Consider the following 143,188-nt stretch of genomic DNA (forward strand, 5'->3'; position numbering starts at 1 on the left):
GATCGATGTGTAGCCGGGGGGGGGGAGGAAATCGGGGAAGAAAGGGAAAGTGGAACGGGCATGTGTGGACGTATCTGTTACGTCGGACACAGTTAAATCGCAGTTGCTTTCTTGGAAAGAAGAGCAAGCTCAAGGATTTGCACCACTGGCACAGCATGGGAACCCAATAACTTTTTCGGGAGGTCTCTGCAAATTAATCCAGATGTGCCAAAACTCCCACAAAGCTGTTGTTGATTCAGTGGTCCAGATTTTTTTAGAGACCCAGTCTTGGAGGTGATTCAGAACGATTTGCTTGCTGCGTTGTCTTTGACAATAAAGACGGGATAAATTCGATTCAGTTTGCCTTTGAAGGTGAACCCCCTGAACTAGCACTTTCTGGAACAATCCGCAGACTGAAACAGAGCCCTTCCTTTGAAATTCTGCACTGAATTCAGTTCTCCAGCCCAGTAATGTGTGCTCTAGGGTAAAAGGTGCGCAGAAATGCAGATACCTGTGAAAATAACATTCAAAACTGGGGAAATTGCTTTGCAGAAACATCTATTTTAGGAGCAATCCGCACTAAAATGCTATTTAATTTTCAGCGAGGACCCTTTTTTTAATTGAAATGCATCTAGCTGAACTTCAGACTGGAAAAAAATGAAAAATTGGGAGGAAACTGAGATTAATAAGAGTCACTCATCCTTACTTGAGAATAAGACACCCCCAAAGGGTTGGGATAGCTTACCTAAGATCGCTCTAGCATTTGGGAATATGGAGGTCATTTTTTTTAAACTCTGCACAGACAGCACTCAGAGAATATTTTGCTCCTCTCCATTCACAACATCTCCAATGAGAAGTGGAGACAGATAGCGGGACCATTGAGGAATGCAGGCCACTGGAGAGGATGGCTGAAAGGCTAATTGCTGCAGAAAGTATGCTGACACGAGGAGAGCCTGCTGGATCAAGCCCATGTACTATCTAGACCTGTGTCCTGTTCTCACAGTGGCTACAACCTAGATGACTTTGGGAAGCCGGCCAGCAGGACCTGAGTGAAACAACCACTCATCCCTCTTGCTGTTTCCAGCAATGGGTATTCAGAAGCCTCCAAAAGTGGGGGGTAGAACATAGCCAGTATGGCTAGTACCCCTTGATAGGTTTAAATTCCATGGATTGTCTAATCTTCTAGCAAGGTTGGTGCCAGGTGAGCCTCCCTGGGGAGAGCAGTACTGGGATTGTCTCGTGGTTATCCCCCAGACCTCTGTTGGAGGTGGTACGGAGAGAAGAGCCTCAGATGATGGCAGGCTTTCAGCAGATTCATACAAGGAAATAGTGGGTCTACGGTTAGAGTGGTTGTGAGTTGCATAAGGCTTCAAAGGTCCAAACCAGCACTTCTGAGTTGTGCCCAGAAACAAAGAGCCCATGGAGAAGGGGGGTTATCAATGGCTACTAGCCCTGATGGCTATGCTCTGCCTATGCTCTACACTGGTCTTGAAAGATCTACATTGGCTCCCAGTACGTTTCCGAGCACAGTTCAAAGTGTTGGTGCTGACCTTTAAAGCCCTAAATGGCCTCGGCCCAGTATACCTGAAGGAGCGTCTCCACCCCCATCGTTCTGCCCGGACACTGAGGTCCAGTACCGAGGGCCTTCCGGCGGTTCCCTCGATGCGAGAAGCCAAGTTGCAGGGAACCAGGCAGAGGGCCTTCTCGGTGGTGGCGCCTGCCCTGTGGAACGCCCTCCCATCAGATGTCAAAGAGAAAAACAGCTACCAGATTTTTAGAAGACACCTGAAGGCAGCCCTGTTTAGGGAGGCTTTTAATGTTTAATTGTTTTATTTCATTTTTCTGTTGTAAGCCGCCCAGAGTGGCTGGGGAAACCCAGCCAGATGGGTGGGGTATAAATAATAAATTATTATTATTATTATTATTATTATTATTATTATTGTCACTCCTCAATACCAGTGCCTGGAGCACCACACAGTACTCTTGCATTCAGGTCCTGCTTACAGAGGTTTTCTGCAGGCATCTGGTTGGCCAATGTGAGGCCAGGATGCTTGACCAGATGCTGGCCTGAGCCAGCAAGCTCGTCTCATGTTTCTTTGCTTTGCATGCAGAAGGTTCCCAGTTCAATCTGCGGTACCTCCAGTAAAAACAGAAACGCTCTATGAAAGCGCACTCAGGGTTGTCAGTCTACAGAACAGTAGTGGTAATTAGGCACGCAATTCCCAGTAAAGCCAGCCTAAAACACGGCTCCCATCTACAGCTTCTTCTTCTTTCTTTGGCGATCACTCGTAGCCGAGTAAGATTGTCTTCCATGAACACGGTCTTAACAGTGAGTCCGTCTGGGATGGGTTTTTGGAAGACGCCTGTGCGTGAATTTGTGTATCGATCAGTGCAACGCTGACCATCACACAGTCTCCGCAGTAAGGCTCTATCCCGATGGCATGAGTATCACGACAATCGGTAGATTCTTATCTGCTGCAGCCTTCACCCGCCTTCGCAGCTCTTGTGAGATGCCACTTAATATCTTCCGCCTGTTCTGCCGTCAAGGACTTCTTGGATCATTCTCGGTCAGGCTCCTCCCCTTTGACCTTACCGCCTTGTGTGACCCTGCTGGGAGCGCGATACTCCCAACGGCTTTGCTCACAAGGCTCATGACGAGGTGATGAGCATACCGCTTCAAACAGTCGTGGCTTCCCCCAAAGATTCCTGGAAGTGTTAATGGTGCTGTGAGAGGTCTAATGTTCCAACCACTACACCACATCCTTGAACCTAAAGGCACTTCCCCCATTGCTTCTTAGTCTCCAGCCACTAGGCCCTCCAGACCTTCTGCCCTTGCTTCATTCAGACTGGACTCGGGGGCTCCCTTGAAGGTCAGTATCCTGTTGGCCTGCCCTAATTTTCCTGTAACTTCTGTCTCACCAGACTCAGAAGGCCCAGTTGCTTCTCCTCCCCAGGCTGTAGTTCTCACAAGCACTGCACATATTTCATGCAAGAATCATTGTTTTGAAGATAATGCTTCTGAGAAGGTCACATAGATGGTATCAGTGCCCCCTTCTGCATTTGCCCGCCCCCCTCCTTCTGCAGGGCTGCCTTCAGGTGTCTTCTAGAAGTCAGATATCTCCTTGACATCTGGTGGGAGGGCCCTCTGCCTGGTTCCCTGTAACTTCACTTGCAGCGAGGGAACCGCCAGAAGGCCCTTGGTGCTGGACCTGAACGGTGGGGGTGGAGACGCTCCTTCAGGTATACTGGACCAAGGCTGTTTAGGGCTTTAAAGGCCTCCTCCTTGTTTAATGCCCACAACAACCTTATGAGGTAGGTTAGGCTGAGAGGCAGTGACTGGCTCAGGATCACCTAGTTAATTTCATGGCAATTTAAACCCTGGCCTCCCAGATCCTAATCTGACCCTCTAACCCAGGCACCCCCAAACTGCGGCCCTCCAGATGTTTTGGCCTACAACTCCCATGATCCCTAGCTAACTGGACCAGTGGTCAGGGATGGTGGGAATTGTAGTCCAAATCATCTGGAGGGCCGAAGTTTGGGGATGCCTGCTCTAACCACTGTGGAACACTGGCTTGATGGCCACAAAGTGCCAATCAATGGAGAATTTACCTTGCAAACTCAGCCGCAGCAGGGGTAATCATAGGAAAGTTCTCACTGTTAAGTTATCATACGGAGGGCCTAGCATCTTGCGTATCACCCAGATAATAACGGCACAAAGTGCATAATAACTTTTAAGCTTGCTTTCATTCAATCCTATGATTCTCTTGTGAATGCAGAAGCTTGGAGAGCTAGACCTGCTTCCTGGATTGCTTTTGTCGAGTAATCTCCCTGGGAGCCGGTGTAGTTATAGCCTATCTTTCACTTCAGGCTGGTGGTGTTGGTTTCTCATTCCTAGAAATCAAGGAGGCTGCCAAACTCCTTCCCGTTTGCATCGATTGATCTGGCCTCATGCCTGGGGTGCGGGAGTGAACTCCGTCGGCAAGCAAGTCTCTGGATGTTTTTACAAGTGATGCTCTGAGCCCCATTTAGTCTTCAACGGGTCACTTCTGAATGTCATCTGCTACCACTTGGGGAAGCATAGAAAATTACGATAATACCCCTGTAGATCCAGCTTCTAGGATTACATCGGTATCGGTGTGTGTGTGCGTGTGTGCTGGATGTGACCTTCAAAACTCAACCATCAGAACGGCAGACAAGAAAAAAGACTCAACCACAAGCGTCTGGCTTAAGAGAGCACAAAGACAAGGAAACTGAACTGAAAAACCTTTTTGCTTGGACAGAAGCCATTTAAGCATTGCAATCGGTTACATAATACCATTTAGGGTTTAGAAGCTGCATTCTTCACTGATTAAAAGGATCCCTTCTAATTACAGGAAAACATGTTTACTAGTGGGATCCACAGCAGAATGTTTCAAAGTATTCCCACGGACCAGGAGTGCTTTTGTTCAGCCATACATTTGAAGCACTTTTAAAGCACATGATTTCCCCTAAGAATCCTGGGAACTGTAGTTTAAGGGTGCTGGGAACTGTAGCACTGTTAAGAAGTAAACTGCAGGTCCCAGGACTCGGGGGCAAACCATGACTGCTTACGCAGGTCAGGATCCCAATACACCAAAGAATGCCTCTCTGCATACAAGCTGGCCTGGACCATGCGATCGTCATGGCAACTTGAGAACAGGAGCTTTTCCGTGGTGGCTCCTCACTTGTGGAATGCCCTCTCTGGGAAAGCTTTCCTGGTTCCATCATTTCACAGCTTTAAACCCCAGGCAAAACCTATTTCTTTTTCACCGGGTCTTTGACTCTTAATTATCTGAGACCTGTTTGAGTGGATGGGATGTTTGGATCCCACCCACCCCCCCTTTAAAAAACAGGACTGTCTCTCCGATTTTTCTTTCTTTCTTTCTTCTTTGTGGGAGAATGGATGTGGAAAATCACATCCGCTCAGTTGTGGGCCATCGGGACAAACTGATTACACGAAAGATGGATTTCGTGGGCAAGTTTGGATGGGCCCACAAGCTGTATCAGGAATGAACATTGAGACATCAGGCCCTAAGTTCCTCTTTGTGCCTGCGTGTCTCTTATGCGCTTTGCCTCACACGCATAGAGCACCTACAGACGCAGGCAGGCAGCCATTTTTTATTGGCTGCCTCCCAGCAGGAAGCCCGCTTTGCTAACTTCCAGGTTTTTTACATCCTGCCATTGATCCCCCTAGCACGGAACTCCCATGGAGTTAGCTCAGCATGGGAGGAGGAAGACAGGATATAGCCTGGCAGGCCATGACAAAGGAAGTGCTAATCAAGCATAGGAGAAGGAGGGAGGGGGGCTTGCAGGACCTCTGCGGCAACCAGTTTGTGCGGGGATGAGAGCTGAGGTGGGAGAGGGAGAGAGATCGTTTCTACCCGGAAGCTTCTCCTTCGTCTGGTTAGAGCCCGGGCTGCAGTTCAGTGGCTGAGCATCTACTTTGCACGCAAAAAGGTCCCAGGTTCAATCCCTAGCATCCCCATCTAGGGCAAGAAAAGAAACCCTGGACAGTTACCAGTGCCGGGTATATATATAGGCTAAACAAGCTATAGCTTAGGATCCCACTCTCTTGGGGGGGGGGGGATAAAGAAAAAAACTGGGTGTACATTTCCAAAATAAAAGATAAAAAACATACAAAATAAAACCTACATACATACACTAGTTACAGGTAGGTAGCCATGTTGGTCTGACGCAGTCAAAATTAAAATAAAAAAATACTTCCAGTAGCACCTTAGAGACCAACTAAGTTTGTCATAGGTATGAGCTTTTGTGTGCATGCACACTTCTTCAGATACGATGGACTTCCATTTCAGGCAGCTCAATGTGATGCAGCAGCTAAAAAAGCCAATGCAGTTCTGGGCTGCATCAATAGGAGTATAGCGTCTAGATCAAGGGAAGTAATAGTACCACTGTATTCTGCTCTGGTCAGACCCCACCTTGAGTACTGTGTCCAGTTCTGGGCACCACAGTTCAAGAAGGATACTGACAAGTTGGAACGTGTCCAGAAGAGGGCAACCAAAATGGTCAAGGGCCTGGAAACGATGCCTTATGAGGAACGGTTTAGGGAGCTGGGCACATTTAGCCTGGAGAAGAGAAGGTTAAGGGGTGATATGATAGCCATGTTCAAATATATGAAAGGATGTCATATGGAGGAGGGAGAAAGGTTGTTTTCTGCTGCTCCAGAGAAGCGGACACGGAGCAATGGATTCAAACTACAAGAAAGAAGATTCCACCTAAACATTAGAACGAACTTCCTGACAGTAAGAGCTGTTCAACAGTGGAATTTGCTACCAAGGAGTGTGGTGGAGTCTCCTTTGGAGGTCTTTAAGCAGAGGCTTGACAGGCATATGTCAAGAATGCTTTGATGGTGTTTCCTGCTCGGCAGGGGGTTGGACTGGATGGCCCTTGTGGTCTCTTCCAACTACCGTATGATTCTATGATTCTATGTGGTGCCTTCCATAGTACTAGTTACAGGTAGGTAGCCGTGTTGGTGTGCATGCACACGAAAGCTCCTACCTATGACAAACTTGGTCTCTAAGGTGCTACTGGAAGGATTTTTTATTTTTATTTTGACTACATACATACAGTTAGGGTTTAATACTTGCTTCACTATTGATATACTTCTTAATTGTATTTCAGTTCAACAATTACTTTGATAAAATACATATTTTGTTATGTGCTAATGGCTTTAGATACCTCTTAGGGTCCATAAATCATCATGTAGCATATATTCAACACAAAAAAACAGTGACAATTTGTTGTTGACAAAGGACAGCTGGACATATAAAGGGACCCATTACCTTCTGTAGTTTAGGGCCTCATCAAACCTAAATCTGGCCATGACAGTTACTGCTACTTAGGTCATGTTCACACCATAGATTTAAAGCAGTATCATACCACTTTAAACAACCAGAGAATCTTGGGAGCTGTGGTTTGAGAGTTGCTAGGAGGTCCCTATTCCCTTCACAAAGCTAAAACTCTCATGTTGGATTAACAGTCGATTCCCCTTCACCAGGAACTCTAGGACTTGTAGCTCTGCGAGGGGAATGGGGTCTCCCAGCAACTTTCAGTACCCTTAGCAAACTACAGCTCCCAGAATTCTTTGGGGGAAGCCGTGACAGTTGAAAGCAGTGGTTCTCAAAAGGGTGAGGATGGCAAGTGTGGTGGACAACCAAAGAAATATTTAAACTTATCAGTGTGGTGTAGTGTAGGATAGAGTAGGATAAAAATAATTTTATTTGCAGAATATTTGCAGAAAATGAGAGCGAAAACATCAAGTGATGCTGAGGACAACCCTAGTTGTGATCCAGAATCGCTGTCCGAACAGAGTGCTGAAGAAGATTCGTTTATATTTTGGGAATGATTCATGTTCGTGTTTTGCAGTATTTTATACTTTCTGGGTGTCCCATGATCATATTCTAGAGCAGTTGTGTTCTGTGCTATAGACCAAGCACTGCTTCTTGTTTCTTTTTGTTTGCCAATGTATTTCTTACCAATAATTTTTTAAAAAGGTGTGCGAGGACATTTTTATTCTAAAAGTGTGGCCCATAGAAAAAAAGTTTGTGGACCACTGGTTTAAAGTGTTATCATAGTGCTTTAAATGTATGGTGTGGATATGGCCTTAGTGCAGTAATGGGCAACCTTTTGAGCTTGGTGTGTCAAAATTCGCCAAAAAAACCGAGCATAACTCGGGTGGTGTGTCACTTCGAGAAAAAAAACCATAATTTCACGATATTTATAGTTTACATAACAAAAATGTATAATTGTAATATATAACTGTATTTAATAAACAAAAAACTAATTATTTAACTAAACCAAACCAAAAAACCCTTATTTATCACAAAGTGTCCAGAGTTGTTGAGCTTTTTGGGGAGAGCTGCTGACCAAAGTTTTGGAGATTTTTGGGGGGTGCGACGAAAGTTGCTTTGCTTTGGGGGCGGGGGTTGCCCCAAAGCTGCTGCGCTTTTTTGGGGGGGGAGAAGAGAACAGAAATAAATGACGAATAATACCTTCGCTGGAACTAACACGCAGCACCGACATAGTCTGCCAAAGTGCCAAAAAACCCAGCACAGAATGGGTTAAAAAATGAACGATGTCACACCCAAAGCCAAAGCGCCAGAAAAAACAGCCCAGAAAGGGTTAAAAAACCAATCCCTGGCTACCAGCAACAACAACAACAACAAAAGGATCTGGGTTTTAACAGCTGAGGCAAGCTGTAGCGAAGACAAACTGTAGGAGGAGTGGGAGAACAAATGGGGAAAAAAACAACAACAACAGTGCAAATGGGCTGATGGGGCGCATGCCAGCAGTGAGGGCTCTGCGTGTCATGTCTGACACACGTGTCATAGGTTTGCTATCACTGCCTTAGTGTGTAGGGGATGCTGAACTAAAAGGACCAATGATCTGTCTTAGTCTAAGGCGGTTTCTTACTAGGGAAGGGGCCATGGCTCAGTGGTACAGCATTTGCTTTGCATTTAGATGGTCTCCCAGGCATCTCTCTGGCTAGGGCTGGGCAAGACTCTTGGTCCTGTCAGAAACCTTGGAGAGCTGCTGCCACCCAGTGTAGAGTGGGATGGGGAACCTTTTTCAGCCGCATTCCCGAACAGGGGAACCTTCCAGGTGGGTGGGGGTCAGAGGCAAAAGTGGTGGATCAGCAGATGCTATTCTTCCATTTGTACATGAAGCTACACCTACATTCGAAGTCAAGGGTTTCTGCACCCACCTTTCCATCCAAAGAAGCAAGAGGCATTATCACAGCTGAAGGGCACATTCCACCCAGGTAGAAGCACTCAGGGTGGATGGGAAGCAGGGCTGGGGGAAGGGGTGTGGCCTGGGAAGGGGGTGTGACCTGGGGAGAATCCCAAGCACAGGATAGATAGAATGTCCAGGGTGCACTGATCCCCGGTCTAAATATTTGAGGACCGGGACATTCACAGGGAAACCAAAGTGCTTGTTTACAAAGCTATTGTACTACCAACCTTACTATATGCTTGTAAAACATGGACCACTTATAAACGCCATCTCCAACTCCTTGAAAGATTCCATCAACAGTGTCTCCGAAAATTTTTCCACATCACTTGGGAAGACCGGCGAACTAATATCAGTGTACTGGAAGAAGCAAAGATCACCAGTGTTGAAGCAATGATTCTTCAACATCAACTTCGCTGGTCTGGTCATGTTGTGCGGATGCCTGATGATCGTCTTCCAAAGCAACTACTCTATTCCGAACTTAAAAATGGAAAGCGTAGTGCTGGTGGTCAACAAAAGAGGTTTAAAGACTGTCTCAAGGCAAATCTTTAAAAACGTAGTATAAACACTGACAACTGGGAAACACTGGCCTGCGGGCGCTCCAGTTGGAGAACAGCCTTTACCAAAGGTGTCATGGGCTTTGAAGAAACTCGAACTTGGGACGCAAGGGAGAAACGTGCTAAGAGGAAGGCACGCTTGGCAAATCCACACCGTGATCAACTCCTGCCTGGAAACCAATGTCCCCACTGTGGAAGGACGTGTGGATCCAGAATTGGCCTCCACTGTCACTTACGGACCCATTGTTAAAATCGTGTTTATGGAAGACAATCTTACTCGGCTATGAGTGAGAAGAAGAAGAAGAAGAAGAAGAAGAAGAAGAAGAAGAAGAAGAAGAAGAAGAAGAAGAAGAAGAAGAAGAAGAAGAAGAAGAAGAAGAAGAAGAAGAAGAAGAAGAAGACTGGTTGCAGTGAGGCTAGCCCATTAGAGCTGCTGGGCCACTGCCACATCAACCTGTCTCAGCCAGCCCCCCACCAGCCTACCTGAAACCAGTCTGGCAGGGGGTGGGCACCGCCTGTCAGCTTCCTCCTCCGCCGCCTCAGTGTTGCCCTTCTAGAGCTCATTGGGGAACAAGATGGGCAGGGCCAAAGCTAGCATGAGTTGTTTCTGCCTCTCGTGGGTTATAGCGCCACCTACTGTTGGTCTCCCTTCCTTTCTGCAACACCAGCCCCAATGGACACCAGCCGCCACTGAGCCTGCAAGACCAAGGCTCTTGACTTCACGTATTGCAGCTTCTGGTGGTCCTCGCCAGGTGGGTCTGAGGCAGGTTTCACAGGATCATTGAACTGCAGAGCTTGAAAGGACCACAAGTGTCATCTAGTCCAGTGTTTCCCAACCTTGGGTCTCCAGCTGTTTTTAAACTACAACTCCCATCTTCCCTAGCTAGCAAGACCAGTGGTCAGGGATGATGGGAATTGTAGTCCGAAAACAGCTGGAGACCCAAGGTTGGGAAACACTGATCTAGTCCAACCCCTCCCCCCAATTCAGGAATCTTTTGCCCAACGCGGGGCTTGAACCCATGACCCTGAGATTAAGAATCTTGTGCTCTGCCGAATGAGCTACTACCGCTGCTCTTACGTGGGGGAGGACACTCAGCCCCAGAAGCTCTAGATACAGAGACAGCAAACTTATATTAGGGCCAGTTTACCTACAAGACCACCTTGCCCCAAATAGGCACACTTGATTGATTGATTTGATATGCAGTACTCTTTCCGGCACCTGCTAAAATAAATTTTTGTTTCGGCAGGCCTATCCGGACATGTGGAATGTTGAGAGGCGTTTTAATCTAGTTTTTAAGCTTCTGGTTGATTTTAAGTATTATTCTGGAACATTTAGAAATACTTGTTTTCAACTGGCATTACTGATAATGTCAGTTTTGGTAAACTACTTTGAGAACTGGTTTTGTCGCTGTTTTGTAATCAAGTGGCATATTTCTTTTTTTTTTTTTACAGAATAAAACAACTAAATGGGGAAAAAATGTATTGAGGGAGGTGAAGCACAGGCTTCCCTTTCCTGCTGAACGACTGCAGCTGGCCGACAAACTTGGGACATTAGCCAAGCTGGCAGCTCCCAGGATGAGCTCAAAGCCCCATAACTTGAGTTCAGTTGGGGGTTGCGTGTGCCTCTGGGCACCCGTGGCTTCTGCATAGCAGATGGGCCTTTTGGTTGTGGCTCCTTGGGGGAAAGCGAGTGGGGATGGTTGGCTTGGGAGGGCTGTGTTGCAGGGTATCGAGAGCTTGGCTAATTGCCACTATATTTAGCTCTTCGAGGGATAAATATAGCCCGCAGCACTACTTTAGATATAGCTATGCACACATACCATTTATCTGGATCACATTGCCATGAAATCTCTAATGAAGCAGAAACGTACTGTCTGTGTACAGTATCTCTCCCCACCCTCGCCCAATAGATTTCGTTTATTTACCACATTTTTACGCTGTTTCCCAAGTATCTAATTAGCCAAGAAGCAATGCACAATCCATGAAAAGCAGCAAAGCCAATGTTATCTAATGCAATCAACGGCTGAGCGGCGGCAGGTTCGATCACCGTCTGCTCAGGAAACGGAGGCTTCCGATTCCCAACGCCTAGCTGCAGAACCAAGAAAAATTAAGACACTTTAACCTCACGCAGCAGGCATGAATTTAAGACATTCATGACCACAAGATATGTATGCATCCCTCCCTGCAAAAATAAAAAGAGGTTAAATTGACATCAAGCAGCAGCCTTCAACGTACTCTTCAGTGTCTGCTTAAAACATTAAAACGTGTAGATGCTGATGTGTTCTAATCTCTTTTTGATGTTCATTTCAGTTATTTGTAAATGCTTCCCATTGTGTTTAACTTTTATTTTATTGATCATTTTTATATTTCTTGTAAATCGTTTAGAGTTTCCCCCTGCAATCAAGCGGTATATACAGTGGTACCTCGGTTTTCGAACATAAATCCGTTCTGGAAGTCCATTCGAGTTCCGATACGTTCAAAAACCGAAAGCGGAGGCCTCATAACGGAAGCCTCAATACGGAAAACTCAAAACGGAAGCCGCATTTCCTGTTCGAGTTCTGAGGCGCATTCGAAAACTGAGGTGCCGCTGTATAAATTTTGTTAAATAAAGCGAATGAATAAAAGGTGCAAATGCCAAATGTACAGATGCAGCTCTAGAAATGCTGTATTTTTCCGTGTTATACACATGTTGTTGTTTAGTCGTTTAGTCGTGTCCAACTCTTCGTGACCCCCATGGACCAGAGCATGCCAGGCACTCCTGTCTTCCACTGCCTCCCGCAGTTTGGTGAGACTCATGTTGGTGGCTTCTTATACCGTACATGACACCTATTTTGGGGGGGGGGGTAATGCCCAAAGTTGTTGAGCTTTTTTTGGGGGGGGTCACTGCCATCAATCGCTCTACAGCCTGCATGCCACTGCGAATCGCACACTCTGCATGCTCACTGCCAAAAGCCCGCCTGTCCACTCGATGAAAACACAGACGTTTGCACACCTTGACGCAACAACCACTCACACACCCAATCACTGATGCCAATCTCCTGCTGGCTGCTGCCACCAATCGCCCGTCCCCACTATGCTATCAGTGTATAAGACGGCCCACAATTTCCCACTATTCTTTCTAAGGAAAAAATATTGTCTTATACAGTACACGGAAAATACGGTCATTACTACTATTCACATAGAAAAATAACACCTCTCACCGTATTGGGAAGGTTGTCCCCTGGCGACCATTGTGTCGGCCCAGGTGCCACTGATGGGCAGTTTCAAGGATCTCTCTTCTTAGGAGTCTCTTAAAATCTTTAAACCACACTAGAACAGCACATCAAAGAGGGTTATGCCCTCAGGAAAACAAAAAGACACCTTAGCATGCAGTGATGGGCCTCTTAGATGACTTCAAAGGGGGATCAGGCACATTCATGGATCAATCAATAGGTATTAGCTGTGACGACAAGAGATGAGGTAGAAATTCAATTTAGTTCAAGTTGGAAGCTGAATTTTTTAAGTATGCACTTTCTGAAACAATACGAGAACCGAAACAGCCATACTTTGGTATGCAGTTCTCTAGCCGACAATTACAAAACTCTGCGTGCTTGGGGAAGTGTGCATTAAAACAAATGTTGTTGTTGTTTAGTCGTGTCCAACTCTTCGTGACCCCATGGACCAAAGCACGCCAGGCACTCCTGTCTTCCACTGCCTCCCGCAGTTTGGTCAAACTCATGTTTGTAGCTTTGAGAACACTGTCCAGCCATCTTGTCCTCTGTCGTCCCCTTCTCCTTGTGCCCTCCATCTTTCCCAACATCAGGGTCTTTTCCAGGGAATCTTCTCTTCTCATGAGGTGGCCAAAGTATTGGAGCCTCAGCTTCACGATCTGTCCTTCCAGTGAGCACTCAGGGCTGATTTCCTTCAGAATGGATAGGTTTGATCTTCTTGCAGTCCATGGGACTCTCAAGAGTCTCCTCCAGCACCAAAATTCTAAAGTATCAATTATTTGGCGATCAGCCTTCTTTATGGTCCAGCTCTCACTTCCATACATCACTACTGGGAAAACCATAGCTTTAACTATACGGACCTTTGTTGGCAAGGTGATGTCTCTGCTTTTTAAGATGTTGTCTAGGTTTGTCATTGGTTTTCTCCCAAGAAGCAGGCGTCTTTTAATTTCGTGACTGCTGTCACCATCTGCAGTGATCAAGGAGCCCAGGAAAGTAAAATCTCTCACTGCCTCCATTTCTTCCCCTTCTATTTGCCAGGAGGTGATGGGACCAGTGGCCATGATCTTAGTTTTTTTGATGTTGAGCTTCAGACCATATTTTGCGCTCTCCTCTTTCACCCTCATTAAAAGGTTCTTTAATTCCTCCTCACTTTCTGCCATCAAGGTTGTGTCATCTGCATATCTGAGGTTGTTGATATTTCTTCCGGCAATCTTAATTCCAGTTTGGGATTCATCTAGTCCAGCCTTTCGCATGATGAATTCTGCATATAAGTTAAATAAGCAGGGAGACAATATACAACCTTGTCGTACTCCTTTCCCAATTTTGAACCAGTCAGTTGTTCCATATCCACTTCTAACTGTAGCTTCTTGTCCCACATAGAGATTTCTCAGGAGACAGATGAGGTGATCAGGCACTCCCATTTCTTTAAGAACTTGCCATAGTTTGCTGTGGTTGACACAGTCAAAGGCTTTTTGAAAATAACAAACAGAAATGCATTTGTTGGGGAGCGCGTTTCTTGCAACAATGTGTATGTTAGTTAAAACTGCATACCAAAAAAGAAGGTGCCTGTTTGGAGAAATTTGCAGTAAAATAATGGAGGGTTTTCAAGGGGCTTATCAGCTATTGGGCAACTGATCTAAACAGCAAGAGCCATGTGGAGCCGTGACTCTTAACGTTCTGAGGGCATTTGACTAGATGCTGTGGGAAGCTCGCTGTTGGGCTATTGGACTTTTGGCTCAATCCTACAAGGCTATTATCTTACATGTCAAGGCCTAAAGGCAGGGAAGCATCCTGTTAAAGAGTATTCCATGGTATGGGGACAAATACTGAGGAGACCCTAGTAAATCTTCAACCCACGCACTGAACATGGCCTCTGCACCTCTTTGCTTTCATTCTTGCTGTTTGTCATGGGAGCAGCAACATCATAAACCACTCTGAGTTTGTTTGCCCATTTCTTCCCATGCCATCCCTTTCCCCTCCTCTTGCATTATGTCTATTGAAAGGTGTTGCACCTGTGGCAGGCATGGTGATGTTTTTGAAAAATTGTACCGTACCTAGAACAGGGACACAGGTGGCGCTGTGGTCTAAACCACTAAGCCTCTTGGGCTTGCCAATCGGAAGGTCAGTGGTTTGAATCCCTGCGATGGAGTGCGCTCCCGTCGCTCTGTCCCAGTTCCTGCCAACCTAGCAGTTCAAAAGCACGCCAGTGCAAGTAGATAAATAGGTACCGCTGCAGTGGGAAGGTAAATGGCATTTCTGTGCACTCTGGTTTCTGCCACAGTGTCCCGATGCACCAGAAGCTGTTTAGTCCTGCTGGCCACATGACCCAGACAGGGGCGTAGGAAGATAGGGGCGGTGGGGGCGGGCCGCCCCGAGCAGCGCAATCCCAGGGGTGCCATCGCAGCTGCCCGCCCCGCCCCAAAACGCGTGCCCCACCCCTGCGCACAGCGTGCCTCACCCCTGCGCACGCCGCGTCCTGCCCCCAAAACACGTGCCCCACCCCTGCGCACAGCGTGCCTCGCCCCTGCGCACGCCGCGTCCTGCCCCCAAAACACGTGCCCCACCCCCAAAACGCGTGCACCATGTCCCTGGGGGCAGCGCACCTGCTCTCCGCCCCCGGTGGCGGAGCATGAAGCTCTGCCGCTGGACCCAGAAAAGCTAAATGCTGGCTCCCTCGGCCTGAAGTGAGATGAGCACCCCATAGTCGCCTTTGACTGGACTTAACCATCCTTACCTTTACCTTTTTACCATACCTATAAAACTTCATGAGATACGCACAACACACATGCTCACAAAAATAAATGTTTCCCTTCTGCTAAAATTATTATTACTATTTCAAATAAATAGATATATATCTGACAGCTCTGGCAAGTTTCTTTTTTAATAAAAAAAGAGCTTATGCTCTTGTTCTGCCCTGTGCATTTTATATATGGTGACTGTTGGTTCTTGCTTCTAAGAATTGCATTTCTCTAGGAGTTGCTAGCTTTTTAGCTGTGTGTTAAAATGTCTTTCACCTGTTAACATGGACAACTTATCGACACTTCCACCAGTGATTTTTTTTCTTTTCCTAGGTTGCAGAAATGAGTTGCTGTTTTCGATTTTGAATGCTGTGTTTAGTTTGTGTTTGCACAATGCATTATTAGGAGCCGGGTTGTATTAATTCCTCAGGCGGTCTGTTCCGTGCCTGTTAGTTTTGACGACTCATTGACTTGTAAAAAGTTTGGTGAGGAACTTAAAGAACTGCTGTAGGCTTTTATCAGTCGCGAGCCCACTGTGAGCGTAGTAATTGCAAGGATATATATATAAACTAGACTCAATTAAAACTCCAAATCTTTTGTGGTCTGCTCCTGTGTGTATTTAACTCAGAAGCCACGTTGACTTCCATGGGGCTTCCTTCCAAGGGAGCGTATACACGATTACAGCCTCGTCCGTCAAATGTACAAGCACTGGCAGAGGATTCAAATGAAATGACTTTTCAGCAAACCAGACTACTCTAGGTTTTGGCTGCAGGCTTCTTGTTTTGGTTGGGACTAGTTCTAGGGAAAGGCCTGGTGCATGATTTGAATGGCGGGCTCCCAACATTTTGAACTCCGCTTTTAAACAGCTGCGTCTGGCTATGACTTCTGGCAGTTGCGAGGTGACGAGAGAGAGGGGCAGCCAAATGCATTTCGAGAGCCCTGGTGCCTTTGGCAAAAGCCGGGAAAAGGAAGTGGATGCTGCGACGAGGCCGTTCCCACCCTGCCCATGTATAAATTTGAAAGCGGTCCAAGTGAGCATGGCTGGAGTGCAGGCGGGTGTTGCCAAACCTGCAACATTCTCGTGAATGTCCCGCACATAACAACACAAGCGAGCTTTTCATGGTTCACGGAGGCAGGCAATTATGTCAGATCACTCACACGCCAGACGAGGCATAAAGGAAATAGAGCAGTGCCAACTAGCGGCCATGGTGGAAACTGCATGGAGCTTCCGTCACGAGCTACATTTTTGCCTGAAGTAGAATATCTAATCATACCAGTGTTCAAAACTCCCATTGTCCTAGGCGCATTTTGCGATGGGGAATTTCATTAGCACAAGCAGTTCCTGAGCTTTGGGCGCAGTAATGCGCCTAAAATTTCAAATTAAAACTACAGAGTGGAAGGAAAGGAGGACCTTTTTTTGCCTCCCCACTTCCAGCTACACTCTGAAGACTGGAGAATAGACCCGCTTAAGAATATTAGAGGGGTGGGCAGGGGAAGGTCTACAGACCATGTGAAAAATGAACTTAATATTTTAACTGCAGTTCATTCATTTTCAGCTTTGTATTCTCGTTAGAAAAATAAGCATGCCTAGACATTCCATTGTTGTGCCCATAACCTAGGTTTAAGTTGCCATTTAGCTCCTGGCTTTCATATCTGTTTCTAACACTGAATCAAACACTTGGTTTCCAGGTATTGATGTGAGTATCAGAAAGTTAAAGCAGAAAAGAATTTGTTACTCAGATGTGCATCATGACAAATTAACTGGTATCCACATTGCATGCCAATTTAAAAAACAACAGGAAAAAATGCTGTTTGCTTAAGGCTTATGAATGAAAATTCCCAGAGTCCTTTTTCACAAGTGATGCTAAGCATGCCTAGGGGTGCGGGAGAAATTTTATTCAGTTCACATTTAAAGGCATACCTGCCCAATTTGTACTTGTTGAAATAGTACATGGACTGAAACATAGCTATCCTCTGAGGTTTGCACTTCTCCAAATTGTGCAATGAAGTTCTCCAGCCAAGCAATGCGTTCAAAAATGCATATGCTTGTGTAGTTTGCTTAAAACTACAAATATTAATGAAAATAACACCCATCCCTAAGCAAATCTTTTGATCCCGTTAGGGTAGCTGTGTCCCCAACACTTGTTGTGTTGTGGCCACCTCTGTTTCTTGCATGTATGTTACAAAGGTGAGATGGTGGGCAGGGAAATGCAGGCATCTGTTCTGAAGACTGGCCTCCCATACAGCAGAAGGGCTGGGAGCTTTGAATCTGAGCAAAGCTAGGAAAAACCTTGGCATGACGTTTTGGAAGAGTTGCTGCCCGGCGTTCTGTGGTGAGCAGACTTCAGGTTCCCCACCCCTAGTTTAAAAGGATGAAAAACACACACTTTATTTTTAGATGGTGTAATAGAAGAAATGGGATCTTCTGAAAGCCTTTTCTAAGATAGTGCCTGTAACCTTCAGGTTTAGCAAGTACATATATTTAAAATAATTTTTAAAAAAATTTAAGCGTGTTGACCAATTAATCAATTTGGATGCCTTTTTATTTATAAAAGCATCCCTGATTAATTGCTTAAAGGCTGTCACAGTTTACAAAATAAATAAATCCTGCAGTTAGTTTTGGCTCATTAACATTGTTGTGTTTTAATTGTTGAAACCTGCCCTGAGATTTTAGGATGATAGGCAGGTAATAAATTGCCAAGAAGCATCCAAAATCTCCAAAACTCTTTATTGGGCACAGTGTGTTGTAGCTGCTCCTAAAATCTGCTGTTTGTAACCATCTACAACCTCTTCCCCAACCTACCTTGCAAGATTGTTGTAAAGAAATAATGTGTGAGGGAAGGGATCGTGTACAACACCTTCAACAGATAAATGGAATGAAGTAAAATTTTGGCTCTAAGCTGCCTTAAGTCAAAGAGAAAGGTTGGATATAATAATAATGATGGAAACAGATATTTATCAGGAACATACCAGAGAGTAAATCCTATTGAACTCAGTGAGACTTATTTCTGAGTAAAAATGCTTAAGATTGCAGTGCAAGGCTGCACAGTCTTTAACCCAGTTACCTGAGACGAAGCTCAATTGAATACAGTGGGACTTACTTATGAGTAGACATCTACAATAAAGGAATAAACAATAACATCTACAATAAAGGAATTAAAAATAGCATCCACAATAAAGGAATAAATGCTCTGTGTGTTTCCTGAGACATGGCTGGCTGCTAAAGCATTGCAATTAAAGAATTTAAAGTGGACCTTTTGATTCAACATTATAGGAATGGCTTCGTATGTCAGCTTCATCATTACTTTCATTTGATGCAGGTATTTTATTTTCAGTATAAATACGATTCTCTTTTTGCACCCACCCCCCCACACACCACTTTTAATTGTTCTCCGAGATGTGGAGGGAAGGAAAAAGGAAAACCGAGACATTCCGGCATCAAATCAGAAACTGAGGTGGCTTCTATAATTCCGGAACTGTCCCAGGAAAATCGGGACCCTTGAGGATTGTGTAATAAAAATACGGGGGTGGGGGGACACAAGACGCTCATAGCTCACAGTATAGGAGAGGGTGAATGGTAAGAACTAGAAAAGACTTTTATAAGAGCATCAATCGGGAAACCTTGGAAGCCTTTACACCTGACAGCATTTGCTGGCTAATTCTGCAGCTGCTAGCAAGGCACCCGACCAAAAATCTTCAGCAAACGCGCCAGCCCAGTAAACCAGACACCAAGCAAGACGCTGCCGCCGCTGTAAAGAGCTCTGCAGTCCAGCTGTTAAACGTGCTCCCGCCTGTGGCTGCAGCTGTTGATTTCATTGCTGAAGGACAGGAGCAGTTTCCACTGAGGTAACACAGCCAGCAATGAGGCCAAGACAGCAGCATCATTGCAGGCAAGGGAACATTATATAGATATATTTTTTCCAAAAACTCATTTTGAATAGATGACTGGAGTAGGAGAAACTTCTTCCCCATTCCTAATGCTAACTGTTCAGTTGCTTCTGCGTATGCAGTCCCAGCTGCTTTTCGTGTATTTTCAGTTGGATCAGGGCGAAATGGATATCCAGCTACAGTAGTTACAGGCAACTGGCAATGCATAACAACCATTGGCCCTAGCTGGAAATAAAATGCCCCCCCTCTCTCTCACACACACACACTTCTCCCTCATGTTAGATTGAGATGACTGTTTTTAAATGTGATTATTACTGATTAGAGAGTGTTCATTAAAACAATGGTGTGTATTAAGAGATCAATCAGTTGGTATTATTTGGAGTGCCTTTGTAAATCAATATCTACTTTCTCTAGCAATTTCTACAAGATCAGAAAGGCAAATACTGGGAATCCTGGCAGAAAAGGAGTTAACTGAAGTATCAATATGCAGAGCATATTATATACTACGATTGCAGAAGCACTTATAGGCAGTGGTGCAAGTCCATATCAAGGTAGAAGGGCAGTAGAGTCTTCTTTCAAGGAAGCAACTGAAACAGGTATACAGATAAATTATTGGGAATTCATATAGAGGACTAGCAGCCTTTTGCCCAGTGTCACTGGAGAATTCTGAGGAACAAAAAAAAAATCACTGCAATTTTGAAAGGTTCAGTCTACCCTCTTGATTCAAAACAGCCTCCGGAGATGAAAACTGCTCCTCTATCACAAGAACCATCAGGTCAAATTTAGTTATGATATCCTAATACGAGTCCAAATTGCAAAGCAAACAAGACCTTCCAAATCTATAGTAGATGACGCAAAGCAACACGTTTCAGTACAATGTGGTTTAAAATTGTATCAATTGGTATCTGGTGTGGCTGTCAATTGATTAAAGACATTTTCATCGATTGACCAGCACTTTACTTTTAAGTCATCAATGAATAGCTTAAAATTTATATAAATCAGCATTACGGCCATAACTTCAATTCCAAGTGACTTGATTCAGCATACTGGCTACTGACCTGGAAGTTATGAGTCCATGAAACCCTCCAATGCAGGTAATGTTCTCCGCAGAGCCAAGAAGCAGCAGAGTGAAAGGCTGTGCCTCAAATGAACCCCTTAGTCCAGTTGGATCCTTCTTAAGTGGGAACACAGAGAACAGTTCATATCCATCTCAGAATAATAATAAAAAGCAAAATGATTACAACAGGCTATTACAGGAGACATTTCTTTATAGGTTCATGAAGGGGCAACAGAAACTCAGAAAATCCCTAACTATTGCTGGCCATACTACAGCACATTGAAATGGGATAAATGACGTCAGTAATAAAATAAAGTGAAATCCCCTGGTGCTGTATGCAATTAGTGTTGTATTAAGTCGAAGTCTGTGTTAAGGTTGAAAAATAACCTATAGGGAGAGTATGTATGTATCTTTGGGAGGAAAACTAGACCTAGCCTTAAGATAATCCCATCCTCTGCTAAGGAAAAAGGAGGCTGATTTGAGCAATGCCCACTGCTAATCCTGCAGGAAAGTACTTTATCCCAGGTTTAATTATCCACCAAGCCTAGTACTGTCTACTCTGACTGGCCGTGGCTCTGTGGGATCCCACAGGAGGTCTTTCCCATTATCTGCTACCTGATTTTCTTTAACTGATGATGCTAGGGATTTGAACCGGAGATCTTCTATATACAAAGCCAACACTCTTAACAGCAATCTACAGTCCCCCTCCCTGTGGAGTCTAGTGATGGTGATTGTGATTTCTACCTGTTGGTGAGACTTACCTTTCTGTTGTCTCTTGGTGCCCATCGTTGGACCGTCCCCTTTGACAGCTCAGTTACCCCAGTGGTCCTTTACTGCAGGTCAACCAGCTCAGAAATCAGACCTTCCAGTTGAAAGCCCTCCTGGGGTAGGGGCCCATTGTCCTAGCTAGTTGAAGCATATTTTTTTGGGGGGGGGGGCTAGAAAACCCTCCCACATGGCAGGCTTGCATAACTTGCTTGATGGCGCCTACTAGCAAGACAATTCTGGAAGTAAAAATGCTTCTGTTTCTTCCAGTGACATGCATGGTAGTGAAAAGGGAATTGAGGGACTTTTCAGAAATTTTTGGAATGGTGCTGGCAAAAAAAGAAGAAAAATGTTGGCATTGCCAAGAACATTTCATCAACCTTGCGCTGTACCAAGAGTTAGGGAAAATCCAGGGCAAGGAAAACTCCTGCCTTCTGACATAGAAACACTAGAGTTCCCATTTGGACTTTTTCATGCTGCATAATAAACCTAGAGTTCCAAGCCATCAGCACTCCCAGCCCCACAAGTGGTCAAAAGCTGCTTCTATTTTACTTAGCAACTTCTGGTGGAACACATACGGTATGCACTGCACTCTATAAGTGTGGTCACCCACTGCCCTTCAGAAAGTGAGGCGCTGACTCTCAATAATGCCTCCAGCCTCTGGCAACCCTATCCAAAAGGGATGCTCATCTCAGCATCCATCCAGGCTCATGCAGGTGCTGTTCATCACAGCTTCAGTTGTCCTTGTCAAGAAGAACATCAATTCTACCCAGTGAGACTTGTGCCTCCTGGGGGGGAAATGGGTATGAGTGCAGTGCAGCCACATGACTCAGCTCACACATAAAATGGGGGCAAGTTTGGGGTGGCAGAATAACCTAATGATCCACCCCTAGTGATCCACCCATTCAGAATCAAGACTAGTTGTGCAAGGATCTGGCTTTTTCAATATATATAAATATCAATCACTTTGTGTAATAGGTTGCAATTGCGACTTTGTGAAGGGGACGTCACTGGGTTCCAGATTGTGTATGTGCTCATAAAGTATATTTGGCTTTCCTTTAGCTAGGCTCCTGTTTAATGTTAAGTATACAAAATGGAGAGGGGAAAGGTACTAGGTGCTAAATGAAACTGACCCAAGATGTACAAACAAGTGTATTTAGTGTGCAGTATGAAACCATTTTCTACAGCACTTCTCTTAGGATGGTCTTCCACATAGCAAATTTCCCCTTCCATTCACTAGTGAAATGTATCAGTAACTACTTTTTAAAAATTCATTTACTCCAAAATACTCATCTACATATTTCCCAAGAGATGCAAATGATGCATAATGGGAGCTAAAAAGATTGGGACTGAACTACAGATATTTTGGCAGAATTATAAAGTATTTTATCTACAAAACTTTTTATCTCTTCCTAGACTTACATTATAGCACACACACCTTCTGGTTGTTGCTAAAAGCAAGGTTTCAATACAGATATTTTTAATGAGTTTACATAAAACTTGAGAAAGAATTACAAAAATTTAAGTTTTATTGCACTTTGGATTAGATTGTTTACACAGCAAGTGACTATTTTATTAGTTAAGGGAAAGAAGGAATGAGATAAGAAAAAGGAAATGGCTTTTGAAAATAGATGGGGGCCCAAACAGCAAATCTAGCTTCTTTTCAGTCTGAAGTCACCAAAATTGCAGTTACTCATGAAAACATTGACCTGCAAATATATTCCAGTGTCTTAACAATATTGGAAAATGAGGGTGGTTTAAAGAAAGGAACCAGCTGGTACACTTTGGTGGATTCTAACATAAAATGTTGACCACACATTCAGAGCTCATCGTGCTTTGTAGAGTCCAAGCTGGGCTTAATGAAAACACCTTCCATAGCCTTCCAGAAGTTGTGATGATTAGGAGAATGTATGCCATGGACTTCTCGCTGTCCCCTGATTGGATGGCCATACTGTTCGCCTGTTACTGTAAGGAACACATCCGTTCCAATGTGCTTGAAACGTACTGCATCGTCTCGCTCCCAGTATGTCCCACTGCATTGCACTGTCCACACATCTAAGTCATCTCCTTCTCCATCATCACCAAAGGCGCTAACTTCCTATGAGAACAAAAAGGGTGGGGGTAGATATTGCTTGTTTGTTTGTTTGTTTGTTTGTGTGTGTGTGTGTGTGTGACATCACACTAGCAGAATGACAATAGTACCCGGTATATGGAAATGATAAAAGGATCCGGTACCCACTTCAAAATAATAATGCAATGTGTTGTATTCTACGCAAGGCTGACCCAATGAAATTAATAGGATTAAATTAGTCATTTTTATTAATTTCCATGGGTCTACTCTGAGTAGGATTAGAATTGGCTACAAACAAATATAACAGATTGTAGGGGACACTTGACCCTCCATGGTACTACAACTCCCATCATCCCTAGCTAACAGGACAAGTGGTCAGGGATGATGGAAGTTGTAGTCCCAAAACATCTAGAGGGCCGAGTTTGCCTATGCCTGCTCCAGATATCGCTGAACTACAACTCCCATCATCCCTGGTCACTGACCATGCTTGCTGGGGTTGATTGGAGTTGTAGTTCAGCAACATCTGGAGGGCTAAAGCTTCCTGACACCTGAAATATAACTCTAAAAGTTTTTTAGAATCTAAATGCCAAAACCAAGTGTTACTGAAACAGTCAGGAATTGGAAGTGGGAAACGAAGTACATTATCAGTGACTTGCTTATGATCAAATAAGAACAAAACGACTAGTATGAAGGATAGAAGTGCAAAGCCCACAGTTAACATCTTGCATTTGCCTTGGACTTGGTGGGTAGCTTTAATCCAGCCACAATCCTTCAGACTATCTACTGTAACACAGGCGCAATAATACTGGGTAAGGGGTATTAGTTTTTGCTCTGTCTTTTGACATTTAAGGTACTGTATATTCCGGCGTATAAGACGACTGGGCGCATAAGACGACGCCCAACTTTTCCAGTTAAAATATAGAGTTTGGGATATACACGCCGTATAAGAAATATGACCCGGCGTATAAGACGACCGCCAACTTTTGAGAAGATTTTCCTGCGTTAAAAAGTAGTCTTATACGCAGGAATATACAGTATTTGTTTTGTAGGACCCACTATAATCGATAGTATTCAGTTTCTTTCTTGAACTATTTTACTTGTTCTAATAACTCTATAAACTATTTTACTTGTTTTGGTTTTAACCAGCTGCAAAACCTTATAGTAAAGGTCAGATAAGAGATCTTAACTTATTTGAAGCATTTTGAACATTTTAAATTACTATATGAATACTAAATGACATCACAGATTCTAGAGTCATGGGAGATTTTTTGTACAGTACTGCAGAGAAGCCACTCAGATTTCCTCCCCCTGCTCTATGTATTCATGTTCCACAGCAAGTCAATAGCAACTACAATGGAAGAAGTTCACAAACTACAGACTGGGACAAGGTTCTCTTCTGTTGTACATCTAAGAACCAGCCTTTAACATATATCAGTGTGAATTAGGGGCATGTTACCAATAGTCCACCACTATGAATACAACCTAAGCTACAGCCAACAACCACTTTCTGCATACTTAAGAAGTGTTATCTGGGCCACCCCTCTGCAAATCACTTTCTCTTCTGCACCAAAAGAGAAATTAAGTAGAGGAGCATATAACACATAGCAAGAGACCTATGCAATTCTGCATTGGGACTTATTTCTGAGTAAACATGCATAGAATTGAGTGGCATATCTTTATAATAAAAATTGTATACTACATATGGAAAAGCACAACTGATATTTTAATCTGTTCCTAAATATATATTTCATGCCTTCATAACTTTTCAATTCAATGTAAGAGTAAACTCCATTTTGATTTGCTTACATTTTTTGAGACACTTAAAATAAGTAAGCATGTATGAAGGACAAGCTCTGTTTTACCTGATTATTGGAGAGTGGTGATGGGAAGTGGTGGGTGTGCAAGTTTTTCCCTGTATTAACATGGGTAAGGCGTATTGTTTGCCCACACTTTACAGGCATTCCTCGCTGGCAGGACCCATCAGTTTTGCCTCTGATCCGCCAATAGCTGTTAGCATCATCAGAAACTTCAACTCCAGTTACTGACTGTTGACCACTTCCTATAAACAAAGCAATTGCTATATAGTCATTGTGTGCAGATACAGAGGCAGGTAATAAAACTTTGTCATAAAACTGGGCCAAGTGAGGTTGCTCTACCTGCTTGTTCTTTCCTGAGAACACTGCTCTCTGCAAAAAAACAAAAACGCAGAACATCCCTCCTCTTTTACAGAGATTTGTGTGGCCCCTTCTCTTTTTGCTTCAGCATGCCTTTGGTTTGCAAGGTTTCCCACCCTGCCATTATTAAGCTGTATTTGGATTTTAACCTGCTATTTTGAATTTGTTTTTATATGCTGCAATTTATTTCTTTTTATGATTGTTGTGTATGCTTCAGTTATGTTTTTGTGCAGCCTTTTGTGTCAGAAAAGCAGGATAAACATAATAAATTTAATTAATGTTTCTAAATTGTCCAATGGGAGCAATTAACCATGACAGCTAAATTCCATTTCCATGTAGAGAGAGTTTATTATTTACTTTTGTATGTACTGTAGCTAGCTGCCTTGAGGCTTTGGTAATAATACAGGATGTAAATTTAGAAAATAATACATAAGCGTCTATACCAGGGTGCTGGATACAAACATGCATGTGTACACCAACAAAGGGCCTACTAATGCTGGGGAGTTCCCCCCAGCAACATCTGTATGGCTACTGTTGAAAACAGAATGCTGAACAAGATGCATCTCCACACCTGATCCAGGGGGACTGATCCAGGGGGACTCTTCAGGGGGACTCTTGATATATATATATATATATTCCTCATAGGCAGGTCAGTTAGCAGCTATTAGCCATAATAGGCAAAAATAGAAACTCCCTGTTCAGAAGCAGTCTCTCAGCGAATATATCCATTACTTTATTGTCCTGCATGTTGATAAGCTTAATGCAAAGGTATCTGGGTGGGGGCAGCGTAGGAAACAGGATGTCAGATTATTAAGACCTTTAGGTCTGATCTAGCAGATCTCTCTTCTTATGCTCTTTATAAAAGATCAGATAACAGGCATCCTGTTCTGTTGTGCCTAAGACACCTATCTTGAACACAATAGGACCACCTTCCCAATCTCATCTCTATCCATTGCCTCACCTCTCCCCTTCTTCCCTTCCCTTGTTCCCTCTGTAATGAACATTCCCTCATTCAGCATGGTGCCCTCCAGTTGCTGCTGGACTTCAACTGTGACCTTGGCTGGGGCTGATGGGAGTTGTAGTCCAGCAGCAACTGGAGGGCACCACACTAGCTATCCCTGTATTGTGTGCATAACTGAAATGATCACATTTTCTCCCTACGCCTCCATTTCTCCTTTCCCTAACTTGTTTCCCTGTGTCTGTTTTACACTTCAGACACCCTTGGGGCAGGGCATAATACCTGCCATACCTGTTCTTTCGTAAAACACCATGGCTATGTTCGCTTCCTCCTGCCAGCTTGGCTGTGGGTGCCCTGGGCTGTGGGTGCCATGCAGCATGCATGGCCCAGGCACTAAAATTTGTGGGTACCCAGCCCTTTCATGGGGAATTTTGTGGGTGCTCAGCAGGGCCGGATTTAGGTTTGATGAGGCCCTCAGCTACTGAAGGTAACAGGGCCCTTTATATGCCCAGCTGCCCTTTGCCAACAACAAATTGTCGCTGTCTTTTGTGTTGAATATATGCTATATGGTAATTTACCTAATAGCTATCTAAAGCCATTTGCACATAAGAAAATATGCAGAATGTAGGCACCCTATATACAGAAGTAAGCAAACCATTGATATTTTAGGGAGCAGGCTAGCAGGTGGGGCCCATTACTTACATCACAGGCGCCTACACAACACAAAACACTATTGCTGCACGTAGGTTTTAATTTATTTGTTTTTTATCTTATATTTTGGAAATGTACATCCAGTTTTTCTTTTACTTTAAGTTTTTTTGGGGGCCCCAAGAGAGTGGGGCCGTAAGCTATAGCTTGTTTAAGCTTATACTGTACTTAAATCCGGCACTGGTGCTCAGGGCCCCCCCAGGACCTATGCCACTCCTGCTAATGGCAGCCTTCCTCTGAAGGCCACTAGCTGGGAACACGAAGCCGGGCTTCGACGGGCCCTCGGGGGTCTAACCCGCCCCACAGCCTCCCCCTGGGGCCGAGAGGGGTTTCATTTCCTCCCGCCAGCCGCGCGGCTCTTTCCTCTTTCCCCGCTCTGCACAGATTCCGGCCGCCGCCCTCCCTCCCTTCCTCCGTCTCGGCTCGGCGCCCGAACCCCGCCCGAATCGTCTCCTCACCGGATCCGTACTTGACCTCGTGCGAGTGCAGCCTCACGTTGTGACGGGTGTTGAGCAGCTTCAGCACCGAGCCGCAAGTGACAGCGCCCTCCACGGCTCCCGTCGCCAGGCCCGAGCCGCACACGAGGAGGAGCAGAGAGAGCGGCGACAACGGCCAGGAGTGGGAAGCCAGCGGCGGGAAGCCGCCGCTGCCACCCGGTCGCCGCATCCCCGAGTCCCTCAGCACCGCGGCGGAGGCGGCGGCGCAGACAAACGGCGAACTGTCGCCTCAGGAACCGTTTCCGCCACCGGCGCCCGGCGCGGACCAATCAGCGGATGCCAACGCCGCCCACGCGCTCCCCCGTCCTGCCGCCGGCTCGCGAAGGCGACGAAGGAGATGCTCATTGGCGCGCGGCGGCGGAGCGGCCAATCGGGTGTTGCGGCGTGGCGGAGGAACGCGCCTCCCCCCTCCTCCCCACACCCACCCCTCCTTCCCGAGAAAGGGGCGGGGCCGAAGCGAAATGGGAAAGGCAAGATGCTGATGAGGCAACTGGCTCTCTCAGGGTCTGACTCCGGGGAGACACGGGTTCGAGCCCCGTCCTCTCCTCAAACAATGCAGCCCCAAACTTCAGGTCGAGGAGTCATTTCCCGCTTATTCTGAGATTTTATGTCGTTTCCTTTAGAAAAGTGCTCCGCTGGGAGGAAGGACGCTTTACATTATAAATTTAAGGTGCTAGGCATTTTTGAAAAATTGGCCATCCTACATGCAATTATTTAACTGCCTTGTGAGGGTGATTTTTTTTTAAAGGCCCAACGCATATAATATTCCTGTGGAGCAGTAGTCATAAACCTTTTAAGAGCTGGGACCTACGTTTAATCCAAACATTGCCTTTTGGGACCCATATGTTACATTTTATTAGCTATATATTTGTATGGTGGCATTATTATCATTGATGTATTTAATCGCCTTCTAAACCACCACCTCAAGGCGATTTACATATACAGGTGAAACTCGGAAAATTAGAATATCGTCGAAAAGTGCATTTATTTCAGTAATGCAACTTAAAAGGTGAAACCAATATATGAGATAGTTGCATGACATGCAAAGCAAGATTATGTCAAGCCTTTGTTTGTTGTACAGTAATTGTAATTATTTGTCGTTAGGCGGGTCAATTATAAATGGAATGTAATTAATGAAATGTAATAGCAATGTTTATTTTTGTATTATTGTAACTATTTGTTTTATTACTGTGGAATTTCCAAAAGAAAGCATTTGTAAAAATGAAAAGAAAAATAGCAAATAATAAGTTGCATTACTGAAATAAATGCACTTTTCGACGATATTCTAATTTTCCTAGTTTCACCTGTAAATAGCAACAGTTGAAACACACACAAACAACGAATATATTTGAAGCAGGACTTAAAACCCTAGCAAGTTGGTACATGTGGTGAAGACCCTGTTACAGTATAAGAATTCTTAGGTCTCAAATATAGAATAAATGTTCATAAATGTACAAGCTGGGACCCAGGTGGCGCTGTGGTTAAACCACTGAGCCTAGGGCTTGCTGATCAGAAGGTCGGCGGTTCGAATCCCTGTGACGGGGTGAGCTCCCGTTGCTTGGTCCCAGCTCCTGCCAACCTAGCAGTTCGAAAGCACGTCAAAATGCAAGTAGATAAATAGGAACCGCTACAGCGGGAAGGTAAACGGCGTTTCCATGTGCTGCTCTGGTTTGCCAGAAGCGGCTTTGTCATGCTGGCCACATGACCTGGAAGCTGTACGCCGGCTCCCTCGGCCAATAATGCGAGATGAGCGCGCAACCCCAGAGTCGGTCACGACTGGACCTAATGGTCAGGGGTCCCTTTACCTTACCTTTTTAAATGTACAAGGCAAACACACACACACATAAGTATATAAACCACGTCTCTGAAACGTCTACCGGAGAGCAAGCCATTTTGACTCTCCCAAATTGACCTCAGATATTTCTCTGCAAATGGGAAAATCTTTCCAATTGTCTTTGGACTGTATTTGCACCTCCCTGCAAATACTGTCTGGCAAGGATCTGTTAAGCTGAGCAAACTATCCATATCTGTAAGAGATTCAGGAACTAAATCTGCCCAGAAAATGCAATCAAGTAAGACATGATCAGGTATCCTGGCAGACAGGAGAGAAGCAACACTCTCAAATTTCTGCTGGAGACCGCCTCCTTCTATGATGTCTTGGTCTTGGGTTACAGGGTAGGCAATTTCAAAAGTCTTTATAGGGGCTTGCGATCCATTGTTTGGTGTCTCTCTTGCCTCCTTGCTAGGAGGGGAGGGAACTCTGTTGCAAGAGAAAAATAAAGATCTGCCTTGCTTTCTATGGAACTTGCCTCCATCCATTCATCTCTCACAGATCATGGACTTAGGGGACTCATTCCCTTGGGGAGTTGGGCAGCAAAAGCCAAACCCTCTATTTTTTCTATAACAACTCGTTTATCCATCCTGGGAAAGCCTGTCAGAACAAAAGCATCTCCGGCTTCTTCCGGAAAGTGCAGACAATGCACACCTTTTTTTATCTCGACAGGAATACTGTTCATGGGGGAATAAAATATTATTATTTCTTAAATTTGTATACCGTCCTATACCCCCGGGTCTCAGGGCCGTTCCCAACATAGAATCACAATATAAAAAAACAAAATAATAAAAATAAAAATACACAATAAAATCACAATATAAAAAACAAAAGACATAATAAAAATAAAAATAAATACAAAATACAAAAATAAAAATCAGAACAAGAACAACCCAATATTCCCCTCCTCCCCAACACATTTTAAAAGGGCGTTGGATGTCCATCAGCCAAAGGCCTGGTTGAAGAGGAATGTTTTTGCCTGGCGCCTAAAGGTGTACAATGAAGGCACCAGGCGAGCCTCCCTGAGGGGAGCATTCCACAGAAAGGGAGCCACTGAAGAAAAGTCCCGTTCTCGTGTTGCCACCCTCTGGACTTCTTTGCGGAGGAGGCACACAAAGAAGAGCATCAGAGGATGGTCTCAGGGTCTGGGTAGGTTCATATGGAGACTGGCAGTCCTTGAAGTATGGCGGTCATGAGCCGTTTAAGGCATTATATAAGTCAAAAAAAGGGCAGGCACATTAAAAGCTACTTTTTATAGGTCCTGGCCGAGCACCTGGAGACCAAAAGTACAGTGGTGCCTCTCTAAGACTAACACCCTGTAAGACTAATTTTTCGCTTAACGAAATGATTTTTCGAGCGGAGGTTGCCTCGCTAGACGAATTCGTTTTATGAAAAATTCATCTAGCGAATTGCGGTTTCCCATAGGAATGCATTGAAATTCAATTAATGCTTTCCTATGGGCAAAATAATAATAATAAAAATAATAAAATTCAGTGCATTCCTATGGGATTCGCTAGACAATTTTTTTGTTATAAGAATTGACCCGTGGAACGAATTAAATTCGTCTAGCGAGGCACCACTGTAGTTTGGGGACGCATACCAACCCGGCAAACACACATAAGGAGACTGTGAACCAGGAGGGGTGTGACTGAGGATGAGTCTGAAGAGCATCTCAAAGGCCAGTTAAGCCCTTTCGTCCCCAGGCCTGAGATCCAGCCAATCCTTGCAGTATTATTATTATTATTATTATTATTATTATTATTATTATTAGTTACCCTTCTCACCCTAACTAAGTTCCCAGTGTGGGTTACACCATTAAAGCACAACGTCAAAAACAGTTTTTAAAAAGCTTACATCACAGAAATAAGTGTTTGTCAAAATATATACCTCAAGCTGCGACAGCATAGAATCATAGATTGATGGAATATTCAGAGTTGGCGAGGTTGACAGGAAGAATAAGAGATCAGAAGGAGCAAAGGTATCAGGAAGAGTGGGGCAAATTTGTTGATTATCTGAAGGAATACTGTAAAAATATGAAAACACCAGTAGGATTACTTTAAAAAAATACAACAAATATATATATAGCTGTTGTCAATAATGTATGTTGGAAATTGATATACAGTATGTGAAAGACAGGCAAGAAACGGTAAAGCACTGAAACAAATATAACCAAGAGAGAAGAAAGAGGAAGCCAAATGTCAGGAGTATGGGCAGGAGTCAGGCTCTGGGGCCTGTAGTGCTTTGCAGGACTGGGGCCTGCCTCAGCTTGTGCTGGAGAAGCAAGGCGTGGCCACACAGGTGGAGACCTCAGCTTGTGCTGGAGAGGCAAGGAGTAGTCTCTCAGGTGAGGCCACTTGTTATCTCACTGCACCTGGTGGCAGGAGCTGGGAGGGATAAAAGCTCAGCATTTCCCTTCAGCTCTTTGCCACAGCAACGCTATCCCTGCCTGGTTGTATCTGGCCTCTTGCTCCTTGCTCCTTGGACCCTCGCCTTGTCGACGCCTTGCTCCTCGACCCTTGGACCTTCGCCTTGCTTCTTGTTCCTTGAGCCTTCGCCTTGCTTCTTGCCCCGTGGACCTTCGTCTCTGCCTTGCTCCTTGACCCTGCAACTGCCTGCTGCTGGACCCTCAGCCCTGCACCTGTTCCTGCTTCTTCACCACCATCTTGCCTCTGGTCCTGACGCCCGCCGACCGGACCGTGACACCAAGTTCGAAAGAACGAGTTTAGATGTAAGGATTATATAAGAAGAAGAAAAAAGCGAGGTAAATAAGGAACGACACATTGTAATGTTTGTTAAATATTTTTATTTAAGAAATGATTTTGTTTGGAATCAATTTTTATTTGTATACCAATTTATTTGTAACACAAATGGAAACAATAAAAATGAAGTTAAAAAAAAAAATAGAATCATAGAGTTGGAAGAGACCACAAGGGCCATCCAGTCCAACCCCCTGCCAAGCAGGAAACACCATCAAAGCATTCCTGAAAGATGGCTGTCAAGCCTCTGCTTAAATACATCCAAAGAAGGAGACTCCACCACACTCCTTGGCAGCAAATTCCACTGCCAAACAGCTCTTACTGAGCAAAGGGAAAGAGGTGCATCTTCAGCATTCGCAGATAACTGTACAATGCAGCTCTGTGGGGAAGGCGTTTGACGGCTTAGGGGCTGCCACAGAGAAGGCCCTCTCCTAGCCCGCCCGCCCCCCCGCAAACTGAGATTAACCAGTTTCCTTTTCAAATATTCTGGCGCTTTGAGATTAATTTGTCGGAGCATGTATTTTCTCCCGGGGACGACACACTTTTCTGAAGAAGACGAAGAAGAATGACTTAAATCGGTAGTTGGGATGCTAGGAGGAAGCGTCAGTCTCGGCGTCCTTTTTGCACTAACCGTGTAGATTTCCTTACTGCCTGGAAACACCAAGCAAAAAAACGAATTGGGGCGGGGGGGGGGAGAGCGAGGAGAGGAAGAAAGAAAGGAAGCAATCTGGTGCAGCCTGACACTTCGCATAATGCATTTGTATTTCATGAGAAACGGCAGCTCCTTCCTGTTAAGGGCTGACAATGGCTCACGCTGTTTTTCTGAAACAGGGCAAAACAGATGTCTCGGGATGCCAGCTTAGCCATAGAAAATCAATCTTATGGGGCTTTAGCTGGCACCTGTTTATCTTTCTGGGAGGTCACCAACCCCCCAAGGCTTTTAGAACAGTTTGTGTTGTGCTCCTTACAATGCATTTCAGCCGTATTTTTTAAAACGACAACAACACGCACACAGACACGCAAAACTAAAACGGCAAGTTGTAATTGCCTTTAGAATAGCTGCTGTCAAAGAACTTGGCTGGCGTTGAAATATTATCTGGCCTTTTTCTTTTCTTTACTGCTCTGGCAGTAAAGTGGCGGATGTTGCTCCTGCCACTGGGAGACCCAAAGATTGAGATGAAGAGCTCTATTCCAGACCATGGAAGGAAGAAGGAGCAGAGACGCGTAGTTGGCTTGATGGAAGGTTTTTTATTATTGTTTCCTCCTCCTATTTCTTGCAAACTTGAAGCAAAAGATGGTTGCATGGAACCACAGCAGGTCAGAGCTTAGTAATAAAGACATTCAGAGAACAGCTGAAAGATCAAATGTTCCATCCCTTGCCGACGGGGTCCCCTTCTGCTGCTACAATTTTGACTTTTGCAAAAAAGTCAACTAATCTCCCGTGCAGTGATAGAGAAGCCAAATATGCCCCCCTCCCCAGTCCTCTCTGCATACCTGCCAAGTTGCTGTCAGAGAAATAAGGGACCGGGCCGGAAATAGCAGACCGGAAGTAGCGCTGCCGCCATTTTTGGAACTGGGCGGAGCATGCTCAGAAGTGGCTTTTGATGCTGCTTTGCCCAGTTCCAAAATGGCCACCGTGCCAGAAGTCGCACTGCAGCCATTTTGGAACTGGGCAGAGCAGCATCAAAAGTCGCTTCTGAGCATGCTCCGCCCAGTTCCAAAATGGCCGTCGCGCCAGAATAAACCGGGGGAAAACAAAAAAATCCGTTTTTTTCAGCTAGGAACAGCTGGAAAAACGGGGATTTCCCAGGGAAAACGGGAGACTTGGCAGCTATGCCTCTCTGTGCAGCTGCCATCATCCCTGACCACTAGCTAAGCTAGCTGGGGAAGATGGGAGTTTTAGTCCAGCAAAATCTGTGGGCCCAAAGATAAAGAACATGTGACCGGGCAGTGGCTCTCAAGTAGAGGTCTTTCACATCATCTTTTGGTCAACCTAAGCCAGGAGTCGGCAAACTTTTTCAGCAGGGGGCCGGTCCACTGTTCCTCGGACCTTGTGGGGGGCTGGACTATATTTTGAAAAAATAATAATGAACGAATTCCTATGCCCCACCAATAACCCAGAGGTGCATTTTAAATAAAAGGACACATTTCTACTCAAGTAAAAACATGCTGGTGCCCAGACCATCCGCGGGCTGGATTTAGAAGGCGATTCGGCCGGATCCAGCCCCCAGGCCTTAGTTTGCCTACCCATGACCTAAGCCTTTGTATTGGAGAAGTCAAGCATTGAACCTGGGGCCCTCTGTATCTGCTATATACTTTCTGGAAAGTTCTGTCACTGTGCACTTGGACACCTCTTCAGATGTGGTAACCAAATTTTGCTTGATTGTTCCTGAGATCAAGGAGTACGTTTCTGTCTATGTTTCGATACAGTCGGATACCATTTTGAATCAAGATGCTGGACTTAAGCTTTCACAACTGCACCACTTTTTTGGTTTCTTAGAATTCCCAAGCAACACAAAGTACGGGACTGCTAGTTCATTATAATCAGGCATAGGCAAACTCGGCCCTCCAGATGTTTTGGGACTACAACTCCCATCATCCCTGACCACTGGTCCTGTTAGCTAGGGATGATGCGACTTGTAGTCCCAAAACATCTGGAAGGCCGAGTTTGCCTATGCCTGATTATAAGGGAGAAAGTAAATGAGTATGCTTAGGGCATAGCTGTCAAGTTCTCCCTTTTTTAAGGGAAATTCCCTTAGGCTGAATAGGCTTCCTCGCGAGAAAAGGGGAAACTTGACAGCTATGGCTTAGGGACACCCATGAAATGGGACTAAATCTGTCCACTGGTGAGGTATTGTGCTATCTCAGCCATGTCCTAAATGGCAAATTTATCCCATAAAACATAGCGAAGCAATTGAAAACCAAGCCAGCTTTATCTTCATGGGTCTGCTTTGGTTTTGCATTTGGTCTTTCTAGAGCAAAGAAGCCAGTGTGGTCCCCTCTAGATGTTGTTGGACTATAAACCCCATCAGCCCCAGCCAGCATGATGAATGGTTAGGGATTATGGGAGTTCTAGCCCAACAACATGTGGAAGAAACCCATGCTGAGTACCAGCTTGAGTCCATTATTTCAGTAAGGCCTCACTGAGCTGGATTCAACCTTGGACACATAAATTACGCACATTAATGGAATTCTACCAAAAGCAAGTACCTGTATAAAATATTTGGCACCTGTTGATCTTCAGCTCGGTGGTGGACTGGCAGAGAGTAGAAATCATAGAATCATAGAGTTGGAAGAGACCACAAGGGCCATCCAGTCCAACCCCCTGCCGAGCAGGAAACACCATCAAAGCATTCTTGACATATGCCTGTCAAGCCTCTGCTTAAAGACCTCCAAAGAAGGAGACTCCACCACACTTCTTGGCAGCAAGTTCCACTGTCGAACAGCTCTTACTGTCAGAAAGTTCTTCCTAATGTTTAGGTGGAATCTTCTTTCTTGTAGCTTGAATCCATTGCTCTGTGTCCGCCTCTCTGGAGCAGCAGAAAACAACCTTTCACCCTCTTCTATATGACATCCTTTTATATATTTGAACATGGTTATCATATCACCCCTTAACCTTCTCTTCTCCGGGCTAAACATACCCAGCTCCCTAAGCCGTTCCTCATAAGGCATCGTTTCCAGGCCTTTGACCATTTTGGTTGCCCTCCTCTGGACACGTTCCAGCTTGTCAGTATCCTTCTTGAACTGTGGTGCCCAGAACTGGACACAGTACTCCAGGTGAGGTCTGACCAGAGCAGAATACAGTGGTACTATTACTTCCCTTGATCTAGATGCCATACTCCTATTGATGCAGCCCAGAATTGCATTGGCTTTTTAGCTGCTGCTGCATCACACTGTTGACTCATGTCAAGTTTGTGGTCTACCAAGACTCCTAGATCCTTTTCACATGTACTGCTCTCAAGCCAGGTGTCACCCATCCTGTATTTGTGCCTTTCATTTTTTTTGCCCAAGTGTAGTACTTTACATTTCTCCTTGTTAAAATTCATCTTGTTTGCTTTGGCCCAGTTGTCAAAGCAGTCAGACCAGCAGCAGGTGGAGCTCGGCCAACTCATTCTAGTTTTACCCCCATCCTCTTCCCTGCCAAGTTCTACAAGGACAAACCTGAGACTAAGGAGGAGGAAGCTGTGGACTACTTGTAAGTAAGAAGGAAGGAGATAGGGGTTGGAGGAGGGCAGAGATTAATGGGTCCACCTCCCCTGCTTTAGGTTCTGAACAGCTCTGAAATGTCAGTAGGGCGTAACTTCATCATGCGCCACAATGGAAGCTAAAAGAGGTTGTAAAATAACAATCTGCAAATATTATTCTCTCTCGCCAGCTAATGGGCTTCTTGTCTGAGACCTTCCACAGATTCCGTAGGTGGGCATATACAGTACATATAAATTACAAAACCACGAGCGTATACAAATCTATATGCTTTATTGCTATCATACCACTTTTAGATTTTAGGCAGGTAAGTTTTGCTACCTTCCCCGCTGAGGCTAGACCTTCGAGACGACGATTGTTTCTTCAAATGTTCTCCAGAGTACTGACTCGGAGCTCCTACTTCGGGCAAAACAGTCCCCGACCCTCTGGTCCCGTCAGGGCCTATGTTTAATTTTTGAGAAGACGATGCCTTTGGCGTCACAGCGAGTGGCGACTGGTCTTCCGAATCTTGAGCCTCAACCAAGGACTTGCTGTCCTCAGAAGTGATAGATCTCCTTGAAGCAAACCGGCCTGGAAGTCCTTCGCCATCTAAAGACATCTCCTCAGATTCGCCCTCTCCAAAAGCAACTATATCATAAATATCTGTTTCTTGGCTGCCCTCTTGCTGGCTACTGGAGTCTATTCTTGGCATTTTGCCTGACCTCACTTCCTTCTCCACGGCGCTTTTCATCACCACGACTTTGCCAGTGGGCATGTCAGATTTGAACAGGACGCTCTTCTTCTCCGTTTTTTTCTGCAGGTCCCAGAGGACTCGCTTCTTCTTGCCTTTCTTCTTGTCTTTCTGTTTCGGGGTCTTGGGCCTCGGCTTGCGCGGCGCGTAGATCTCGTCGTTGACTTTCGACCAGTCGATTTGAGACGACAGCCGTATCCCGCTGCCCTTGACTCTCTTGTAGCCGAACATGATCTCCAGCAGGACCTTGGTTACGGGAACCGAGATGAATCCCAGCTTCTCGGAAAGAAGGGTTTCGTAGTTGTACTTGTACAAGATGAGCTTGGCTGCGTTTTCAATCAGGAAATCAATGATGGCTTGCTTCGGGAGGGGCTTGCCTTGCAGGCGGGCACGCTTGATGTCGCTGGGGCTGATGATGCGCCGTGTGACAGCAGGCTTGGAACAGTGGGAAGGGAAGACAGAAAGTGTTGAAAAAGTATGTTAATTTTTTCAATGTTAATTTTTTCATGTATGCCACAACGGCGGCAAGAGTATTACTGGCCAAGAATCGGAAGACCCACGAATTACCGACAGTGGACGATTGGCAAATGAAGATGATGGAGTATATGGAACTGGCTGAGATGACCGGGAGAATTCGCGACCGGGGAGAAGAAGCGACAGAAGAAGAGTGGAAAGACTTTAAAATTTACTTTTAAAAAATATGCTAAAATTGTATATTAAGATTAGATTTAGAAGTGTATAGAAACTGTGGATTTAGGAATTAGGTGAATATAAATAGACGCATGAGAGATTTGAAATTGTAAGGAATTTTGAACAATGAATTGGAAATTGCTAAAGATAAAGGAGAAATGAACCGCAGATGGAGGGAACTCGAGGAAGTCCCCTCATATAATGTTAAAAGAAAAGGATTGAGTATTTGGATTTTTGTGTTTCTTTTTATTGTTATGGTTACAGGTAGGTAGCCGTGTTGGTCTGGGTCGAAGTAAAATAAAAAAATTCCTTCCGTAGCACCTTAAAGACCAACTAAGTTTTTATTTTGGTATGAGCTTTCGTGTGCATGCACACTTCTTCAGATGAAGTGTGCATGCACACGAAAGCTCATAGCAAAATAAAAACTTAGTTGGTCTTTAAGGTGCTACGGAAGGAATTTTTTATTTTTATTGTTATGTTATTGTGCTTTATTGTTTTATTGTTTTTTGTGCTGTTTTTTGTTGTAAAACCAATAAAAATTATTTTAAAAAAGAAAGAAAGAAAAAGCATTCGTATATGCATATGTGGTGGTCTTGTGTAGAGGTTGGTGTTTTTTGAAATAGCATATATAAAGAGTTAAAGAAATTGTTAAAATGCACATTCAAGAAAAGGCCAGAGGTATTTTTATTAAGTATTTTGCCAAAGGAAATAGGAAGATCAGAGAAAACATTGTTCATGTATGGAATAGCCGCAGGAAGGATTTTGATAGCGAGAAATTGGAAAAATAGAATAGACTATACAAAAGTCTATATATAGTCTATATAATAGACTGGCAGGCTTTAATGGTGGGATATATGCAGTTGGCAAAAACAACAGGTAGAATAAGAGGACAAATGAAACAAGGAATGGGGAGCATTTAAAGACTATTTGAGAAACAGCAACATAAAAGAAACTCCTTTGGCAGAGCTAGACTGAACCTTGTACAATGCAATGCCTAAATACATGAATAAGTGATGAAAATACGTAATATATATATAAAACTGTGCAAAAACATCTTAATAATAGACAAAACACAGCAAGTTTAATTGGAAGTCATTTTTAAAATTTGGTTAATAGATTGTAAGTTTGAAAGTTATAGAACAATTTGCTTTTTATATTTGTTATTTGTTAATTGTCATCGTAATGTATAGTATATGTTTGTATGTATAATATGTGTGTGTATGTAATGTGTTTGTTTACAATTTTTAAACAATAAATATATACTTTTAAAAAATGAAAGTGTTGAAAAAGCTACTTAACAATGCCATAGGACAGTGGTTTTTCAACCAGGGAGCTGTAGCATCCTGGGGCGCCTTGAATGATGGGCAGGGGTGCAGCAGGCAACAATAGCCTCTGTCCCTCTTTCCTCCCCTCCCTTCCTCTGATGCCCTCTCACGTCTCTGCCTTCCAAAGGCTTGCCCAGCTGTTTGTTGCAGCAGCCCTGGCCATAGCTGCCAAGTTATCCCTTTTTTAAAGGGATTTTCCCTTATGCTGAATAGGCTTCCTCGCGAGAAAAGGGAAAACTTGGCAGCTATGGCCCTGGCTACAAGCTCCCCAGGCGAATGGTGCCTCTGGGGCTGGCCAGGGGGTGCTTGCCAGGCCTCTGTGGGGAAGTCTGAGGAGGGACCTCTTTCTGGGGCAGGGGGGCAGCAGCCCAGAGGATTCCCAAGATGATGAGGGGAGAAGAGAGGAGACTGAGGGAACACTCCACAAGGGAGGGCGTTCAAAAAAAGGTGAGAGGCTATCAGCTCTGCAGTCAAGGGGTGACATAACTGGGCTCCTGAGCCCCACAGGGGAGCCGCAGAAAGAATGTACAGTGGTACCTCGGTTTATGAACACAATTGGTTCCGGAAGTCTGCTCATAAACTGAAGCGTTCATAAACTGAAGCGAACTTTCCCATTGAAAGTAATGGAAAGTGAATTAATCCGTTCCAGATGGGTCCGCGGCGTTCGTAAACAGAAAATTCGTAAACCGAGGTGCTCATAAACCGAGGTTCCACTGTAGTTGGTCAAGGGAGCTGTGGACCAAAAAAGGTTGAAAACCTCTGCCATATCATATAAGGCATAGGATTTTTTAAAGGATAATAAAGTAAGGCTTGGGTCATATTTTACTGTGGGGATGTTGTCCAGGGACTGGATGTGGCCCTCAGGCCGACGCCCTAGGCCACCCCCACTGGGCAGCCCTGCTTTACACCCTCCTTGATCATTTTTTCCCTGGCTAGCATGTATCCCAGTACATTTCTGAGCACAATTCAAAGTGCTGGTACTGATCTTTAAAGCTTTAAACAGCCTCGGCCCAGTATACCTGAAGGAGCGTCCCCACCCCCATCGTTCCACCCGGACACTGAGGTCCAGCTCCGAGGGCCTTCTGGCAGTTCCCTCACTGCGAGAAGTGAGGTTACAGGGAACCAGTCAGAGGTAGCGCCCTGTGGAACACCGTCCCATCAGATGTCAAGGAGATAAATACAACTTTTAGAAGATTCTGGAAATCATCCCTGTATAGGAAAGTTTATAGTATCTGATGTTTTACTGGGTATGATGTTTTAATTGTTAGAAGCAACCCAGTCAGATGAGCGGCATACAGATAAATTATTTGCATTTGTTGTTGCTGTTGTTGTTGTTGTACATTATCCCTGAACTCTGATAATGCTTCTTGCTTGTCTGGATAGAATAGATGCTAGAGAGGGATGGTTGAGTCAATCAACATTAGTTGCTCTACTAACAGTAGCAAATCACCCCTACAAGTTGGAGTTAACTATTTATTAGCAAAAACAGGTACTGTACTGTTATTTTTGCCAATGCATTTTGATTATTCTTGTTGCTAATACATGCATTTTCATTCACACTTTATTTTTCAGTACATCATTCGGCTGAAAACCGGCATTGCAAGATTCGGAAGAAGTGCAAATTTCAAAGGACGGCTGTGTTTTAGTTCACATATTGTTTTGGAAAGCGCAAATTAAGCAAGTTTAAGTGTGGATGGATTCAAACCTTCTCCCTCCCCCCCCACCATCTCTAAGGCCTGCAGGACCCTTGTCATACTCCCCAGGTAGGCCGCAGCCTCCCTTTCTTTAGAAATTTACGTACCTGTTTGGACTCAGCAACTGACTGGATAGAGTCTTTTTTCTGCCTTGGTTTCGGAAGCGGGGGCGGAACGTATTTCGGTTTGGGTGGGGGCTCCTCTGGTGGCGGCCTTGGCTTCGTTTTTGGCAGCGGAGGCGGCACGTATTTGGGTTTGCGCTGAGGTTCCTCAGGCCCCATAGATTTCCGCTTAGATTTCGGAAGGGGTGGTGGTGTATATTTTGGCTTGCCCTTCTCTTCTGGGGATGGGGAGGGTTGGGATTCCGCCTTCGCTTTCTTCCTCTTCTCCTTCTCCTTTTCCTTCTCCTTCTCCTTCCCCTTGTCTTTCTTCTTCTTCCCCTTCTTCTTCTTCTTCTTCTTTCCTCCCTCCTTCCCCTCTTCGGATTTGGAGTCACCCTCTTCTGACGTGTCCTCTCCGCTCCCGGAGTCGACTGAGCCGCTCCTCAAGCCCTCTTCTTCTTCTCCTTCTCCTTCTTCTCCTTCTTCGGTCTCCTCCATTGAAGAGGCCCATGGCATCAGAGGGTGGCCTTGCTCGTCGTAAGCAGTCACAAAGGGGATTCCATCCGTCATGGTCACCTCCAGCACTTTGAGGACCGCTTGGTTTATTATGCATTGAAGAGCCGCGAGGATTTTGTTTTCTTCCAAGAAATCTAGGGCTGAGAAAGGTTCGTTTCCTGGATAGTACAAGGGAATGCTGCAGGGAGTGGGCCGTTTCAGAACACTGGTGATCTCCTTGTGCAGGGACTCTACGGACGCCGTCTGCTTTGGGGTCTGTTTCCTGAACTTTGCAAAATAATCTCTCCGCGGGCAATGTAGCTTAGTGAAAGACTCTGCCAGTTTGGCCCAAATGTGGAAGTGTTCTTGCCGGAAATAATAATTGTCCCCTGATCGTTCTGAAAAGGTCTGCAACCGAGTAAAGGAAGAGAAAAGAAAAAAGTATATTATAACAGCATCATAACAAGTAACAAGGGGACGTGTTAGGTTTGGATATTCTAGGTGGAAGCTGGGAACAGAGACCATTTCGTAACTCCCAGATAAGACAACGGAGGAACGTAAAAAGCCACCTTATGCTGAACCAAACGATTGGTGCGTTTAGTTCAATATTGCCCACAACAATGTTCTTCAGCCTTAGGCCCCCAGATGTTGTTGTACTAAATAGTTACCCATTGGCCTAAGCTGGTTGGGGGTGGTGTGTGTTTTAGTCCAACAATATCTCAAGGCCCAAGATGGAAAAGCACTGGTGTATAGTGACTGGCAACAGCTCCCCAGGGGTTTGGACAACCACTGCCCAAATGCACACTTCCTCTTCCCTCTCTCTTAGCTGCTTCATGCAAAGTCAGACCATTGACCTATCTAACTCATTATTGTAAACACTGGCTGGCAGCAGCTCTCCAGGTTACAGACAGGGTTCTTTCCCAGCGGGGGTTGAACCTTTCTGCATCGAAAGCAGACGCTCTTCCGCAGAGCTTCCAAAGGCACAGCCAGTGTCCCCATCTTGTTTAGCATTTGCATTCCTAAGCAGAGACTTTTGTCCCTGAATCAAGGGTAGGCAACCACTTGCCCTCCAAATGTTGCTGGACTACAACTCCCATCATCCGTGACCATGGACCACGCTGGCTGGGACTGATGGGTGTCCAGCAACATCTGGAGGGTCTCAGGTTGTCTACCCCTGGTCTACCCCTACAAACCAAATGATTTCGCAACCCAGATCAATCAATCGGAATGACTCTCTGGACAATTAACACATTCTCCTGTCTCTTTGGGTGCTCTCGGCTATTTCCTGACCTTTTCCTTTTCCTTTTTTATCACATCAAACCATTCCCTCTGGTTTGCCCTCCAAAAAAGGGGCAAACAGCAGAATAGTAAAAAGAAAGGAAGGAAAGAAAGGTTGTTCTAGGAGACTTGTGATAATCGCTGCACATTAATTAATAAGTGATCACAGAATAGGTACCATTCTTGAAAAGTGTGGTTCCCATCTTGGAATGACTATTCTTCACCCGTCCCTTCCATGGGCCCCTCCCGGTGTCATTTTCTATTGTGCATTCATGACAAATTGTGCACACGGAATTATCAGAGAGGCCACACGTGTTCCCGCTTTCAGTCATATTCACCCCTGCAAAAAGTTTTGGGAGAGTCACACTGCTTCCTTTTCAATCAGTGCATATCCCATAACTCCCTGCTGAAATCCCGGAATGTTTTATAGCACAAATATTCTAGTTTATTTTTGTCCCACTTTTCCTGTGCTATAGCCTGGCCGGACAGCAACAATATAGTGGCATTGGGAAACATTGCAGAACAAACGGATGCAGAATCACTAATTCACGGCTATTGTTATATGTTGCAGAATACACTCACAATAAAAGACCCGTCTGGAGGAGCCCGTATCCCTCTTTCAGTCCGTGCATCCAGTTGATGAATGGGGATTAAATCCTGCTGCCTAGGCTGCATGATCCTGTTCGTTCCTGGCTATGCAGGCAATGTAAGATTAAACGCTGTCCTCCTGCCCATCAGCTAACAACACCGGTGATGTCAGCTGATGGGTAGGTGAGCATGATTTGGAGAAAACTTGACAGGCAAAATTGGACAGTTTGATGGGCCAGGTATGGCTGGCCCACAGGCCAGAGGTTCCCCACTCCTGCATTAGGGTCACAACATAATTCAAGCCTGGAGTGCAACTGCAATTTTCACCTGTCATTAGCTGCGTCACAGGCACTGTCCAGTAGGTTCCTGCGACACTCAAGTTTTATAGAGAACCTGTCCAATTGTCATGCCGCCAGTAGCTTTGAAAGAATCACATCACACACACCCGGGAACAACACATAGTGCCTTGAGGGCTAGGAACATGCACCGCTATGAGAACAGTAGGAGATTGCAAGGGGGAAAACCAGAAGCTTCTGGGAAGGAATATTGTCTGCAACCCGACTCAGTAAACGAAATAAGCATTCAGTGATCTGAAAAAGGCTCAGATCATGGCTTAGGAGGAGCAGGATGGAGTTGGCCACCAGGCATGTGGCTGGAAAAGAACTGCAAAGAGAAGGCTCCCTTTCTACCGCTGGCTCCTGCGGTGCAACATTGCACAACTATCCTAAGTCCTTGCACACACATTATGGAATTTATGGATATAGGACCCCATTTCCACACCCATACAACCCTCCCACACACACACACACACAGCAGGCTTTTCTGTAGCGGATCCAGACATTTTGTGCAGAAATTTATTTCCGTGCATGGATTACATGGACTGGATCAGAGTGGGGAACTCTCAGCACGGCACGGGAGGTCCGATCCGTCAAGAAAGTCCTCCAAATACCTCTGCGTGGAATCCTCCGGAAACTCCCTCCCTGGGCCTCTCATCCAGCCTCGGGAGCCTGGCGGCATATTTATCCAGGAGGGACATTTTCCCTTCGAGCCCAGGCTCCCTTCTGCTCATGAGACATGCTTCCCAGTCGTCTTCAGAGCTGGAAGTGGCCGAGGTGGTGTGGTATTGCGAGCTGCAGGAGAAGGACCACGACCGGCTGTCCAGGCTGGAGCCGGATTCTTCTTCGACATCAAAAATAGGGTCTCCGTCCTCGGTCGTCACTCGCCGCAGCTTCCGCACGGCGTCCTCGACGATGTTCTGAAGGCTTTCCAGGACCTCCTCGTCAGCCAAGAAATCCACAAACTCCGAGAATTCGTTGGCAAGGTGGCTGTTTTCGCCATGACTGCTGGAGCGATGTTTTCGTTTCCCTTTGTCTGGGCTGCAAGCTCTGAGCTCAGCAGTTGTGGTGGCTGTGAACTGGTCCCGGAATTGGCAGCGGGATGGTGGCCTCAGGATGTTTCTCCAGTCACAGGGACCTCCTTGTCTCAGCTGTAGACAAGGAAAAACCAGGGTGAAAAGGGGAATTGGGACTGAAGTTACTGGGACTCTGTTTCAAAAATGCATGTAACACCAGCAATGTAGGCAGTGATATAGTGGGGGGGGAACACGGGGGGGGCAGCAGTTCTGGGACTTTTTTCAGGAATTATGACAGCTTTGGCCTGGGTAATTGGCAGCTCTGGTGAGTGGAGTAGGTGATAATAAGGCTTTCAAGTTTTTTGTGTGGCAGATTAGGGTAGAGATCGCCAGAGTGTGAGGAAACAAGCAGGTAGGGGCTAGTCACTGCTTTCCTTTACTTTCCTTTACTTTGCTGGGGGTCCCTACTTCATGCTAGCAATTTAAATGGCAACACTTCCTTTTGCAATTATTTGAATTTTTCATTGACAGCCAATGTTTACATTTCAGCTGGCTGAAGACCTTTTGTTGACGCTCAATGGGTTTTACAAGTTGAACCAATGCCACCAGAAGCAAACACTACTGACAGTTGGCCCCAGTAAGAGGTCGCCAAATCTGTCAATTTTGGTTCTCTAGGTTTCTCATTTTTCAATCTTAATTTCAGCACTCCACGTTTCTGCGGCAATTTGCCTTTTTTTAAAAAACACCATGAAAATGTATCAGCAGAGTGCAAATTTATCCTAATAAACATGGGTTTGCATGCAGTTTTCGACTAATATACACATTTTTGCAAGCAATTTCCTTAAAATCTAATGCACCTGTGTGTGTTATTTCCACTAATGTATGCATTCTGTGCACGTTATCTTGCTCATAGATGCATATATATATATTTACATATTCTTTGGAGAACTGCATTGCAAAATTCAGGTAGGTTCAGATAAAACCGGGTTCCTTAAAACCGGGCCCACAATACTCAACTCGTGCCTTCTAGTGGCTATGAGCCTTGCATCTGAGCCATGGGGAACCACTTAACAGTGACTCCCCTGAAGACCTCTATGATTCAGCAGGAATATAAGGGATCAGGCAGCCCTTGAGAGATCCTGGATGGCAGCTGGATCAACTGCTGCCCACCACTTTGAGTGCTGCCATCCGTACGACTGACACCTACGACTGCCAAGCCCAATGTCGGAGTGGGGCAGCACCAGAGGTCACTTTGTTTGTTGCGTTTATAATGCCACTTTTTACTCCATGAAGCTCAAGGTGGCTCGCATATTCGGTTCTCCCCCTTCCTCATTTAACCCCTACAACAACCCTGTGAGGTAGGTTAGGCTGAGAGTCAGTGGGACTGGCCCAAGGGCAGCCAGTGAGTTTTATGGCTGAGGAGGGATTCGAACCCTGGTCTCCCAGGTCACAGTCCAACACCCAAACCACTACACTACGCTGGCTCAGCTTGGGTGACTCCCCTTCCTCGAATGGGATGGTCAAGGGCAACCCATTTCTGTCTCCCATTTGGCCTTACCTGAGGTCCCCTGAGACTCTCATCATCTGCCAGATAGCCGGAATATCTACGACTCACCATGGTGCTGAAAGGACAGCGGCTGTCCCCTCCTCTCTTTCCACACCTTCTGTTTGCTCTTCCTGCACAAACACACACGCAAAATAGGAGTGTTGTTATTATTTTACAAAGAGGGGTGTAATTCCTGATGAAAGGTCTAGGAAGGAAAGTGGCCATCAACGTTTTCCTAGAGGGAGAATATTTTGTGTGTGAATGAATCAGAGTTTGGCAGCAAAAGAGCAAAGATGTGGGCCTGGCAAGGGACAGAGGGTTTCATATCGATATAAATATATACATACTTATAAACCACCCGCACATTCAAAACATCACGACGCCATACAGTAAAACCGTTAAAATGTTGTAAAATTACATAGTCATAAAAACACAACGAATTGAGCTACGCTCAATCAATTCTATAAAAACACTCAGCGGAACCAAATAGCTTTAAGCAGGAGGTGAAATATCAAAATTGTAGGCGCCTGTCAGATTTCAGTAGCAGCAGTGTTCCAGATTGGTGCCACTGCATTTGTTATGCTTGGTTTCATGAGGGCTAGAAACTCTGAAAGTCGAGGCAATCAGAATAAACAAATCCCAGTTCTAATGCACATATGACAACCAAACTCTTGCATATCCAAGTAAATCCCATTCTCGGTGTGCCAGCCTTTAAAAATAAATCAATACCAAACCGCTACTCACAATTGTGTTCATCAAGGGTGAAAAATCCCAGATTATGAGAGGTGAGGACAGGGGTTTTTACCCCTCCAAATTCCTCGTTGAGGATCCTACCCAGCGGGCTATCTAGCATGGAGGGGTTTTGCCAACGTGAGGAAGTCTCTTGCCTCAAATGTTCACACGGAAGCCAAAGAACTGCTTATGCCTCTCAGAGAATCTTGTTCTGTCATTGTTAGGTAACCGATCCTGTTTGTTTGCCCATGCGATTCCATTCATTTGCATAGAACCTTCCTATCGCAAAGCCCAGCTCTCAAAGCGGGAGTTCAGCTAGCACAAAGGTGGGGAGCCCTTTCCAGATCAGGGGCCACATTCCCTTCCAGGCAATGCCCAGAGGGCCAGGTGTGAGCGTGGCTGGAGGCAAAAGGGGGGGACGGAGCAATGAATGCCAATCTTACCTTTCAACAATGGGCTGGTTTCTACAAACACACGGATACGTCACTCTCAGTCCTCCATCCAGATAAGTGAGACTAATGAGCAGAGCCCAAGGACCCATTCCAACCAGCCAAACCACCCAAGGAAGATCCAAAGTAGATCTGGTGAGGGGTGTGGCCTGGGAAGAGGGGGTGTGGCCTGGAGAGGAGGTGTGGTCTGATGAGAACATCAGGTACCTGATAGGGAGAGGCCTTAGAGTGATGTATTTATGGCCTGGACTTCAACCCTGAGCTTCTTCAACCCTGAGCTAGTTCGTTGGTGCAAGAAATCCAGATTTGGAAAGGTTTTCTCCAAAAGCACAATTGAGGGAAATCACAGCCAGAGGGGAGCTATACGTTGCATGTTTCTGAAAGGCGATCTTTGTATCCTCCAGATATGTGTGATTAGGGCTTTTTTCAGCCGGAACTTAGTTCCGGCACCTCTCAAGTGGGCACCAGCGCCAATATAAGAGAACAAGGGAGGGTCTCATGGTGAGTTCCAGCACATCTTTTTCTATAAAAAATAGAACTGTGTATGACCCAGCTGCACTTATTATTAAATGGGCAGGAGAGTATGAGCCTGGATCAGATGTTCTTCTAAAAGACAGGGCAGGATTTAGGCATCTTGCTTGGAGGCTGGCATATCTAAAATCCACACCAGCCTCCAGTTTTCCATTGGAAATGCCATAGCTCTGTGGCAGAGAGCTTGCCTTGCAGGCAGAAGGTCCCAGGTTCAATCCTCAGCATCTCCAGATTTTTTTAAAAAAATGTTCAGGTAGAAGGCAATGGGAAACTTTCAGCCCGAGATCCTAGATAGCCACTGTCAGCCTGGGCTGGAGGGAGAAACCAGTGGAGACCTGATATGAGGCAGTTTCTTACCTTACCAGACTGGAGGCTTGGGGGAAGAGAGTCAGCTGAGGCTCCCAAATGCCACAGAATATCCATTTCTCCACTCACCTTTGCCCACTGGCATGCAGCCTCCAGAAGTTTGCCCTGAGGAGTTTGCATCCCCCCAGGGATGAAGAACATTCCTTGCCCTTTGCACAAGCTTTCATCGGCTACAGTTTGCTTTTCTCTGGCACGCCGATGCACAAATATACGTTTTCTGCAGGTTTGGGACCCTGCCTCGACTAGAGAAACCTGAATTTCGTGCCCGTCCTAACACACCACACAACTATCTGCAGGAAGAATGCCGCTCGGCTGCATTTTCCTTTGTGTATGGCCTGGATTTATTCCCCTTCCTAAAAAAAAGAGTTCTGGTGTGTGTGTGTGTGTGTGTGTGTGTGTGTGTGTTTTACAAAAGATTCCCTTGTCTGCTGCGTCTTGGCATGTCAAAGACAACATTCCAGCTGATAAGAATGGCAGATTCGGAACAGGGCTGGGAGCCAGGTGGCTGGGAGGGAGAGGAGTCGCGTGAGCAGAAAGCATGGCTGGCTTGGGGGAAGGTGGTCGTCTTCCCAGCATCACCTAAGTGGCTCAGTTGTGCGGAAGCGCCGTAGCTGCCAGTCAGTGCAGACAACGCTGAGCTAGATGGACCAGCGCTGCCATGAAGAGGAGAGGTGGTAGCTCAGCAATAGAGCATCTGCTTTGCATGTCAAAGGTCCCCAGCAACTTCTGATAGGACTAGGAAAAGCCACTGGCTGAAACCCTGGATAACTGCTGCCAGTCAGTGCAGACAATACTGAACCACTGGCATAAGGCAGCCTGCTATGTTCTTGCAGCCCTAATTTCATAAGAATGTCAGAGGAGCCCCTCTGGATCTAGTCAAAGGCCAGTCTAATGCAGCCCCGTGTCTCACAGTGACCATTCAAAGACAATAAGAGAGTTGGAAGTGGGGAGAAGTTTGTGGAATTACCCCCTTCCAGCTCCCATAGTGGTCCCTTCCCCAATGTCTAAAGGACCACCTTGCCCAGTGGGGAGTGAGAAGCTTCTTGTAAAACAAACAAGTTGTCTTTTCCTTTTATCATAACGGTGCTTATCTTCCTATATACATAAAAACACAAGGCTGTCATCACGCAGCCCCCATTGAAGGAGTTGTCATGCCGCATCACAATCCTGGATTTGGATGTATCCAGAGCACAAGGAGTAGGAAGGGGAAACTCTAGGAAGTTAATAATGTGTTTGGTTGTGGGAGAAAATAGCGGGGAGATTGGTGACCACTTTGATTGAAAAGCGGTATATAAAATAACTAAGGGATGCAGGTGGTGCTGTGATCTAAACCACTGACCGTCTTGGGCTTGCTGATCGGAAGGTTGGTGGTTTGAATCCCTGCAACAGGATGAGCTCCTGTTGCTCTGTCCCAGCTCCTGCCAACCTAGAAGTTGGAAAGCACACCAGTGCAAGTAGGTGGAAAGGTAAATGGCGTTTCCGTGAGCTCTGGTTTCCATCACGGTGTCCTGTTGTGCCAGAAGCGGTTTAGTCATGCTGGCCACATGGCCCGGAAAGCTGTCTGTGGACAAACGCCGCCCCCCTCGGCCTGAAAGCGAGATAAGCACCACAACCACATAGTCACCTTTGATTGGACTTACGGTAACTGTCCAGGGGTCCTTTACCTTTTATATAAAATAAACATAAATAAATAAGCAAATGTTGCTGGAGTCCAGTCCCCATCATTCCTGGCCACTGGTCATGCCCCTCCCCAACTCCCTTGCCATTTTTCTGCAATAGATGTCTGTTTACAGGTAGATGGAGTTTTCTGCCAGGTGTATTTATAGAGGTAGGCTCTGTTCTAATTTTATACTATTATACTTAATGGCAAGAGAGAAGCGCAGTCCTCCCAGGTGTCATTGGGCTCTCAACTCCCATCAGCCCCAGCCAGTGCTCAAGGGTGATGAGAGTTGAGGTCCATCAACACCCCTGATGGCCACAGGTACTTCTCTCCGGACCTGTCTACATTGGCAAACTTCTCTCCGGACCGGTCTACATTGGTCTCTCCACTGAGGACCACAGGTAGCCTGATGTGTGGCTGCTGCCATCTACAGGACAATATGAGAACAACGCAAATCTGGGTGTTGAGCTGTGAGCAGTAGGGGTTCAAAACCCTACTCAGCCATGAAACCACGGGTGGGGGGGCACCTTGGGACAGTTAGCCACTGCCTCTCAGCCTAACCTACCTCTCAGGGTTGTTGTGATGTGGCCATTTCTCCTCCCTCTTTCTTCTGCCCCATTTTCTCTCTGATGCTCCCTCTCATGTGGTTCTGGTGGCGCTGTGGGCTTGCCGATAAGAAGGCCGATGGTTTGAATCCTCACGACGGGGTGAGCTCCCGTTGCTCTGTCCCAGCTCCTGCCAACCTAGCAGTTCGAAAGCACACCAGTGCAAGTAGATAAATAGGTACCACTGTGGTGGAAAGGTAAATGGCATTTCCGTGCGCTCTGGTTTCCATCACGGTGTCCTGTTGCACCAGAAGCGGTTTAGTCCTGCTAGCCACATGACCCAGAAAGCTGTCTGTGGACAAACGCTGGCTCCCTCAGTCTGAAGTGAGACGAGCGCTGCACCCTTTACCTTTACCCTCCCCCCCATGTCCCCACCCAGCTGGCAGACAGAGGAAGGCTAGATTGCTCTTCCCAGGAAGCCTAAACTATTTACTTGCAGTGGAGGACTTTTAAAAATTGGGGAAAGGAGAGCGATTGCTGTGTTCAGCAAGATGGAGAATCACTGAGAAGACACCATGAAGAAGCCCTCCATTGCATGACTTCCTGGGCACCAATTCTCAGGGCGTAAACCTGAGCCGTCGCGGTGGTACCCTCTCAGGTGAACATGCAAGCGCAACATCTGTTCTAGCCCACCAAGTGGCCAAATTGACATTTTATCTAAAATATATTCCTTATACACCCTCTTCAACAACTCATCTTTGTAGAATACTCTTCTGCAGATTGTATACCCAGTCTCTCTAGGCAGAACATGGTTGGATCGGACCCTAAACATTCTCCCAAGTTGGCATGGAATCTTAATTACTTCTGAACTTGTGCCATTTCAAACTATCATGTGTGGAGTGTTTCTCTTCTATGTAGCTTTGGGAGAGCACCTTGTCAGGTGGCCCCAATACGAAACCAATCAATAAATAAACAACAACAAAAATTTGGGGCGGGGGCCACATGAAAGTAAGCTGGGGGCCACATGTGTCTGTAGGACACACCTGTTCTAGGGAGACAGGTGGCATTTCTTCCCTGGGAAGAAGGGTTGATTGTTAAACCTGTTGGGGTTCTCCAAGAAAGTGTCAGTGCCCTAAACAAACTGCATTTCCCCGGTTCTTTAGGGGAAGCCTTGACTGTTTTAAAGTGGTACGATGCTGGTTTAAATGTGTAGTCCAGATGCGTCCTGTGTCTCTGGATGGAGAGGGCAGAGGAGGTCGGGCAATTTGGGATGGAGGTGGAGGGGAATCCCTGGGCTGGTCTCTGCCTTTTGCCTGCCCTGCAGGGTTGTTATGAAGACGAAAGATGGGGTTAAACCAACATAAGAAGCTGCCTTGTTAGCTGCCTAACAAGGATGGACAGCAACGGATGATTTCCTTCTATCGGTCCACGATAGATAGTGTTCTCTCATAGTGCATTACACTGGTTTGACAGCCATGGGCAGAGAGTCCCTACGGAGGGTGGTGAAGACAGTACATGATATCGTAGGCTGTCCCCTGAGTCCGCTAGATGCTATCACGAGAGAGACCCTTTGTCTCAGAAGAGCAAGGAACATTCTCAGGGATGACTCACACCCTGGCCAGCACCTTTTTAATCTCTTGCCCTAGGGCAGAAGATATAGAAGCATGATAAACTACTACACCAACAGATTAAAGAACAGTTTCTACTCACATGGGTTGTGAGGCTGCTGAATGGAAGACAGCAACATTGCAGCTGACATTCGTTGGTGGTCTTATGACAGCACACAGAGTATAACAAGGACTGAGAGATTGTGGGGGGGAAGGGAGCTCGTTTAATCTCACTGTAAACAAGTGGTACAGTGACAATAAAGTATTTCTATTTCTCTATTTATATTTATATTTATATATGGAGTCAAACCACAGCTGCACCCAGCTCACTACAGTCATACCTCGGGTTAAGTACGCTTCAGATTGAGTACTTTCAGGTTAAGTATTCCGTGGACCTGGAAGTGTTTATTTCCAGGTTCTGCTGTGCGCGCATGTGCAAAAGCAATCTGCACGCTTTGCGCATGCGCATAATCGTTCTGCGCGCTTCGCACATGCACAGAAGCGCTCTAGAATCATAGAATCGTAGAGTTGGAAGAGACCACAAGGGCCATCCAGTCCAACCCCCTGCCAAGCAGGAAACACCATCAAAGCATTCCTGACATATGCCTGTCAAGCCTCTGCTTAAAGACCTCCAAAGAAGGAGACTCCACCACACTCTATCGGCGCTTTGCACATGCGCACTACCACCGCTTGGGTTAAGTACTTTTCGGGGTGCGAATGGCAACCCCAGAACCAATTAAGTACCGGTACTTAACCCGAGGTACCACTGTAAATGTTAATTTTTTCCACCTACAATACTGTCTCCTTTATTTTATAGTACAGTACATTGATTTTATGAATCAATGGTCTCGTTAGACAGTAAAATTCATGTTAAATTGCTGTTCTGGGGGGTGTTTTTCATTGTCTGGAACGGATTAATCCACTTTCCATTACTTTCAATGGGAAAGTTCGCTTCAGGTTAAGTTCGCTTCAGGTTAAGTACAGACTTCCGGAACCAATTAAGTACTTAACCTGAAGTACCACTGTATCTATCTACCGCTGAGCTATGCTCCCTTCGTCAGCTACACCACGTATTGCCACGAGGATTAAAAATATAAATATAAACTAATAGGCAAATCCACACCACACATTTAAAGTACAGTCAGTGCACATGGGACCCTGGGAAGCTCTAGAACTCCTGGAAGCTCCTATTGTACAGTGGTACCTCGGTTTATGAACACAATTGGTTCCGTAAGTCTGTTCATAAACTGAAGCGTTCATAAACTGAAGCAAACTTTCCCATTGAAAGTAATGGAAAGTGGATTAATCCGTTCCAGACAGTCCGCGGAGTACTTAAACTGAAGCGTTCATAAACTGAAGCAAACTTTCCCATTGAAAGTAATGGAAAGTGGATTAATCCGTTCCAGACGGGTCCGCGGAGTACTTAAACTGAAATGTTCATAAACTGAAGCATGGGTGTAATTGGTTCCGGAAGTCTGTTCATAAACTGAAGCGTTCATAAACTGAAGCGAACTTTCCCATTGATAGTAATGGAAAATGAATTAATCCGTTCCAGATGGGTCCGCGGCGTTCATAAACTGAAAATTCATAAACCGAGGTGTTCATAAACCGAGGTTCCACTGTATTGTATTTTGTACATTTATATCTCACCTTCCCCTGGCCCAAGGTCACCCAGCTGGCTTCATGGGGACTAGAACTCTGACTTCCAACACTCTAACCACTACACCACACTGCAGGGGTGCCGACTTGAATAAAACATTGGGGGGGGGCAGGTAATCCCCGCATAACCAATCACACGATGTTGCACACACACACACACCATTTGAATGGCAATTCCTATCAACTGGGTGGGGGGCAGCCCCCTCAAATATTTTATGGGTGGGTGAAAGGACCTCGGCCCCTAGGAGTTGGCTCTCATCATACCACACTGTAAGCAAATATTTGGATTAGTTACCTAAGGGTGCTGGGAGCTGCAGCACGTTGGCAGGGGCGAACTACAGTTCCCAGGATTATTTGGGGGGGGGGTTGGCGAAGGGGAGGGAGCCATGTGTGCTCCGAACGTGCGCTGGAGATGGGTCCTTAAACTAATTCGAGCTGCCTTCCTCTACCCTCCCCCCCCCGGGAAAAAAAATTCCCCCTTAAATCCCAACGCGTTCCCCCTTTGTGCCGTCAGGGGGCGCTGCCGCCCCCTCTCCCACCAAGCCGATTCTTTCCGCTCCCAGGTTGCAAAGAGCTTCCTGCTTGCTGGGATCGGGTCATGGATGCTGCTGCTGTTGCTGCAATTGTTCCACCATGGGTGAGTGGTGCAAGAGATCTCCCTTCCTCTTAGCCCTGGGATACGTGGGCGGCGATTAGGGGTCTGGTGGCGGTGGGGGGGGGTCTCGCCCTAGCTCTGCAGTCCCCTGTGGGGTCCGCTGCGTGGGAGAATCGGGTCTCCAAGCAGGGCAGGGGGGTGGGGGGAGACCAGCGGGCCCTTCTCCCTTTGCCCTTCCTTGGACCTTTGTAAAAAAAATATAGGTTAGATATATATCTAGGGGGCACACACAAGCTTCCAGATCCTGCCCTTCTGTTGTGGGGCGGGCGGGGCGGGGCGGGCTAGCCAAATAGAGGCGCTTTCTTGCAGGATCCCTTTCTGGGGTGCTGCAAAGAAAAGAAAAGGAAAAAAAAAAACCGCTGCAAACACTGGGGCTTCCTTCTCTCTGGAGCGCGCGGGATTGCACCGTTGCATTAGGCTGGGATGGGAGCAATTCGCGCCGGGGACGTAAAGGCTTGCATCCCATGCTTGCAGCGCTGCGGAATATGGAGCAGGCAAGGCGTCCGGAGGTGGGAAGGTTGAATCAGATCGCCTTGAGGGGCAAAGGAAGAGGGTGGGATCTCCTCTTTCCTTGCCTGCTGCAAGCTCCTCGAGCTGCGATGGCGCCCTGCGTTTTTGGGGGCAGAGGAATGCTGCTGGGTGCGGAAAGACTTGCGGGTGGAGAGGCAGGCCGGTGAGCTTAGAAGGAGTGCCTAGGAGGATCGGGGCCAGCAGGGGAACTGAAATAGGGGTGTTGATCTTTTTCCTTGTTTACTATCACTTGGGAGAGGTAATTGTCATGCTTTGACACTTGAGCGCTATAGATCTATAGATCTATATGTATAGATAGGCATTACACATCACTTGGGAGATTGCAATTGGTTTTAAACTGCTTTTATTTTGTCTTGCTGGGAACTGCCCTCGGAACTTCTGGTGGTTGTTATTTTTAATCATATCTTCATTTATACAATGCCCCCCCATGGGACTCACAGCTCACGGTAGCTCACAGGTGGCGATAAGAACCACTACGAAAAGCGGGGGGGGGGGGAGAGAATGGTTAGAAAACAATTACACCTTGATAGAATAAAAGCTGTATACAAATATATAAAACGTCTTTTGATAATGATGATAAGGAAATTGGTTGTGCTGGCCTGGAATCGCCCCAGCGAAATCGCAGGCGGTGTTAGATTTTTGGTACAGTAAAATAAGGTTTTTGTTAATACCTTAAGACTAAATGATTATATTACATACGGCAAAACATTTGTGGAGCTAAGCCCAGTTTCTCAGAGGTAAAAAGCATTATCCTCAATTTGCAGAAAGAGAAAACTGATGCTGGTTCATTTTCCAGAATTCCCCGCCCCCTGCAACTAAATCAATTAAGACCAGAGTTAGGATGTTTGACTTGCATGTAGTAAATAAAACTTACAAAAAGTTCAATTAAATTAACACCGTGTGAATTTTATGTGCTGTGTAAATCTCAGAAGCTTTTCCAGTAGCGGAAAGAATTGGAGCTGAATATTTCAAATCAACAAAGCCCACTTAAGGAGCTTCACGTGTTATTAGTCAAGCAAATTCAAAGCTTTTACTTGGAAAGTTATTTTTTATTGAGATAGGACATATTTTAATGCATGGTGTTTGTTGGGGGTGGGGAAATGACAGCACTGAAAACAGTTGTTGTTGTTGTTTAGTCGTTTAGTCGTGTCCGACTCTTCGTGACCCCATGGACCATAGCACGCCAGGCACTCCTGTCTTCCACTGCCTCCCGCAGTTTGGTCAAACTCACGTTCGTAGCTTCGAGGACACTGTCCAACCATCTCGTCCTCTGTCGTCCCCTTCTCCTAGTGCCCTCCATCTTTCCCAACATAAGGGTCTTTTCCAGGGAGTCTTCTCTTCTCATGAGGTGGCCAAAGTATTGGATCCTCGGCTTCACGATCTGTCCTTCCAGTGAGCACTCAGGGCTGATTTCCTTCAGAATAGCATACCAATTTTAGCACGTCCAAAGAGCTATTGACATAAGTGCATGAGCTTCTTAGGGAAAAGTCACCTTAAAAAAAAACCACATTAGTGATCACTTTCATTCTAGGTCTGAATGGTATCCTATTCATTCCAGTCACTCAATTTGTCTCATTGTGTTCATTGTGTCGTCCCCTTCTCCTAGTGCCCTCAATCTTTCCCAACATAAGGGTCTTTTCCAGGGAGTCTTCTCTTCTCATGAGGTGGCCAAAGTATTGGATCCTCGGCTTCACGATCTGTCCTTCCAGTGAGCACTCAGGGCTGATTTCCTTCAGAATAGCATACCAATTTTAGCACGTCCAAAGAGCTATTGACATAAGTGCATGAGCTTCTTAGGGAAAAGTCACCTTAAAAAAAAACCACATTAGTGATCACTTTCATTCTAGGTCTGAATGGTATCCTATTCATTCCAGTCACTCAATTTGTCTCATTGTGTTCATTATCCCATGAATTCATATTATGAAACAGTGTGTTTCAAAAAGTGGGAGGGCTGTCTTTGTTTCCAGCCCCCTGATTTAGGGCTTTAAATAGTACCTGGAAATTTTTTTTATTTTTTTTTTTGCCTGCTGCAAGAAAAATAGGAAACTGCCTTATACTGACTCGGACTTGCTGGGTACATTTGGCTCAGCACTGCTTGCACGGACTGGCAGCATCTCTCCATGATTTTAGGCAGGGTCCTCTCTCTAGCTGAAGATGCCATTACAGTAGAGGTCCTTGATCCTTCTGCATGCACCAATCGGGGTTTAGGCCCAGTTTTGGCACAGAAACTGCTTTGGTTGCCCTGTATGATAACCTCGGTTGGGGGGAATTGCCCTCAATCTGTTTCTACTTGCACAGATGTTTCCAAAAGGTGATGCTTCAGCCCCGTGGAGTTCCACAGGGTTCAGTTTTATCCCCTATCAGCAAACTTTCCCAGCAGGGGGCTGGTCCACTGTCCCTCAGACCTTGTGGGGGGCCGGACTATATTTTGGAGGTGTATGTGAACGAATTCCTATGCCCCACAAATAACCCAGAGGTGCATTTTTAAATAAAAGCACACATTCTACTCATGTAAAAACATGCAGATTCCCGGACCATCTGCGGGCCGGATTTAGAAGGCGATTGGGCCGGATCTGGCCCCCCGGGCCTACGTTTGCCTAGGTTAGATTACTGCAATGTGTTACACGTCTGAAGATGGTTCAGAAACTTCAGCTGGTGCAAAATTTGGCTGCCAGGTTGTTCACGGGGCAATAAGGTTTGAGCATATTACACTGATCCTGGCCCAATTGCACTGGCTACCAATTAGTTTCCGGGCCCAAGTATTGGTTTAGGGCTAGAAAGCCTTTAACTCAGGGGTCCCCAAAGTTACCCGGCTTCGGGCCGGATGCCCGCCATGCCGATTGCGTGGTGGGCCAGAGGGTGGGGGAGCAGTGCGCGCCCATGTGCATGCGCAAAGGCTATTTCTGGCACACTCCCGACCTGGAAAGCACCGGAAATAGCTTGTGTGCATGTGCAGAAGCCTCCTCCGACCCGGAAGTACACCGGAAATGACGCTTGCACGTGCACACAAGCTATTTCCGTCGCTTTTCCTGGTCGGAAGTCGGCAGCCGCACTACACCGCGCTGGTAAGAGCGGGCGGTGGCAGCTGGGGTCCCCGGGGGCCACATAAAAGCCTCGGGGCCGTATGTGGCCCCCGGGCCGTAGTCTGGGGACCCCTGCTTTAACTGCTCAGGACCTCAAAGACCGCCCCTCTCCATATGAACATATCCAGACCCTGTGTACATTGTCTGAGGCCCTTCTTTGTGTGCCTCCTCCACAAGACGTCCGGAGGGAGGCAACACAACAGCCTGCCTTTTCTGCAGTAGCTCCCTGTTTGTGGAATGCTCTCCCCAGAGAAGTTCGCCTGGCACCTTCGTTATGTACCTTTAGGCGCCAGGCAGAAACGTTCCTCTTTAACTAGGCCTTTGGTAGATTGACATCCAATGCGCTTTTAAAATATTTTGTGGGAGGGGGGATTTTTAGGTTTGTTTTTATTTTTATTATGTATGTTGCATTTTCTTATACTGTAATTTTATGTTGTGAACTGCCCGGAGATCTGCAGACGTAGGGGCAGTATACAAATTTAATAAATAAACAAACCATTCCAAACAGATGCTCTGTCACTTAGCTACTACCCTCCCCTGGCATTTTACTCTTTTGGTTTTTAAAATCTGGATTATTATTACCTTTTTTTAACAAAAGCTCTTACTATGGTAAAATTGTAGAGTTGGGAAGGACCGTGAGGGTCATCTAGTCCAACCCACTGCAATGCAGTAATATTCTACCCAACGTGGGACTCGAACTCCTGACCCTGAGATTAAGAGTCCCATGCTCTACCAACTGAGCTATCCCAGCAGTCCATTAACCCATTTCCTTTTTTATTTGTAAGCCCTTTTGAAAACCTTGCTTAGAAGCCAGATGTTTTGGACTACATCTCCCATCAGCCCCAGCCAGCCGTGAAGGCTAAGGTTAAGTCTTCTCTAGCTACTTCCTTATAGAGTCCAGATGACTGTGCAAGGAAGCGCCTAGATTTGCTCAGGCCACGCCCATCCCCGCCTCCAGAAGTCGAGACTACGAGATATGCTTTCGACAGTCTCCTTCTAGCTTAGGCAACATGCTCTTGAGCAGTTAAACCACGCCGGCCTTGACAAACCAGTCCCTTTCCTCTCTGCCTCCCGAGCAGATTCAACAGGATGCCCGTAAGTACAGCTCATTCCTTCCGCAAATGGAACGGAGGAGTCTCAGTGCCTTCTTTGTATTCACCCTAGACGCTGGGCAAACACACCGCAATGCCGGACTTTCCTACTTTGGGAAAGAAGGAGCGTTAAAGGGGCTCTAAGCCATTCTGAAAGCCGGAGAGGGGAAAGGGAAGTAACTGCAGCAAAAGGGAAACTCTGCTCCACTGCTGAAGTTTTAAGGCAGCTTTAGTCAATATTTTTAATTGTGGGACGGGACCTTCTTCTCAAGCCCCAACCCTCCAGCTTCACGTTGGTTCCATTTCGCAGGACCCATCTGCCCACTCCTGTGAAGCCCTCGTACGCAGAGTGTCCAAGTTTAACCTTCACAGAATCATAGAATTTTCAGAGTTAGAAGGAACCCCCAGGATCGAATGGCGTTGTCCTGTATGGGGATCGAACCTGCAACCTTGACGTTATCAGCACCATGCTCTAACCAACTGAGCTCTCCAGGCAGCTATTGGCTTTTAGTTGTATTTTTCTATTGCTTCTTTCCTTTCTTATATTGCGCCTTACTGTATTACGGTTCGAATTCTGTGGAATGCACGCTGGGTTTTTATGCTGTTGTAGGAAATAACACACCCCCCCCAGTCTTTGTACATATGAAATATAGGTCCACACAGTCCCACAAGCACCCCCCCTTCACGTAGCCTCATTTCTTTTCTTCATATGCCCCCCCCCCCAAATAAGGGCTGGCCAAAATCTCGCCCCTCCGGAGAGACGCGCTCCCACGCTTTGTATGAGTAGACCGGATGAGTCTACTTTAACGGCTCCACCAGCATGTCTGGTGTGCCTGCTCCAATCAGTGGGCAGACCAGGGGAATCTACTTTGACAGCTTGCTACATTCCAGTTATGTCTCTACCCATTGTATGCTGGACATCACAGCGTTATTATAAGGACTCTTTTATACTTACCTCATGTGTTGACTGAATGTTAAAATTGTTTCTGAAGCTGGCTGCAACCCAAAGTGTTTAAACAGGTTAAACCAGGCATGGCCAACAGGTAGATCGTGATCTACCGGTAGATCACTGGACGTCTGTGGTAGATCACTGGTAGATCATTGGCTCCCCCCAAAGAAGCTGCACAACTGTGGCTCCCCTAAAAATAGCTCAACATTTTACCTCCTCCCTGAAAAAAACTCAACAACTTTGACCTGAACCCCCAAAAGGGGGTAGATCACTGCCAGTTTTTAACTCTGTGAGTAGATCGCAGTCTCTTGGGAGTTGGTCACCCCTGGAACCATTACCGATGAGGAAAAACCGTTTTCTTTCTTTCATACCTATACTTCTAAAGAATCGGCTGCGACTCAGATCTGTTTTATTCCATGTTTATTATTACTCTGTACATTACACTGTATCAAAGGGAGGAGAAGCGGCCATAATCTGGTAAGCGGGACAACACGTACACAGCCTCCTCCGGAATAATGAAATTCCACCTCCAGCTGTGCCAGACAGCCGACCATCTTCTATAGTATACAATGGATTTTCCTCTCAATGTGGATTCGGACCAAGCCCAAGTCAATGGACAACCATCACCCTCCTGATGAGTGTGAAACTTCCCTTTTGACCTGGGGGAATGTAGAAGGGAGGAGCCAGAAACACCTGGCCAGGTGCTCAAATTACTACCTCTGGACCCCTCCTTCTTGTGATGTACTGATGATGTATTAGTGACATGTTAGTGATGTATCGTTAGGGGTGTATCTTGGTGATGGGGAGCACATAAAAAGGGAAGACCCCTTTTGTTCGGGGTCTCCATCTTGCTTCACTTCGTTGCAGGTGGGGCCCTGTCGCGACAGCCTATCTTTTAATAAAGACCAAGCCTACTGGCTGCTGTTTTGCTCTGATATTTTGGCTGGAGTCTTGTTTTGTCCAAGGGAGCCCTCAGATTTTCCATTAACAGTGCTTCCGACAACCCCGTAAGGTAAGCTAGGTGGAGAGGGGGGGGGAGAGAGAGAGAGAGACACTGGTCCAAGGTCACTCAATGAGCTTCATGGCCACGTGGGGATTCGAACTCAGGTCTCCCAGGTCCTAGTCCAGGCATAGGCAAACTCCGGCCCTCCGGATGTTTGGGACTACAATTCCCATCATCCCTGATCGCTGGTCTTGTTAGCTAGGGACAATGGGAATTGTAGTCCCAAGTCTCTGGAGGGCCAGAGTTTGCCTATGCCTGTCCTAGTCCAACACTGCAACCACTATACCACACTGCCTGTGGGAGCTGGGCAGAGGAGGCCTCTGCTTTATCCTAGATGTAAGTGGGATTTGGCCTAACTCTGCCTTTCTGCAATGATCACCCACACCCAGTGAATGTGTTCGTTTTTAGCAGGAAGCACCTCTTTGCTTTCACCCCATTGCAGGAAGTTTTAAACCCATTGACCTTTTAATCTGGAGGGAGGGCTGTGTGTGAGAAAGCGAGGCCGGGCTAATCCTGTTGAGTAACTTTGCATACAGACACGCCCTTCCTCCCTTCCTCGAATAGCAAAATAAACTTGCTTTCTACACCTCCCGGGAGGATGGGCAGAGCAAAGCAACGTAGGTGATACTAGCAATTATGGAACCGGCACTTCTGTGCTGTGGCAACAGCTGTAGCCATCGCTGACTCATGCTTCGATCCGCTCCAGAGGTGCCCTTACATTTCCTGTAACCCTCCACACTCGAGGGCACTCTGGTTGGCTGGCGGGCTTGATTCTTGTGTGATTTATTCAAGACTTCCTCTTGCATTCTCTCTCTCTCTCTCTCTCTCTCTCTCTCCCACTTTCAGGGCTGACTCCTAAGGATGCCCAGAGCCACAGTGAAGCTCATCGTCACAGGAGATGACTTTGGCTACTGCCCAAGAAGAAACCAAGGCATCGTGGAGTGTTTTCTCTCCGGCGGGGTGTCCAACGTGTCCCTCCTGGTGAACGGCAGCGCTGCGTCCGATGCGGCACAACTGGCGAGGAGGTGAGAGCACCCTTGCGCTTCCTGTCTCTTGCTCTCACGCAGGGAGATCGAGGATGGCCACTAGCTCGGTGGTGGAGCCCGTACTTTGTGCAGAGCAGGTCCTGGGCTCAAATCCCAGAATCCCCAGTAAACAGGCTTAAGAATGAATGAATGAATCTTTATTTGCGTTAGCCGTCGGCCATAGCAATAAAACAGCAATGCGATATACGAAGAATATAAATACAAAGCCAATTAGATAAAATACATTTTAGGGTTTTGAATCAATAGTCAAATAGTGGATCTTATTCTGATTGCCCCAGCTAATGGATTTACCTTAAAGGCAACGCCTAGAGTTCTGCTGCCAGCCAGTGCAGACAACACTGAGCTAGAGGGATCATTGGTCTGGCTCAGGATAGGGCAGATTCCTATCACTGCCTTGTCGCTTATATACACAGTACGACTCTGCAGTCTGCTGAGAGAGCGTCACATCACATGCAAATTTCACATGCAAATTTCAGTGCAGGGCTTTTTGTGGGGCTATTCCTGATCTGTGAAATAACTTCCCTTTTGAGATATGACAGGCGCTCACAATCTACACTTTGAAACTATGTTCTGACATGCTTTTCCAGTTGAATGAATAGGTCTCTGCCATGGGTACCTGTGTGTGTATATATGTTGTAATAAGCAAAAATCTGCTCTTATTCCCTTATGGGGTGCACAAGAACCAACCAGAGAATTTTGAGAAGCAAAGCCTTTATTTTTGTTGTTGCAACAGGGTCCTTCCCCTCACGAAGGAGAACAAGGAAGGCACCCAGAACAAAAGAGAACCTCCACTTTTATCAGTTTTCCCATCACCAAGAAACACCCCCAAAATACATCATTCCTACATCACCACTACGTAATCAATATCTCTCGAAAAGGGAGGGTTCAAGGTAGAAATGTGAGCACCTTAGACACCTCTCCTAGTCCTTCTCTCACCCCTCCCAGGTGTGAATTCCTAAACACAAAGAGAAATTAACAGTTTCCTAAAAGTTGATCACTATCTTTTGTTCGGAGGAGTCTTCTTGTGAATGAGATGGCTAGTAGTCTGGCACAATTGATGGGGAAATGTCCAGTTGGCAGAGCCTCCGGCTTACAGGATTATGGCTCCCAAGTTGATTGTCATGTGGAAATGTGTGTGTGATTCTGGTCAGAGAGAGTCAAAATGGTGTCAGTCAGGCCTGTCTTCCTGTGCTGCTTCAGACATGTGCCTGTACATTCATGTACATGTTTATGAACAATAATATTAATATATATATAAAATTTACAACAATATGTTGGGTTTTTTGTATTGTTCTTAAACTGATTTTTAAGCTGCTTTTATTGTACGCTGCCTTGAGACGCATGTGTGCAAAGCCAAAATAATAGTAAGAATAACGAGGATGATAACGATAAAAAAACAACAGCCAGTAAAGCTCGGCTATTTTAGGGCTATTTTCGTGGCAGGGGGAACCTTGAGCGCCGCCCACGGCCTTTTCGACGCTCTCCTCTTTTCGAAAGCAGCCTGCGAAGCCGACGGCCTTTACCGGCACACTTTTTGTAAATATAGAAAACACCTGGCCCCGTTTCTGATTACAAGCCCTGCTGAGTTCGGCCCACCAGGCCGCCGCGTGACTCGGAGTCTGAAACGGCTTCTTCAAATCCAGGTCAGAGCGTTTGGAGTGGCACACTATTCTCAGCCACTCTGGGAGGCTGGTTTTCCTTCCTAGCACGCCGGACACCTCTCTTAGTCCTTCCTACCTTGGGAATCTAATGCAGGGAGCCAGGGAACATAATGCAGATCCTGCCTTGGACACTTAATTAGGTTATGCGTGAGTAATTAACAATTCCTGCCAGCACTTACGCATGCGAGGTATCGCACTGTGGATGCGAGCTTAACCTTGCGTTCGGCACCTGTAGGTCCCATAGCCTCAGTTTAAGAGAGCAGCTCAGATCTGGGTCACACTTTTTTTGCTTACTCCTCTGATAAGTATAGTCATTGAAAGCCAGCATCTTAATCCTTCTAACCGTCTCTGCTGACTAAAAGGATTGTCCCTGCGTGGGCGTTTGCTGCTATAAATATTCCTGAGTTATCAGCGACCTACGGAGGGTTTCCTTCATCCCCTGGCCTATTACATAAATTAGAAGCCTGGGCTGGTTTGAAATAAATACTCTGTTGGTTCTTCTCCAAGGGCAAGGCCTCTTATGATAACCTGCCTTTATCTTGAGTTGTCCTTTAAACCAGGGGTGGCTAAGCGCCCAATTTGGCCCCATAGCAGATCTTGAAAAATAAAATAAAAATAAACTGGACCAGGTGGTCGTCAAGATGGGGAAGCTTTTGCAGTCTGAGGGCCGCATTCCATCCTAGGCAACCTTCCCAGGGCCGGTGCTGGGTGGAGCCAAAGTCAAAAGTGGGCGGAGCAATACCTTTTTACCTTTGTACAGTGGGCTGATTTATTCACACTCACAGGCCCCTCTCTGTTCTCCACCCAGGCAATCGAGAAAACACAATCAGAGTCTAAGGGCACATCCTGCACCACAAAGCCTCACGTAATTGACTTTTTGTTGTGGTCCTGCTGTTAATCCCCAACACTATAGGTTTAAAGTTTAAAAGTACACAAACAGCCACAGGTATTGGGAGATTTCTCCAGGGTCAACAAGTTCATATCGAGGTGTTTCCAACATCACACCTCTTGTACTAAACCAGTGATGGGCAACCTTTTGAGCTTGGTGTGTCAAAATTCACCAAAAAACTGAGCATAACTCGGGTGGTGTGTCACTTCGAGAAAAAAACCATAATTTCACAATATTGATAGTTTAAATAACAAAAATGTATAATTGTAATATATAACTGTATTTAATAAACCAAAAACTAATTATTTAACCAAACCAAAAAACCCTTATTTATCACAAAGTGCCCAGAGTTGTTGAGCTTTTTTTTTGGGGGGGGGAGCTGCTGATCAAAGTTTTGGAGGTTTTTTGGAGGGTGTAAAAGTTGCTTTGCTTTTTTGGGGGGATGCCCCAAAGCTGCTGCGCATTTGGGGGGGGGGGAAGAGAACAGAAATAAATGACGAATAATACCTTCCCTGGAACTAACAGGCAGCACCAACATAGTCTGCCAAAGCGCCCAAAAACCCAGCACAGAATGGGTTAAAAAACCGAACGCTGTTACACCCAATCATAGTCTGCCAAAGCGCCAAAAAACCCAGCACAGAACGGGTTAAAAAACGAACGCTGTTACACCCAATCATAGTCTGCCAAAGCGCCAGAAAAACAGCACAGAAAGGGTTAAAAAACCAATCTCTGGCTACCAGCAACAACAACAACAACAAAAGGATCCGGGTTTTAACAGCGGAGACAAGCTCTAGCGGAGGCAAGCTGTAGGAGGAGCGGGAGAACAAATGGGGGGGACAACAACAACATGGGCCAATGGGGCGTGTGCCAGCAGTGAGGGCTCTGCGTGTCACATCTGACACGCGTGTCATAGGTTCGCCATCACTGTACTAAACAGTGCCTCCCTGTGAAAATGTTGTGAAGTCCAAAATAACCCAAAACATTGGGGTTTCTTTTCTTTTTTTTGCTGGATCAACCTCAGTTTTAAATGTAGGGAAGCACTGTGTATAGTGTCAATAATAATAATAATAATAATAATAATAATAATAATAATAATATATTATTTATACCCTGCCCATCTGGCTGGGTTTCCCCAGCCACTCTGGGAGGCTTCCAACAGAAGAATATAATAATCAATTAAAGATTAAAAGCCTCTCTAAACAGGGCTGCCTTCAGATGTCTTCTAAAAATCTGGTACAGTGGTACCTCTACTTACGAATAACTCTACTTACGAATGTTTCTACTTACGAATGGAGCTCCGTCCGCCATCTTGGATGTGGTTTAGATAGGATTTTTTCTACTTACGAATTTTTAGATAGGGTTGCTTCGACTTACGATTATTTTCTCCCAATGCATTCCTATGGGATTCGACTTACAATTTTTTTCGACTTACAAATGTGCGTTCGGAATGCATTAAATTCGTAAGTAGAGGTACCACTGTAGCTGTTTTTCTCTTTGACATCTGATGGGAGGGCGTTCCATAGGGCGGGCGCCACTACCAAGAAGGCCCTCTGCCTGGTTCCCTGCAACTTGGCTCCTCGCAACGAGGGAACTGGCAGAAGGCCCTCGGTGCTGGACCTCAGTGTCAAGTGTAGCTCTGAAGAAAACAGAGGTATTTCTTACCCATCTCACAAGGATGTTTAGGAACTAATGAGCTTCTGCACTGAAAGACACGGCACAAGTCTCTCCCTGCAAACCCATCAGTCAGGGAACGTGGTATGTTAGTGAGAGCTGGACATTAACTGGCGTTTTAAAATACACCCTTCCCCAGGTATCACATTCCAATAGGGCTCCATGCCAACCTTTCTGAGGGCTCTCCTGTTTGCCCGGCGTTGAAAGCGAAGTCCACATTGCTCAACGAAGAAGGATTTTTCCACGGAAAGATGGGGATCCGGAGAGCGTTAGCAGATGGTCTCCTGAACATGTCTGAGGTAGGAAGACACGCATACAGGGCTTTGCTTGCTAGCCCTGGTGGTATCGACTGTGGGAGAAACCACGCGGCTCTCATTATTATTATTTGAAAGTTTTATTTGGTTTTACAAGTATAAAATTTCAGCAATACCATCATACGTTTCCACATTTGCAGATTCCTCCGAATCTCTGGGCTTCCCACCTCCCCTCCCTGGGTCCTATTACCGAGCCTTTTCTACTGCATCTTTTCCAATAATCCATATTTCATATCATTCCATTGTCTCCATTGCTACATTACAGACTGGAAAGAGAAGTTGCTGAATTGGAACTCATTACCAAGCTTAAAACCATGGAGCCACCTGGGATGAATAAAGACATTGGATCCTTATCTCATTATGCATGATCAAGCTTTCTTTAGCGCCTCAGCCTTTGCTTTTTCCCCCCAGGACCAATTGCAGTCATCAGCAGTCGTTAACAGCCATCTTACAGGTTTACCACTCCCATCAGCCCACCACCCATTCCCATCACCCCACCCCCCACCCTCTGAATATACATAAGGGTCTGGTTGATTCTGTTTCAGTGTATCTGATGAAGTGTGCGTGCACACGAAAGCTCATACCAAAATAAAAACTTAGTTGGTCTTTAAGGTGCTACTGAAGGAATCTTTTTATTTTACATTACAAGTGTTATTGTAATCCTGCTAGTGTTTTCATCTGCTTACAATGGTCTCCAAGATAAATTATCACACACACCCCATTCTTTGTTAAAGTTCTGGTCTTCTTGATTCCTGAGCTTCCTGGTCAGTTTTGCCATTTCGGTATAGTCCAACAATTTGATTTGCCATTCTTCTCTGGTAGGGACTTTATCTTCTTTCCATCTCTGGGCTAATAACATCTGGGTGGCTGTCATCACATACATAAAGTCTTTTCTGCTCCCTTGGAATATGTTGTTGTTGTTTAGTCGTTTAGTCGTGTCCGACTCTTCGTGACCCCATGGACCATAGCACGCCAGGCGCTTCTGTCTTCCACTGCCTCCCGCAGTTTGGTCAAACTCATGTTCGTAGCTTCGAGAACACTGTCCAACCATCTCGTCCTCTGTTGTCCCCTTCTCCTTGTGCCCTCAACCTTTCCCAACATCAAGGTCTTTTCCAAGGATTCTTCTCTTCTCATGAGGTGGCCAAAGTATTGGAGCCTCAGCTTCACGATCTGTCCTTCTAGTGAGCACTCAGGGCTGATTTCCTTCAGAATGGATAGGTTTGATCTTCTTGCAGTCCATGGGACTCTCAAGAGTCTCCTCCAGCACCATAATTCAAAAGCATCAATATTGGAATATCTGCACCTATAATTCCTGATTGGGACCCAGGTGGCGCTGTGGGTTAAACCACTGAGCCTAGGGCTTGCCGATCAGAAGGTCAGCGGTTCAAATCCCCGCGACGGGGTGAGCTCCCGTTGCTTGGTCCCAGCTCCTGCCAACCTAGCAGTTCGAAAGCACATCAAAGTGCAAGTAGATAAATAGGAACCGCTACAGCGGGAGGTAAACGGCGTTTCCATGTGCTGCTCTAGTTTGCCAGAAGCGGCTTTGTCATGCTGGCCACATGACCTGGAAGCTGTACACTGGGCTCCCTCGGCCAATAACGTGAGATGAGCGCGCAACCCCAGAGTCGGTCACGACTGGACCTAATGGTCAGGGATCCCTTTACTTTTACCTATTTCCTGATTTAAAAGCCTCTGATGGTTTTTTGGTTTTTTTGCAAAAGTTAATTTAAACATTTTTTCATCTCATTATATATCATTTCCCAGAATGCTTTTATTATTCTTACAAGACCACCATTAAATTTAGGCAGAAAGTTAATACCTAAAGCCCACTTTAAGCCTTTTTTGACCTTACCTGCCCACACCTGACATTATGTCTGACGTCAGGTATAGGGGCAGGCGGGGAAGGCTACCCCAAAACACCTTCACAGGACAGTGGGCAGGTCTGGTGGGCCAGGTTTGGGAGATCCCTGGTGTTGAACCATGGTGAGATAGGTGGACCATGTGCATGCATGCACATTTCAGCGTACATGGAAGTTTTGTGTAATCTCAAAGAAATAAGAGTTTATTTAGTATTGTTCTTATTTTGAATTACTTACAGGTGTGGGGGCTCTCTATACCTGAAGGAGCGTCTCCACCCCCATCGTTCAGCCCAGACCCTCAGGTCCACTACTGAGAGCCTTCTGGTGGTTCTCTCACTGTGAAAAGTGAAATTACAGGGAACCAGGCAGAGGGCCTTCTTGGTAGTGGCGCCCTCGCTGTGGAACACCTTCCCAGCAAATCTGAAAGAGTTAAATAACTCTATAATTTTTCTGTAGGCGTTTTTCTGTTTGATAAACGTTTTAACGTTTGATGTTGTTGTTCCTGTATTTTTGTTGGAAGCTGCCCGGAGTGGCTGTGGCAACCCAGTCAGATGGGTAGGGTATAAGAAAAATAAGTTATTAATTTATATAATTTTTCAGTGCTTAGGGCCTCTGAAGGTCTCCATCTGGCCCTGCTTCCTCACTTGTTTTTTGTTTTGTTTTGTTTTCCTAAATGAAGGATGTCTTCTTCATATACAGTACAGGACAACTCTCCTCACCTGTCCTCCTTTCCTTTTACATTCCTAGGTGAAACACGAACTAACCGCACAGGTTGACTTGTTCCGTGAGCTCACAGGTCACCTGCCTCAACACATGGACGGACACCAGCATGTTCACGTCCTCCCAGGTAAGGTAAATCCACACCTTAGGCAAAGATGAGAGACCTTTTCCATCCTGGGGGGCCGCACGTCGGGATTATCTTTCCACAGGCACCCTCTCTCCTCCATCCAGGGGAGCAAGAGGCCTGGTCCGAGTTCCAGGACACATTCCAGTCAGGCAGAGGTAAAAAAAGGACCCCTGGATGGTTAAGTCCAGTCAAAGGCGACTATGGGGTTGTGGCGCTCATCTCGCTTTCAGGCCGAGGGAGCTGGCATTTGTCCACAGACAGCTTTCCAGGTCATGTGGCCAGCATGACTAAACCGCTTCTGGAGCAACAGAGCACCGTGACGGAAACCAGAGCGCTTTGAAATGCCGTTTACCTTCCCACCGCAGTGGTACCTATTTATCTACTTGCACTGGCCTGCTTTCGAACTGCCAGGTTGGCAGGAGCTGGGAGAGAGCAATGGGAATTCACCCCGTGGTGTTGGTGGGATTCGAACCGCCAACCTTCCGATCAGCAAACCCAAGAGGCTCTGTGGTTTGGACCACAGCGCCACCTGCGTCCCTAGCCAGGCAGAAACAGGGAAGAAAGGCTGTGGTCTGGGGAGAGGGCGTTTTGGCTTGGAAAGGAGACACGCCCTGGGGAGAGAGTCCCAAAGACCAGATAGACAGGCTTCTGGACCCAAGGCCCATTCCAATCTAGCCCTAAGGACACAGCCCCCCCCATGCCTTAGATAATGGGGGCTCTCCGACACTGAAGGACCGGAGGGCCCCCCCCCCGCCTCCCGCACCTCTCCGGGGCTGGAGCTCCCAGTTTGCAGGCAGCTGCCTTGGGTCAGGTTACCTGTGCTGCTAAGGTTGCCTTAAGCCTGGCGGGAGTCTATTTCCTCGCTTCGCCAGCTCAAAGAGCAGGTGCTCCGGGTGCTCCGGTGACAATCGGAAAGCAGGGAGGTCTCAGGCTTGTCTCTCGCAGTACCCAGCAGCGCCGCAGTCTCGTTGTTTGGGAAGCGGGTTTAAGAATAGATTTGGTTCCAGTTCCATGTCACTCACACCCATCCCAAAAGCAGCTCTTTCATTAAGTCCACAGTTCATCCGCAGTGGTTCTCTGTATTCCTGCCCTACCCCTACCCCTACCCCTACCCACCCCCCCGGGCGCTGCCTTCAGAATATTACAAGCTGTTATGCCATGGTACAAAATGATATAGAATAAAAGTACAAGAAGAACATACGTTGAAAGAAGACTGGGAAACGTTTATTGGATATATGGGAAATAATTGTCTACAGCTGAAAGCGGTGGCAGCATTAAGATGAATTCAACAGTGTAAATAAGTTCTGGTGGATGCAATAATGGAATACTGAATGGTATAGTTTTTGTAAAATATGCAGGGATTTATGGTATGTAAAAAGGGACGCGGGTGGCGCTGTGGTCTAAACCACAGAGCCTAGGGCTTGCCGATCAGAAGGTCGGCGGTTCGAATCCCGACGACGGGGTGAGCTCCCGTTGTTTGGTCCCAGCTCCTGCCAACCTAGCAGTTCAAAAGCACATCAAAGTGCAAGTAGATAAATAGGCACCGCTCCGGCAGGAAGGTAAACGCGTTTCTATGCGCTGCTCTGGTTTGCCGCAAGCAGCTTAGTCATGCTGGCCACATGACCCGGAAGCTGTACACCGGGCTCCCTCGGTCAATAAAGCAAGATGAGCGCCGCAACCCCAGAGTTGTCCGCGACTGGACCTAATGTTTAGGGGTCCTTTTACCTTTACCTTTTATGGTATGTAAAATGAACCATGGAAAGAGAAGAAGGGAAGCCTTTGATATCTTAAGGTTGTAAAAATTAGTATTTTAAATTGTAAAACAGAAAATTTAATGAAAATTATATAAAACGAAACAGAATGATACTCCATACCCAAACACTGTGACCTGGCAGCTTGTAAAGGCTTAAACTAAGAGAAATTGAGCAAGGTCCATATTCAGTCCCCAGAGTTAAAGCGCCATTTTATATATTTTTATTTATTTATCTTATTGCATTTATAGCCTCCCCCTTCTTATCCAGGGAGCTCACGGTGGCATAAACGGTTCTCCCCATCCTCATTTAATTTGCCACAACAACCTTGCGAGGTAGGTTAGGCTGAGAGGCAGAAATTGTGGCCCAAGGTCGCCCAGTGAGCTTCATGGCTGAGTGGGGATTTGAATTCTGGTTTTCCAGGTCTTAGTCCGACACTCTAGCTGAGGGTGGCCCAACTTTTCTTTTTTAATACAAATTTTATTTTTGCATTTTCTATTTTACATAATAAACGAATTAAAAACATAAGACATATAATCCCCTTTGACTTCCCTCCCTCCCCATTGTGGATCTTAATTTAATGATTTCCCCCTCTGCATCTCTTTCATAACTCTATTCTTATAAATCCTTTGCCAATCCATAGTTCGGATTTGCACTACAAGTTTTCCGTCAATCCTACCAGTGTATGTAGTTGTTTACAATAGTTTTTCAAATAAGTTATAAACTTCCCCCATTCTTTATTAAAGACCACCTCTTCCTGGTTTCTGATTCTTCCTGTAAGTTTTGCCATCTCAGCATATAGTTCATCAATTTTGTCTGCCGTTCTTTGGTCGGAGTTCTACTATCTTTCCATTTCTGGCCTAACAGAATCTGCGCAGCCGTAGTCCTTTGAGATGGCCCAACTTCTCATACCACACACTGCCTTCATGCAGGGAGGGGAGTGAGGCCAAAATGTGACACACATACACACACACACACACACACACACACACACACACACACACATATCCCACAGTTCCTGTGGGGTGCTGGCAGGGCTTTGGGAAGGAAGCACCCACCTCCTTCCCTAAACTAGGTAAAGGTAAAAGGACCCCTGACCATTAGGTCCAGTCGTGACCGACTCTGGGGTTGCGGCGCTCATCTCGCGTTATTGGCCGAGGGAGCCGGCGTACAGCTTCCAGGTCATGTGGCCAGCATGACAAAGCCGCTTCTGGCGAACCAGAGCAGCGCATGGAAACGGCGTTTACCTTCCCGCTGTAGCGGTTCCTATTTATCTACTTGCATTTTGACGTGCTTTCAAACTGCTAGGTTGGCAGGAGCTGGGACCGAGCAACGGGAGCTCACCCCGTCACGGGGATTCGAACCGCTGACCTTCTGATTGGCAAGCCCTAGGCTCTGTGGTTTAGACCACAGCGCCACCTGCGTCCCTTTCCCCTAAAGTAAGAAAGCGCTAACTAGGCTTTGGGAAGGAAGATGGAGGCCTCTCAGACCCTGTTGGATCCTCCTTCCCAGAGCCCAGCACCACCTCCTTACCTGGCTTTGGGAAGGCAGCGTGAGGGGTGCCGGGGGCGGGGGGGGGGCAAGGCGCCAAATGTTGCCAAGGGCCGTCTTTAGGGCTGCATGTGGCCCTTGGGCCATGCATTGGACTACCCTGCTCTATCTAACCACTGCTCCACACTGGTTCTCTATGACGGCACCACTACAGCTCCCAGAATTCTCTGCGGGGGAAAGCTACGGCTGTTTACAAACAGCCGTAGCTTTCCCCCCCAGAGAATTCTGGGAGCTGTAGTTCGTTAAGGGTGCTGAAAGTTGTTAGGAGGTCCCTATTCCCTTCACAGAGCTACAGAAGGGTTGCACAGTCAGTTCTTCTTCCCAGGGGATTGAATTGGCCAGGAGCAAGAGAGCAGAGCCAGTAATGGACTTGGACTCAAAAGAAAATATGCTCTCTCTCTCTTTTTTTCCCAAAAGCCTGTACTTCCTTGGAGAAGGACTTCCTAGTAACCTTTTCTCTTCCAGAGATCAGAAATGTATTTGCACAGGTGCTGGAGGATTATGGGATCACCTATACCCGAGTCCCCATCGAGCCAGACCTTCCCCGCTGCGATTGGATAGACCCACACTTAATGGCCTTTTACCTGGGCGTGGAGAAGGACTCCTTAAACACGGTGGATGTGTTTAGGAAACACAGAATAAGGTGAGCAACCTGCACTTGGGAAACAACTCTGGTTTTTGCCAGTGCTTGGCTTTTTTTCTCGGTTCCCGTAGTTTCCAGCTCACCGAGTGACCTTAAAGAGAGTTTCCGTTTATTACGGCCATAGGCCAGCATTTTTAAAAAAAATAGCTAAAATACGATTATTATAAAAGCAAGAGACAATCATTTTTAAAAACAAGCCGGAATAAGAGCAGGGAGACGAGAGAGTCACTGGCCAGCAAGTTAAAACAACTCAATAAGCAGAATAGTAATAGCGCCTCTAGAAGGCTTGGTGTGTCTTATAGAGAGAGCCTTCTGTTTGGGTGAAAGGGTTAAGAGACTAATTACACAACAGATCCCCCCCCCAAAAAAATATAAATTCTTGCAATTATTGCAAATGGCAAACATCATCCCCAAATAGGTATTCCCTTTCCCCTTCTGTAAGATTCTGCAACAACAAAAGCATTCTTCCTCTAAAACAGTGGGCAGTGCCACCCCCTTGAGGTGGGTGAGATCACCTAGGGTGGCACTAAGAGGCAAGGGGGCAGCAGGGGGGGGACACTGGAGGTGTAAAAAAGAAAAAAGAAAAAAAGCTGGTATCACTATATCATGTTTATCTGTTTTGTTGAATAAATGAAATTGTTTTAATTGGATTCTGAATAAATGTGCAATTAATTGTATAATAATAATAATAATAATAATAATAATAATAATAATAATATGTAGGATGGGAATTGTAGGCCAGAACATCTGGAAGGCACCAGGTTCTCCACCTTTCCCTCTCCCTGGCATCGTGAGAGGGCACTCCCATGTATACTGTAGCCCAGGCATCCCCAAACTGCGGCCCTCCAGATGTTTTGGCCTACAACTCCCATGATCCCTAGCCAACACGACCAGTGGTCGAGGGAGATGGGAATTGTAGTCCAAAACATCTGGAGGGCCGAAGTTTGGGGGTGCCTGCTGTATCCCCAGCAATGCCATCCCATGAGACCGGAGTCCTGCAGCCGTGATCAGTGAGCTACTAATCAGCCAAGTCAAACTGATGTGATTAATTAACCGAGATTCCATTAATCAACTGACAGCCCGAAGATGAAATCCCCTTCCTACCGATTGTGATCTTTAAGCCTCGCAGCATGTTACAGAGCAGGGAGGGTCCGGCACCACGGCAATCTCAAAAGTACAACACCTGTTCTCTTTCGCTCCAAATAGATTGCATTTCATGATTGGTCAAGAAAACAGGGGGCGGAAAATGCTTGTCCCTTCAGCACTGCTTGTGCGATTAAACGCTCATCTTCCTCCTTTCACAGGTGGCCAGATGTATATATAGGCCTGAGCACCATGGGCAAAAACATGTCCATCGCCAACATCCTGGGGGCCATTGATAACGCTACAGCGGCTTACCTGCCGGAAGAAGACTCCTCCATTCCTCCTGGCTGCTCGCCGTCAGGCTCAGATCAAGAAACCAGAACTGTAACCATTGAGCTGATGACTCATCCAGGGTACCCCAGCGTCCCGCCAGTTGGGGGCTGCGGCGAGGGACCCGACGATTTCTCGCAGTCCTGGGAACGCTTGCACGAACTCGAGACGCTCAAGAACGCAGAGTTGCAGAGCCACTACAGAACAAGGAACATCCAGCTCTGCGCATTTAAAGACCTTGGGATGTGACACTGCAATTTTTTTGCTGGCTGGGCTGGGCCAGGCTAAGCATGACGCTGAGTGAGGTGCAGAGTTAAGACCCACCCTTCCCCCCAAAAAATTGACCGCTTGGTGTGGCACAGAGGCTCCCTGTGCAAGGAGAACTTCCACCCTTTGCAGCTCAGGACAGAGGTTGCGCCCCATTTTCACAGCACTGGGGAACAGAAGTTATATCCCTATGGAGGGAAACTTTGGACAGTAACAGGACCAGCAGGTAGAGCAGATGATTCTAGGAGCAGGAAAGATTGCATAGGAAACTGTATGGGCCTCTCATTCATTGTGGGTTGGGCCTCTGGTATAGAAAAATACACCTTTGGATCTGCCAGAGTGCTGGGATCTGATTCAACATACTATTAGTCTACAGCAGGCATGGCCAAACTTGACCCTCCAGCTGTTTTGGGACTACAATTCCCATCATCCCTGAGCACTGGTCCTGTTAGCTAGGGATGATGGGAGTTGTAATCCCAAAACAGCTGGGGGGCCAAGTTTGGCCATGCCTGGACAGGTATCGGTCTGGTCCATTATCCAGGGGATTCGAAGCAGGGAGCATGTGAACTCAACACAAGCTTAAATCAACACTCTTCACTAAGTAAAAAACACTTCTTCAGATACCAAGATACGAAAGCTCATACCAATGACAAACTTAGTTGGCCTCTAAGGTGCTCCTGGAAGGATTTTTTTATTTTGTTTTGACTACGTCAGACCAACATGGCTGCCTACCTGTAACTCTTCACTAAGGTCAGCCAGCTGCCTCACCAATAAAAGCTGAACTGGACCACATACATGGGGAATTGGCATCTGTGTCCTTAGTTTAGACAATTTATTTCACTTTTTCTGGAGAGGCAAGGGGATGAGAGTCCTGATATAAAATGGTAGCTTCACTGTCACAAGCTTGGAAATGTGGCTGTTGAACAAATTTGCAGGCTGCTGAATGTTGTGGGCAGTTGTGTTGGCGTAGAATGCTGTCAGCCGGCGTGTATGAAAAACACTGCTTGCACCATGAGAATAGTGGACAGGATATGAAATGTACAAATCGATTTATTGGCACAATGGCAGAAATATTCCCAAAGGGTTCAATCTTGGGGAGTGGTGGGGTCCCCGGATCTAGGGCTGTGTGTGTTAGGAGCTGCCATACACAGATAAGACATTCTTTGCACCGACCTAGAGCATAGGGGCCCATTGTTGCATACGATTCTAAAATGAGTAGCCCTGTGGTTTACCCACAAATTAAATGGTTTCAGCACATGCAGGCAATGTGGAAACAAAATATTAACTCCCTCTGCCCCAATTTCTTTTTAAAGAGGACTGTGCATGCTATAGTCACTAAACATCTGCATCCAGGCTATTCTGGCCTTGAGATGGCCATCAGATCAATCCTTGGCTTAACATGGTTCTGTTCCTTGGAGTTATGCTTGGGACCATACAGAACCAAAAGGCTGCCTTGGGTATGTGGATGGTGGGATCCCCTAGTGTCAGCTGACAACCAGCTGTACAGGAAGTGGGAGAAAGGGTGTGGTCAGTCATGTCTGGCTCCCAGTGAAACACCCCAATCTCCTCCTCCTTTACTTCCCACTTAGTTACCCCAATAGCCACCTCCTAGGCACAATCATAGGTTTTATGGTGTGCCTCTGGTGGGGGGCATGTCATGGTTTGTTCACCTTTGGGCCCCACCCTACACCTAGCTCTCACCTGCGGCTCCTGGAAGCTGTCAGCATGTGACAGCAGCCACACCCCAGGGTCAGCTTCGACTGGCCGGCTGGCTAATCCAGGTGAGTTGGTGACTTCCCCCTGCATGCGAAGACAGGCTCTGGCGGACCAAATGGATGAAACCAATGATGTGTCCAAGGGGTCAAGAAGGTGGTTTCTGCACATGCTGTAGAGGGAATTGAGGGGCAGATGGGAAGGTAGCCCATCTAGGAAGAAAAGGCTACGGAGTAAACCCTGCACAAATTCAGTGTGAAGCACCTGAGAGGGTCGGATGGTGTCTTGAACGCCTCCTCCTGGCAACTCTTGCAGCCCAGCTGGCGCTAAGCGTATTGCTCTGCTTTCCTTTGGACCACATTGACAAGGCCGAGAGGGTGGGTCTTGTCATCTGGGCAGCCCAGGACCTCCATACACACTGACCAGGCTTGCACCCTGGGCAGGTCACTTCAGTGCTGCCCCCCCCCCCCCGAGGCACCATTGTCTCTCGAGACAGACGGATGCCAGCAACGGGCACTATAGTTTTGACCCACTAAAATTGCTTCGGACCAGGCATGTAGCGTTGTTCTGCTGAGGTCACCACTGCAGTTCCATCATCAGTGTTGCGATAAATTTGTATTTCCTTGCTCTTTTTCAACATTCCCAGTTGTGGATTATTGCTGGGCTGAAAGGTTGGGGCGGAAGTGGGGGGCAAAGAACATAAACAACCCAAGACTCACTGAATCTACTAAGCTGATAACAGGTTTTCCATAGGAGCCCTAAGGATTGTACATTGCAATCCTACGTATGCCCACTCAGAAGTAAATCTCACTGCTGGGACAAAGAGAGCTGCCTTACACAGTCAGACAGTTGGTCTATCTAGCTCAGTATTGTCTCAGAACATCAAGAGCCCTGCTGAATTAGGCCAAAGTCCTGTCAAGCCTCCAACATGCCTCCAGGAAGTCCACAAACAGTACCTGGGTGCAGTCATGCTCTGTCCTTGCGTCCTCAGGAACAGGTATTATTCAGACATACAGCATGAATTTACAAGCTCTTGTCTTCCTCATTATTGCTTTCCCTTACATGCATCTTCACTAACCACAGCAAAACTAAGGGCTTTGGTGCTGATGAAGCCTCTGGTGATTGGCTGAACTACCCTGACATCACAGAGGTGCAGGAAGCTGAAGATCCTTTGGCTAGCTCAGGTGAGCTGCTTCTGTTGCCCTAATTACAAAGCTTTCTGGGTCTCTTTCCCTCCCTGCATCGCAAAGATGCTGCGAGAAGGGAGGGGAAGAGACCCGTCTACACTGTTTCAAGCTCCTCTGAGAAATAAAATAAGTAAAATTCATGCTGGGAACAGGTAGCTAGTTTTTGCTTGTTGTGAGGACGGTAGTCATCAAAAGCCCCAGCATAACCCAGTTTACAAAGATATTTCCTCTTTCCTTTTCAATCATGCCTCTGGATGAACTTCTCAACTGAGATGAACTCTTCCCACACCGAGAAGCATGTAAAGCTGTCTTTATTGAGTCAGACCACTGGTCCATCTAGCTCAATATTGCCAACACCTACTGGCAGTACCTCTCCAGGGTTTTAGAAAGTCTCCTGAGACTGAGCACCTTCTTCTAAATAATGATCATTATTTGCATGTAGACAGTCACTGAGCTACAGCATTTCCTCTATCTAATGACATGCTATCTTCTTGCCCATGAACATTTGTCTTGTAATGGTCTTAAAAGGTACTACAGGAAAATTTGTGGCATTTACGCAGTCATGTTACAAAACAAAAACTTGCACGACAACGGGATGGAGGGCATGAGAATTTAACCCAGACAGGGTATTCCCCCCCACACCCTCTCTTCATACACCGTTGAAAGGATTTTAACATTGAATTGTTGCACAGGGAGGGGAGGAAATAGAAGGACTCTGTCTACGGACCGCTTTAGGTTAAGGTTTGCTTAGTGGAAAAGTTTTAACAAACCTAACAAGAAGACCAAAAACCCTACGTTAATAATAATAAATGCAAGGGAAGTAAGCCATGCCACAAAGCCTTTGAGAGCATTTTTATTCAGGGTAGCAGAATGGAATTGCAAGAAAGCCTAGACCAATACAAGAAAAGGTGGCGTAGACTTGGATCTCAAAACGACAAGTTTAGAATTCAGCTTTGTTTGAAGAACCAGACAGAACCAGAAGAAAAAAAGTGTGAACGCCTGAGTTGACATTGCATCGCCATAGTACTCCTCTTCCATGCATGCCTCAAATTACACTGCTCTAAGGTGTATGTGGGGGCAGTCTTGTTGTTCAGTGAAACCCGCACCCCACAACTGTGTGTAAAAGAAACGGGCCTTGGATTTGCAGGCTCCCACTTCCCTCTAACTCCTGTCACTATGCATAGAAGTGAACCTCTTAACATCCAGAAGAAGACCATTTCTCGGCTTTCAGAGACTGGGGTCGAGTGGGAGGGGAAGAATCTCTCGACTGGGTGCAGTGCTGCAAGAATTGGCCTTAGCCACTGAGGCCCTCCTCTTAGGAGAACTGGTTAAAATGGGACACCCCTTTGCAAGAGGCCCACCTGGCCATCCGCTTTATGCACCTACAAAAACTCTTCCTTGCTGATTGGCAGGAGTTTGTGGGATCTTTTTGAGAGGCAAAACTGAAGGCAAGCGGGATAATCTTGTAACTAAATAAGGAGCAGCAGGATCTGAAGCCTTCCGGTTCTCACGTGTTTTGAAATTTTCTTCCATCGGATGCGGCTCAGCTGTTCTAGGGGAGAGTGGAAAGCCTTGCCTGAGAGAGCAAGTCACCAAATGCAACTGCAGAAACAATTTCCGTTTAACTGGGGAACCTAAAGTAAAATGTGCATCGCCGCGACTACAGAAACTGCTGTCGTAAGACAATGCCTGCACTTGTCTCCCAGGACAGATCCATTTCTAGCATGCAAACTAGCCTCTCAAACCAAGAACTGTTATACACTGCCTGATCTCAAGACGAGAGGTTAAAAACAGGCATGCCTCCATTCCTAGGTGTAATAGGAAGCAACACCAGAACAGCACAAGGGTGGGGATTGTCAACAGTGGTTCCTTGAACGATAACAGGCCCTTTTCAGAGAGCACCAGTTCACATATAGGCAGTTTTGACCTGAGAAGTTTACAATTGAAAAGCTATATATTCTCACTTAGCAACGTTAACAAGAGTGACAGATAAAATGAGAGCTGTGTGTGTACGGAACTAGGGGGCTAACCATGCTAACGGATGCAACTGGCAGTGAAAACCCAACGGGGCTCAAGTGAGAAGCGCTGGCGATGCAGGATTTACATACACTTCAGCTTGACAGATGAAATTTGGCATTTTTTGTTTATTTTGAATCTGCGTGAGCGTGAATGAAACAAAGTCAGTACCAACTTTCTGCAAATGAAGACACAAAAAATTTGTGGAAATTTTGGTAAATAGACAGTGCTGGTCACCAAGCCTGAACACACACACTTAAGGAAATGCAAGTGTCCATTAAGTAAAAGGTAGTTTTTTTGTTTTGTTTTTTTGTTTTACTTTAATCGCCTACCAAAGAATTTGTCTAAGAACACTTAAAACAGAGATGCTTGATACCCCAACTTATAAAAGAAAAAAACTTTTTTTTTTACACTTTTCAACAGAGGTACTTGGCTGTCAATCTTTTACGGTTTGAAATCAAAAGTTGGGAGCGGGGGAGGAGGAGGGAAGAGAGGGGTATACACAAAACATTAAAAATCCAAAAGGTTACTCTACTGCTCCCCTGACGTACATTAGCCCTAAAATGTAGCAAAGGCAAAGCCCTACTTCCAAACTCCTTACAATTACCCACCTGGGTATGGAAAGGTTTACTAATGCAAGTTCCTGCAAAATAGAATATGATATGTTCTACTTGCGCGCTACTAAGTTTCCACAGGGATGGGGGTCCAAATGCTCACTTGAACCAGGCGTTTAAAACTCAGCAGCTCAGAAGCCACTTTTGGTCACACGGCTAGATCGCTTCTTATGGTATCCTAAACTCTAAAACACTAAAAATGAAACCGAAAGGGTGTTGTTTCAATTTCTTAAAGGGGTAGAACTTCACCTTACTTGAGAAGAAATGCCTGGGATTAGAAAAAAAGAAAGAAATACATTTAAGTTTGGCTGACCCCTGAAAATGATTACAACTCAATTTTGCAACGGCGAATTTCGCATAAGAATTTTATGAATGGCAGTATGTACTGGCCACTTACTGCTGAACAGAAATTTCTCGTGCTTCCAGTAACAATCAGACAATCCGTCATTATGGGAAGGTAAATTCCACAGGAGAGGGGTAATTAGATGGAAACTGAGTTCAATGACTAGCAATTTGTTTTCTGAAATTAACACTGCATGACGTTTTTCTTCTGTAACCCTCCCAAAAAAGTGGAGGTTGGCTGGGGGAACTGTTTTCCTCCCCTCCATTTTGGTACCTCTTGGTCCCTAATTTGCAAATTTCCCCATTGCAATGCTGTTCCGAATAATTAGATCTTCTAATAGTCTGCATAGATACTAAGAATAAAAGTGTAAAATAAATCTTAAGAAAAAACAACACCAAATCATCACATCCCACTATTCCTTTTTGCTACAGAAAATCCTGTATCAAAAATTTCTCAGAAACAGGACTGAAGTCATACTGTAATTCATTCATGCACACAAAGCTTGGAGTTCCCCATTTAATAAACATTATTGTAGTCACATCAGCCGAATTTACACGAGATCTAGGCTCGGTTCTGATTATTTTATGGAGTACATGTGGTAGATTTTATTATGTTACAAATTGGAGTTAAGAGAAACTTGAGACCAAGTTCCACAAAGCACAGTGCAACATTTTAAAGAGGGATAAAGGAAGCAAAACTGCCAAACATTCAACTCTTTCTTTTCTTTTCTTTTGCCGGGACAACGAGATAATTTTGCTAAGACATCAGTGCAATGGTGGGGTTTTGTTTGTTTGGGTTGGGGTTTTTTTTGGGGGGGGAGAGGGAAAGATAAGGGGGGAAACTTAAATGTGGGAGGAAGGAATTGCAAGGAAAATAAGAAATAACAGCCACAACCTTTTGAACTTTTAAGGGCAGATTATAAGTCTACGATATTTTTTGATAAATTCTGACAAGGAAAAAAAAGAGAGAAACAGCATCCTTTAAAAGTATATTGAAGCAGTGATTTTAAACAAAGAAAGCAGAACTAGAACATCTTAAATTTTTAATCCTTTCTTTACAGGTTACCTAGCCCACTTTTGATTAAGAAACTGTAGAAAGTTAGTAACAGCCACAAGTTAACACCGAGAGGTGGCACTTGTCAATTTCCCATAGAGTCCTGCTTTGTGGTGTGTCTGAAATGCACTGCTCCAGATCTTCTATCACACATGGCTGACATCAACTCTGTCAGGTTTTTTTGTTTTGTTTTGTTTTTTAGTCCACTGGTCGCTTTTCACCATATTTCTTTGTAAACTCTTCAGCGTTCTTACAGAATTTTTTACGGTCCTTAGAGTATTCTTCGGCTAGGTCGGCCCGAAGTGGGTGCTCGGGCTGGGGGTCGTTCACCAGTGCTATGAGGGACTGGATTACTGCCGAAAGAAAGCACGGAATATGTCAGTATTGATGCGTGAGAGCGGGGCTGGGGGGGAAAGAGTATTTTGGTACACACAAGCCTATTGGTGTTTTTTTTTTTACTTTTAAACAAACAGAGGTTTTCAATTGCCCATGGCCTCCAGCTACCAATACCACATAAACAAAGCTATTAAAACCCACGAGAAACTGAACTTTCAAACTGCAACCCTAAACACCAATGGGTTGAAGCTGGCACACGAAGGGAGGAGGGTGTGAACCAGACAATCATTCTGGGCTTGCTCAGCAATGGTTTGGCAAGCTGGCGTTATAGCATCCAAAAGGGTCTAAGGTCTGCTTGTATTTCTGACCAACTTGTGAGAAAATAGGGAATTAAACTCATGACTGCGCAGCAATAGTTACTGTGTCCTTTTCCCAGGTTTCCTTTGCAGTTCCTTTTTTCTCTTCCCCAGCTTTCAATAAAGAGTTTGTACAGAACTGCTGCTGTCAAAGTCTAACCATGGTACAGCCAAAAGCAGGCATCCCCAAACTGCGGCCCTCCAGATGTTTTGGCCTACAACTCCCATGATCCCTAGCTAACAGGACCAGTGCTCGGGGAAGATGGGAATTGTAGTCCAAAACATCTGGAGGGCCGAAGTTTGGGGATGCCTGGCCAAGAGTGTCAATGAGGGTTTACAGTCAGATGTTGTATGCCACCCCTTGTGGCACCTGCATCCCACCCCCAGCAGTTAAGAACTAAAAACCCCATTAAACAAAACCTTTTACAGTTAACTTAAATTCCCACTAAACATATAAATTAGTCTGAGAGAAGCCATGGCCATCTGCTGGAAGTCTTACCTTGATCAGTTTTGGTGGCTGGCTTCCAGTTTTCAGCACTAATTACTGGCAAACAAACCTGCCCCTTTTCATCGATGTTAGGGTGATAGATCTTTGTTTTAAATGTAATCTTGGGAGGTTTGAATGGATACTCTGCTGGAAAGTTGATTTCGATTCTGAACGCACCCTTGTCGTACGGAGGATTGTCCTGGAATGAGAAGATATTAAGAACAGTTCAATACGGGAAGGGAAGATTTCACAAAATGCTGGCTTCAGAACTGTGGCTATAATGTTTTCATTCATATAAACATAAATATAAATATATGAATGATTCAAAATCAATATACCAGGAGTTGTGTTATGTGTCACAGAAAAGATGCCACAGGCTGATAAGGAGGAGTCTAGTGATGAAGTCTGCTACTAGAAGCAACATGCAGGATAGTGTTTTGCAGAATGGACTGGAACTTGGGAGATTTGTATTGAACTCTAAAAGCTGTGGCTTGCTAAAACAAACCAGCAACAGAACTGCAGACCAGGGGGGGTCAAGAGAAAGGCTTTTCAAAGCAACTTGCTGTCACTAGAAAAACACCACACCACTGCCTCCCGCCAAGGGAAGCTTAAGAGTGGGAATGGAGAATTTCCATGCCCCTCTATTCCGTCACATGTAGCTTGACCCACTTTTAGACTTGCCTTCCTGGCTATCACTGAAGCTCTCTCCTCACCCAAGGACACATTTCTTTCCCCCACTGGCTTACCATGATAAAACCTCATTTTCAATAACATAGGTAAAGGTAAAGGTGCGCCCCTGACCATCAGGTCCAGTCGTGTCCAACTCTGGGGTTGCGGTGCTCATCTCGCTCTATAGTCCGAGGGAGCCGGCGTTTGTCGGCAGACAGCTTCCGGGTCATGTGGCCAGCATGACAAAGCTGCTTCTGGCGAACCAGAGCAGCGCATGGAAACGCCATTTACCTTCCCGCCGGAGCGGTCCCTATTTATCTACTTGCACTTTGATGTGCTTTCAAACTGCTAGGTTGGCAGGAGCTAGGACTGAGCAACGGGAGCTCACCCCGTTGCAGGGATTCGAACCGCCAACCTTCTGATCAGCAAGCCCTAGACTCTGTGGTTTAACCCACAGCGCCACCTGGGTCCCAATAACATACAAATACATAATAAAAATATAATAGCAGCGAGGATGGGAGGGATAAACAAAAAACAGCAAAAATCCAACAGCAGCAATGAGGAGTCGCCAATTATCCATTAAATGACCTGGGGATTGGAACCACTTTTGCTTGGTGTCTAAAAGGTAGAGTCACTCCCTGTCAAGCCTTCAAGAAGGATATTCCAAAGATCAGATTTCTGGGGTGCCGCTACAGGCCAGGCCGAACACCCTTTCCTTCAAAGGCTAGTTCTGCGTTGAGTGGGAACAGGACCAATTCTGCAGCAGCACCCCACAAATCCAACTTTGAGTACGAAATACCCTTGCAGTTTAAAAAACAACAATGAAGGGCACAATTCCACATGCTTACGTTCTATGATGTGTGGTTTGTGTAATGAGTATCCCTCTAGTGCATTCTACCCTCCTTTGCTCTAAGCCTTCTCCCTGCTCATAGTACACCCACACCATGCTGTCCCTCTGGCTCACTCGATATATGCCTCCTGGCTCTTTCTACTCCTCTCCCCTCCTGCTTCTCTCCCTGTTGATCACTCCTAGCTCACGCTCTCTGCCTCATTCCCGACGCTGCTGCAATGGCGTTCTCTTTACCAGGAAATAAAAGCATCAGCTAAAGAGCTGGGTGCCTAGGCTGTGTGGCACTCAATAGACACAAAAGCCGGCTGCCATTTTTTGCTCCTCACTGGTCTGAAATACTGTGTTAAAAACTAAACTTTCCCTAAAGCTGAAGTTTAAAATTCAGTGAGGAAACCTGCATTCAAGAGGAACGCCAGTTAAAAGAACAAATGAACTAATGAATCCATGGAAACAGTGGCTGCAAGGAACCAGAAGGCAAACGCAGTTTGAGAACATTTAAAAAAGAGATGGGAGGGATTAAAAATTATGCAGGAACATCTCTTCAGAGAGGCGAATCCAATGGCCAGCACATGGAAAGCCCTGCACCACCCAAGAGGCTTAGGTGCTTGTGTTTGCTAACTAAGAACGACACATGGCAAATCACAACTGAAACCAAGGGATTCATACCAACTGTGTGCTCATAGATTCAGTAACCTTTAAAATTCTAGCCATCCTGCCTCTAAGGCAGGAGTGGATACACATCAAGTTTATCAATGCAAAAGATGGGCAGGCAGAAGAACAGGGTGCCCCTGAAGATACACAAAGCTTAGGGATGTTTTTAGCAGCAGGATGAGATTGAGCTCACCGCTCCTCCCCACATGTCCTTTCCTGGTTAGCTTTCTTCATTTTGGCAGCCTAATTTTAAGTGGGAATAGTCGTTTGTTGTTGCTTTCATTGAGCAACTATCCAATCAGACCGAACACAGGTTAAGAGCTCAACGTCAAGCCTACTAAGTGGTGAAAGCAACAGCGAAGAGGACCTTCTTTCCTGCCTCTTTTGCATCTGCAGAAAACAGCAGACTTCTTTAGGTGGTCCACAATCTAACAGAACCACCTTCATCATCGGGGTCCGGTGAAGAACCCAAGATCTCCTGCAATGATTCTGCAAAGTTTTTTGCAGATAAAGTCACTCAGATTCGGAAAGAGGTAGGTTCCACTGTGGTAGTGGGGCAAGGGCGGGAGAGTGCTAGAGTCCTGTCTGGTCAAGTTGCGTGGGATCAATTCCAATCTGTTACCTCAGAGGATGTGGACAGGCTGCTTGCAACGAGTGAAACAGACTACCTGTCTCCTTGATCCTTGCTCATCCTGGCTCATAAAAGCAAGCCGGAAAGGGCTAGGCGATGGGCTCCGCAGGGTGGTGAATGCCCCTCTCTTTGAGGGAATCTTCCCAGATCTAATTAAGGAAGTGGTTATTAAACCGCTTCTTTAAAAAAATATTTGGACCCGGCCAATATAGCCAACCATCACCCAGTCTCAAATCGTCCATTCTTGGGCAAGGTGATCGAGTGGGTGGTCGCTGAACAACTCCAGGCGCACCTGGAGTATGCAGACTACTTTGATCCCTTTCAATCGGGATTCAAGCCTCATCATGGGACTGAGACTGCCTCAGTTGCGCTGGTCGATAATCTCTGGCAGGCCAGGGACTGAGGTGAAAGCTGTTCCCTAGTCCTGCTGGATCTCTCAGTGGTCTTAGACACCATTGATCACAACATCCTTCTGGACCATCTAGAGGAACTGGGAGCACTCTCCTTCCTCCTGAGCTGTGTCCAGAAAGTGGTATTGGGGAGGAGTGTTCAGACCCCTGGGCTCTCACTTGTGAGGTGCCTCAGGGCTCGGTCCTCCCCCATGCTCTTTAACATCTATATGAAGCTGGTGGGAGAGATCAGGGGGTTTGGGCTGGGCATTCACCAGTATGCAGATGATACTGAGCTCTACCTCTCCTTCAAATCGGAACCAGTGAAGGCAGTGAAGGTCCTGTGTGTCTGGAGGTGGTTAGAGGATAGATAGATTGAGGTTGACTCCTGACAAAATAGAAGTACTGTTTTGGGAGGACAGGGGGCAGGTGGTGTGGGGGACTCCCTGGTCATAAATGGGGTAACTGTGCCCTTGAAGGACCAGGTGCACAGCCTGGGAGTCATTTTGGACTCACAGCTGTCCATGGAGGTGCAGGTCAATTCTGTGTCCAGGGCAGCAGTCTACCAGCTCCACCTGGTACGCCAGCTGAGACCCTACCCGCCTGTAGACTGTCATGAGTGGTGCATCCTCCGATTAACTCCCGCTTTGACTACTGCAATGCACTCTATGTGGGGGTACCTTTGAAGGTGACCTGGAAACTACAACTAATCCAGAATGTGGCAGCTAGACTGGCGACTGGAAGTGGTTGCCAGGACCATATAACGCAAAGGGATCTTCACTGGCTCCCAGTACATTTCCGAGCACAATTCAAAGTGATAGTGCTGACCTTTAAAGCCCAAATGGCCTTGGCTCAGTATACCTGAAGGAGCATCTCCTCCCCCATCGTTTAGCTCAGACACTGAGGTCCTCCTCCGAAGGTCCTCTGCTGGTTCCCTCACTGCGAGAAGTGAGGTTACAGGGAACCAGGCAGAAGGCCTTCTTGGTAGTGGCACCCTCCCTGTGGAACACCCTCTCACCAGATGTCAAAGGAAATAAACAACTATCTGACTTTTATAAGACACCTGAAGGCAGCCCTGTATTGGGAAATTTTAAATGTTTGATGTTTTACTATGTTCTTATATATGCTGAGAGCTGCCTAGAGTGGCTGGGGAAACCCAGCTAGATGGGCAGGGTATAAATAATAAAATAACTATTTTTTTATTATTATCACCAGGTACAAATGACCTGAGTAGTGCTTTTGGAACCAAAAGAAGCTGCTTTCACACTCACAGGAACAATAAGCCCTTGCCAAGTCAATAAGTTAGCTTCATCAACTTGGATATTACGGAAGTTCTTCATTCCACATTTGCGGATTTCTTCAAGCTCCTGCAAATCAATAATAACAAAAAAAAAGAATGTTAGAAAGAAAAGCCAGAAAACAGTTTAGGAAAACACACATTACTTTTTTCCTTTCGTATTAAGTGGATGGGGATTGAAAAATGAATCAACTGCTGAACATCACTCTTCTTACTTTTGGGCAGGTTACATTTCATGGCTATGCTGAGAGTAGGTTTTGTTTACGTTTCTCTAATTTGTGCCAGACCTAAAATAAAATAAATACCGCTACTGATAAAAATAATGTACTTTCAGTCCCACTATTTTCAATGAGAAAGACTATAGCAGGTACTCCCACTAAAATTACTGAGACTTGAAAGTGCTTCACATACCCCAAATGCAGAAACCCATAGAAGAACCAAGCATATGTCAGAATTTTATCAGCATACTGCATGATATTGCCTTAAGGCCAAAGCCAAGAGATGAAGATTACCTATTGAGCAGGTTTGACTGTTTTCAACCAATGCAGTTATTAAATAATTAATTTAACCCATTGCAATTGTAACCTGCTTTTGGATTTTTCTGTAATGAAAAGGGGGACAGTGTTTGTTTAAAAAGTAAAAAAATAATAATAATCATGATTTAAACACACCAAGAGAGAAAAAATAAAAACTCCAGAGAACATCAGCCCATCAGTCTCAGAGGGCAGTCCATTCCTCATATCACTTGGGGCAAAGACTACATCAAAAGCATGTCCTGCTTGATATGTTGGACCAATGAGCATTTTAGAAAGACGTAGTTTTCATGGAGGCCATGAAGTCTCTAGTTGGCTCAGTATCTTCTGTGTGGATATTGAAGTCCCCTACGAATATCATCCTGGCACCCTCCAACAATACCCCAGAGACCACCTCATTCAGCCCAGTCAGGGATGCTGCTGGGCAAAAGGGAGATTTATGGTTTGGGGAGGGAGGCAAAATGCATTTACATTTGTTTTTCAAAAAATGTTTAATCCAGAGGTATTGCACAAGTGTGTTACTCAGCAATACCAACATTCTGACAAAGCAGCACTGCTATTACATTCTCCAATGTTATCCCCTGCATGTTCAGATCTTGAGAACAGCGTTCAAAAATCCCATTGCTCTAGGCGCATTTTGCGACAGGGGATTTCATTATTGCGAGCAGTTTCTGAGCTCTGGGCGCAGTACTGCACCTAAGATTTCTGATTAAAACTGCACAGTGGAAGGAAAGGAGGGCCTTTTTCTGCCTCCTCACTTCCAGCCACTCTCTGAAGAGACCCTCTTAAGAATATAGGGAGGGGGACAAGGGAAGCATGGCTTTGTTTTTTGCAGTCTTCAGATGAGGACTAGACCATGTGAAAAATGAACAGAAGATTTTAGCTGCAACTCATTCATTTTCAGGTTTGCATTCTTGTTTTTAAAAAAGCACACCTAGACATTCTGTTGTTGCGCCCATAACCTAGTTTAAGGTGCTATTTAACTCCTAGCTTTCATATCTCAGTTTCTAACACTGCTTGAGAGCACAGGTCCTCTGAACTGGGTTGAAGAAATTTTGAAATGCCGTCATACTTAAGTTGCCCCAGTGTGCCTGGTTACTTATGGTGCCATGCCATAATCTAGTAGTAGTTACATTGACTGGGAAGTTTCATCATGAAGAGACAGGTGCAAACTTAACTATGGTAGTTCACTACTATTGCTTTTGCCATAGCAACAATACTTTACTTCTTGTAAACTTGCTGAAAGCTCAAGGTAAACAGACCTGGTATGGTGTTTCTCCACTGATCACAAGTAGAACACACAGGAACAGCAAAGAAAAGGCAAACAGTGGCTGTACTGTCAAAGCCCAAATATGCCAGCAAACAATAATCTATATATAAAAAAATGTAAACTGGGCATGTGTGTTCGCCTCCAATGTTCAATGAAACCGCTTGACCGATTGCGTTCAAATTTTGACACAAAGTCAAATGTGACTATGAGAGCAAGCCCATACCGTTTTCAAAGACAGATGTCACACCTGTGCAACGTAAAACCCCCAAAGCCCTGTGTTCAAAACCTCCCCACTCAGACGAAAGTGCATGCTGGGAAATAGAACGGAGAAGCAGTGTCCCCATTGGCTGCAGACAATCAGTGACATCACAAAATTCCAAGGCAACAAGGCTCAGCATTGCCCAGCGACTGAATAGGCCACAGCATTGCCCAGCCGGGAGAACTGACTAGGCCGCAGGCCACAACCAACTGAATATGGGTCTTTTACAGGGCTGTGCCTTTGCGTAGGATAAATGTGTCGGGGTGGGGTGGGGTGGGGGGATTTTACAGAACACGCGTGGGTAGGGGAGTCAGGGTTGGGACAGGGAAATTTTTACAGAACACGCGTATTGGGGGGAATGATTGTGCGCAAAATGAAGGGGGACTCTGAAGGTCTATTTAACATAAAAAGGTCATTTTAACACAAAAAGCCACAGCAACGCGTGGCAGGGCCAGCTAGTAGTATATAAATATAGACTGGCATAATGGAAGTGTCAACTGACATAATGGAAAGACATGCTATCCAAACTTACATGAACAAAGGGCACAAAGAGCACTGAAAAAGATCCTCAAACTTCATCATAACAAGCCTTCCCCAAATGAACTTTTCACCTGGCAGCACTCATGCATGCAAGAAGCCCTCACATCAATAAAATGAGAAGGACAAAATGAGATCCCATGCAGAAAGGATTCAGAACTGATTCTACAGAAGCAGAGGCATGTGCTCCACTGACTTCCCCTTCCCTAAGGAGACACTGTTTGTGTAGTCAAGGAGAATTTCTTTCCCTTGAAAACTGGCCAGACCTCTCTAGCAATAGTCTACCTGAAAGTCGTGAAAACCCTTTCCTTTTATTTAATGCATTTACCACACTCTTTTAACTGAAAAGGCTTTCGGAGCAGCTTACAATTATCAGTAGTAACACAGTCCTCGCCTTCAGACTTACAAACTGAAGAGCGTGACACACAAGAGAAAGGAGGAGGAGACTGGAAGAAAACACACATATACTCTGGTGCCAATTCTTCACATATCTGCTGTTACAGAAATGACGAGGAAACAGTTCAGGTATCCTGGTGGAAATGGCTGCCACTAGATGATGGCTGAGGTGGAACTAAAGACAGGGGATCTCTCAGTCTCTGTAGCCTGGTGTAAATGATATAACCAAGCTGCTTTATTAGGGGCCTAATCTGATTATTTAGTACTTAGGTATCACCCATAGACCTAAAATGTATACTATGTACTTTTGGTTTCTATTTTTACATGATTAAAATGTTTTTAAGTGACAGCTACTAATTACTAATGGACATTGTGACTGGTAATTTTGCTAGAGACAAGGGCTATTGGGGGGGGGGGAGGTAGAAACCATCCCATTTTTATTGTCTATTATTGTCTACTCCAGCCTCCTCAACCTGATGTCCTCCAGGCATGTTAAGACTACAATTCCCATCATCCCTGATTATTGGCTATGCAGGCTGGTGCTGACAGGAATTGTAGTCCAAAATAGCTGGAAGGTACCAGGTTCAGAAGGAATAGCTTACTCAAACTTGCAACAGCTCTATCAGGTCTTAGACTTAGGCAAAAGGAAATCATTGGAGATGGCAAGGATTGAATCAAAAACTTTTACATGCAAGCATTAGGCTCTGCTACTGAGCTATGGTCCTCCCTGATGTGTTTACAACAAAGCCAGTCACTGGCAGTCATAAGGTGAGTGACTAGGACTTTTTAAAAAAAGCCTGGTCCACCTGGATTTACCACTGGTGTCCACTGTCATGATGTACCCACAAAATAACAAAAACAAACAAACCCTGCAACTTTTGCTGCATTGCCATGAAATGAAAAAGTACTCAGATGGAAGTCCATTGTAAGGCTCAGTGCCTAGTTATTTTAAAAATGTCTCAGTAAACTGCTAAAAGTGTGCAAAGCTCAGTCCAATCTGACATGGCTCTCTGCAAACAGCTTATTGTACACCTATGGATATAAACATAAAACAAGCAGGAAACAGCCAATGGAATGTGAAACTTAGGCAACAGGTTTTTGTTGAGTCTCTCCTTTGTGACTAATCACTTCCTTTAGTACAGAAACTAGCTACTCTGTTAGTATCAAGGTTAATTCAAATCACCAAGAAAAAAATGCCAGAATGTAATCACAGATTTCTTCAAATGAGCCTATTTGCTGATCATATACTTCGAAATAAATACTAATTGATTGCTGCAATCATAAAAACATGCTAGGCTTTTGCAGACAGATGCTAGCTGGAATACTCAAAGGATCTGCTCCTTTTCAGATTTCCTTTGTTTTGTTTTGTTTTGGTCTGCCTGTCTCCTTTCTTATACAACTGCCCTTTTCTACCTGACTCTTACTTACCCCACAAGGAAGTACAAAATCTCAACCAGAAGAAAGGTCTGGTAATTGTTACTCAGCAGTGTTCTCTTTGAGACTGAAGGTAAAGGCCCATGAAATGGTCAAATGCTTACAGCCGGGTTAGGGAACCTAAAGCCTACCAGATGTTTGACTACAACTCTCATTATCCCTGGCCACAGGCTGGGATTGATGGGAGTTAAAACACCTTCAACATTTGCGAGACCACAGGTTGGCCAGTCCTAGTTTACAGTACAGTACTGACAGAACCAACTGAAGAGATCAGACTGTTATAAAGCACAAAAAAATGAGTTAAAGTCACCCAGGTCTGTCAGTGGATGACACCTGTGGGAGTCTGCCCAGCCCCTGGCCCCTAACAAGCTATAAAGTACACAATCTATTGTGCCATGCAACAAAGATGTTTTCCCCACAGCTCTTTGCAAGAAAAAGCAATTGGTTCAGCTTTTAGGTGGTTACTTTAAGAGAGTAGCTTCTTATAGCTGAAACTCAAATACAAATAGTCTCCACCACCCTAATCCTAAACCCAGGGGTTCCCAACAAAATTTTCTCGAGGACCCCTCATCGAGCCGCTATTGTGACAAGGACCCCCATTAATTCCTAATCCTAAAATTAAAAAGTGAGAGCCAAATTAAGAGTCTTTTTATAAGAGTCCAGGGAGGAGGGAGGGGAATTGAGAAGACAGGGTACCTGCGCAGTAGCGCACAAATGAAGCCGACGCGCGCAAAGCATCTTGGGGAGGTGAGCGTTAGTAGAATGCGCACACTGCCTCTTCGCAAAACAGTAGTGTTTGTAAAGCGCCACCTAACGGCATACAGCAGAACTACTGCCTCTATCTAATTCTAGTTTTGCGCTAGACTCTGCTCATGCAGGAAGCGGCCAAAACAAAAAATCTGTTATCATCCGAAATATATTTAATATATTTTTTATTCTAATAGCATCTTGCGGACCCCTCCGGCATAGCTCGCGGACCCCTGGGGGTCCTCGGACCACCTGTTGGGAACCACTGCCTAAACCAATTAGCAATTCTGAATCAAAATGTATTTAAAAGTCTTCCTAATTGGAACAGATTAGAAAAGGCTAACAAAAAATGATATTTAAGGAGATGTGGTTCCATACTATTATTTAATGTGAATGAAACTTTATAGGGCACACATTTAACATTATGTATTTTGATAGCCTATCAATATAGTTATGACTACGTACAGACTTTTGTCTAAAGTACTGTCAAGTTACGTAACATTGCAAGGCCTCTGGCCTGGCAGTAAACAAACTACAGTAGTGCAGACAATAAGAGTGTCTCAATAAGACATGTAAGGGCACCGAAAAAGGCAGCCCAGCTGTTTGTAAAGAAAATCAGGAGGGTCTTCAGATATGGTGTCTGCTTAGTTGTTCACACATGGCTACTAAAAGCTCCATCAGCACTTGGGTTGTGCATATATATTTAAAAACATATATGGGCAAGGTTCACACTGAAAATGAACAGCAAAAGGGGACTCCTGGTTGTCAGAAAGCAATCTGTAGGCCTGGCCTTCCACAATCTGATGCCCTCCGGGTGTTTTGGATTAAAACTCCTATTTAACCCAAGCCAGAGTGGCCATATTGGGGAAGATTAACGGTAAAAACGGTAAAGGACCCTTGGACAGTTAAGTCCAGTCAAAGGTGACTATGGGGTTGCAGAGCTCATCTCGCTTTCAGGCCAAGGGAGCCAGTGTTTGTCTGCAGATAGTTTTCCGGGTCATGTGGCCAGCATAACTAAACCGCTTCTGGTGCAACGGAACACCACAACAGAAACCAGAGCGCACAGAAACGCTGTTTACCTTCCCGCTGGAGCGGTACCTATTTATCTACTTGCACTGATGTGCTATCGAACTGCTAGGTTGGCAGGAGCTGGGACAGAGCAACAGGAGCTCACCCATGGTATCCCAAAGGCAGACAGCAGACTTCCTACATCTTACTGAACCATCTGGGAAGCAATGCCTTCAGCAGCATAAAAGGGGCTGATCTACTAATGGCAATTAGGGCACCACCCTTTCCCCTTTCTGATACAAATTAGTAGCACAAGCCACAAGCCACAATAACTGTATAAAGTGTCCTACTTGCTCGCATTTCTGTGAAACAGAAAGGAGCATAGAATTGGTGGCAGTGACAATGAAGAATGAGATTGGGATATAGCAGTGAAATCTGGGGCATCAGTCAGGATTTGGGGAAACAGCTACTTTGGCACATAAGAGGGTGTTCAAAGAGAGTCCACATGATGGGGAGTGGAAAGGTCCGGGGAAGATGCTCAGATCCAAAGAGGAAACACTGGGAATGGTGAAAGGATTTTGGCAGGCAAGATGAGGAAGGGTGGTACTGGGATTCCATAGCAAAGTTTTGTTTTGTTTAGAAGTTGGCACCTCCACACCACCATTGATTCCCACCTACGGTACCCACATGTGATAAACTGGAGGTGTAGAACCCAGGCCTCTGCCAAGTTTTGTCCAGTAACCCATTTTTATTTGTTTAATCTCCATTTTGAAATTCATTCTTTCATTTCATTTCAAAGTGCCCTGACTTCTGAATAATGGCAACATGCATCACATATTATTCTCTCCGGCTTTATACTGAATTTTCAATAGATGATGGGTTTTGAAACAAACAAACAAACAACAACATACCACATTTATTTCTGTTTGTTAACCATTCCAACACCACCCGCAATGTTGTCTGTTGTTGGCAAAATTCCGGCATTGGCAACATGCCCTTCTGGAGGTTTCATGTGTAAAATATGTCACAAATCAGAGGGAAGCAGCTAGCTAGCAATGGATGCTAACATTAGAGCAGTCCCTTTTGAGGAAATTGTGCAATTTTTTAAAGAGAAGCAGAAGTTCAGCATTGCTGAGTGACAACATGACGGGAATCAGCATATAGTATTGCTTGTAATCTTTACCATTAAAGTATTTCAACCTCCTTCGCTGAAATCACTCATGTACCTTTCACTCTGCACTTTGCCCATCATTTCCTTTTCAGGAGACGAATCCTGCGGCATATCTCAGAGAATGAATCTCTGCCCACCAACTAGTATTACTATGCTCAAATATTCAAAATGATAGCACACATTTAGATTTAAAACACACTGGAAGCGCTAGCTTTGCATTCTTGCTTTTAAACCTTAAATACACAAATCAATCAGAGACTCTTTCATCAAACAAAGAAATAAAGAAAGAGAAAAAAGTGAGAGTCTAAGAAGAGACAAGGAAATGACTAGAAGCTGTAGGCAGCTTGGAGGCCATATGTTGCCACTCCCAATAAGAAGTGATTCAGAATATCCTCTCCCCCTCCACAAAAAGGAGTCAAGTCTCAAGTTATTGCAATTACAATTTGAGAAAAGATCCTTTCATCTCTTTTATTGGTGGGGAGGGGAGGAATTCTATTCCCTGTTATGAATATTGTATGGACTCCCTTCCTGAAGCCCTTGAGAGCCACTGCCAGTCAGTGTAGACAACACTAAGCTAGATGGATCGGTGGGTCTGACTTGGCATTAGGCAGCTTCCTAACTAGGCATATAATTCCGATACGGCTATCTTAGAACTATAATATGTCAGGATACTGTCTGATATTGATGAGAGTATTCAAAAAACAATGACGTCGCTGTTAACTCCAGAGCCCCCCAGTGGCAGTAACCATGCAAATGCATTTTCAAATGAGACACAGACATATATTACTACGCCCATCTAACTTCGCATAAATTTGAATGCTAATTCGTGCTGGCGTGCATATTTAAAAATAGCACATTAGCTAACGTTAAGGCTGGGCTAAAACAATGAACGGGGGGGGGGTGTCAATCAAGCAATGACCTGTTGAAACTCCTCAGTACATACAATTCTATTATTTGCTTTCAAATAATGTGTTCAGTGGTGTATCTGGCAGTGAGAATTTAGCTGAAAAGAAAAGGTAGAAAAGAATATACGGACCACCACTCTCAATCTAATCTACTAAGTTTTAAACTCATTATTTTTACCCAAACGTATCCCAGTGTTATGGTCTACATGACATATATGTCTCCCGCCTTTTTCCCTGACAGGAACACAAGGCGGCTTACATATAAAAATAAGAACAGATAAAAAACATGGGGGGAATCATTTAACAACAATTAAACATACTATTATATATTTATATTAGTGGCCTTGTGCCCAGTTGCTTGGTGCAGTGCCACCACATCAGAGTATCGAACGAAACACACACACATATCAGATTTTTAAAAAACAGGGAAAAGTTACTAGCAAAAAACGTAAATAGCTTGATGAGTCAACAGCTCATTTACAAAAGATCTGAATACAAATGCTCCAAGTTAGTTTCATGGGAGTGCTTGCTGCTGTTAGTTTATGCAGTTCAGCTGAGTAAATGTTTGACTATGTCGCTGTTCAAGCAAAAACTTTTTAAAATCAACTTGCTTGCTATTTCCTTGCCTTTCAGGCAGAAATTTGAACACAACTGTGTTAACATTTCAACGTTTCTGAACACTCCAAATTTTAAAAAGTGAAAATCACAATTTGGTTTTTTTAAAAAAATCCTATGCTTGCACTTCAGTGCCCACTTATTTCCCTAAGGAGTTGGTGTCATTTTAATGCCACAAAATGATTTGCTGTAAACATGGGACAGTTCCTTTTATTTCACCAACCTTAACTGGTAGATAACATACATGGTTTCATATAGCCAAGCATCTTCTATAAATTTGTATCTTCCATCAACAGAAAGTGGTCCATTTCATTTCCATGAGAAACAGAAACAAAAAGCACATTTTGTGGCATGGGTCAGACATGTGGCAGCCCTCACGCTGGGCTCTCATGAAAGTGCTCTGTAGGGGTCATCTCAACTCCCATGATGGTGGCAGCACTTTAAAGGAATTTGGGCATTTATGCATAGAAAACGCAAACAGTACCTTCTTATGGGCTCTGCAGCAGCCCTGCATTAGCCCCACACCACCATGTGGGGGCTGCTGCATGCCCGAACTAGGACAATGTACAGATTTTAATATGCTAATGACACAATATGGTATCAGTACACACAGTACTGAGACAGTGGCTCAATTGGACAGAAGGACTCTACCAATAGCAAAACAGTGGCCGAACGATGCTGCTATGCTGGGACTTGCCCACGACCTTCAGCCCAGGACAGCTTTTTAAGGAATGAAACAAGGCTACTACCAACCCTTTTACATGGGCAACTTATGTTTACTGAACAAGGATCTTGTAACACCACCACCACCACCACCACACTCTTGTGCAGATGGTCTAAGGTGCACTTCAAACAATGTTTATGGACAAATGATTGCATACTAAATAAATAGTTTGAAGAAATGTATAGTAAAACAACATTGGGTATGTTGCTGCTTTCCCTGCTCTTACATTGAAGTAAAAGGTAAAGGGAACCCTGACCATTAGGTCCAGTCGTGACCGACTCTGGGGTTGCGCGCTCATCTCGCATTATTGGCCGAGGGAGCCGGTGTATAGCTTCCAGGTCATGTGGCCAGCATGACAAAGCCGCTTCTGGCAAACCAGAGCAGCACACGGAAACGCTGTTTACCTTCCCGCTGTAGCGGTTCCTATTTATCTACTTGCATTTTGACGTGCTTTCGAACTGCTAGGTTGGCAGGAGCTGGGACCAAGCAACGGGAGCTCACCCCGTCACAGGGATTCGAACTGCCGACCTTCTGTTCAGCAAGCCCTAGGCTCAGTGGTTTAACCACAGTGCACCTGGGTCCCCCTTCAATACTTACACTGAAGTATTAACAAATAAATTTTCTATATGCATTCCTACCTCTGTCATTTCTGGGAGAAGATACCATTTTTTAATTTACACCCTGGTAAAATGACATTTGTCAAAGCTGAACCGTGCTGACCCATTTGCCCCAAATGTAAAGGTGGATACTTCTTACTGTGTTGTATTAGCAACAAGAGTTTGGGGCTGCTTTGGCAGTTGTTTGACTGGGACGCCAGAGGCCACATTTGGTCATACTCTGCTCTCCACTCACTCTATATCCTGTAAAAGCCTCCTGTGCCAAGATTGTTCTCCAGTACTAGAACAGAATCAACCAAAGAGGCAGCCGCCTTGAAAACAGAAAGGCCAGTATTTTGTCATAGCTTTAGTTAGCCTCTATCTGAACCCATGCTCTAGATTCAAGTCATCAACATTCAATGGTATAGATTTCAATTACTATCTGTTGGTGCTGAGATATAAATTACTAGTTAAATCCATAATACAAGAAAAGGAAATATTATTTGTAAAACACTACATATATTGTATGCGAATTAGAGTTCATACAGACAGATGAGGGAGTGCATGAACCAACTACACATTTGTTAGTCAAAAGCAATCGCATGGCATCCAGTCCTCGGATAATAGTCAAGATATCCTATCATTTTTTAGTTTATTTTAAATCAGGGTGCAACAGCACACCAGGAGTGAGTGCAAGTACACTGCCTTCAGAGCTAAGGTGGGAGTGGGGGGAGCATTAAAGCATTTAAAGAAAGTTGTGCCAAAAATGGTTGCCCAATCCGCATGTGTAAAGATGCTATTTACTTAACAGAACCAGTGTTGGAAACTCAGATATACAAGCTAGGAGCCAATTGGTCCTGAAACCAGTTACAGTCGCCAAAATGGGATGTCTAGCTGCCATTTTGGGGCAAAAGAGCTCTAAAGTCTTATTTTTCAAATGATGAACTGAGTGTGATTGATTCTCAGTTAAACATCTGGCTAGTTCAGATGACAACCTTGAGCTAGGTTAAGAGCTTTGAGAACTTGAAGAAGAAAAGTGCCTTGATCCAGGGACAGTCCACTTATATTTTGGGCTATTCCTTCCTCTTTTTCTAATTGGTGACTGCTCCTGCTCAGGCTGCACAGAAAAGGCATTTTGGTTCCAGAAATTGATTCCAATTGTGCAGATTAAATATAACTGATAGAATTATACAGGACGTGGTATTAGTACTATGTGAAAATAGCCCAGATCCAATGATCCCCAGGCATGCACCTCCAGGCATCTTTACTTGGTCAGAAGAGACTGATAGCTAGGTGCAAAATGCACCTGGTGCCTGGCTAATATCGAACACTGAACAGAATAGCCTCACTGGCAAAAAACAAACACGAAAAAATAAAAAAAAAACTATGGTAGGGGATTGCTGCTGAGTGGCAGCCTAGTTTGGCATGAGCAACACCTCCAAGAAAAATAAACACTAAAAACATTCAAAACTTCAGAAGTGTGTCTGGCTTACCACCAGTTACAGACCACTTCCAACAGATGCACACTGCACTTAAGACCACTTAAGACCATCACCTGCCATGCAGCTACTGAAATAGCAATGGATGAGCTTACTCTAGGGTAGGGTGGGGCATGATGGCTCCACTTCCCTTTAGTGTTCAGAAATTGAATCAACGTCTAAACCAGTGATGGCGAACCTATGACACGCGTGTCAGCACTGACACACATAGCCATTTTTGGTGACACGCGGCCCTCCCCTTTTTCCTTTTTTAAAGGGGAAACAATTATACATTTTTGTTATTTAAAGTATAAATATTGTGAAATTATGGGTTTTTTCTTGAAGTGACACACCACCAAAGTTTTGCTCGGGTTTTTTTGGCGAATTTTGACACACCAAGCTCAAAAGGTTGCCCATCACTGTTCTAAACACAAGTACAAACTTGAGGAAAGATCTCTAGATTCCTTGTAAAATCAGGTATCAGGTGTCCATTCACTGTTTAAAGTTTAAAGAGTATTACTTGGGCAGCATTAACTCCAGCCAGAATGGCCAATGGCAAAGAATGATGGAAGCTGGGGTCCAACATCTGGGGTGCCAGATTCCCCACCCCTTCTACTAAAGTATATTCTGGAAATACTCTAAAAGGCAATTCTTAATGTTTATATTTACTTATTTCTGTCAGCCACCTAACTGTTTGAATATGTAATCACCCTATTTAAAGGTAAAGGGACCCCTGACAGTTAGGTCCAGTCACGGACAACTCTGGGGTTGTGGCGCTTATCTCGCTTTACTTCCGGGTTATGTGGCCAGCATGACTAAGCCGCTTCTGGCGAACCAGAGCAGCGCACGGAAACGCTGTTTACCTTCCCACCAGAGCGGTACCTATTTATCTACTCACACTTTTGACGTGCTTTTGAACTGCTAGGTTGGCAGGAGCTGGGACCGAGTAACAGGAGCTCACCCCGTCGAGGCGATTCAAACCGCTGACCTTCTGATCAGCAAGCCCTAGGCTCTGTGGTTTAGACCACAGCGCCACCCACGTCCCTCCCAATCACCCTATTTAAATTATCTTTAAAATATTTTACCATGGGCAAAAGTTTACTATGACAAGTCCTGAGAAGCTCTGCTTTCCAATAAATTCCAGTTATTTCAGTTTCTGTAGATAGTTCTTAGTAGTTCATCAGTAACTGTAAGCGCTATGTCTGTTTCAAAATACTATATAAAGGAGTCTATATAAGATAACCTTTGTAACAGACAGGAAGTTTATTACAATATTAAAATAGTCTTTTCTTTCAGATTCAGCATTTACTTTTTGTAATATGCTAATTCTCATCTATATGCCCATATCTAATTCAGGGTTGTGGAACCTGTAACCCACCAAGTTAAAAATAGAGGGAATGACAAATGACAGAAGCCATTCAATAAAAGGACACACAGTACCCAGAATTTCTACTGCTTTATGCTGTCATGATGCTATCCCATCTTATGGAAACATTATTTTAGATCAAAACCTAGTATCAGACTAGTAGTGGCAAATACAAGTAGAATTAAATAAACATAAAGGAGGGGTTCCTTATGGACAAAGTGGTTCATGGCTCAGATACAAAATACGGTACCTGATAATTATTATTCTGTGAAGCTCTCACTGAAATCAACATTAAATGAACCATTTTTAAATTTTAGAACCAGTGAGGAATATAATTGGCAATTTACTAATAACCTCTAAAAGAGTACATAGATTAAAAACAATTTAGGTTAAAACTACGTTTTTAATCTGTACTTCATTCAGCAAATATTATTAAACTGAGAAGTAGACAAAGCAAAGAACAGACCCTGGAGGGGAACATTTCAGATACTGTATAAGTATGAAAGTTTCACTTTCCTTTTCAATAAAGAATCATTTCTTGGCCTTCTTCAGAAGGAAATGCTGACTACACCACCTCCTTAGCTATAGCAAACAGATATGCATGGGAAGTGAGGGGAAATTAACACACAAATGTATATACATGCTGTGGCAGCATTCTGTACATCTATATTATTAACATCAGTAGCTCAGGCTTACAGCAAGGGTAGGGAACCTTTTTTTTTTACTGTCAAAGGCAAAGGCCATGTTCCCTTAGGGGTAATTCACTGAGGGCCACCTGTCAGGAGTGTGAAGGGCCACAACCAGTTTTGAGCAAGGCCTATGTTATTCCATCTTTCTGCCACACCCTTCTCTCTCCTCCTTTTCCTCTCCATCCAGTGTGCTACCAGGTAGGGGGTTAAGAGATAGATCTCCTCTGCAAGAGGCTTGAAATAATCACTGACAAGAGAGATTTCCCCCCTCTCCTTTCATTGCTCCATTCATTTAAGCATATCCCCACCCCCATTTCCACATCTCTTTCCAGGTTCATCACACACCTACACTTAGGCCAAAGGCTGCAAGCAGTCCTAGGGCAAGAATTCGCCCATCCTGGTAGACAGCATCAGGACGAGCATCATATGCTGGAGAGCTGCATGTTATATTTGGTCCAAAATTACTTATTTACCATATGCAGCAAATGGCTTGAGAATTACAGCTCTAGTTACAATCTCTACAGGTCTAAAACACCGATATTATAATTATGTGTGTAAATCCTACCAGCATAGGTATGGGTTACTGAAAGTCCTGCATTCTCTCCTGTGGAGATTGGTCACTATTCATATATTTGCTTCTTAAAACTTTTTAGGAAGTGCATACTATTAGTCAAAAACATGCAAATGACTGGATACAGAGTTTAAGGACAGATAGGCTGTGCCAGGTGGGACGACAAGGAAAAATAGTTACTTTTATTTGTTGAACTTGTATACCACCCTAGACCCGTATACCTCAGGGTGGTTCACTCTTCCTCTGAAAGTACAAGACTATTATTTCTGGCATATTAATACAGAGGAAGTGGATTTAAGCATTTTTTAAAAATTAAAAGGACAGGTTATTTCTTGAAACACCCCAACTCTTGCTTTACACATAAGCTTAAAGCCATGCTGACAGTAAAAACTGCCTATACAAATGGTAAAACTGTTAGGATTTATATACAGTTGCAAGAGCTTCCCAAGTGAAATCTGTTCCCTGTCAGCACCTAAGAAGAATTAAAGCAATTTCAATGACACAATTTATTCAATTGTCTATGCATTTCCCAAGTTCTGGATAGTAAACCTTACTCACCAAATAAATTAGAAAGCAACCTTACTATGCCTGTACCCAATTATACACATAGTTCACTGACTAAATGCCATGTAACTAATTACATTACATATGCACAGTATAATAATAACAACAACAATTCATTATTTATACCCCACCCATCTGGCTGGGTTTCCCCAGCCACTCTGGGCAGCTTTCAAAAAATATTAAAAATACATTAAAACATCAGTCATTAAAAACTTCCCTAAACAGGGCTGCCTTCAGATGTCTTCTAAACATCAGACAGTTGTTTATTTCCTTGACATCTGATGGGAGGGCATTCCACAGGGCAGGCGCCACTACAGAGAAGGCCCTCTGCCTGGATCCCTGTAACATCGCTTCTAGCAGTGAGGGAACTGCCAGAAGGCCCTCAGCGCTGGACCTCAGTGTCCGGGTTGAACGATGGGGGTGGAGACGCTCCTTCAAGTTTATGATTAAGAATCTCTTAAGCAAAACAAAACCAACTTCTATTCATGACAGGGATCTTAGAAGAGGCATTCCCTCTTGTGAAAAACAAAATGAGAAATGCCTCTTCTATGATGAAGCTTGCCACTAATGGGAATTTGACGAACTTGCGATAAATTCATCAGGGGCACCTTTTTCGTCAAATATTGCTGCGCAATTATAATACAATCTGTCATGCTACAACAGCTGCAAAAGCCATATCTGGATGTAAACTATACGAGTTAGCGAAAGGAATGCGCTAACAGTGATGCAAAAACTGATGATGCATATGCAGAACAGTTTTTAATCTGTGCTTATGAAGGCTGTGGAGCAAACGTCACTCTCTCATCCTAGATATGACTTATCACTCCAGGGGAGTAACACGGCCTCCTTTGGACTAGCACAGTGTTAATCCGTTGTCGGGGCAAAACGAAACTAATTCACAGGATATTTGTCATCTTAAAAAGCCTAACCGATTTGGGCTGCAAACTCACTGAACGTAGTCACACTTACTCCCAAGTATAAGCCAAAAGGATCCGCGCCGCCGTTATTGTGGCACATGCTTTTCAAAGCTCCCACCCAGCCTCTTTTGTTGCCCGTCCTTGCCGGTGGGGGGGGGGGTTGGATCTCCTCCCTTACATAACCCCAGAACTGAATAAAAAGCCACCGCTTTTAATCCCGTGCCTGAAGAAGTAACTTTGGGAGATCTGAAGGCTTTTTGAAGGAAGGCCGCGGGAAAAGAAAAAAAGGAAGGAGGAAGCAAAGCCATCCCCACCTGAAGTGACTTTTGAACCCGTTTTCAGCTTACTCAGAGAGGGAGATGGCGAGAAACGTGGAAGAATTTTTATTGTTATTTTAAAAAAAGAAAAGAGAGATGCACCCCACACGGCCTACTTGAGCAAAAATAACAATTCGTTTTTTATTTTATTTTTCCTCTCCCCCCCCCCTCCACAGTTCCCACAAAGGACCGACTTCGAAAGAAGCCACCACCCACCTCCTCCCACTCCCGGCGACACTCCGCCCCGAATCCGAAGCGGGGTATCGGCTCGCCGCCTTCCCTCCTCCCCGGCCCGGCGAGTGGGGTGGGCTTGCTGGGACGGAGGGGCCCCCGAGCTCCCCCAACCCGGAGACGCCCCAATGGACGCGGGTTGCCCGGAGCGAGGAGGAGGCCACTGGCGCCGCCGCCGCCATCCCGCCCTTTGCTTAGTCACCGCGGGAGCCGCTTCTCGGGCCAGGGCCGCCGGTGTGAGGAGGGAAGAGGCGGAGGAGAAGCCGCTGCTCCAGCCGCCGGCCTCCAGCCCCTTCCCGAGGCGCTCTCGAGGGCCGAGGCCTACGCTTCCCTCAGGCGCCGGCGGAGGAGGCGAAAAGAGAGAGAGAAAAGAGCGAAGCGGAAGCGGCTCCGGCGGCCCGAGCCGGGGGGGAAAGGGGAAAAGCGGGATAGCGGGGCCTTCGGAAGCCGGGAAGGGACCACTCTCCTCCGCCGCCCGGCTCGGCCCGGCCCGCGCAGCGCCTCCCGCCGCTCCCCACCCCGCCCCGGCCCTGCCCGGCGGGCGAGCTCTCGGATGTTACCTTCATCAGCCTCCTGCTGGCCGCCATCTTGGATCTGCTGCCGCTGCCCCACAATGCATGGCGGCGGCGGCTGCGGACGAGGCGGCTACATAGACCCTGCGCTTCCTGGAGTTGACACGCGCCGGGCGGGAAGGAGGGAGGGAGGGAAGGAGGCGTCGTTCGGGGTGGGGGGGAGTCGCCCACACACACACACACCGCGTTCCGCGAGGGGGTTTTAAATAGGGTGGGCTCCCAGGCACCTCCTGTCGATAGATAACGCACGCTCATGATTTTGGAATTTCCAGTTTGGGGAATTTCAGCTTTATGTATGTTTATTCATCATCATCATCATCATCATCATCATCATCATCATCATCATTATTATTCCGCCCTGTGGAACGCCCTGCCACCAGATGTCAAAAGAGAAAAACATCTACCAGACTTTTAAAAGACATCTGAAGGCAGCCCTGTTTAGGGAAGCTTTGAATGTTCAACAGACCATTGTTGGAAGCCGCCCAGAGTGGCTGGGGAAATCCAGCCAGATGGGCAGGGTATAAATAATAATTAATAATTATAATTATATTTTATTTGCAATTTTATACGTCCCCATAATTTTCCAGTCGTGTTTTTTTTAATTTATTAAAGCTTTATTGCAAAACAATTTACATACTACATAAAAAACAACACGAACCAATACGATACCCTCATAACAACTAAACACTAACACACAACATATCATTTGACATGGAAGTCAAATTTTACAGTTGCTTTAACCTTTTGAAACTCCATCCCCCTTTCTGCAGCTCCTTAATTATTATTTTTTATATATTTCCCTGCATATTCCAAATTAATTTGCACAGGGATTCATCTACTTTAAATGTAGGTGCAGGTTATTGCAATAATCCTGCCAATGTTCTTATCTGTTTACAGTTTGTTTGTAAATATTCAATAAACCGTTTCCATTCTTTTATTTTATTTTTAAAAAGCCGTTATATTGATCCCCCCCCCCCCGGTAAGTTTCGCCATTTCTGCATATTCCATAGGTTTTGGTATCTGTTCTTCTTTCACCGGGACTTCTTCTTTCCATTTTGGGGCAAGTAACGTTTTTGCCGCTGTAGCAGTTTGGGTAGTTCTGTCCCTATATTTCCCACAAAAAAACTGTATGGTTCAAAGCATGGCTGAAATATACCCCCCCCCCCGGGTTTTGCGGTTTTTTAAAACCGCTTTTGAGGATTTTCTTTTTTTAACAATCAAGCAGTGTAGACTTTTATTGAGCAAATAAATACAGTCGTACTTCAGAAGTCAAACGGAATCCGTTCTGAAAGTCCATTCGACTTCTGAAACATTCGACTTCCAAAGCGTGGCTTCTGATTGGCTGCAGGAAGCTCCTGCAGCCAATCAGAAGCCCCGGAAGCCCCGTCGGACGTTTGGGTTCCAAAAGAACGTTAAAAAACCAGAACACTCCTGCTGGGGGGAAAAGGATGTGCTCTGCTGCTGTTATGGAGATGTCTACAGTACTTGGAAAGGAGGGGGCAGCAGCAGAACTTGAAATGGGGGTGGGTTTAGACCAGGCATCCCCAAACTGCGGCCCTCCAGATGTTTTGGCCTACAACTCCCATGATCCCTAGCTAATAGGACCAGTGGTTGGGGAAGATGGGAATTGTAGTCCAAAACATCTGGAGGGCCAAAGTTTGGGGATGCCTAGTTTAGACTGATATATACCCTCTGGAATTCCCTCCCTTTCAATATTAGGAAGGTGTCATCCTATATAATAAAGTCCCTGTGTCTCTGCATCCAGATTCCGTGTGTCCCGTTTTCCGCGCTACTGAGCATGTGCCCCACGGACACAGGGATTGGACGCAGAGACTGGACGCACACAGAGCCGGGGTTCTCTCTCCCTCAACGGCTTCCCCTCCAAACTGCCGTTCCGCGCCTCGCCTCCCGATTAAAGGCGCGAGGGGAAGAGGGGAAGGGACCATGAGGGATTGAGATGCAAGCGCGCGTTCCCCGCCGCCGCCAGGGCGTTCGTGTCCCCGCCGCCGTTCCCCACCCCCACCCCATCGCCGCATCCCAACCCCTCCCCCCACCCAGCGTGTGGTGGGCTCAGCTCTGGGTGGGTTGGGAAAGGCGAGGAGAAGGAAGCTTTCAAATCAAATGTTCTAGCACCCGTTAATTTAACGGGCTTCAAGATACTAGTAAGAACATAAGAAGAAACCAGCGGGATCAGACCACTGGCCTATCTGGTCCAGCATCCTGTGCACACATGCATAGGACACTTAGCTATTGGCTTCGACTAAACTCAAATCCCCCTGGTCTAATATCCCTAGTAGTGCTGCAAGATTGTCACAGGAGCGCCTGGATCAAAACTGTATATCGAAAACCTCACCCTTGTGGTTTATCACCACAACAGCTACTCACTTTGGGTTTTAGTAAAGCAAGCTGTCTAATTTGTCAGTGCCTAAATGGTATCGAGCGCCGGAACAACTTGGCCACAATAAGGAAATTTTGCCCATGGTATGACTATTTGCCACCTTCCCATTTCGACTCTCTGGCACCCTATCTGCACAACCTAAAAAAGGTAAAGGGACCCCTGACCATTAGGTCCAGTCGTGACCGACTCTGGGGTTGCGCGCTCATCTCGCATTATTGGCCGAGGGAGCCGGCGTATAGCTTCCAGGTCATGTGGCCAGCATGACAAAGCCGCTTCTGGCAAACCAGAGCAGCACATGGAAACGCACAACCTAGCAATTCTAAAATACAGCCGTGCTTTTACTCTCGCAAGATTGAATGTATTGCTCTCGACTGTGCTTGAGGGACGATTCCAACAGATTCCACACGAAAAACGCTTATGTCCCTGTGGAGATGGCAGTACCGAATCGGTGGCACATGCATGGGCGTAGGCAAGGGGGCAGGAGGGGGCAGTTGCCCCCCCTAGAAGCATGGCTGCTGGCCAGCCTGCCTGCCGCTGCCCGGTGCCATCTCCCTTCTCCCTGGCTCGCTGTGGGGCGGGTGGAGGGAAAGCCCCAGAGCCGCGCAAAGCGTTTGCGTGGCTCTGGGGCTTTCCCTCCACCTGCCCCACAGCCAGCCGGCTAGAAGGGACGTCTCCCTTCTCCCTTGCTGGCTGTGGGGCGGGTGGAGGGAAAGCCAGCTTTCCCTCCACCCGCCCCAGCGATCGCGGAGGGGGAGGAGGGGATCAGAACAGCCCGATTTCGGGCTGATCCTGGCGCCCCCTCGCCCCTGCCGATTGTGGAGGGGGAGGAGGTGGTCGGAGCAGCCCGATTTCGGGATGATCCTGCCGCCCCCTCGCCCCTGCCTGTCGAGGAGGGGGAGGAGGGGGTCGGAGCAGCCCGATTTCGGGCTGATCCTGGCGCCCCTCGCCCCTGCCGATCGCGGAGGGGGAGGAAGGGGGAGGAGCACCCTTATTTCGGGCTGATCCTGGCGCCTCCTCGCCCCTGAATGACCATGGCTTTCCTTGCCCCACTGTGCCCCCCGTGCCTTGGCCCCGCCCCTTGCCCCCCTAATTTTGATCCTGGCTACGCCCCTGGGCACATGCCCTTCTGGATTGCATTCTTTATAAAGAGGTTCTAAATGAGGTTGCAAGGTTTTTAGCTGGAGCAATCAGAATAAGATCCACTATTTGACTACTGATTCAAATCCCTAAAATGTATTTTATATGATTGACCTTTAATTTCTATTCTTTGTATATCGTATTGTTGATTTATTGCTGTGGCCGATGGCTGACGCAAATAAAGATTCATTCAAAAAAAAAGTTTTGTTACAATCAACAGTGAAAAATTTCAAAGCTGACAAAAGTTCTGTGTTTAAACAGGCTTCACCTGAACTCTGACCCAAACATGTACCATTGTTATTTGAACTTATTATTCTGATGTTTGTTTTGCTTTTAGTGGCATTTCCATGATTTTTTATTCTTCGCCCTTTTGGGTATTTATTTATTTTAATGTTAAGCAGTTTAGAAATTTGTGCAAATAGTATTAAATAAATACTAGTATTTATAGTATTAAATAAAAAGCACACACCACTTTCTGAGGTGAGGAATGCAGGGCACCCAAAGCTTCTTTGAGAAAAAAGGAGAAATGGAGACTGCACTCTTTTGAACATATGTACCGTGGGTTGCAATATTATTTATTTATTAAGAATTGCAATGGAAATCTATGCATCAAATTCACTGGTACTTACTCAAAGGTAAGCGTTAATTCAGACATGAAGAACCTGTTGCATGCAGAACTTTCTTTTTAACTCAGGTCTGACTCTGTTATTTCATCCTTTGTAACTTTGGGGCCACAAATATTCAGCATGGAGATAAAACGTCACTATCCAATACCAGTCATTTTTCCCCGCCCCCCTTTTGTGCTTTGTCTGATTGCAAGCTTGAAGGCAGAAGTTGTGTTTCAATCTTTGTGATATTAGTAACAGCAACAATCTTATTAATAACAAATACGACGACAAAAGTGCCCCTTTGAAATTGTATTTTTCTTATTTATCTAAGTTGGAGGGCATTCCAAGGGGTTCAGACTTACGCTGTGACATGATACTATTGGGGCTGGCCTGGGGATGGAACGGGCTAAAGAATATTAATTCAGGTAACCAGAAAATGTGTTCAACACACATTAGAGAATGTTGATTCAGCTGTTTAGTACGGTATTTCAAATTCAACTGCTGAAAATTAGCATTGGTTTGTAACCCACCGGGAGTGGTGCCCTCTGCTGGTTATCTTTAATTAATGCAGATTTAAATGCACACAGAAAATAACTGCATTTCATAAAGCCAGCTTATCTGGAAAGTGAGAGAAAGGGGAAGTGGTTTGAGTGGCACCAGAGTACAAATTTGGTTTTGAACAGGATGTGAACATTGAATCATGAAAGGCTAAAGTGAAGAGAATCGTTGTGCAGTTTCACCCTGATTTTTTTTAAAGCACAACTTATATTTGCATTAATCACTTGGCGTTTGATCACTGTTGCTTTCATGTACACTTAAAAAATAAAATCTTATTATTTCACGGTTTTAGTGACATTTGTGTGTATTTTAGCATTCTGGTTGCTATCCATCTCGGGTGCTATCTGTAGAAAAGAGTGTTTGTGTTTGGTTACAGGTAGGTAGCCGCGTTGGTCTGGGTCGAAGTAAAATAAAGAAATTCCTTCAGTAGCACCTTAAAGACCAACTAAGTTTTTATTTTGGTATGAGCTTTCGTGTGCATGCACACTTCTTCAGATACAGTGAAATAGGAGTCCCCAGGCACTTATGTAGAGAAGGGGTGGGGAGGGGGTGGGGAGGGGGAGGGGAGGGGGGATCAGACGGGTGGTGGAAATGGGTGATTGACTTTCCACCACCCTTCTGAGTGATCCCCCCTCCCCTCCCCATCCCCACCCCCTCCCCACCCCTTCTCTACATAAGTGCCTGGGGACTCCTATTTCACTGTATCTGAAGAAGTGTGCATGCACACGAAAGCTCATACCAAAATAAAAACTTAGTTGGTCTTTAAGGTGCTACTGAAGGAATTTCTTTATTGTGTTTGTGTTTGTTATACATTAACATTTTCTTTTCAGAAGTCATTTAATCTAGCACCCTGTTCTCACAGTGGCCAACCAGATCCAAAATCCAGGTCTCTGCCACCATGGCCCAAGGACAGGCTGTATTCATATTGCAGTTTACTCCATTTTTGTACAACTTTCCCCAACTGTTCAGTTCCACATTGTATCTGAGCTGTCACATTTAGCTGTTAGGTATTTAGTAGTTAAAGGTAAAGGGACCCCTGACCGGCCTACAGCTTCCAGGTCATGTGGCCAGCATGACAAAGCCGCTTCTGGCGAACCAGAGCAGCACACGGAAACGCCGTTTACCTTCCTGCTGTGACGTGCTTTCAAACTGCTAGGTTGGCAGGAGCTGGGACCGAGCAACAGGAGCTCACCCCGTCGCAGGGATTCAAACCGCCGACCTTCTGATCGGCAAGCCCTAGGCTCTGTGGTTTAACCCACAGCGCCACCTGGGTCCCATTTAGTAGTTAAAGGTAAAGGGACCCCTGACCATTAGGTCCAGTCGTGACCGACTCTGGGGTTGCGCGCTCATCTCGCATTATTGGCCAAGGGAGCCGGCGTATAGCTTCCAGGTCATGTGGCCAGCATGACAAAGCTGCTTCTGGCAAACCAGAGCAGCACATGGAAACGCCGTTTACCTTCCCGCTGTAGCAGTTCCTATTTATCTACTTACATTTTGACGTGCTTTCGAACTGCTAGGTTGGCAGGAGCTGGGACCAAGCAACGGGAGCTCACCCCGTCACAGGGATTTGAACCGCCGACCTTCTGATTGGCAAGCCCTAGGCTCAGTGGTTTAACCACAGCAACACCTGGGTCCCTTAGTAGTTAAGAGATCCTTAATTTAGGGTTGGCATTATTAAAAAAAATGAAAATTCAAACACAAAAGTTGTTGCGCTTGCTTCCCCCCCCCTTTTTGGCCAAAGTTGAGCTTTTTGCCCAAAATCACCCCCCCCAGGATGTTTTTGAACTATTTTTAAGAATAATCAACAACATGGATTGCCATAAATCTGGATTTTCCCAGACATTTTGCCGATTTCCTCCCAGACCCTGCTTCCGACTGCGTTATTCCGGGTATGTGCAGGAGATTCTGGACGTATGGCGGCCCTTCCTAAGTCCCATTATGAAGCTACGGTTCCCAGAGTAACAACCCATCTTCTTAAGGAGCGCTGCAAACTATAGCCCTGCTAGCAGAATTGCAGGGAGGGGTTTCCTAACAATTCTCAGCACCCTTAACAAACTATAGTCCCCAGGATTCTTTGAGGGGAACCCAGGGCTTTAAAAAGTAATGTAATACTGCTTTACAGTTATCGTCATAGCTGCCAAGTTTTCCCTTTTCTCGCGAGGAAGCCTATTCAGCATAATGGAAAATCCCTGAAAAAAAGGGATAACTTGGCAGCTATGGTTATCGTATGTTTCCATGTATAACACCCCCCCCCTGTTTTGGGGGACTCAAAGAAAATGGGGGGAAATTTCCCAGAGTTGTTGAGTTCTTGGGGGTGGGGGATTGCAAATCAAAACTTACCCGCTAGACTGACGTGTGTGATTGCCAAAGCCACCAATCGTCTGCCCGCTCGTCATAAGCAACCATGTACAGTATAAGACAAGACCTGTTTTTTTTACAGGTTTTTCGGGGGGATAAACCTAGTCATATACACAGAAAACTACAGTATGTCACCAACGGGGCCTAGGTGACCATCTGCCAGGGATGCTGCGAGCTGAAAGATCATGTACTAAGCAGCCCTTTCTGTCCACTGATTCTATATTTAGGGACTCGTTTTGAGCCGTTGCATGAATTGTGGAAGCTTCCTGTGTCCTAGTTTGTGATCCATGAATAGTGATCCTTGGGGAACAGCCTGCTTGGCCACAGATCAGGTGAACTACAAATCGGTCGAACCAAAATCCAGTCTGCTGGATTATGAGATTTAAGTGTGCACGTAAATTCCTTTGATTTAATAGTTGGTGAAATACATACCTCCCCACTCCCCAACTACAATCTCACACTCTTCATAAGAAGTGGTGTTTAATAGCTTGCTTGCTTGCTTATTTATTTATTTAAGCACTGCTGGAGTACACCACTAGATGGCGGTAAAACCAAAGGAATCCATTTAAACCAACTTCATGCTGTCAGTCTAACCTAGGCACATCTGTGACATCGTAATTATATAATTACTTGGTTTCCACTGGTGGTGGTGGTGTGTCTGGAGATACGGTACGTTACCACCGTAGGGGATCGGGGCCAAATCGCAACGGGCTTCAGCCAGCACAAATTTCCCCACAGGGTTGCATGCTTAGTCCGTCATGAGCTAGTGAAAAGGGAGGGTCACATAGCTCAAGTGGAAAGATCATCTGCTTTGCATGCAGAAGGTTCCCTAGCATCTACAGGGAAGGCTGGGAACTGGGGTGCCAACTTAATAAAATATTGGAGGGGGGGGTCAGGTAAACCCCCACCCTGCATAATCGATCACAAGACTTAGCACATACACACCATTATGAATGGAAATGCCCATCAACTTTGGGGGTGGCCCAGCCCACTCAAATATGTTATGGGGGGGTGGCAAAGGGACCTCGGCCCCTAGGAGCTGGTTCCCATGGCAGGGAACACCCTCTGCAGAAAACTAGAAAACTCTGGAAAGCCCCAGCCTGCCAGTGTACCTATGATTTGACCCAGAGTAAAGCAGTTTTCGATGTTGCTACGAAATCTGTTTTTAAAAAAATAAAAATAGTTTTTTAAAAAAAAATACTGTAATCTTTATTAAGTTTAAAATAAATATAAAACAAAACAACCATCTAAAATATAAACAAAATCAATACATAACTAAATGACCATACAATTTCAAACAAAACTTATTCTATCTTCTCAAATATTTTATCAGCTTATCTTATACATCTTCAATTCTGTATTTGCATCCTCTTTTGTGAATCGACTTCCCCTTCTCTTCCATCCTTAGCTTTAAAATTGCTTGCTTTCCTACTGCTTCCATTAACTTTCCTCCTGGGAATTCTACAAAATATTCGTTTCAAACCCAAGTTCTTTTACGGTAAATATATTCCAAATTTTCCCCAATTAACATTAATTTTTTTATTTGAACCACCCCTGATCGAATTCGTCAATTCGGCCAAATCAATATAACCGATTAATTTCTCTTGCCATTCTCTAATGCTGGGTACTTCCTTACTTTTCCATAATTTTGCAATTAAAATTCTTGCCGCCGCTACTGAGTATAGGAATATCTTTTCATCCTTTTTAACCACTTTCTCTTCAACCATTCCTAATAGGAAAGACTCGAAATCTGTTATGGTCCTTTATTGCATCAGAGGCTCTCTTCTTCCTCAGAACTCAACAATAACTTTCCTTGCGGGGTGACAATTGCTGCTGCTGCAGCTGCCCTTGGAAGGTGCTGAGGTTATTCTCAGATGTTTAACTTTGTGTGTGTGTGTTTGTGTGTACAGGCAACGACCGATTTACGCGCAACCAACTGCAACCGTGCGCATTGCACTGAACCCACACCCTCCAAGTGTCCATATTTTCCAGGGACGTCCCTGATTCAGAGAAGCTGTCCCGGTTTCTGATTTGATCCCGGAATGTCTCGCTTTTCCTTAGGATGTCCCTACAGTGGTACCTCAGGTTACAAACACCTCAGGTTACAAACATTTCGGGTTACAGACTCTGCTAACCCAGAAGCAGTACCTCAAGTTAAGAACTTTACCTCAGGATGAGAACAGAAATTGTGTGGCGGCAGCGGGAGGCCCGATTAGCTAAAGTGGTACCTCAGGTTAAGGACAGTTTCAGGTTAAGAATGGACCTCCAGAACGAATTAAGTTCTTAACCAGAGGTACCACTGTATTTTCATTGGAGAAATGTTGGAGGGTATATAGTTATCTGACCCCCGTGCCGTCTGAAGGCAGTCCTGTATAGGGAAGATTTTTAAAATGCTTAATGTCTTATTCACTGGAAGGACAGATCGTGAAGCTGAGGCTCCAATACTTTGGCCACCTCATGAGAAGAGAAGACTCCCTGGAAAAGACCCTGATATTGGGAAAGATGGAGGGCACAAGGAGAAGGGGACAACAGAGGACGAGATGGTTGGACAGTGTTCTCGAAGCTACGAACATGAGTTTGACCAAACTGCGGGAGGCAGTGCAAGACAGGAGTGCCTGGCGTGCTATGGTCCATGGGGTCACGAAGAGTCGGACACGACTAAACGACTAAACAACAACAACAATGTCTTATTATGTTTTTATATATGTTGGAAGCTGCCCAGCGTGGCTTAGGGCAACCTGGTCAGATGTGTGGGGGTATAAATAGTAAAATTATCATTATGCAATGGGACGTCCCTATTTCCATCGGAGAAACATCGGAGGGTATGGCAGACCCAGAAGCAATTTTAAAATGGCCGAAAGAGCCCGAAAATGACGCAAAGGTTCAAAAACAGCACCCGACACCACAAGTCTTTCCAAATGCAATTGAAGAGCTCTTTTCAATGACCGTTGAGGCCTCTGGAGAGTTGGAGTTTGTGAAAAGTTCGGAGGGAGCAGATTGTGGCGGAGTTTGGCGTTGGGTAAGTGCTGCTGGGTTTCCAAAAGTTTAGAGGGTGTTTTCAGGCTTTTCCGATGGTGTTCCAATTATATGCAGTTTCACGTAAACGCACAGTGCCTCGCAATGTAACCCCCGCATAAACTGGGAATTGCTATTTATTTAACATGCCCACCCTTCTTCAGTATAGATGCCAGTTTTAAAATGTACATCACATAGCTTGTTCTACGTATGTGCAATAACAACCTTGATGGCAAGATTGACAGCAGCAGTAAGAAACCAGTCCAAACAAAAATTAAGAAATGAGTGGAAAAGTTATGATGATTACATGAAAAAACATTGTTCGAAAGAGGACATGCTAACATGCGTTGAGTAGGAGATATGAAGAGAAATATAAAATAAGCAGAGTTTGAGTTAGTATTATTAGTATTATTGTAGAGTTTCAAAGTAAATAAATGCACGAGTGAATATAAGAATGGAAATGGAAGTCGGGAAAATGTGGAGGGAAGCAGGGAGGGGAAAGGGTGGGAAAGGGTGGGAAGAGGGGGAGGGAATGTTGTTCTGTTTTGGTATATTTATTTATATGCTCAGTTTTGTTTCTTGGATATTCTTATAATTTTTATTAAGTTTTGTAATCTTCCTTTATTGGTTTTTTTTGTTAAAATTTTGTAATGCTTTTAAAGATTTTAAATAAAGATCTTTTTAATTTTAAAAAAACAACCTTTTTTATCTCTTAATATGCAATGCATATTGTGGACCTTTCCTAGTGAAATTCCTTTCCTGCTATGCCTGGGCCAATGGCATTATCCTTGGTTTAGCTCTTTCGCTCCTGCGCATTATTAGAGAACACCACCAGCTAAGGACGTACAATCACCTCTGCAAGCCCAACACACATTTTAAAAACCCACTCAAAGAATCATGGGAACTGTAGTTTGTCAGGGGTGCTGGGAATTGTAGTACTGTGAAGGGTAAACTACAGTTCCAAGGATTCTTCATGGGCAGGGAATGTGCTTTAAATGCCTACGCAGCATGTGTCTGTATAACTGTGATTCCCTTTTATGTTTCCCTTTAAGAAAATTGAGAAAAGAATTCCTGCCTAATTTTCTCCTCATTGGTAGTGCAATAAACAAAATCTGCCCTTATTCCCTTATGGGGCACACAAGAGCCCTTGTAGAGTCCTTTGTAGGTTCTCCATCTACAGGAGAAAATAACAGAGGCCAACCAGAGAATATTGAGAAGCAAAGCTGCTAGTAAGCCTGATCTTTATTGAACTGTTGCAACAGGGTGCTCCCTCTCACGCAGAAGAAAAGAGGAGGTTCCACTGTATATATTATATAATCAGGTAGTTCAGTCAAAGGCAACTATGGGGTGCAGCCCTCATCTCACTTTCAGGCCGATGGAGCCGGCGTTTGTCCACAGACAGCTTTCTGGGTCATGAGGCCAACAGGACTAAACCACTTCTGGCGCAACAGAACACCATGACGGAAATCAGAATGCATGGAAATGCCGTTTACCTTCCCACCGCAGGGGCACCTATTTATCTACTTGCACTGCCGTGCTTTCGAACTGCTAGGTTGGCAGGAGTTGGGACAAAGCAACGGGAGCTCACCCCGTCGCAGGCATTCGAACCACCGACTTTCTGATTGGCAAGCCCAAGAGGCTCTGTGATTTAGACCACAGTGCCACCAGGGTCCCCGTTTTTCATAAGTCAAATAAAAATACAAAGAAATACATTTCACACTCCCTTCTCCATCCTCCATTCAGACAAACAAGAGGCATGGCCAGTGTTGAAGGGCACATTCCAGCCAGGCAAAGCCATTCAAGGAGGGTGCAAAGTAGGGCCTATGGGGGTGTGGCTTGGGGGAGAGTCCAGAGGAGGGGGTGGCTGGACAGTTGCATTTGCCCCCCCCCCCCAGGCTAAGGCTCCCCGTCACTGATGTTAAAAGGATGCAAGGATGAGGGTGTTCCAGATCTTGCTTCATTTATGGAGGGCATAAAATGGGGCTGTAATTTCCCCTCTCTTTTTAAATAGTGCAATTACATGCTTTAATGACAGCTGTTGAAATAAAGCAAGAAATCTAAAATATATGTAATTATACACTAGGTATATTTATGGGACAGTTCTTCTGTAGAAGCTGAAACCTCTCTCTCTCTTACTCAAGAATATACAAAAAGGTGTTTGTCCAGCAAGGAGAGAGAGAATGGTGGAAAGGAAATTAGCGCTCGCTGGAGTTTGCGGAAGGAGTTACATTTTGCGGCAGAGGGAATCCAGGACTTGCAGTGGTATTTCACGGGGAAGTTGAAAGCTTTCTGGAAATGGCAACTCATCTGGGATGTACCAACCTTCCCGATTTACCAAGGACAACCCCTTTTTTTCTGGTACCCACCCTAGTTTTTAGAGAGATGGTTTGGTGCCGTTTCGTTAGTGGCGGTTTCCAACAGCGACATTCTTCACGATTTCAATGTTCTCCCCTCCAAAAGAAGCCACCACAGTTCAGCAGGAAACCCATGGCTGGAGGAAGGTTTAAAAGCATTCAGTATTCAAATGCCTTTCCCTTTTGCCTACTATTCCAGCCCAATTCAAACGTCGCAGCAAACCATGGTTGTAGGAGGCTTATGGCTCAGCATCATGTCTGAGCTGGCAAACCATGGTTTGGTATCAGCTAGCTAAGAATTGATGCTCTTGAATTATGGTGCTGGAGGAGACTCTTGAGAGTCCCATGGACTGCAAGGAGATCAAACCTCTCCATTCTGAAGGAAATCAGCCCTGAGTGCTCACTGGAAGGACAGATCCTGAAGCTGAGGCTCCAAGACTTTGGCCACCTCATGAGAAGAGAAGACTCCCTGGAAAAGACCCTGGTGTTGGGAATGATGGAGGGCACAAGGAGAAGGGGACGACAGAGGATGAGATGGTTGGACAGTGTTCTCGAAGCTACGAACATGAGTTTGACCAAACTGCAGGAGGCAGTGGAAGACAGGAGTGCCTGGCATGCTCTGGTCCATGGAGTCACAAAGAGTTGGACACGACTAAACGACTAAACAACAACAAAAGCTAAGACAAAACCAAAACAAAACATAGTTTGAAGTAGGTTTACAAATCATGACTTCATGTCTGAACTCAGGCACTGGCCAAGGATCCCAGGATACAGAAAGGGCCCCCACCAGCCCGACCCGTCTTCCAGTCACTCACTGCCATGCCTGGCTTCCATCTGCAGCGGCCAGATAGCCAGCTACCTCCACCTCCACTTCTCTGCCTCACTTGGGCTCCCTGAAATTGGAGTGTGTGTCTCTCTCTGGGGCTGGCTGGGGGTAGCTTGACATCGTATGCAGTGGCAGCTGGTAGGGCAGGAGGCAAAAGTGCCAACAGTAGAGGGCGCCAGAGCCCATGACAGGCAGAGCCAATTGATTCTAGTTTTCTCCCTATCCTCCTCTCTACCAAGTTCTACAAGGGCAATTCTGAGGTTGAGGAGGAAGCCGAGAAGCCTCTGGAATGGGTGCACCGAAGAGGGGAGGCGCGGGGGGGGGGGGGCTGGTGGAGGGCAGCCTGAATTTGGTGGGCCTGTGCCCCACTTATCTGAATGCCTTCAGAGCCAGTGTGGTGTAGTGGTTAAGAGCGGTAGACTCGTAATCTGGGGAATTGGGTTCGCATCTCCGCTTCTCCACATGCAGCTGCTGGGTGACCTTGGGCTAGTCACACTTCTCTGAAGTCTCTCAGCCTCACTCACCTCACAGAGTGTTTGTTGTGGGGGAGGAAGGGAAAGGAGAATGTTAAGCCGCTTTGAGGCTCCTTAGGGTAGTGATAAAGCGGGATATCAAATCCAAACTCTTCTTCTTCTTCTCATGCTCATGGACATCCAATGAAGCCAGATGTTTGAAGATTCAGGCAGAGGCGGAGGTAGCTGCTCCAGCACCCAGAGGGGTGCACAGCGGGGCGGGGCTAGCCGCCCGCAGGAGCGGGGTGAACGGTGAGTGTCCTGGGGCGAGCATCCCAGGGGGACAGGGCGGCGATGTCACCCCCCCTCAGGGATGACACATGGGGTGGGCCGCACCCACTGCACCCCCCCTTCCTCCGCCAGTGGATTCGGGACAGGTGATTTTTTTAAAAGAACTTCTTCATGGAACACATGGTTAAACTGTGGAACTCACTCCCGCAGGAAGCAGTGGTGACCATCAACTTAAAAGAGGAATAGCCAAATTTATGGAGGGTTGCCAATGGCCTACTACCCATGACAGCTGTGATCTACTTCCACTGTCCAAGGCAATTGTGGTAGCGGCTGGCATCCGTCTGTCTTGAAAGAGAATGGAATGCTCCCCCAGACGACAGGACCCCTGTCTCAGCCTCACTGATGTGGTCTAAAAAGGAAAGCGGAGCAACACACTTGACAACAGCTTGGCTGCAGGAGTTGCCAGGAGGAGACGTGCAAGGCACCGTCCAACTGTCTTAGGGACTCCACTCTGGATACTCCTTAGCCTTTTCTTCTTCTGCAAGCCAGCAGAAGTTTAGGATTGGAATTTTCCTTCTCCTAGACGGAGGTTGACAAGCCCCACCTGCCCCTCACTTCCCTCCACAGCATGTGCAGAAACCGCAGGCAAGGTCGTAGGAAGGGGGGTGCGGGGTGTGTGGCCTGCCCCGGGTGTCATCCTGAGGGGGGGTGACAAAAGGGAGGGTGGCACTGGTCACCGCCGGGCCTGCAGTGTGCACGAGCCATGTATTTCGGCAACCGCAGGCTCCGTGCTGTCCACCTGCAGCCTCCCCCCCAGCTGTAGGATGGCTGAGGCCCCGCTGTGAGCCCCGTCCCATATGGGCACAGCACGCCCCATCCCCATACCTGCCAAGTTGCTGTCAGAGAAATAAGTCTGGAAATAGCAGACCGGAAGTAGCGCTGCCGCCATTTTGGAACTGGGCGGAGCATGCTCAGAAGTGACTTTTGATGCTGCTTTGCCCAGTTCCAAAATGGCCGCCGCGCCAGAAGTCGAACTGCAGCCATTTTGGAACTGGGCAGAGCAGCATCAAAAGTCGCTTCTGAGCATGCTCCGCCCAGTTCCATAATGGCTGCTGTGCCAGAATAAACCGGGGTGAAACAAAAAAAATCCGTTTTTTCAGCTAGGAACAGCTGGAAAAACGGGGATTTCCCGGGGAAAACGGGAGAGTTGGCAGCTATGCCCATCCCTATGGGCGCCACATACACATGCCGCAGTGCCCATAGGGATGGCACAGGATGGTACGGCACAGGGCACGTGGTGCCCATAGGGATGGGGCGACATGCCACGGAGCCTCTAGGGACGCCGAGCACTCTGTTCTATCCCTATGGGCGCTGCACACCCCGCCCCTAGGGGCACCGCACCCTGCCACAGGGGCGGTTCGGCTCACCCCTGGGCACACTGCCCCAGGTGCCTAAGAGGTTTCCTCCGCCACTGACGGTTGGACCCACCATTGATCTGGTCCGCACAATCCGCACGCAGAGGAAGTCGATAACTCGCTGAGGGTTTGAGACTCTGGTTGAGCCAGCCGGTTGAGGCCGTTCCCAGGGTGTGGCCGCTGTTGCATGCTGATGGCTCTTGGGAGCCACAGGTGAGAGTTGAGTGCAGAGTGAGGACCAAAGGTGGACAAACTACCCCAGAAGGAGCATGATGTGTCCTGCTCCAGAGGTACTACCCCTCCCCTAACACCCCATACATAATCAGACGCAATATATACCTCTGAAAACCAGTTGCTAGGAACGGCTGGTAGGCAGAGTGTTGTTGTGCTCATGTCTTGCTACCAGGTTGGCCACTGAAGGAACAGAATGCTGGAACTAATGGGCCATTGGCCCCATGCCGCAGGACCTCCTTATGTTCTAATCTTATGTCAAGAATGCTTGGCAAGGGGTTGGACTGGATGGCCCTTGTGGTCTCTTCCAACTCTATGATTCTATGAAACTATAAACTCCATCTCCACGTAGATTTCTGCTACTGTGCTCACCAGACAAAAAGTTTGACCTGGAATAAGGCAGCTTCCTACACCTCTATAATTCACCTACTTTCCACAGAGTCCACAGCAAAGTTCCTCTTCAATTCAGCTGCAGAACAACCAGATTTTCCTTCATTCAGCACCGAAAGTACTGTACAGCATTTCCATCTTCAGAACACCAGAGAGATTAAGAATACAATTCTGTTCTGTATTGCTGCTCTGATCTCAGTGGCTTTTTCTGTGTGGCAAAATAATATTGGGCTGAAACTCCAACATACGCAACCCATATCAACAAGAAATTTCTTCTGTTAAAAATAAATACCGGTAATTGAGAAGGGGACCAAAGCACTCGTCAGGAGAGCAATGAGATTCAGGTGAGGAGGATCAGATGCATTGTCAATCCCAGCAGGTATATAAGAGGACGACCCAGCCTTGCCCAGGCCAAACAATGTCATACCCTCCAACATTTCTCCAATTAAAATAGGGATTCCCCATTCCATACTGATAATTTTACCATTTTACTCCACACATCTGACCTGGTTGCCCCAGCCACTCTGGGCACTTTCCAACATACCGGTATATAAAAACATAATAAAACATTGAACTTTTTTCTTAAAAAAAACACTTCCCTATACAGGATTGCCTTCAGACAACTCGGGAGAAGGATAACTCCATATCCTCCAACACTTCTCGGGTGAAAATAGGGACATAAGGAAAAGTAGGGCATTCCAAGATCAAATCAGAAACCGGGACTGCTTCTCTAAATCAGGGACGTCCCTGGAAAATAGGGACACTTGGAGGGTCTGCAATGCACACCAGCCACCTTGAGCTCCTTGGATAGGAAGATCGGATACAGAGCCATAGCTGCCAAGTTATCCCTTTTTTTAAGGGATTTTCCCTTATGCTGAATAGGCTTCCTCGCGAGAAAAGGGAAAACTTGGCAGCTATGTACAGAGTCCACAAAATACACGACCAAACGTGTTGCAAAATATTGCAAGTCACTTTGAGTTGCCATGCAAAAAAAATGGGGGGGGGAGCGACTAGTAAGTTTAATAAGTAGCAATAATTATTTAGGGGAAGCCGTGAGTGTTCAGGTGGCAATGCCACGCTTTAAATGTGGCCTGAAAAGCTTGACCATCTGCTGCCCATTCACAATACCTGCCTGGACGTTGCCCGGCAGGTAAAAACAGAAAGACGGACCTGCAGATGTGCTTGGGGCCGTTCTGTGGCTCCCCGTTCTTAAAGGAAGGAAAGTTTCTTGGAATGCGCCGGACCTGCTTGGCCGGTGGGGGCACAGCCTCCCTTCCTGGCGAAGTCTCAGCCTCGTGCTGGAATGTGGCAGCCTCTGGGGACAGGCCTTCGCAGCGCTCCATCCTTTTGCAGGGATGCTGTGACCAGCGGCTTTTACACGCCTGCTGCTCCTGCCTGCTGGGACCGGAGAGGGAGGGGAAGCGGGGAGGAATCCCTTACAGGGCTCTGCTGCTGCCCCTGCTGTGCGTCTCCCCTGCCACCTCGGGCGTGTTAGCGCAGACCTGGGCGCCTTGCCAAGGGAAGCAGAAGCCCAGGGTCTTCCCGGCTGGCAGCTAGCCCAGAACTTCTACATAAGCAGGGACATTCAGCATCTTGCCAGAATGCGGTTGTGTTTACATGCCTGGGGTCAGGGAACAGGCAGCAACATGGTGCTCCCCAAGTCACGTGGCTGCACCGCCACCGCCGGGGAGCCCTTAATAGCTACGCCGCTTCTTAAGCCGCCAGGCACCGGGCCCAGGCAAAGGTTGCTTATTCAGTCGTGTCCAAAGCTTTAAAAAGAAGAAGGGGGAAAGGAAGAGGGAGCTTTTGATTACTGGAAATTAAGGCACGCAGGTACCATTGCAGACACATTGGGCTTGGGAGGCTGCCTTGTGCTGAGCTAGAACATTGGCCCACCTCGTTCAGTGTTGTCTGCACTGACTGGCAGCAGCTCTCCAGGCTTTCAGGCAGCCATTGGGGATTGAAACTGCGACCTTCCGCAAGCACAGCAGATGCTTCTCCATTGAGCTATGGGGGGGGCCTTGCAATCTCTCCCATTTATAGCTGTGGGAGATGGGCAGAGGGCCACACCTTTGTGTGTGTGCTCGCATATTGTAGGTCCTGAAAATGTATCTAATATGCACATGGACATTTTGGGCAAAGTGGGTTGGCAAGAGACAGTGTGGCACAGCCGTGACAGCATCAGAGTAAGACCTGGGAGACCAGGGTTCAAATCTTTACAGCCGACCCACTGAATGGCCTTGGGCCAGACATGGCTTCTCAGCATGACCCACCTCACAGGGTTGTTGACACCCTGAGCTCCTTGGAGAAAAAAGTTGGGAAATAAATGCAATCAACCAATAAGCAAGGTGGGCTACTTAAAAAGAACCACCAGGTATAATTTTGGGATGTGCAAATCTTTATGTTTCGACTTCTCCCTGTTTCTTTTTCCCTGCATTCTTAAATTTATTTCTGCAGCAGCTTGCAATTTTTCCGGCTAAGTCCTCATGAAAATTCCTCAGCATTTCAGTGTCAGTTTATCCCGAGACATGCTTTAAAAAAATGCAGTTCTGACTAATACACACATTCCTGCAAGCAAAATTCAGAGAAGTGCACATTTCAAAAGACAGCTGCATTTCAGTTTGATTTGAGAACTGCACACTATTTATTGATTTAAACAATTTGCCTACCACTTAGCTACAATCATTTCTAAGCAGTGTTGAAGGATATTGGAAGTTTGGGTGCAACTTAGCTTGCGGAAGAGGAGTTTTCATGGGGTTAAAGGAGACAGTAATGAGGGACATCCATGTTTCCATATGATCCTGGTCCCTTTAACCTATCGGATTACTTCTTTTTTCCGCCTTGTTGTTTAGACTGAAACCTCTTAGGTTGCCTCCAACTCATCTCATTTCTCTCAGACCTCAAGATGGGAGGTCATCTTTATCCGCTGATAAAGCAAGCATGGTGTCCCCATTCTCCTCTAGACTAGTTAGGTTGGAACGAGAAACTTTTCTATACAAGTTATGTTTTTTCCTACAGTAAGCAACTTTATTATTGTCATACTTACAAGCACCTCTGTGTTGTGTGTGTGATTTCAACTAGTCCACCCCCTAAGCAAGAGACAGGAGCTTAAACTCTGCTCACCTTGCATACCAAAAAAGAGTTTCAACAATTGATCCTGTTATCCCATTAAAGGATATATATATATATAATCTCACTTAAAAATATATAATCAAACTTCAGTTATAATTCCAGCTGGATTTTTTTTAATGTATTCAGCAAGTAACTTCAATAGGGAGAGGGCCTGTCGGACACTCCTGATTAACTGGAAGTGCTAAAGATAGAAGTTTAAAGTTAAATGTATTTTTATGCACGCACACACACACACACACACACACACACACACACACGAACTTCTGTAAGAGTTTGCATTTGCAAAAAAAGGTTTGCATTAGGTAAATGCGATGATAAGAGACTGGAGTTTTCCTCTTGAATGTTTAAGGCAGCCTTAATTGATGACTCATCCCTGCAAATCCAAGCAGTTCTCTCTCACCAAAAGAGGAAGCCGGTTGGAGCCAGCAGGAGGCTCGGCTCAGCAATGTTGAGCAAGCATAGGATCTCTCTCTGGGACCAGAGAGAGGAAAGTTCTTGAACTATATTAAGAACTTAAAGAAGACTAGACCGGACTGCTCGTTTATTTAGAGCAATGTGTTCCTCTGTATTTTGCAACGTTTTATTTTGTAACTAGTTAAAGACACTTTTGCGGCAAAACGTTTGGGAACTCATCCTTGTTGTGGTGGAGCTTATCCATTTCAATTCTGCACAAGGGGGGCAGATACAAGGGATTCCATTTGCAACAAGTCTAGCAAGGAGTTCCATAAAAACCAGCTCACAATACTGAATGCTACAGCGTCCAAGCCACAGAGGGCTACAAATCAGGGAGGTTCACACCCAAATGCAAATGGAGCAGAATTTCTCCTCTTTCCTTGTAATCTCCATTGATCTACACTCAGTTTGTGCCGCCAGCCAACAAGCCGGAAACCTTTTGCTTCAGTTATTAGTCTCAGGGCATGATCATGCCAATGTCATGCTGCGAGTTTGAGGAAGGATAGAAACTTGCTGAGCTGGCAAAGAGAGGTTTCTGCAGAGCCTCAGAAAGCAGAATCAATGCAAGGAAACGGCTTCATATTTTTTTTAACACCCAGCCTGAACTGGCTGCTTAGGTGCTCAATAAGCAAGGAAACGGTGGCATCATTTGGTAGATGGAAAAAGCAGAATAGGCTGCCAAGCCTCTAGACAGCCTAAGGGCGATTTCGGAAAGGGATATATGAGAGATCCCATAGATAAAAATAAACGGGACTCAGTGTGCAATAAAATGAGTCTGTGCTTCAATGCTGCAGGAGAAATCCTTTTAAACACTGCATAGGTGATATTGCAACAGTGGTACCTTGGTTTACAAACTTAATCCGTTCCGGAGGTCCGTTCTTAAACCGAAACCGTTCTTAAACCAAGGTGCGCTTTCCCTAACAAGGCCTCCCGCCGTCAGTGCCCTTCCACCGTTCAGATTCCATTCTTAGACCAAGGTAAAGTTTGCAAACCAGGACACTACTTCCGGTTTTGCGGAGTTCGTAAACCGAATACTTCGTTAACAGGGCTGTTCTTAAACCGAGGTACCAATGTTCATATAACAAGGATATGGGGTACTGGAGACTACTGCAAGGGATGTTCTTTTAAAGGATCATATCTTCACTTATGCGCCCGATGGTCGAGATGTATTGAGAAATCATGTGGTGTACCGGTTAAGGGTTTCAGACTAGGACCTGGGAGACCACGGTTCCCATCCCCACTCAGCCACGATGAAGCTCATTGGGTGGATTACTTACTCTCAGCTTAACCTACCTCGCAGGGTTGTTGTGAGGACAAAATGTCCGAGGAGGAGAATTATCCATGCCACTTGAAGGAAAGCAGGGGGAGGAAAGCAGGGGGAGGACACAAATGCAATAAATAAATAGTTGTGGGGATTAGCCTGGTAACATTAGGGTTGCCAGACGTCCTAGACAGGTCCTCTTTTTCAGGGGTAAAATTTCAGTCTGGGAGGATTTTATGAATTTGCCAAACAGGGCCAGGAAATGTGCATTTGAGGATCGCTCTTAACCTTTTTCTGTCTCTATGGTGCACCTGCATGGTGGATGTTGCTAACCAGGGGTGAAAGACCTACAACTCTGTCTCCCTTTTGCTGCCTTCCAGGAGAAAAGGGGGATGCAATAATAATACTAATACTACTAATACTAATAATAAATGCTGGTGGCAGCCTGCCTCATAATCACCTGATGCTGAAATGATGCAGTCGGTCTGGCCATTCAGATAGCTCAGTCAGAAGAGCATGAGATTCTTAATCTCAGGGTTGTGGGTTCAAATCCTACATTGGGCAAAAAAAATCCTGCATTGCAGGGGGTTGGATTAGATGACACACAAACACCCCCGGTCCCTTCCAACTCTACAATTCTATGCTCTGGTACGAAAATCCATGGAACCTCACTGTTGTGGAGGCCATAATAATAATAATAATAATAATAATAATAATAATAATAATAATAATAATAATATATTATTTATACCCCGCCCATCTAGCTGGGTTTCCCCAGCCACTCTGGCCGGCTTCCAACAAAATATTAAAATGCAATAGTCTGTCAAACATTAAAAGCTTCCCTAAACAGGGCTGCCTTCAGATGTCTTCCAAAAGTCTGGTAGTTGTTTTTCTCTTTGACATCTGGTGGGAGGGTGTCACTACCGAGAAGGCCCTCTGCCTGGTTCCCTGTAACTTGGCTTCTCACAGCGAGGGAACTGCCTAAAGGCCCTCGGCGCTGGACCTCAGTGTACGGGCAGAACGATGGGGGTGGAGACGCTCCTTCAGGTATACTGGACCGAGGCCGTTCAGGTCTTTAAAGGTCAGCACCAACACATTGAATTGTGCTCGGAAACGTACTGGGAGCCAATGTAGGTCTTTCGAGACAGGTGTTATGTGGTCTTGGCGGCCGCTCCCAGTCACCAGTCTAGCTGCCGCATTCTGGCTTAGTTGTAGTTTCCAGGTCACCTTCAAAGGTAGCCCCACGTAGAGCGCATCGCATTAGTCCAAGTGAGAGATAACTAGAGCATGCACCACTCTGGTGAGACAGTGTGTGGGCAGGTAGGCTCTCAGCCTGCATACCAGATGGAGCTGGTAAACAGCTGCCCTGGGCACAGAATTGACCTGCACCTCCATGGATAGCTTGTGAGTCTAAAATGACTCCCAGGTGTGCAGCTGGTTCTTCAGGGGCACAGTTATCCCATTCAGGACCAGGGAGTCCTCCACACCTGCCCACCTCCTGTCCCGCAAAAACAGTACTTCCGTCTTGTCAGGATTCAACCTCAATCTGTTAGCCGCCATCCATCCTCCAACCGCCTCCAGGCACTCACACAGGACCTTCACCGCCTTCCCTGGTTCTGATTTGAAAGAGAGGTAGAGCTGGGTATCATCCGCATACTGATGAACACCCAGCCCAAACCCCCTGAGGATCTCTCCCAGCGGCTGCATGTAGATGTTAAAAAGCATGGGGGAGAGGACAGAACCCTGAGGCACCCCACAAGTGAGAGCCCAGGGGTCTGAACACTTATCCCCCATCACCACTTTCTGAACACGGCCCAGGAAGAAGGAGAGCGGAACCACTGTATAACAGTGCCCCCAGCTCCCAGCCCCTCTAGACAGTCCAGGCGGATGTTATGGTCGATGGTATCAAAAGCCACTGAGAGATCCAGCAGAACTTAACAAGTTACCAAAGTCCTTTAAGAAACCACCAAGCCACAGACTCATTTCATAAAACTTGGCCAGGTTTTATTTGCTCAACGGATAACGATGGTGCAGATTCACAAGTGTCCAACTGATGCACCTGCTTTTGGGGCTTGTAAAACGTTTTGGAGAAGGCGGAGAAGCCAACAGCTAGTATTGGGACTGAGGAAAAGCAGCCTCGATAAACAAAATGGAGAAGAAGAAAAATGAGTTTAATCCTTAAATAACTTTGTCACACTCCATAATATACCCACTTCTCCGCTTAATGTTTTATCAGTACACACTGATGCTTGTCATAATTCTGCTCGATGGCGTTTGTGTTGTTGATTAATGATGATATGATATTTTGCAGGCTTGTAGGGCTTGTAGGGGGTCCAGTGGCAGAACTTCATGCTCTGGCACCTGGGGGGTGGGGTGGGGGAGAAGAGCAGGTGGGGGCATGGCTGGTGAGCATCCCGGGGGTGTGGCATGCGTCCTGGGGGCGTGGCACCCAGCACGGGGGGGGGGCAGCCATGATGGCACCCCACCTAGATCGCGCTGCCAGGGCGGTGTGCTCCCCCCCGCCTCCATCTTCCTCCGCCAGTGAAGGGGTCCCCTCCCCACCACCCCAGGAGTGTGTTTCATTCCCGTTGGGGGAGTGTATGCAAGAAGGACGTATCTATCTCACGGAAGGCCTGCCAGACGTTGACTTACTAATGATCGTCGTAAATTATGTATGTGCTAGAGTCTTAATTGGATGGCAATTGAGCATTATATATAGAGCCCTTTCTGAGATAGATTTCACTGCCGTTCCAGCCTCCTGAACAATTGCTCATCGGAGTCTAGGTTTTCTGGAAAGTGCAGTTCCCAAGAAAACCGTGTGTGTGTTGGGAACAAACAGGAAGCACACAGTGATGTGCGAGTGAGGGAGCTCCTGTGCTCATGTCCAGCAAGCTTGCTGTCTTTCCAGAGGCATCCAATTGGCCAACAAATGGGAAACAGAATGATGAATCATAAGATCATAGAGTTGGAAGGGGCTCTGAGGATCATCTAGTCCAACCCCATACAATGGCAAGAACCGCCCCTCATGGGGATCAAACCTGCAGGCTTGATGCTATCAGCATCACGATTTAGATGGGCCTTTGGCATGATCCAATCCGGCTTTTTACGTCCTCAGCACATGGCACTGAGAAAACGTGCTGAACTGACAGCAAAACAAACTGACTTTTCTTGCTTAAGTGGCAATCAGCATTTTCACCGGTCTGATTCTTTCTTTCTTTCTTTCTTTCTTTTTTTCTTTCTTTCTTTCGTCTTTCACACGCTGCAAGGAAACTGAATTCTGGATAAGCTTCAGGGGAGGGGGTTGGTTAAAGCAGTGGCTTCCCCACCGCTTGAAACTGCCCCCCTCCCCAATTACAATAAAGTCTTTTTGATCTCTCTTTCCTGCAGTATTATGACGACTCTGATGGATTGCTATGGCAACTGGCCCACCAGGCCTGCATACTAAGCGGGGATGGCAAAAGAAAGGTAGCAGAAAGTGTTAATAATGTAAGTGCACACATACAATGCACATTCTGCACGGTACCGATGGAGTAAAGGGGCTTTTTGCCATGAGCATGCATTTGATGGAAAAGGGGGGGGGGTGAGGGGAGAGAGAGAGAGCAAAGTATCAAGTGTAAAATCATAGCCAGCAAGATTTCAGAGGCTGGGGGCTGGGAGGAGGGGACAGACATACTCTCCAACATTTCTCCGATGAAAATAGGGACACCCTGCTCCATAACTCCATAACTACTGCCGACAAAGATCCGTATAGTTAAAGCTATGGTTTTCCCAGTAGTGATGTATGGAAGTGAGAGCTGGACCATAAAGAAGGCTGATCGCTGAAGAATTGATGCTTTTGAATTATGGTGCTGGAGGAGACTCTTGAGAGTCCCATGGACTGCAAGAAGATCAAACCTATCCATTCTTAAGGAAATCAGCCCTGAGTGCTCCCTGGAAGGACAGATCGTGAAGCTGAGGCTCCAATACTTTGGCCACCTCATGAGAAGAGAAGACTCCCTGGAAAAGACCCTGATGTTGGGAAAGATTGAGGGCACTAGGAGAAGGGGACGACAGAGGACAAGATGGTTGGACAGTGTTCTCGAAGCTACGAACATGAGTTTGACCAAACTGCGGGAGGCAGTGGAAGACAGGAGTGCCTGGCGTGCTATGGTCCATGGGGTCACAAAGAGTCGGACACGACTAAACAACAACAATCCTTGGCATCTCCAGGTAGGACTGAAACATTGGAGAGCTGCTGCCAGTCAGTGTAGACAACACTGAGTTAAATGGTCCAATGGTCTGCCTGAGTATAAGGCAGCTTCATATGCCCCTATCTGTTCACTCTTAAAAATGTCATTTCTCCCGAGTCGAAACAAGCGCTTACGCCCAGGGTTCCTTTTTTTGGGGGGGGGGTGGAATGGGGAAATAATTTCATTTATAACTTCTGGTGATGAAGATTCCAGGAAAATTTGATCCATGCCACCATGCCATTTATACAGAAACATTTCTGATGATCTGAACAATTTGGACTCGTGCATGTAATAGACTTATATTGTGTTAGTTTTTTCATGCCTTCTGAGGTATGGAGACCACTTGCTGGAGTAGTCCCGTGATTAGCAAATATATATATGTACGGATCAATCCTAATGCCCAGGGTTCCTTGACACAAACTATCTCACAGCACCGTGTGGCCTGTGGATGGCCAAAGGTTTGCAACCAAACTGGTCAATGGCAGACAAATCTGTGAAAGTAAACAGAAGGGGTCAAATGTTGGCTTCAGTTACAAGGACCTTGTTTGTAATGAGTGCCAAGTTATCTTTGGCAGCTAAGCCAGCGAGGGATTCACTACGGTGGGCCGTTAGTTCGAGAAAACTGGTGGAGAGGAGGCTCCGCTCCTTTTATTTATTTAAATTCATGGAGGATAAGGCAATCGAGGGCTACCAGCTTCCATGCCCATGTTGTCCTTCCTCCACAATTGGAATACATGTGCCTCTGAAGAGCCAGTGTGGTGTAGTGGTTAAGAGCGGTAGACTCGTAATCTGGTGAACTGGGTTCGCATCCCTGCTCCTCCACATGCAGCTGTTGGGTGACCTTGGGCTAGTCACACTTCTCTGAAGTCTCTCAGCCTCAATCACCTCGCAGAGTGTTTGTTGTGGGGGAGGAAAGGAAAGGAGATTGTTAGCCGCTTTGAGACTCCTTAGGGTAGTGATAAAGCGGGATATCAAATCCAAACTCCTCCTCCTCTTCCTCTTCTTCTTCTTCATGCCAGTTGATGGAAATCGCAAGCGGGGAGAGTGCTGCTGGGATAAGGTCCTGCCGGTGGGCTTTAAAAATGTACTTATTTGCAGCATTTGCGCCATAAAGGCTCTCTGAGCGGCTTGCAAACAATCAATTAAAACAAGGCAGTCTTTTACCATCTAAAAGACATGACATACAAAAAAGGGGTAGGGTGGGGAGAGTGGGGTAGGGGAAGCAAACTTGAGCCACCCTTTCTCAAATAGTAGCTCCTATGTCCAGTTGGCAGAGAAACAGTTTAAGGGTCTTTGGTGCCTGATGGAATGGGTCTTCCAGCAAAGCCGTTGAGCCCTGCTTTCCATTACTCCCACTGCAGATGCCTTAGACCAGTGGTGTCCAAACTTTTTTCTTTCTTTCTTTTTTAAAATATATTTAGTCCCAAAAACAGCTGGAGACTCAATTTTGGGAAACCCTGGATTAGAGGGTCATCTAATCCAATCCCCCTGCTGGATGTATTTAAAAATTAATTAATTAATTAATTAATTATACATAATAATAATGCAGGAATCTTTTGCCCAATGTAGGGCTCTAACCCATGGCCCTGAGATTAAGAGACACATGCTGTACAGACTGTGCTAGGCCATCCTTATGGGGTGGATTCTGCCAGGTGCCATGGCCACTCTGGTAAGAGGAAGTTGGACCAGGTGACCTTGGGTTGTGATCCTGCAAGGCTCTCCTTGTGTTCTTACTGAACCTGGGACCCTTTGCAGGCAAAGCCATGCATTGAGCAACAGCCTCTGCTGATTGGTCATCCAGAAGGAAAACAGTCTAATACGTGGCATGAAAGTATGGCATGAAATGTAATAAATGCATTTTTATTTTTTTATCTTTTTGAGACGCTGGGCGAATAAGGCTTATTATGGGGTGGCTGCATGGAACCTCTAATGCTGAGAAGGAAAATAATTAACCATAACAATTCGGATATCTCTGATATGCAGAACACTTTCATCCTGCCTATTCCTGCCACCCCCCCACCCCCCTCTTGGCACAGAGGCTCCTGTCCTCCCTGCCCTCTTGGCCTTTGTCTACTTTAATGTGGGTCAGGCCTGGCAGAGCGATCCCCATGGCAACCCGTAATGAATGCCATTGGCTGGGGCGGGCTTGCCCCTGCTCTCATTAAATTTCAATGACTTTTTTCATGGGGCCCGGACATGTAATTAATATCAGGCACATGGTATTCGTCAGGCCAAGGTTTTAAGGAGGGAAAAGCGTGATGTTGTAGGGATCGGGGTGGGTGGGGGGAATTTACCCCTTCAAAAACAAAACAGTATCAGGACCAAGGTTGCAGCCACAATGTTTTGGGTAGGACGTTGAACATCTGTAAGGGGGGAAAAAACACCCAGTTTGCTGCTTTCATGTGATGTGCGCTTGTCATGGAAAGGGTGCAGAATCTATGGTGGCTCGCAGCAGATCCAAAAATTGAGATGTCCTTGCTTATTATGTACACATACGCCTCTTGGATGAGTTTAGCAACGTTTCCCTTAAAACATCTTTTCCCAACCTGGTGCCCTCCAGATTCTGATGCTGCTAAACTTATACCCTGGCCTTCCTCCCAGAGGGCAGCAAACTCAGGATCCACGTACAACTATGGAGGCAGAACTGCAGAGCCAAACCAAACTTCCATGCTCAAGCAGAGCACCACTGAGACGGGAAAACCTCTTATACTCCTTCCTGCTCGAGCTGAGCCAATAGGCAGCCTGCTGGGCGGAGCCAGATCAGAGCCTAGAAAGTTCTTTACGCGGGAGCTGCAGTCATGCACTTCTACCACATGGGGCAGTAGCCAAATGTTCCCGCTGGTTGCTCTGATGCAGGGCTGGGGAATGTGTACCCTGTTTCTCATATTTTAAGACATACCCATAAAATAAGCCATAGCAGGATTTTTAAGCATTCAAGGAATATAAGCCATACCCCGAAAATAAGACATAGTGATAGGCGCAGCAGCAATGCCGGCCGAGGCAGGAGGAGGAGGAAAAAAATAAGACATCCCTTGAAAATAAGCCATAGTGTTTTTTTTGAGGAAAAAATAAATATAAGACATGTCTTATAATATGAGAAACACAAGTAGTGCGCTGTATGTTGATAGACTCCATCTCCCATCAGCCTCAGCCAGCATGCTCAATGGTCAGGGATGATGGAAGCTGTAGTCCTGTTAAATCTGATGGATGTGTTACAGATAGATAGATAGATAGATAGATAGATAGATAGATAGATAGATAGATAGATTATTATCATTATTTATTGAATTTATATACCATCCTATACCCAGAGGTCTCAGGGCGGTTCACAAAGAAGATCACAATATATAAAATCAAAATAAAAACAATAACCCAATAAAATCCCCGACATTTTTAAAGGGTATAGGATGTCAATCAGGTCAACCAAAGACTGGGTTAAAAAGGAACATTTTTGCCTGACGCCTAAAGGTGAAGAATGAAGGCGCCAGGTGAACTTCCCTGGGGATAGCATTCCACAGGCAGGGAGCCACTGCAGAGACGGCCCTGTTCTCATGCTGCCACCCTCCTGACCTCTCAAGGAGGTGGCTCACAAAGGAGGGCCTCAGAAGATGATCTCAGGGTCTGGGTAGGTTCATATGGAAAGAGGCGGTCCTTGAGGTATTGCGGTCCTGAGCCGTTTAAGGTAGATAGATAGATAGAGAGAGAGAGAGAGAGAGAGAGAGAGAGAGAGAGAGAGAGAGAGAGAGATAGATAGATAGATAGATAGATAGATAGATAGATAGATAGATAGATAGATAGATATAGATAGATGATAGATAGCCTGTGAAGTTTCATAGAATCATAGAATCGTAGAGTTGGAAGAGACCACAAGGGCCATCCAGTCCAACCCCCTGCCAAGCAGGAAACACCATCAAAGCATTCTTGACATATGCCTGTCAAGCCTCTGCTTAAAGACCTCCAAAGAAGGAGACTCCACCACACTCCTTGGTAGCAAATTCCACTGCCGAACAGCTCTTACTGTCAGGAAGTTCTTCCTAATGTTTAGGTGGAATCTTCTTTCTTGTAGTTTGAATCCATTGCTCCGTGTCCGCTTCTCTGGAGCAGCAGAAAACAACCTTTCTCCCTCCTCTATATGACATCCCCTTATATATTTGAACATGGCTATCATATCACCCCTTAACCTTCTCTTCTCCAGGCTAAACATACCCAGCTCCCTAAGCCGTTCCTCATAAGGCATCGTTTCCAGGCCTTTGACCATTTTGGTTGCCCTCTGGACACGTTCCAGCTTGCCAGTATCCTTCTTGAACTGTGGTGCCCAGAACTGGACACAGTACTCCAGGTGAGGTCTGACCAGAGCAGAATACAGTGGTACTATTACTTCCCTTTCAGGTGCCTAACTTCCTGGTTGAAGTGGCCCTGATTGCCTCTTACACAAGACCATGTTATCTGCCCCTAAGAAGAAGGCGCAAGAAGGTGGAAGAGGAAGGCGTAATCTTTGCCACTTACTAATAGGTAACACGAGTGATGATGAGATGATGGAATTGTGTGTCAACGGGAATCTAGCGCTTGGGTTTGAAAAAAGGATTACTATTTCATCCCCAGGAGCATTACAGCTGTTCCCCAGTGAATCATCTCCAATTCCTGTAAGGATATCAGGGTATAATTTAGTGGTTGGGATGTTCTGAAGTTAATATTTGGTTTAACAAACGTCACTGCTTGAATTATTGCCAGAGTGGTCCGTTTATGGTTAGATTGTGGTGATGCTTAGGATGAAAAGACAATTACTATTGACAGTGCTGGGGGGGGGGGTTCATTTGTTTGAGTGAAGGGGGGAGAGGGACAGAAAGAACAGAGGAAGAGGAAGAAGGTTAATCATTAGCACATTATGGTGAGGAGATTGATTGAGGAGATGGGTATATTTAACGGTGTGGGCATGGCGGAAGATATTTTCCTAGGCAGAGGACTCGGAAGAGAGAGGATGGGATAGTAATAACTATTGTGGGAATAGCAAAGCCTGGTGATTCCCTTCTAATAAGAGCCATCTTTCCACTGGTGCCGACAGGAAGGGGGTTTTCTGACTCGGGGTGTCACCCGACTCAAGGTTCCTCTCTGCAAACGGCAAAGGGAACATTTTACCAATGAGATGTGATGGGTAATTTTTGTTTTGGACCGGGATTCAAAGGTTGGCTCAGCCCTGAAGATCACCAGAGTCAAAAGTGGGTGGAACAATGAATGCAAGGACAACAGGCTAGTTTCTTCCCACCCCTCTATCCTCCACTCAGACAAGAAAGGGTCATTATTAGAGTTGAAGTATCATAGAATCATAGAGTTGGAAGAGACCACAAGGGCCATCCAGTCCAACCCCCTGCCAAGCAGGAAACACCATCAAAGCATTCTTGACATATGCCTGTCAAGCCTCTGCTTAAAGACCTCCAAAGAAGGAGACTCCACCACACTCCTTGGCAGCAAATTCCACTGCCGAACAGCTCTTACTGTCAGGAAGTTCTTCCTAATGTTTAGGTGGAATCTTCTTTCTTGAAGTTTGAATCCATTGCTCCGTGTCCGCTTCTTTGGAGCAGCAGAAAACAATCTTTCTCCCTCCTCCATATGATATCCTTTCATATATTTGAACATGGCTATCATATCATCCCTTAACCTTCTCTTCTCCAGGCTAAACATACCCAGCTCCCTAAGCCGTTCCTCATAAGACATCGTTTCCAGGCCTTTGCCCATTTTGGTTGCCCTCTTCTGGACACGTTCAAGCTTGTCAGTATCCTTCTTGAACTGTGGTGCCCAGAACTGGACACAGTACTCCAGGTGAGGTCTGACCAGAGCAGAATACAGTGGTACTATTACTTCCCAAGATCTAGATGCTATACTCCTATTGATGCAGCCCAGAATTGCATTGGCTTTTTTAGCTGCTGCATCACACTGCTGACTCATACACCTTGCAGCCAGGCAAAAAGCATCTGAGGAGCAGCGCCAATGAGGGGCAAGACCCAGTGAGAGTCCCAAGGGCCAGAAAAAGCAGCCTGGAGGGCCACATTCCACTAGGGGGCCATGATGTTTCCCTGCCTCTGTGTCGATGCAACCATTAGATAAGTCAACAGCTCTTCAAGGACACTGAATATGCTGGACGCACAAATACGAAAAAATCGGAACAAGGCTTCCAGCCTTTGGCATTCCCCAAATCTCATTAAGTTGCAAAATGAGAATAGATGGGTCCCCAAATCCATTTTGCATTTCCCCCCCTCCCTTTCACGAAGGGAAGATTAAATCCGGTCTCCTTGGAGCTGTCGATCACATCTTCCCCAGCAGAAGAAAAGAAGACGAGGAAGAGAGAAAAGGCCCGCCCGCAAAACAGGGGGACGACTCAGTTTCATTTTTTCTACCTGTCACTCAAACCATTTGACCTGCATGTTCAAAGAAGAACCCACAGCCTCCATTGTATCCTTCGCTGAGATGGATGCATCCAGGAAAGAAAGAAAATAAACCGAGCAACCCACATGTATTCAAGCCAACTAGAACATTCCCGCTTTCGAGATAGAATTCCTGCTTTCGAGACAGAAAGCATCATTGCGGATGCTTTCTGTTTGCTGCAGGGAGGGAAATATAACAAAGTGGTGAATGACCAACCCATGGGTCACAACAGGCCCGCAGAGACTTCTGAACCTGCCCAAGACACCTCCACAATTTATTTATTTATTTATTTATTTATTTATTTATTGCATACAACAAAATGTATAGATTGCGGGATTGTCGCAAAACCACTAAGCTTTATGAGAAATATTAAAATTATCAATAAAAACAACGAAAGGTGATTAAAGTTAACAGTAAGGTAAAGGTAAAGGGACGCCTGACCATTAGGTCCAGTTGTGACCGACTCTAGGGTTGCGCGCTCATCTCGCATTATTGGCCGAGGGAGCCAGCGTATAGCTTCCAGGTCATGTGGCCAGCATGACAAAGCTGCTTCTGGCGAACCAGAGCAGCGCATGGAAATGCCGTTTACCTTCCCGCCAGAGTGGTACCTATTTATCTACTTGCACTTTGATGTGCTTTCGAACTGCTAGGTTGGCAGGGGCTGGGACCGAGCAACGGGAGCTCACCCCGTCGCGGGGATTCGAACCGCCGACCTTCTGATCAGCAAGCCCTAGGCTCAGTGGTTTAACCACAGCGCCACCTGGGTCCCTAAAAAGTTAACAGTAGAAAAGACTAAAACCAGTCAATGCCAACATATCTGGAGAGGCTTGCTGAGACAAAAAAATCCATCCACTCTGCCAATTCCTCATTTGCTGACTTGGGCTTTTTTTTGTGCTTCTCTTTCTTTGGCACCCTGGAGAGACAAACTGATTTTCCAGCTGTTTCTTCAGTGTAAATATCCAAGTGCTCAGCGATCCCAGGGGAAAGGGTCGCCTAAGCCAGGAGAAGAGGGATCTGGCGGGAGAAATGAAGCAGCTGGAGAGTTTTTGTGCCTATCAGTGCTAACTGCAATACCTACATCTATATATTCAAGTGATCGGTTTATTTCAAGCGGCCGTTTCTGAAAAGGGCTTCGTATCGGTGACTTCTTAAAAGGACAATGGTGGGGTGTAAGGATGTTTGTGTGTGAATGTGGAGGGGCAGAGAGAGTCGTCGGTTGGTGAATTTTGGCCCTCTCCAATTGGCATGGCCAACATGCAGGTCACCCGAAAAGGAAGGCAACCCTCATGCTCTAATGAGTCCCCAGTGCCGGATTTTCGTATAAGCTAAACAAGTTATATAGCTTAGGGCCCCTCTCTCTTGGAGGCCCCCCAAAAATTTAAAGGAAAAAAAGCTGGATGTACATTTCCAAAATATAAGATAAAAAAACAAATAAAATAAAACCTACATACAGCAACAGTGTGTTGTGTTGTGTAGGCTCCTATGATGTAAGTAATGGTCCCCGCCTACTAGCCTGCTCCCTAAAATATCACTATCACAATTAATGTATACTTCTTAATTGTATTTCACTATTAATATACTTCTTCTTAAGTCCCTGAGAAGTGAGCCTGCTCAGTGGGTTTGGAATACTGGCCAAAAATGGAAAACATGGGAAATAGAAATGGAAGTGAGGAAGTTTTGCTTTATTCGTATAGGGTTACAGCGATAGACCAATATTCTGGTTTTGTGGCTTATTTTCCCTTTGTGCCTAGGGAGATTTGTACTTTTGTTCACTGTTTCTTCCCCTTTTCTATACTCCAATAAACTGCTTAGTTTGTTTTCTGAGCCGTTCCGCTTTTTGGACACATTTACAGGCTGTTTGCCTCCTGCCCCACAATGTTGTGTAGATTAGATCAGGGGAATCCCCGGCCCACAGAGTTACTGTATGTGTGGGTTTTTTTGTCCTTTTCAAAAAGAAGTTTCACTTGTTGGCTATGTCATCCGGCCAGTCAGGAATCATGTGGCGCACTGCGATGATGTCTGTTGTGACGTGGGGTTTGTGATTTCAGCTCTCTTGACAAAACATGCTGGAGACAGTTCTCTAGTAACAGCTCTTTATTAAAGTGAACAAGACTGAAGACTGAGGAGAGGAAAGCTACATTTATAGGGACAGGGGACTAGCTAGGAAGGGATACATTTTGGAGGGAACAATATCAAGCAATCACAGTGCTGCCTTTTGGAGGAAACCAATAAGACAGAGGATCCAAATACAGCAGCTTAAATGAACCAATAGTAGCTGTACCCTCTGGAACCAAAAGGCAGTTACTTTATCCTAATGCAAATACAGACAATAATAATACAGATATAAAATCCTTTGACTCAATACACAACACCCCTCCCCCCCTAGTGAGCACAGCAGACGTAATCCCTCAGGTACTGTGGGGTCCTACAACTTCTACCTGATCTCCTGACAACAGGTGTTGCAGGTTCTGGATTGGGTGTTACCTGTGGTGGAGGGGCTGCTATAGGGGTTTCATCAGGAACAGATGGAGTCCCAGACATCTCAGGGTCCCCGACCTGTACCTCGTCATCATGAGGACTAGCAGACCCTGGTTCATTTGCTGAAGCCCCTGGTGACTGTACCTCTGGACCATTTTCACTCTGGTCTTGCAGCTGTGCGTCATTAGCCAGGGATGAATTATCTGACTCCTCCCTGCTGAGCGCCCGGCGCCTCAGCTGATCTATATGTCTCTTCCAAACTTGCCCATTTTCCAAGGTCACATAATAGGACACAGGTCCACTAGCCCGGGTGATCACACCGGCCACCCACCGCGGACCTCGTGAATAGTTCCTCACCCAGACCAGATCTTCAGGGGCGAGATACCTTGTTGTGTCAGTCTCAGCCTGGGGGGTTGCTCTTGAATTACGGTTTGGCATTTTATCTGGGTGGACATAATCCAGCACCGTTACCAGTCTTCTACCTAAGAGCAGCTCGGCTGGCGACTTGCCCGTCGCAGTACACGGCGTCGCATGCTGCAAAAATAACATTCGCGCAATGCGAGCCGACCAGTTACCCTCCATTAAGCGCGCAATGGATTCTTTGGCTGTTCTTACCATGCGCTCAGCCTGCCCATTGGAGGATGGGTGAAAGGGCGCGGATGTGACCCCTCTTATAAAGTTATCAGCCAAGAATGCCCTGAATTCTTGGGATACAAAAGCTGCCCCATTATCTGATACAATGGTCTCAGGTAACCCGTGGGTAGCAAACAGCTGCCTCAACACCTTGATTACGGCAGCTGATGCCATGCTAGGGACCATCGCCACTTCTAACCATTTGGAATATGCATCAACGATAACCAAAAAGACCTTCCCTTGGAATGGCCCAGCAAAATCTATGTGCAGCCGGCTCCAGGGAGTCCTGGACTGCTCCCACCAGTGGACTGGTGCTCTGGCCACTTCTGGCCGCACCTCTTGGCATGCCTTGCATGTTCGTACCCATTGTTCTATGTTCTGGTCCATTCCAGGCCACCACACATAACATCGGGCTAGCGACTTCATCCTGACCATTCCCGGGTGTCCCATGTGAAGCGTCTCAAGAACCCTGTTTCTCAGTGGTGCTGGGATTATCACCCTATCTCCCCATAGGAGACAACCCTTATGCATGGACAATTCGTGCTGCCTTGTCGCATAAGGCCTGAATTTTTCTTCATGCGGACCACCTGGCCACCCCCTCCCCACCCAAGTGAGCACACGGGAGAGAACAGCATCTTTCCTAGTTTTCTCAGCTATATCCGTAGCTGTTACAGGAGCCCCCGGAAGTGTTTCTAGCATCATAATGTGCTCCGCCGGAGCAGGATCCTCATTGCTCCCGCCAGGAAGGGGCAATCGACTCAGCGCATCAGCATGGCACAACTGTTTCCCCGGCACATGGGTCAAGGTGTACTGGAACCCATTCAGGAATATTGACCAACGCAACATTCTGGGGGAGAGAATTTGTGGCGTTTGTTTGTTTGGGTTGAACAACCCTAACAGTGGTTTGTGGTCCGTTTCAATGGATAAATGGCGACCGTACAAATAATCATAGAACCTTTTGATTCCGGACACAATAGCCAGTGCCTCTTTATCAATTTGAGCATAGTTGCGCTCTGTGGGCGACAACGTACGGGAATAGAAAGAGATGGGCTTTTCCGACCCATCCGGTTCCCTATGACTCAGCACAGCCCCCAGACTGTATTGAGAGGCATCACATGCCAGGACCAGCGGCTTTGACTCATCATAATGAGCAAGGACGCTCCTGCTACTCAGCATTCCTCGCAAGGAGTCAAAAGCCTTCTGCTGCTCCCGCCCCCATCGCCACACATTCTTTTTCTGCAATAGTCTATGTAATGGTTCAGCTACCGAAGCTTTCTGGGGTAAGAACGAATGATAAAAGTTAATAAGTCCCAGGAATGACTGCAACTCCGTCTTGTTCTGTGGTCGTGGTGCCTCGATGATGGCCTTAATCTTAGCATCTGTGGGGTGGATGCCTGATGCATCAATTTTAAACCCCAAGAAATCCACAGTTGGCACCCCAAAACTGCATTTTTCTTTTTTCAGTTGCAACCCCACCTCCTTGAACTTGAGCAACACTGCACGGACACGCGCAACCAGTTCCTGTGGGTCTTTTCCAGCAATCAAAACATCATCAAAAAATGGCAAGACCCCCGGCAGACCTCTTAACAGGCGTTCCATGAGCCCTTGAAAAATCCCTGGGGCCACACAAACTCCGAACTGTAATCTGTTAACTCTGAACGCCCCTTTATGTGTGACAATAGTCTGTGCTTCCGCTGATTGTGGGGTTACTGGCAGCTGTTGGTAAGCTTGTGCCAGGTCAATTTTGGCGAACACCTTGCCCCCAGCCAGTTTAGCCAACAGATGTGATACGACTGGAATGGGGTATGAGTTTCCCCTGAGTGCCTTATTGATAGTACATTTGTAATCTGCACATATCCTGACTTCCCCATTTGCTTTAAGGGGTGTGACGATTGGAGTCTCCCACTTAGCAGAGTCCACGGGTGAGAGAACTCCCTGCTTGACCAATTTATCCAGCTCTGCCTCGATCTTGGGTTGCAGTGCAAATGGCACTCGCCTTGGTTTGAGTCGGATTGGAGCCACCCCGGGGTCCAACTCGAAGTCAACTGGGGGCCCTTTATAACAACCCAGTTTTCCATTAAAGAGACCAGCAAATTCCTTGCATAATACCTCACTCATCTCAGGGCAGGTTTGGATTGAATTAAGCCCTGAGATACTCAGTCCCAGGGCAGGGAACCAGTCAGTGCCCAGGAGACTGGGGCGACTGCCCTTCGCAATCACCAGTTTGAGTACAGCCTGTTTGTCCCGGAACTGTACTCTCACGGCACACATTCCCATAACATGGATGCGGCCTGCTGAGTACGACTGCAAGGTTGCCGGAAAGGGCTCCAGAGGGGGCAACTTACCCCTGGGGAAGAATGTCTTCGCGGTCTGGTCCGACACGATGGTGAATGCGGATCCGGAGTCCACCTCCATGTCGCACTGCTGACCCTCAATCTTCACCTTGACGTGTGCCTTGCCTTGCGCTGGAAACTGCACGGCCCTCCCGTTGATCTCCGTTACGTAGTGGCAGTCCTTTAGAAAACGAGTTGCTGTGGGCGGTCTGCGATGCTCCAGTCTAGGTGCTCCTGTCGCTCCCGACGCCGCCGATCTACAGACCCTGGCGATGTGACCCGTCTTTCCGCACGTCCGGCAGATAGCATCCCTGAAACGACAACTCTTCCTTTCATGGTTTCCGCCACAACCTGGGCAACTGCCTCGGCGATCTCTGTGCACTGTGCAGGCCTGACGCACCGACTCGACCCCACGGACTGGGCTCTGGCTCGGAGTAGCCTCTAGCTCGTCCATGGCATGCGCAACTTCTATCTGTGGCTTAGTGGCCTTGCGACTGGCATCAAGCTCCTCTCTTTCATAATTCTCCGTGGCGGTGGCCTCTTTCAAGGCTGAAGCAAGGGTAACCTCTTCTTTAGCCACGATGCGTCTTCTGGCTTTCTTGCTGCTCAGACCACCAATAAACCGATCCAGGAGAGTCTCTTCCAGATTTTGGAAGCCGCAGTGCTGAGCGAGCTTCCGGAGTTCAGCCAGAAATGTGGATACAGACTCCCCAGCATGCTGCTGCCTCTTATGGAACTCCATCCGCCGGGCCATCTTGGTCTCAGTAGGCGCCAAGTGGCTTGTTAGGCAGGCAAGAATATCTTTGAGAGATGTCTCACTCAGCTTCGCTGGAGCAAGTAATGCCTTGGCCAGCTTGAAGGTCTCGGGCCCACAGTAGCTCAGGAATGTGGCCCTTCTTTTGCTGGCATCGGTGATCCCTTGAGCCACTGCAAAGAACTCGAAGCGTTCGACGTAGTCTTCCCAGGTGTGGGGCTCTGATGGCTGGAAGGGCTCCAATACCCTTGGACTCTCCATTGTCCTAGCGGGCAGGGTCGTCTTCTCAGCTGGCCAGTGAGTCTTGTTCTCAGCTGCAATCCGGACTCTGAGGCAGGGTTGTGTTTAACCGCTCCTCAGCATTCCGGATCCCATCCTCGTCGCCAGTTGTTGTGACGTGGGGTTTGTGATTTCAGCTCTCTTGACAAAACATGCTGGAGACAGTTCTCTAGTAACAGCTCTTTATTAAAGTGAACAAGACTGAAGACTGAGGAGAGGAAAGCTACATTTATAGGGACAGGGGACTAGCTAGGAAGGGATACATTTTGGAGGGAACAATATCAAGCAATCACAGTGCTGCCTTTTGGAGGAAACCAATAAGACAGAGGATCCAAATACAGCAGCTTAAATGAACCAATAGTAGCTGTACCCTCTGGAACCAAAAGGCAGTTACTTTATCCTAATGCAAATACAGACAATAATAATACAGATATAAAATCCTTTGACTCAATACACGACAATGTCACAGCCCCATTGTACCAAATCTGATCTGGCTCTCTGATGACATCAGAAACCCTGCTCAGAGCAAGGCCAGTGCTTCTTGCCCTCACCCTGAATGGGACAACTTTTCTGGCCTTGTTTTTTCTGGCCCTTTGAGTGCTCTTGAAATGGCAAAGATGGCTTTTTCAGGGGTGGGGTACGCAGTTCAAGGCAGAGAGGGCTCGGCCCTCGATTAAACACAGAATAAATGAGATTCAGTAACAAGGTATACTCGATGAGAATGAAAGACCGAGTGCCACGGAGTATTGCAACCGTCAGACAAAAGAGCCATTTCCTTGCAGAAAATGAACTCGGCTTTCGTCTCTGCCTACAATCGGGTTCATCTCGGAAAACACTACACAGGCAGTTCCCCCCCCTTTCACTGCAGCATGAATTAATCATGAAGTAGCTTTGGGTTGGGGGTGGGATTTATTGGGCAGGATGCCTGGGGTCTACACAATGAGGTCTCCAGGCTACCCT

General features: G+C 46.0%; 4 protein-coding genes across 7 annotated transcripts; 1 reads left to right on the top strand and 3 right to left on the bottom strand.

Moving 5' to 3' along the window:
* Nucleotides 1–22,473: 22,473 nt before the first annotated feature.
* SDF2L1 (stromal cell derived factor 2 like 1) lies at nt 22,474–27,611 on the bottom strand. The gene is made up of 3 exons (XM_060269428.1): nt 27,332–27,611; nt 24,896–25,092; nt 22,474–23,060 (listed from the first exon to the last, which is right to left on the bottom strand). Exons 1-3 carry the CDS (start codon nt 27,537–27,539, stop codon nt 22,782–22,784), a joined length of 684 nt encoding a protein of 227 aa, XP_060125411.1. The 5' UTR covers nt 27,540–27,611; the 3' UTR covers nt 22,474–22,781.
* Nucleotides 27,612–36,452: 8,841 nt separating this feature from the next.
* CCDC116 (coiled-coil domain containing 116) lies at nt 36,453–46,030 on the bottom strand. Its single transcript, XM_035098779.2, has 4 exons — nt 45,971–46,030; nt 44,011–44,547; nt 40,707–41,603; nt 36,453–37,325 (listed from the first exon to the last, which is right to left on the bottom strand). The coding sequence occupies exons 1-4, from the start codon at nt 46,028–46,030 to the stop codon at nt 36,453–36,455; spliced, it is 2,367 nt and encodes a 788-aa protein (XP_034954670.1).
* An 8,044-nt stretch (nt 46,031–54,074) lies between these two features.
* Nucleotides 54,075–76,321, top strand: YDJC (YdjC chitooligosaccharide deacetylase homolog). Of its 4 annotated transcripts, XM_060269912.1 has the most exons (7): nt 58,234–58,871; nt 60,684–60,828; nt 61,666–61,844; nt 66,226–66,385; nt 69,007–69,106; nt 72,874–73,051; nt 74,356–76,321. In XM_060269912.1, exons 3-7 carry the CDS (start codon nt 61,681–61,683, stop codon nt 74,711–74,713), a joined length of 960 nt encoding a protein of 319 aa, XP_060125895.1. In that variant the 5' UTR covers nt 58,234–58,871; nt 60,684–60,828; nt 61,666–61,680; the 3' UTR covers nt 74,714–76,321. The 4 variants fall into 4 exon arrangements, with proteins under 4 accessions (XP_060125894.1, XP_060125895.1, XP_060125892.1 ...); XM_060269911.1 differs by lacking the exons at nt 58,234–58,871; nt 60,684–60,828 and adding an exon at nt 54,075–54,144; XM_060269909.1 differs by lacking the exon at nt 60,684–60,828.
* Nucleotides 76,322–78,459: 2,138 nt separating this feature from the next.
* On the bottom strand, nt 78,460–104,326 carry UBE2L3 (ubiquitin conjugating enzyme E2 L3). The gene is made up of 4 exons (XM_035098352.2): nt 104,212–104,326; nt 87,298–87,393; nt 82,849–83,035; nt 78,460–82,010 (listed from the first exon to the last, which is right to left on the bottom strand). Exons 1-4 carry the CDS (start codon nt 104,236–104,238, stop codon nt 81,856–81,858), a joined length of 465 nt encoding a protein of 154 aa, XP_034954243.1. The 5' UTR covers nt 104,239–104,326; the 3' UTR covers nt 78,460–81,855.
* Between the last annotated feature and the right edge of the window lie 38,862 nt (nt 104,327–143,188).

The sequence above is a fragment of the Zootoca vivipara genome, chromosome 17 (genome assembly GCF_963506605.1).
Source record: "Zootoca vivipara chromosome 17, rZooViv1.1, whole genome shotgun sequence".
NCBI lineage: Eukaryota > Metazoa > Chordata > Lepidosauria > Squamata > Lacertidae > Zootoca > Zootoca vivipara.

What these genes read in the sequence shown, in the direction of transcription:
- SDF2L1 (XM_060269428.1), bottom strand. Translation starts at nt 27,539, where the DNA reads ATGCGGCGACCGGGTGGCAGCGGCGGCTTCCCGCCGCTGGCTTCCCAC. An exon ending in CGAGGTCAAGTACGGATCCG is followed by an intron (nt 25,093 to 27,331) that starts GTGAGGAGACGA and finishes CTTTGTTTATAG; the next exon opens with GAAGTGGTCAACAGTCAGTA. An exon ending in CACCACTCTCCAATAATCAG is followed by an intron (nt 23,061 to 24,895) that starts GTAAAACAGAGC and finishes TTGTTCTCATAG; the next exon opens with GAAGTTAGCGCCTTTGGTGA.
- CCDC116 (XM_035098779.2), bottom strand. Translation starts at nt 46,030, where the DNA reads ATGGTGAGTCGTAGATATTCCGGCTATCTGGCAGATGATGAGAGTCTC. An exon ending in CCGGAGGATTCCACGCAGAG is followed by an intron (nt 41,604 to 44,010) that starts GTATTTGGAGGA and finishes ACTCGGTTGCAG; the next exon opens with ACCTTTTCAGAACGATCAGG. An exon ending in CAGTTGCTGAGTCCAAACAG is followed by an intron (nt 37,326 to 40,706) that starts GTACGTAAATTT and finishes CACTGTTCCAAG; the next exon opens with CCTGCTGTCACACGGCGCAT.
- YDJC (XM_060269911.1), top strand. Translation starts at nt 61,681, where the DNA reads ATGCCCAGAGCCACAGTGAAGCTCATCGTCACAGGAGATGACTTTGGC. An exon ending in GCGGCACAACTGGCGAGGAG is followed by an intron (nt 61,845 to 66,225) that starts GTGAGAGCACCC and finishes ACCCTTCCCCAG; the next exon opens with GTATCACATTCCAATAGGGC. An exon ending in GTCTCCTGAACATGTCTGAG is followed by an intron (nt 66,386 to 69,006) that starts GTAGGAAGACAC and finishes TTACATTCCTAG; the next exon opens with GTGAAACACGAACTAACCGC.
- UBE2L3 (XM_035098352.2), bottom strand. Translation starts at nt 104,238, where the DNA reads ATGGCGGCCAGCAGGAGGCTGATGAAG. An exon ending in GGCAAGGGCTTATTGTTCCT is followed by an intron (nt 83,036 to 87,297) that starts GTGAGTGTGAAA and finishes TTCTCATTCCAG; the next exon opens with GACAATCCTCCGTACGACAA. An exon ending in AGCCACCAAAACTGATCAAG is followed by an intron (nt 82,011 to 82,848) that starts GTAAGACTTCCA and finishes TTCTTTCGGCAG; the next exon opens with TAATCCAGTCCCTCATAGCA.